Below are 144,179 nucleotides of genomic sequence, written 5' to 3'. Positions count from 1 at the left end.
TACAAAAGATCCTCTTGCTTTTCTAATAACCTATTCTTATCATTCAATGCATCAATTAATTCATTAATCTTATCAACCTTAGTTCTATCTAGGCCCTTGAATAAACATGAATAGTCTATTTCATCATCGCTAGATTCTTCATCACTTGAGGAAGCGTAAGTACTAGTATCACGAGTGCTTACCTTCTTTTCCCTTGCCATGAGGCAGGTGTGATGCTCGTTGGGGAAGAGGGCCGACTTGTTGAAGGCGGTGGCGGCGAGTCCTTCGTTGTCGGAGTCGGATGACGAACAATCCGAGTCCCACTCCTTTCCAAGGTGTGCCTCGCCCTTAGCCTTCTTGTACGTCTTCTTCTTTTCCCTCTTGTTCCCTTGTTCCTGGTCACTATCATTATCGAGACAGTTAGCGATAAAATGACCAATCTTACCACATTTGAAGCATGAGCGCTTCCCCTTCGTCTTGGTCTTGTTTGGATGCTCCTTGTGACCCCTTAGCGCCGTCTTGAAACGCTTAATGATGAGAGCCATCTCTTCCTCATTGAGTCCCGCCGCCTCAACTTGTGCCATCTTGCTAGGTAGCACTTCCTTGCTCCTCGTTGCTTTGAGAGCAACGGTTTGAGGCTTGTGGATTGGGCCGTTCAACGCATCGTCAACGTATCTTGCCTCCTTGATCATCATCCGCCCGCTTACGAACTTTCCAAGTATCTCCTCGGGCGTCATCTTGGTGTACCTAGGATTCTCACGAATATTGTTCACAAGATGTGGATCAAGGACAGTAAAAGACCTTAGCATTAGGCGGACGACGTCGTGGTCCGTCCATCGCGTGCTTCCATAGCTCCTTATTTTGTTGACGAGGGTCTTGAGCCGGTTGTACGTTTGGGTTGGCTCTTCGCCCCTGATCATTGTGAATCTCCCAAGTTCACCCTCCACCAACTCCATCTTGGTGAGCATGGTGACGTCGTTCCCCTCATGTGAGATTTTGAGGGTGTCCCAAATCTGCTTGGCGTTATCCAAGCCGCTCACCTTATGGTATTCATCCCTGCACAATGAAGCTAGAAGAACAGTAGTAGCTTGTGCATTTTTGTGAATTTGCTCATTAATGTACATGGGACTATCCGTACTGTCAAAGTGCATTCCATTTTCTACTATCTCCCATATACTTGGATGGAGAGAGAACAAGTGGCTACGCATTTTGTGACTCCAAAATCTGTAGTCCTCTCCATCAAAGTGAGGGGGTTTGCCGAGGGGAATGGAAAGCAAATGAGCATTGGAACTTTGCGGAATACGAGAATAATCAAAGGAAAAGTTTCAATTAATCGTCTTCTTTTTCTCGTAGTCGTTGTAGTCGTCCTTTTGGGAAGAGGAAGATTCGTCGCTGTCGTAGTAGACTATCTCCTTGATGCGCCTTGTTTTCTTCTTCCTCCCGTCTTTTCTTTTGTGGCCCGAGCCTAAGTCAGTAGGCTTGTCATCCTTTGGATCATTGACGAAGGACTCCTTCTCCTTATCGTTGACCACCATCCCCTTGCCCTTAGGATCCATCTCTTCGGGCGATTAGTCCCTTTCTTGAAGAGAACGGCTCTGATACCAATTGAGAGCACCTAGAGGGGGGGTGAATAGGTGATCCTGTAAAACTTAAAACTTAACACCACAAACTTGATTAAGAGTTAGAACAATGAAATCAAGTGAGTAGAGAGGAGAGCTCTTATGAAGCACAATAGACACAATAAAGACAAGCACAAGAGACACAAGGATTTATCCCGTGGTTCGACCAAGTACAAAACTTGCCTACTCCAGGTTGTGGCGTCCCAACGGACGAGAGTTGCACTCAACTCCTCTCAAGTGATCCAATGATCAACTTGAATACCATGGTGTTCTTCTTTACTTTACTCTTTCCCGTTTGCGAGGAATCTCCACAACTTGGAGTCTCTCGCCCTTACAAAAAGAATCACAATGAAGCACTAGAGTAAGGGAGGGAAGCAATACACTCAAATCCACAGCAAATATGCACACACAAGATCAAGACTTGAGCTCAAGACAATATCTCGAGGTTCTCAGTAGAATGGAGCTCAAATCACTAAGAATGTCGAACAAGTGCGCAAGAATGAAGTGTGAGTGATCAACAATGCTCAAGGAATGCTTGGTGTACTCCTCCATGCGCCTAGGGGTCCCTTTTATAGCCCTAAGGCAGCTAGGAGCCGTTGAGAGCATTTCAAGAAGGCAATTCTTGCCTTCTGTCGCCTGGCGCACCAGACAGTCCGGTGCACCACCGGACACTGTCCGGTGCGGATTTCTTTCCTTTTTTGGCGAAGCCGACCGTTGGCAGTTCAGAGCCGTTGGCGCACCGGACACTGTCCGGTGCACACCGGACAGTCCGGTGCCCCTTCTGACCGTTGGCTCTTGCCACGCGTCGCGCGTGGATTATGCGGCCGACCGTTGGCCCGGCCGACTGTTGGCTCACCGGACAGTCCGGTGCACCACCGAACAGTCCGGTGCACCACCGAACAGTCCGGTGATTTATAGCCGTACGCCTTTAATTGCTTTCCGAGAGCAGCCAGTTGACAGACACCGGCCTGGCGCACCGGACACTGTCCGGTGCACCACCGGACAGTCCGGTGCACCCAGACCGAGCTGTCTTTGGCTGAACAAAGCCATCTCTTTTCCAACTTGATTTCTCCTGTTTCCATCACTTAGACACAATACATTAGTCTCCAAAATAATGTACTAAGTCTTAGAAACATACCTTTTTACTTGATTTGCACTTTGTCCACCAATTTGCCTAGATTAACATAAGTCCACTTGTGTTGGCACTCAATCACCAAAATACTTAGAAATGGCCCAAGGGCACATTTCCCTTTCAAGTCTCTGGTGTTTGCTGCACAGATCTCATGTATCCAGTTATAAAGGAATAATTTGTTCTCATCCAATGATTTATTTTCTTATTCACACATGTTGTTTTCCTCTACCCCTTATGTGGATGACAACTTCTATTGTAATCATGAAATATAAATCACGTGCCTAGCCTTGCACCTGGTTTTGGGACCCCGCTTGATGATAAATGAGGATCGGATCACTAGGAACTTGGTCTAAGGGAAAGGTCCACATTATTAGGGCGGTCTGGAGCTAGGTAGCCGCTTAGCATGGTCCCGTATTATAAGCCTACACCTTCCACTGCCTTAGAATACTTGACTTAGTACCTCCTAGACTAGGTCATAGAGATCCAAACCTCGTATAGATTCAACGGTTTGTCCCGAAACTAGGGTCGATAAACTTAGATGCATGATTCGAAAGATTGAATACAACAAAGTGAAGATCCCGAGGGTACGCTGCTAAAACATTGACCTTGAGCCACGCTAGACAAATTACAGTCTTAGACATTCAAGACTACTAACGTTCTAGAGGGCCAGTAGAGGAAAAACTTGTCTTTACAGTAGGCAGCAAGGTCCAGACCAGTGGGGTCTGGCCCCACAAAATTTGACCTACTAGTTTTCCTCATATGTTTCAAACATGCTAATCTTTGAAAAGCATTACTCATTCCTAGCTTTGTCTTTGCAGTGGTGGCAAGATGCCACCAGACATGGAGGCAATAGTGAAAGTTGCCTAGAGGGGGGGTGAATAGGCAAGTTAAAACTTCTTCAACAAAATCTAGAAGCAAACTGGGTAAAACTGAATTGATCTCGAAATTCACCCAGTTAACTTTGGAAATGAGATGTTTTAAATGATCCACAGGGTTCAAAGTAGTAGATCTGAGAAGGGCACTTCTCAAAATCTACACACCAAAAAGATATAAACAATTCTTTCGCGGGATGGTGAGAGAACGAAGAACACCAACAAACACAATGAGCAAGAACACAAGAGACACAAGATTTATCCCGAGGTTCGGTCACACCACCAAGGTGCCCTACTTCCTCGTTGAGGCGCCCACAAAGAGCCGGGTCTCTTTCAACCCTAATCCTCCCTTTGCCGACCACAAAGGTCAAGCTCACACACTAATCTTTGCTCAAACGAGCGGGTAATACAAACTTTCTTGTGGTCTTCCACAAGATTTGGAGACTCACAAGAGACACCTAGTCGTCTAGGAGCTAGAAGCTCCAAGAGTAATGAATCCACAAAGAACTCGATGTAGTACCAAAGCTCGAATCAAGAAGAAGAGCAAGAGAGATTTAGAGATGAAGCACAAAACCGCAGTTCTCAAGCTCACTCAAAGATTTCTCTCCAAAGATTTGAAATGGGAGAGGCAAGAGATGTGAGAGAGAGAGGGAGGTGTTTCTTGGGTTAGAAATGGAGTTCAAATCATGCTCACTTCTGTGGGGAGAGAGGTAGGAGGTAGTATATATAGTGGGAGCTCAAAACTAGCCGTTGGACTAAAAAATCCGTTGAAAACCGGTTGAACCGCCCCCTAGGGCGGTTGAACCGCCCCTGGCAGACCTGGCAGCCTGTCTGCCAGTCTGACTGGCAGACTGACGCGCAGACTGACCACAGACTGGTCAAAGTTGACCAAGACCGGTTGAACCGCCCCTAAGACCGGTTCAACCGCCTGGGGCAGGCTGACAGACAGTCTACCAGTCAGACTGCAAAAACAGGTCCTGACACCGGTTGAACCGCCCCTAGGGCCGGTTCAACCGGTATTGACCAGTGAGGTCCGGGAAAAAAACCCCGGCTGAACTTTTCTTGGACCCCGGTTGAACCTCTCTGGACCCCGGTTGAACTTGCCCTGGACCCCGGTTGAACCTGCCTGGACCCCCGTTGAAGTTGAAGTTCAGCTGGAGTTGAGAAAGTTCAACCCAGCTGAAGTTCAGCTCAGCTGAAAAGCTCAGCTGCAGCTGAAGAAGCTCAACTCAGCTGAAGTCAAGTTCAGCTAGAAAGCTCAGCTGCAGCTGAAGAAGCTCAACTCAGCTGAAGTCAAGTTCAGCTGGAAAGCTCAGCTGCAGTTGAAGAAGTTCAGCTGCTTTTCAACAAGAACACTCTAGGTTTCTCAAACCTAACCATGGTCAACCATAGAACGTTAAAGAGATTTTTGCTTTTCAAAAATAGCTTTTGAATAGAGAGGTTTGAGCTTTGGCAAACACCAACCTTCTTTTTGGATCCCCCTTTATAGTACGACGATTCCTATACTCAAGTTAAATAAAATATAATGAAGTAAACTCCTTGAGTCATTGGTGTCTCATGTGTGATTTCTCCATGGCATTGCTTCATAAGGATCACAAACATCTTTGTCTCACCTTTTGAAGCAAACTCAAATCAAACCCTGTGACTTGTACCATATCACCTTATATGAGTTCAAATCATGGCTTCAAGTCACCTTACTGATGCATCAACATGTTGTAACTCTTCATAGCTGATTAGTTCATCGACTTAGTGCAAGTACTCTCTTCTTCACCTTAGCCATGGTACCTCGGTCTACAAGCCGTCGCTTGACCTTCACCTTCGCTTAGTTCCTCGAAGCCCTTTCCTTGCTATCTTCACCCTATCAAGCCATTCTTGAGTCACATCAAATTGAGCATCCATTGAGAGAACCATTTCTTCAATATTGTGAACCTTGCTTGAATGTCTTCTAGATATAATTGTCAAGATCAATCAAGCTCTAGTTTGATTCTCATAGAAGCATATATGGACTGACAGTAATATGGTCAAGCCAATTCACGATTCCTCATATCTTATTCTCTTTGGCTTGACCAATCCTCTAAATCACTTTGTCCTCTATTCTGGTCATATGTATGTAGTGATTTCTCAGGTCTTGTCCATATATTCAAACCAATATAGAGATCATATTATATCCATTTGCATTGTCTCATTGGTTATTTAACCTCGTGTTGAACCTTTGTTCACTGATCATTATACACTATTCAAGTATGTTCATCATACTGAATTTCCTGTTCAACACTTAGCAAACTCGTTAGACCTTTAAATGTGTTGTTATCCAAATCACCAAAACTCACAAAAGGGATGAATGCACTTTCAATCTCCCCCTTTTTGGTGATTGATGACAACACATTTAAAGCTTACATAAGATTTGATAAATAAGATTTTAAATCCTATGATATAGTTTCCTCCCCCTAAATATGTGCATTTCAGAAAATAACACTTTTGTACTCAAATGCCAAAAGCACATATTTGGGTCAAAGTATGGAGACAACTTATATCATACTATTCATGGGGTGCAGTGTGTCATAAAATAAACATGATGCTCATGAAATAGTATGCACTCATCAACTTTCTACATCTTATGTTTTTCTTATGATTCCCCCTTTTGTTAATTATTTCTCCCCTTTTCAAAAATAAAGATAAGCTTTAATGCAAAATTTCTCCCCCTTTGTCATAAATCTCCAAAAAGGATACAAAGAATATAAAGGGTAGAAATTATGATTTAAGCAAGATGTGAACACACTATCATGAAAAGGATCCTTAGAAGACAAAAAAATAATGTAGAAGTGACATGAAGTGATGTACCTTTGTGTTTTACCTTTTCAAGGGGGTGTTCCAAACTTGTGTTGGATTTTGAATTCATTTTGCAATATCTTGTTGGCATAATTTTGACATAGGTCCAAGATATCAAATGAATATTGTCATACTAATTGAAAGATAAATCTTGATACCTGGAGTCTAGATGTCACCTAGCATTTTCTTATCATAACAAGAGGCAGCATGAAAATTGTACAAGTATGAATTATACAACTAGTGATCATGTACGAAAAATATCAATTGAAAACCACCAATTGATACAATTTGATAGATAATCAGATCACTAATTACATATTACACTAAGTTCTCCTCAAGTTTTAGTGCACACATATATATGAATTCAATTGATACCTGTTGAGAGTACTTATTTGCAACTTAAAGTACCATTGGCATAAAAGGAGTATCAATTGAACATAATCATGCAACATAAGAAACATGTGCACTATTTAATCAATTAAGTTCTAGACAGGAGAATCTATAAGCTATGTTATTTCAGATATTTGCAATCCAAAAGGATGTGATACATATTTACCAATTTTAGATGATGTTGGAGTAGTATATAAAAGAGAAACTCATTCTCTTATGAAATGTATAACATATACATTTATTGGAGCAAAGAATCTTTGATACCCATCAAATTTGCAGTGGAAGCGATTGTCTTTGCCCGAAGATTCCTTTCTAATTCGAGACTTTGTTCCATGCCATATGGTCTTCATTATAATCATGAATTTCTATCTTAGCTTTTGATAGGCTTGACATTTCAAAGAGAAACTTATCCTCTTTAAACAATCAAGAGAAACTCATTCTCTTCAAAGAACTACACAAATTCACTAAAAGAAAATGTTAGTCTTTAAGGACACAAGATATAGAATGAGCTCCCCCTAAATGTATGCATCAAGTACTTGAATTACTTGTAACATGCATTTGATTCAATTAAGATTCTTAGAGGAGTTCATCATATATCTTGGTCAAGGCATAATATATTTGAAATAATTGAATTTATGCTAGAGAACACATGTCGTTCCCCAAAAGAACTAATCCATGGGGTGACATGTGGTAATTATTTGATCATTTCTTTGGAACCACTCATCCTCATTTGATGTTCTTCTTTCACCAAGGTGTGAGACTACACAACATGAACTTGAAAGAAATCATTAGTCTCACAAGATATAGGCTAAACTCTCCCTCAATTTGTGCATGTAAGAGTACACAAAGTACACTTATTCACATCAACAATACGAGGTTAAAGGAGATGTTTGCACTATATCTTGGTTGAACATGACATTCTTTACATAGATAATGAAAATTAAACCAATTGAAAGTTTAAGAACTAAAAGTATATCAATTGAAATCTTGAAGGGTAAAGCATGCTAATATGAACCTCAAACCTCATAATGAAGGATATCATATAAATATATCACTACATCTTCATTATTTGGTTGACAAAAAAATATAACTCCCTTCTTGAATCACTGTGATCTCTTTTCTCTTTACGATTTCATCCAACCAAGTTATCATGAACTTCTTTCATCTTTGCTTGGTTCGATCATACTTGATATGAGACCCATTGAAACTCAATGATTGAAAGAACCAAGTCTCTTATATTTGTAGATTTTGAATCCATCTTGAAAGCACTTGGAAGGACCTTGTTGAAACACTTAGAAAAGAGAGCATTAAAAACACATGGGAAGGTTTCACAAATGATGATCCTTATATGTGGATGAAAATGAACCATCATTCTTGAAACCCAAAAGGATAGACTAAATTCCTTTAAATTAGTGCACACATATAGTTGATGTCAAAGTTATATGCACTATTGAACATTTTATAATGCAATGAATTTAACCTATACTATGGTACATCCCACTAAGGATAGAATACTAAAACAACTGAAGGAGAGGAAGTTTTCATACCTTAGCCTCTTATCAACTTCTTCTTACTTTAGTTGAATAGTATCCTTTAAGCTTGTGATTTATCCAATTTAAAACAAGCACCATCTCTTAACATAGATTTTCTATGGATAAACTCAACACAAGAGATGGCATTAGTAGCACAAGCACTAGTTTCTTATTTAGCAACCCTTTATATGCGAAAGACAAGCGTGTTGCTAAAAATAGAGAAACCTCATAATATGGACTAAATTTCCCTTGAGCCCTTAAGCACAATATATTTTGAATGATATGGATAATATGCATGGTTATTCAATGAAGTCTAAAGGGCTAACTTAATCCATATTATGGTGAGTGTCTAATATAGAAGAATCAAATCCAAATTAACTAGAGAGAGAGTACATCACATAGTTTTGAATTTGTTGACCATATGATAATATTCATTTATCTTCCAATTGGACCTTTATTTCATAATCAATAACTGATGTATATCCTCAAGTGCTTCTTTTCCCTTAGTGGCTACACAAGTCACAAAAGAGATAAGATTTGAAAATAATATGCACTTGAGATTCAGTTGTTACCACCCTTGCTACTATCTCCAAATATGATTTATATATTCATTATCGAGCACCCAACTTGATCCATTGAAGGAGTGATCCTGCAAAACAAGTTTAAGCTTTGTATTTTGGTACCCAATTTTAATTGGGTCCTTTAAGATTAGTAGTAAGAGCCTTGGATACCCACACATTCCTTACTGTGGCCTTTCTCTTTGTATAGGCACCCACATATACTTGACAACCATCTTACATGGTTTCAAGTCAATATTTAATCACTTAGATAAAAACTAGAGTTAAGAATAGGAGCCTTTTCTCCTTTTATTAATACATCGTTGTGTTGCCTTCTTGATGATGAACCTACCTTGACTTTGGGTGCACCTAGCTTATCAAGGTTAGTCGCACAAGCATTCATATCATAAAGACAAGTTATGCATGGAATTTACAACTTAGTGATCTAATTCAATGTGAAGCATACGGATATCAATTGAAGTAGATTTCTAAAATATCAAAATATGGGTTTTCAAAATTTAGAGAGTATGGATCACTAATTATACCTTTTACAGTTTAAAAATCATATCCATGTTAGTGCATATGTATGTGATGAATATCAACAAAAAGATTCTTATGCACTTTTAGAATTAATGATAAGGGAATTTTAAACTGCATCAAGAGTAGCTATTTAGAAAACAAAGATTACAATCTATATGAATGAGATACAAATTTACCATTTTGGATTGTCTTAGTATAGCTTACTCAAGAGAAACTTATTCTCTTTAACACAAGATATATAATGTTCTCCCACTAGATATGTGCATTAAGTATTTGAATGACTTGACACATGCACTTTCAATTCAGTTAAGAGTCTCATGGGGAGTACATTACATATCATGGTCAAGGCATGACAAATTTGCAATGAATTAACTTATGCCTAAGAATACTTACCACCATATAGAACGTACCATTTGTTGTACCAATTTGAAAGATCTTACTATCGGTGGTGGTGTCACTTTAGTATTCTTCTTTTCATCATTTGTGGAGACTTCCTTCTTTGTTATCTCTTTTCCTTTTAAAACTAGTCGATAAAACACTTTGAAAAGATGTATTAGTAGTACAAGGAAGTATTTAATGAATGATGATATCTATATATGAATGGCAAACAAATTATCATTTATGAGGCATAAAGGCATAAACTAAATCCCTTTAAGTTAATGCACATGGAGGAGTGAATTAAAAATATGCACCAATTTACAAATTTAAGCCAAAAGAAATTTAACCTTTATATTGACAATTCTTTCCATAAAATAGATTATTACCAATTGAAAGAATGCCACTTGAAAGGAACTATTATTGGTCACATACCAAATGAAACAACTAGTTCCATACCTTTGCCTTGAGCATTCCTAATCTTTCTTTTAGGTGAAGATTAACCTTTAATGCTTGTGATTTTACCAAATGAAAGAGCACAATCTCTACTTATGAATTTCCATGAAATATCTTAAAAGAGATTGTATTAGTAACACAAGCAATAGTTTCCTATTTAGCAACCTCTAGTATATGAATGACAAGAAGGTTACTAAATTAAGGAAACCTCATGATATGAACTAAATTACCCTTACAGGCATCATGCATAACATCAATTGAAACAAGATAAAAGTAGCATGATTGTTTAATTAAGTTTATAGGGCAAGTTTAATTCATAACATGGTGAGTGATTAATGTAGAAGACTCAAAACCAATTTTAATGAGAATGAATACATCACATAGTATTGGTTCGATCTTCTTTGAGCGTTGAATGTCACACTCTATTTGGGAAACACATTCTCATGTTGTGAAACTACATAAATCACTTAGATAAAAACATTAGTCTCACAACTCTAGTCATATAGAGAATTCCCTTTTGGTAAGTGCTTTAAGAATTTGAATTTCTTACTTAGCACTCTATTCATTTAAGAACATGGGATAATCCTCTTTATGTCTAGGTCATGGCAATAATACGATAATCAATTTGAAATATGTCACAAGATACATACAACCAATTTAAAGCATGTAGATTGTCATAATATAAAAATATGAACTTGCAATCTACCATATAATTAGATCCTTTCCAAAGCAAGGTAAAATCTTTTAAGTTCATTTTCAAGTGCTTCATTTTTCCTATGTGGCTACAAAAGACACAAAGGAATATACCAATTAAAAACAATGTGCACTTAAGAATTAATTGTTACCATCCTTTGGATATCACTTGGTTGTAGGCCTTTTGCTTGATTCCCACAAAGGTTAATCCTTATTCCCTACAACACAAGTTCTTGCTAGAGATGAATATGAAGTTAGTGATATAACAATTCAATTCATCTTTGGGTCAATCTTAAAGGATAGACAATGTAAGATTGATAGCTTGAGATAAGAATTGAATTGAACCGCTCAAGCACCCAAAGCTTCATATCATCTCTGGGTACCTGCAAAACTTGTTAATTACACTTTGGTACCCATTTTTGGATGGGTCCACCAAGGTTAGCCAATAAGGACTTAGGCACCCAAATAGCCTTAGTCCTAGAATGTGGTGAAGTCATCACCTTTCTAGCACAAGAGTCAAATTTGGGTCTCCTAAGCATATCTGAATGTATTGTTAAGTTAAGCTTAGGATTTTTACCCTTTGGACAAACCTTGAATAGATGACCCTTTTCACGGCAATTGTAACAAATGTGGTGCTTGTCCTTGCAATGCATTTGCCCTTTGCTTTCATCCTTTTTGATGGTCATCTTTCTTGATCGTGCAAGGTTTTGGTTCTTCATGTGGGGGCATGAACCAATTTCATGACCCTTCTCCTTGCATCCATAGCACCTCCTATCGCTTCTCTTTGATCTTTCTTTGTTGAAGCACATAGGTACATTGTTAGAGCAAATAATATGAGCATTAATTTTCTCACCTTGAGTCTTGCTCATGTCCTTCTTGGAAAGCTTGATATTCTTTTGAAGGGGTTTTGTGCATGCTACGGTTGTCCCCTTCTCAAGCTTTTTCATCATATTATCACGGTTATCTTGAGAAGGTTGAGCATGACACTTTCCCTTCAAAATAGTTAAGCTCCTTCTTAGCCTTCCAACTTCTTCCTTGAACTCTTTATTTTCTTGTGTGATAGAAATATCACTAATTCCTGAAATTTCTAGCTCAATGGAAGATTGGCTTTCTTGAGAGCAACATTTGTTAGCACATGATAATATAGTTTCTACTTGAGTACATGTGCATATGTGAGGTTGGTATGATTTAAAATTAGTTAACACAACCTCATGAGCCATTTCTAACATGATATGTGAATCCATAAATTTATTATGAGAGCACACAAGCATATCATGTTTTTCTTGCAAAGCTAGATTTTCAATATTTAGCCTTTCTATCGTGTTCTTGAACATAGCATTTTTGTTTTCTAATTGAGCAATATATGATGAATGATTAACAACTTTAATTTGCTCAATTGAAATGTCTTCATACCTTTGGACCAAATCATCATGAGAGCACTTTAGCTTCTCATGCTCTTTGGTCAACTTCTCTAAGTCTTCGATTTTTCTGATGAGGAAGTCTTCTTGCTTATGAAGCATTTCTTTTTGTTCTTCTGCTCTTTTCATGAGTTTGAGCAAGCTCATCCGATGTTTCTTGCTTAGTTGAGCGAAGAATTGTTGAAGATCGTCCTCATCTTCACTATCACTTTCTTGCTCCTCCTCATCCTCACTTTCGCTTTCACTGTCACTCCCATTAGCAATAAAGCACATATGAGAAGTGGATTTGAAAGACGAACCTTGTGAAGAGGTGGATTCATCGTTTGGTCTCCATCGATCATTTTCTTCTTCAATTTTGTTCTTCGCCTTATCTTCCTTCATTTTGAGGAACATCCTTTCGGCGATTCTCATGGCAAGATCTATTGCCCTAGGATCAACATCTGCAACAAAAGATGAAGTCGAGGCAACCTCAAATTTTTCAAGCTTAGAAGCACTTTCGTTTCTTAGTCCCCCCGACATGATCTTTCCTCACGCGGTTAAGCGTTAGAACGAGGATTAGGCTCCGATACCAATTGAAAGTTGCCTAGAGGGGGGGTGAATAGGCAAGTTAAAACTTCTTCAACAAAATCTAGAAGCAAACTGGGTAAAACTGAATTGATCTCGAAATTCACCCAGTTAACTTTGGAAATGAGATGTTTTAAATGATCCACAGGGTTCAAAGTAGTAGATCTGAGAAGGGCACTTCTCAAAATCTACACACCAAAAAGATATAAACAATTCTTTCGCGGGATGGTGAGAGAACGAAGAACACCAACAAACACAATGAGCAAGAACACAAGAGACACAAGATTTATCCCGAGGTTCGGTCACACCACCAAGGTGCCCTACTTCCTCGTTGAGGCGCCCACAAAGAGCCGGGTCTCTTTCAACCCTAATCCTCCCTTTGCCGACCACAAAGGTCAAGCTCACACACTAATCTTTGCTCAAACGAGCGGGTAATACAAACTTTCTTGTGGTCTTCCACAAGATTTGGAGACTCACAAGAGACACCTAGTCGTCTAGGAGCTAGAAGCTCCAAGAGTAATGAATCCACAAAGAACTCGATGTAGTACCAAAGCTCGAATCAAGAAGAAGAGCAAGAGAGATTTAGAGATGAAGCACAAAACCGCAGTTCTCAAGCTCACTCAAAGATTTCTCTCCAAAGATTTGAAATGGGAGAGGCAAGAGATGTGAGAGAGAGAGGGAGGTGTTTCTTGGGTTAGAAATGGAGTTCAAATCATGCTCACTTCTGTGGGGAGAGAGGTAGGAGGTAGTATATATAGTGGGAGCTCAAAACTAGCCGTTGGACTAAAAAATCCGTTGAAAACCGGTTGAACCGCCCCCTAGGGCGGTTGAACCGCCCCTGGCAGACCTGGCAGCCTGTCTGCCAGTCTGACTGGCAGACTGACGCGCAGACTGACCACAGACTGGTCAAAGTTGACCAAGACCGGTTGAACCGCCCCTAAGACCGGTTCAACCGCCTGGGGCAGGCTGACAGACAGTCTACCAGTCAGACTGCAAAAACAGGTCCTGACACCGGTTGAACCGCCCCTAGGGCCGGTTCAACCGGTATTGACCAGTGAGGTCCGGGAAAAAAAACCCCAGCTGAACTTTTCTTGGACCCCGGTTGAACCTCTCTGGACCCCGGTTGAACTTGCCCTGGACCCCGGTTGAACCTGCCTGGACCCCAGTTGAAGTTGAAGTTCAGCTGGAGTTGAGAAAGTTCAACCCAGCTGAAGTTCAGCTCAGCTGAAAAGCTCAGCTGCAGCTGAAGAAGCTCAACTCAGCTGAAGTCAAGTTCAGCTGGAAAGCTCAGCTGCAGCTGAAGAAGCTCAACTCAGCTGAAGTCAAGTTCAGCTGGAAAGCTCAGCTGCAGTTGAAGAAGTTCAGCTGCTTTTCAACAAGAACACTCTAGGTTTCTCAAACCTAACCATGGTCAACCATAGAACGTTAAAGAGATTTTTGCTTTTCAAAAATAGCTTTTGAATAGAGAGGTTTGAGCTTTGGCAAACACCAACCTTCTTTTTGGATCCCCCTTTATAGTACGACGATTCCTATACTCAAGTTAAATAAAATATAATGAAGTAAACTCCTTGAGTCATTGGTGTCTCATGTGTGATTTCTCCATGGCATTGCTTCATAAGGATCACAAACATCTTTGTCTCACCTTTTGAAGCAAACTCAAATCAAACCCTGTGACTTGTACCATATCACCTTATATGAGTTCAAATCATGGCTTCAAGTCACCTTACTGATGCATCAACATGTTGTAACTCTTCATAGCTGATTAGTTCATCGACTTAGTGCAAGTACTCTCTTCTTCACCTTAGCCATGGTACCTCGGTCTACAAGCCGTCGCTTGACCTTCACCTTCGCTTAGTTCCTCGAAGCCCTTTCCTTGCTATCTTCACCCTATCAAGCCATTCTTGAGTCACATCAAATTGAGCATCCATTGAGAGAACCATTTCTTCAATATTGTGAACCTTGCTTGAATGTCTTCTAGATATAATTGTCAAGATCAATCAAGCTCTAGTTTGATTCTCATAGAAGCATATATGGACTGACAGTAATATGGTCAAGCCAATTCACGATTCCTCATATCTTATTCTCTTTGGCTTGACCAATCCTCTAAATCACTTTGTCCTCTATTCTGGTCATATGTATGTAGTGATTTCTCAGGTCTTGTCCATATATTCAAACCAATATAGAGATCATATTATATCCATTTGCATTGTCTCATTGGTTATTTAACCTCGTGTTGAACCTTTGTTCACTGATCATTATACACTATTCAAGTATGTTCATCATACTGAATTTCCTGTTCAACACTTAGCAAACTCGTTAGACCTTTAAATGTGTTGTTATCCAAATCACCAAAACTCACAAAAGGGATGAATGCACTTTCAAATAGGCACGAAGCCATGGAACATCGCTCATCGTAAGTATGCTGGGAACAAGGTGCAGGGATGGGCACACGTGCGGGTTTTCCACCTCACCCGAGGTGGCCCCGGGGGCCTTAGTCGGTACCTCAAGACTGGGGTACCCACTCCTGTTGGGTCAAGTCAGGACCCCTGTGGCTATCTTTAGTCACATAGTCATAGGCGGTCTGCCCTGGCTCAGAGTCTAGGCCCGTCTAACGAGGCCACTAGCCCTAGGTGGGGGCTAGTCTCCACAAGGGCTCTCTGGATACCCGATGGTGGGCCTTCGAAGCTACCGCATGTCTGAGAATGAGGACTCTTTGCAGAATTTCTCGAGGGCCGGACCCTCGTGGGATGGTCTCGGACACCCGCGAATGCCATCTAGACCTCCGACCTGAAGGGGTTCGAGGCTGCCACGTGTCCGGACTGCTACCGGAGGGACCTAGACTTCTCCAAGCACCTTTTAGACCCCCGTCTCGGGGTGGTACAGAGCTATCATGTCTACATACACTTATGGTTGTTGCTCCCTGCTCAGGTGGACATCCGATGTTGCCTCGTGTCCTGTGGCGCTTGACATAAGCCGTCGGGTGGAATCTGACGTAAGCCTCTAACATGGGGCCACCTGCACTTAATGCAGGCAAGGTGCACGCTATTCATACCAGCAATAGGTGGCGCATGCCCCGCATTAAATGTAGGCAGCGTGCGCAGCCCGCAAGGCCTGTGGTGCATAAAAAACCCACGCGTTACCGAGGCAAGATCATTGACTCAATGCGCCACATTGGCGCCCTTCATTATGACTCCTACTGTTTCCATTCGTTACTGAGGCGAGAGGGAACATGCAGATGGGATGGGACAACACTGTTCATATTCCTCCTATGCCCACCTACGCCGAAACCTACGTCATAGCTTTTGCTCACACACCGACAAGACTGGGCGGAGTATAAGACTGAATGGGGAAGATCTCGGTCCACCAGCTCTATTCTTACTCCAGGATTGTGGGGGACAGATATCCCCCAGGTCCACTAGAAGGGTAAAAGACCTCACGAGAGGCCCAAGGGCCCAATGAATCGTAAGGCCATTCCTTCGTGGGCCTGGGGAGGGACAATCAGTAAAGCAGGTTGACGTAAGGCCAGATTGGTGCAAGCCCGGACGGCCCACAGCGTTGAGCAAGCGACCACAACAAGGATCCGACTTTCCCGCGCTGGAGCCCCATGCGACGGAACCAGGCGAGGATAGGTCGGCAGAACCATAGGAAGATAGACTCAAATAGTTCACTATCTTTTAGGTGCACATTGTTATCATATCCACATGTATTGCCCCACGGTCGAATATATAAGGCCTAGGGGGCAGCCCTTCAGATCGATCGACCCCATTACTATTCTACCATCCACCTCAACTCTCTACGCTTGGAGAGCTACCTTGTAACCTCGTACACAAAGCATACTCACTAGGACGTAGGGTGTTACGCGTCTCAAAGCGGCCCGAACCTGTAAACATCGTCCATCGTCCCTCGTGCATCTGGCACGAACCATTTTGCTACAGTCGGCGACACCGTCCTACCCCTAAAACACCTCGAGGGGCAACCCCGGGTGTGCGGTCGGACCCAAAACACCGACAGCTGGCGTGCCAGGTAGGGGGTGTGTCGACGATCCAAGCTAGCTCAATGGCCATCACCTTCCACAGCAAGATCACCCTTCGTCCCGGATCCGTATTCTGCTTTGGAACAATCTCATCCATAGCAGATGAAGATGGAATTCTACATCGGATTGCAGATCCGCTGAAAAAGAAGTTTCCTCCAACAAACTCCAAAAATACCGGAGAAGCGCAACCTCCAGCTCTCCGAAAAAAGATCGCCTTCGGAAAATCAGGGGCCGAGAGCCCGCTGACCCGGAGAACTCCACTGTCTACATCCCCGACGAAAGAATGGACACAGATCGCAAGGAAGAAGGAGGCCAAGAGGAAACAAGTTGTTCTTTCCGTTCCTCCGCCCTCAAAGGAGAACGGAAAAAAGATCGTCACGACCGTCGTACCATTCTACCCCGACGTCCTCTTCATCGAGAGAGTGGAGTCGCCTCCCGTCTCCGACGACGAGCCGACCGCGCCTAGAGAAGAACCACCTCAGCGAGAATCCCGTCGATGGAGAAACCGGCGCCGAAATATTCGGCGACACCACAAGGCCGGAGAACGGGATCCGGAGCAACCTGTTTCGCGGGACGAAGTCTCGGAGATAGGAGAAACTCTGGAGGAACGCGTCTTCAGAGAACGAAGGAACTCCCGACGACGTGATCGCCGCCGGGCTCAGGAACAAGCCGAGCAAGACGCAAGGCAACGCTGGGAGAATCCACTCTTCGGGCGCAACCTGAATCCCGACTTCGCTCGAGCCATGAACACGCCGAGTGAAGTCGGAGGAGTACTAGCTCGGATAGCTGATGGACTCTCTCGGACTCCTGACGCCAAGGGCTATCGATGACTGTTCACCCAGGCGGCCAACCATCTTCTACCACTTGCTCACCCGCTGAACGATCTACGACACGCTATCAACAGTCGTCGGGACGCGCGAAGCTCCATCAATGCTTCGCGTGAACGACGGCATGAGAACGAGATCCGCCGCCGGGAGGAGTACGACGGGGATCATGGCATCCCAGCTCGGAGCTAGGCCACCAGAACTGAGTCGGCAACAGCCTCAACTGGCGGTACTACCCGGGGACGGTCGAGGAACCACAACAACTACTCCCCTCCCCAGGACAGACATCATCCCCGACGATAGGAGGACACGTGTGGAGTGTCTGCTCTTACTCCACGCCTTAAGGCCATCCAATGGCCCCCTAACTTCAAGGTATCCAATGTCGATAAATATGAACCTAAGCAGGATCCAGGGGGCTGGCTAGCTGTCTACACCACCGCTGCTCGGGCCGCCGGGGCGTCCGAGGACGTGATGACCGCGTACTTACCCATTGTCCTCGGGCAAGACGCACTGCAATGGCTGCGACATCTACCCCGACACTGCATCGACGACTGGGGTGATTTCAGTCGACGCTTCACCGCCAATTTTCAATCCCTCTCCGACAAACCGGTGCAACCGTGGGACCTCAAATCCATCAAGCGCCGGGGGGACAAAACTCTCCGGTCATACCTCAAAAGGTTCCAAACCATGAGAAATCGTATCCCTGAGGTCACGGAGGCGGCCGTGATCGAGGACTTCTACAGAGGATCCAATGACTCGGCCTTCGTCCGAGCCATATTGCAGAAGGCGCCGACTACCTCCGAGGAGCTGTTCCGGGAAGCCGACCTCTACATCACCACAGACGAGCGAGCCCAGGACCTCATCGGAGGAGCGAAGCCCGCACCGGCGGCACCACGACGCGACGCAAACCAGCAACCCGACAAACGCTGGGAGAAGAGACCTCGCGAAGAAGTACACGCCGCCAGACCACCAGCCTCTCGCGCCCGGGGAGGATCTCACGGAGGCGAGCGCACGCTGGACGACATCCTCGACGCCCAGTGCTCGTACCATAAGGACATGCGCCACACTCTTCGGAACTGCCGGGACTTCAAGCACTCTGTCGGGCACGGCCGACCCTTCCAACCTTTACCTCCTCCTCCGCCGAGGGGAGGGCCAGAAGAACCACGACAACCCCAGCAGCAGGAGGAGGGAGGAGGAGGAGGAGCTTTCCCGCGCGTTGACAGGGAGGTCAACGTCATCTTCGGCGGACATGGGTCGCAGGAGAATAGAAGACAACAAAAGCTCAACGATCGCCAAATATTGGTGGCGACCACCGGTCCTCCTGCCCCATACCGGTGGTCGGAGCACCCGATCACTTTCACTCGGACGGATCAATGGCTCAACTTTGACCACCCAGGCAAATACCCGCTCCTCGTCGATCCGGTGATCCGAGAGAGCAGGGTGAAGAAGGTGTTAGTGGACGGGGGGAGCAGCATCAACGTCACCTTCCCCCGGACACTCCAAGGCTTAGGAGTTCACCTCAAAGAGCTCCACGAGTCCGACACTCCTTTCTTCGGCATCGTGCCGACTGAAGGAGAATACCCGCTGGGCCACATCTACATGCACGTCACCTTCGGAACTCTAGATAACTACAGAACCGAGTTCCTGAGGTTCGAAGTGGTGAACTTCGACTGCGGGTACAACGCCATCATCGGGAGGCCGGGATTGGCAAAATTCATGGCCATTCCGCATTACACGTACATGATACTGAAGATGCCAGGACCACAAGGAATCATAACTGTGCACGCAGACTTCCAAGGCGCCGCAGAGTGTTTCCGAGTGGCCATCCAAGCGGCCCTCACCACCAAGCCGTCGACAACTTCTTCAACACAGGCGAACTCTAAGCCTGAGGAGGACCTTGCAGCACCGGCGAACGAAGCTCAGACCGCGACCTCTATGCGGCCGACTGAAGAAACTAAAAGGATCAACCTGGGGTTCGCTGATGAACGCAAGACTGCCATCATCAGCTCCAGCCTGGACGACAAATAGGAAGACACGCTCGTCCAGTTTCTGCAAGATAACCGAGACGTATTCGCATGGCAACCTGCGGATATGTCGGGAGTCCCAAGAGAACTGGTCGAGCACAAACTGAAGGTCTATCCCCAGGCAAGGCCGATCCGACAAAAACTATGTCGTTTCACGCCCGACAAGAGAGAGGCCATTCGCGCCGAGCTAGCTCGCTTGGTCGCGGCTAGATTTATTAGAGAGGTGTTACACCCTGAGTGGTTAGCCAACCCTGTTCTTGTACTCAAAAAGAATAAAGTGGATTGGCGCATGTGCGTCGACTATACTGATCTCAACAAACATTGTCCAAAGGATCCCTTCGGGCTCCCAAGGATAGATCAGGTGGTAGACTCCACCACTGGATGTTCAGTGCTATCTTTCCTGGATTGCTATTCCGGATACCATCAGATTAGCTTGGCGAAGGAAGATGAGGAAAAAAATAGTGTTCATCACTCCATTTGGTGCTTTATGTTACACCTCCATGTCGTTTGGCCTCAAAAACGCTGGAGCGACTTATCAGAGAGCCATTCAAACATGCTTAGCCAATCACTGGGGCAAGCGTGTGGAAGCCTACGTAGATGATGTCGTAATCAAAACGGAGAACTCGGAAAACTTCATCGAAGACTTACAGCTGGTTTTCAACAGTCTACGGCGGTACCGATGGAAGCTTAATCCCGAAAAATGTGTTTTTGGGGTACCAGCAGGAAAGTTACTCGGATTTATTGTCAGCCACCGGGGAATTGAGGCTAATCCGGATAAGATTGAAGCTATCATGAAAATGGAAGCACCACGATCACAAAAGAAGGTTCAGCGACTTACTGGATGTATGGCAGCTCTGAGCAGATTTATATCCAGGCTGGGAGAAAAAGGTTTACCATTTTACAAGCTACTCAAGAAAGTGGATAAGTTTTAGTGGACCTCAGAAGCACAGGAAGCCCTAGATGCACTGAAAAAATTCTTGACAACACCACCAGTACTGAAGCCGCCACGACGAGCCATGTCAACTCAACCAGCTGAAGATCTGCTGCTGTATATCTCTTGCACGACTCACGTGGTAAGCACTGCGTTGGTAGTCGAGCGAGCAGAAGAAGGACATGCCTACCCAGTGCAACATCATGTTTACTTCATCAGTGAAGTTCTGGGTCCCTCAAAGAAAAAGTATCCTCAAGTTCAGAAGCTATTATATGCAGTACTTCTAACTGCCCGCAAGCTACGTCACTACTTTGACGACCACAAAGTCATAGTAGTCACTGGTTTTCCAATAGGGTATATTCTTCACAACAAGGAAGCCATTGGTCGAATAGCCAAGTGGGCCTGTGAGCTGGGATCTCATGACATTGAATTTCGACCTCGCACTGCCATCAAAACTCAAGCATTGGTTGACTTCGTATCAGAGTGGACTGAACAGCAAGTACCAGATAACCCCGAGACTGCAGAAGTATGGCAAATGTATTTTGATGGCTCGCTGAAGCTGCAGGGAGCAGGAGCAGGAATTCTCTTCACCGCACCTGGAGGCGAGCACCTCAAATATGCCCTCCAGTTGCTGTTTCCAGCCTCCAACAACGCAGCCAAGTATGAAGCTCTGATCCATGGATTGAACATCGCCATATCATTGGGCATCAAGAGACTGATGGTATACGGAGACTCTCTGGTAGTCATAAGCCAGATAAACAATAGTCTTCATGAAGTGCATTCTCTCATCTACCGGGAAGCGACTTCTGGATGAGGTCCACGCTGGGCAATGTGGAATACACGCAGCATCCAAGACACTAGTCGGGAAGGTCTTCAGGTCAGGATTCTATTGGCCAACAGCGAAGAATGACACAGCCGAGTTAGTTCAGAGCTGCGAAGCTTGCTAGTACTTGTCAAAGCAACAACGTCTACCAGCACAGCAACTGTAGACCATACCAGTGACTTGGCCCTTCGCATGCTGGGGACTCGATATGATTGGACCTTTCAAGAAAGCTCAAGGAGGATACACTCATGTACTGGTAGCAATCGACAAATTCACCAAATGGATAGAATTCAAACCCATTGCTTCTTTAACCTCAGCTAAGGCCGTGGAATTCATACAAGACATAATATTCAGATTCAGGATACCAAACAGCATCATAACTGACCTAGGATCCAACTTCACAAGTTCAGAGTTCTTCGATTTCTGCGAGCAAAAAAGCATTCAGATCAAGTATGCTTCTGTAGCACACCCAGGAGCCAACGGGCAGGTTGAGCGAGCCAACGGAATGATACTAGAGGCACTCAGGAAAAGGGTCTTCGATAAGAATGAAAAGTTTGCAGGAAAGTGGATAAGGGAATTGCCCTACATCGTTTGGAGCCTAAGAACCCAACCTAGCCGAGCTTTGCATGGAAACACTCCTTTCTTCATGGTCTATGGGTCGGAGGCAGTGTTACCCGCCGATCTCAAGTTCGGGGCGCCAAGGTTGATCTTTGAAAGCATAGCAGAAGCCGAAGCTACTAGGATGGAGGACATCGATATACTCGAGGAAGAACGGTTGAATGCAGTAATCCAATCAGCACGGTACCAGCAGACTCTAAGGCGCTATCATGACAAGGTCGTGCGACAGCAATCATTCTCAGTAGGAGATCTCGTCCTCCGCCGAATTCTAACGGGGGAGGGACGGCACAAGTTATCGCCCTTATGGGAAGGACCCTTCATAGTAGCAGAAGTCACTCGGCCAGGATCGTATCGTCTCACTCAGATGGACGGCACAGAAATTGGGAACTCCTGGAATATAGAACACCTCAGGAAGTTTTATCCCTAGTTGTATTTCAAAAGCTATCGGGACGACAATGTACTCTGTAAAATGGGAAATATGTCATCAATAAAAAAGGCTTCAAAGATACTCAGTTTGTTCATGATTGACTTGCATTCTTACTTAACTCGGGGTGACCACTATACCCTGCTAACGGAGCAATCGGCTTAAGTCGGCAACGACTTAAGGTGGTGCAACATGCTCGCGCTTACTTAACTCGGGGTGACCACTATACCCTGCTAACGGAGCAATCGGCTTAAGTCGGCAACAACTTAAGGTGGTGCAACATGCTCGCTCTTACTTAACTCGGGGTGACCACTATGCCCTGCTAACGGAGCAATCGGCTTAAGTCGTCAACGACTTAAGCCGGTGCAACATGCTTGCGCTTACGTAACTCAGGGTGACCACTATGCCCTGCTAACGGAGCAATCGGCTTAAGACGGCAACGACTTAAGCCGGTGCAACATGCTCGTGCTTACTTAACTCAGGGTGACCACTATGCCCTGTTAACGGAGCAATCGGCTTAAGTCGGCAACGACTTAAGCCGGTGCAACATGCTCGCGCTTACTTAACTCAGGGTGACCACTATGCCCTGCTAACGGAGTAATTGGCTTAAGTCGGCAACGACTTTAGCCGGTGCAACATGCTCGTGCTTACGTAACTTGGGATGACCACTATGCCCTATTAACAGAAGCGATCGACTTAAGTCAGCAGCAACTTAAGGCGATTTGACGCACTTACGATTACTCATATAGGGATGACTTCTATATCCCATAAACAAGTTTCAAAACCATCACATAGCATTTTACTACTGCAAATTTACGTACTGTTGAATTCTGAAACAACAGGAGAATAACAATATCATTCAAGTGCTAAACTGGTGTCCTCTAACAAATGTCTGACCATGCTAACCACGCGCTCAAAGCACGCAAAATATTTCTCTATTTCGCGATATCTTTCTCAGGGGCAACCGACGAGGAAGGGCGACTTGAGGAATCGGGAGCAGCATTCACGTCAGCCCTTATATCTTCAGGAACAACCACGCCAGGTCTCCTCATCAAGATTCGCCCCGCCCGAATGGCCTTATCCATGGCTCTGTCGCGCTGGGCTCTCAGAGTAATGGAAGTTTCTTCAGCAACCTTGGCAGCCAACTAAGCGGTTTCTAGCTCCTGGGCGATGGATTTCTTGGAAGCACGGAGTTCTTTGATAGTAGCATCCTTCGCCGATATCAATTGCTTGAGCCGGATCACCTCATCCATGGATTCCTGCAGCTTATAGCGATGGTTGTCTAACTCCTCCATGGTGAAGCGATGACTCCTCTCCAGGATGGTCAGCGAGTTGCTAGAGTCGTGATACAGTCTATCAAGATTGTCGCAAGAAGCAGCAAGGATATGTTTCTCTTCCTGCAAACAAAAATCAAGTCCTTCAAACATCAAGCAAGCAATAGGAACACAGTAATACAAGGCACAGTTCCATAAGTCACCTTTTCAGAATCAAGCTGAGTGCGAAGGGAAGAGCTCAGTGCATTGGCGTCATCTAGGGCAGCAGAGACCTGAGCTAGTTCGGTTTGGCTTTGAGAATACTTTTCTTCAAAATCAGAACACCGCTGGACCAGTTCAGCCTGATCTCGAGAATGTTTTTCTTCAAGAGTGGAAATCTGCCGAGTCATATCTAGTAGGAGACAATCAAACAAAAGGGGTCAGAATGTAAGGCAGTTCAATAATGAAGACAAAGAGAAGCAAAAAAGCACTAACCGGCATTGGCCGCCTCCAAGTCAGAGACACGATGTTGAAGTAACACTAGATTCCAACGTGCAAGAGACAAAGCTCCTTCTGGAACAGAAGCACCCTGCAACCTCAGCTGGCTAGCCATCCCGTCCACCAAAGCCTGATAAGGAGAACAGATGAGTGTAATGATAGTAGTTCATGCGGTGTAAAAATCAAGCTAAAATATGTCACAGTACCTGGAGGTTGGAAAAGAACGAAGGGACTCCTAAATCATGAGAAATCAATTGATGACCGGGCGTAAGGTCGCCACCCGAAGCAGCTTGCAACGAACCAGCAGGAACCAACTCAGTGCCATCAACAAAACCCAAAACTTGGTCAGCGGGGACGCTGCCCTCTAAAGCGACTCCCTGGTCCAAAGCTTGGGCTACCACCATGCAGCCGGAGTGCGGAGGCGATCCCGCATGAACGTCCATGGAAGTACAAGAGGGAGACCCCGCTCGGACACCCTCGGGGGCTGGGTCACGGTTTGCGCTGCCCACTTGAGCCAGATCATCTCCAACAGTACCCTCGGGGGCTGGGCAGTGGCTTGCGCTTCCCACCCGAGCCGAGTCATCCCCAGCAACATCCTCGGGGGCTGGGCAAGTGTCAACACCGTCCTTGAGGACCAAGTTCTCTGCAGTAGCCGCCTCTAAGGCTGATGGACCCTCAGTTACTTCCATGGGACCAAGATGATCCAAATCAGTCTCCTGACCCTCAAGATCGCGTTCTAAGGTCGATGAGGCACGGGATGACCTCAACCCAGCATCGAGCACATCAGCACAAACCTCCATCACACCATCATCTGTTGGCTCTGATAACAGATCCTCTAGAACCATATCCTCAAGAGTCTGATCAAAATTCACCAGGGACAATTCTTGCAGACCAATGAGGGCAGACAGAGCAGGAGAAGGAACTCCACTACTTTCACCACTGGCGACATTCTGCTGACTGTTCTTCCGAGTCAAAGGGACCTCATCTTCTTCCTCACAGTCGTCTTCATCAGCAACACAGACAACACACCCATTGGGGTCAGCAACAGGTGGAATACACCCATTGGGGTCAGCAATAGGTGGAGCATCCCCATTGGGGTCAGCAGCAGAAGGAGCACACCCATTGGGGTCAGCAGCAGGTAGAGCACCCCCATCGAGTTCAGCGTCAGTAAATTCAGGAATAGGCACTTCTTCAGCAGCAGGAACCGAAGGACCAACATCTCGATCCAAACTAGATACTCGCCGGAGACGTCTCTTTTTCTTTTTCGGCTCGTCAGCAGAAGGATCAAGTTGATTGGCGCGGGAAGGGCGCCTTGGGCGAGTACTGACAGGCTTCTGAATATCCAAGGTTATATCAGTTTCTGGGGGAGGTGCCACCACCAACGTCCCAGTAGGAGCAGCATCAGAAGAGTCCTCAGCAAGCAAATCAAGCATAGCACTTATTTCTGTGTCACTAGGATCCAAAGGCACCTCAAAATGGACCTGCTGTTCATCATCAGGAATTTCCCCGAGCGAGGCAACCAAGACGCTAATTTCTTCAGCAGAGGGTCGCACTCTAAGGCCCAAACTGCCATCAGTGATAGGTGGATTCGACACAAAAGAGTGAATGCCTTGGGAGGAGGCAAGTTCCAGGCTGAGTATGCCACTGGGGCACCAACATTTGATACCTTGCCTCTAAGAATCATCTCAAGTCAGTTCACCAAGTCTACAGAGGGAATTCTTCTGTTGGTAATCCGAGTTGAGTCAGCTAGGTCTCGGTACAGATAAGCCGGGTATGCCCTGTCCTTCAACGACTGAATATTCTTGAAAACAAAATCAGCAACCACAGCCTCAGCAGTCAGACCCCTCTCCTTCAACAGCCCAACTTCAGCTAGCAAAGCACCTGCCTCAGCTACCTCTTGATCAGTGGGGGATTCGGTCCAACTTGGAGTACGAACATCTGGCTGTCTTCCCGACCTAGGGGGGAGAGAATTTCCATGGTTCTCAACAATAAACCACTCCAAGCGCCAAACCTTGATACTGTCTTTGAGAGGGATTTCAAGATATTCAGTCTTCCTCCCGCGACGCATCTCTAAACTAGCACCCCCAACCAGTTGATGCTGCCCCCCGGCCATCCCAGGGCGACAGTGATACAAGTACTTCCACAACCCAAAATGTGGCAACACGCCAAGAAAAGCTTCGCACAAATGAATGTAAATGGAAATTTGCAGAATGGAATTGGGATTCAGATGGGTCAGGTTAAGGCGATAGAAATCAAGGAGGCCGCGGAAAAAGGGAGAAATGGGAAGACCAAGACCGCGGAGAAGAAAAGGAACGTAAATTACGGATTCATGGGTATCCTCTGTCGGGACAGTGACCCCATGACAAATCCGCCAAGAACACAGCTCCCTCGGGGGAAGGACCCCGATGGACACGAGGTGGAGAAGGTCGGGCTCGGAGACAACAGACATGTGGTTACCTGCGAAAGGCAACTGACTGTTGGGGTCGATTGGGGGAATCACCGCGGCGGATGAACTCGAGGCTTTCCTCTTGGGCGCCATCTCAATTCTACCGGCGAATAGAGTGGAAGACGAATTGCAGAGAGGATTTGGAGGCAGGAAAGCAAGAACTAGGGCATGGAAAGCAGAGGCGGCTAAAAGCGCAGTACTTATGGGATATTCCCGAGTCAGATACCGTTTCTAAAAGCACCCAGTCAGCACCCGACAGTTACTTTCAAAACACCAGCGCGCCACGTTGTCACCCAGCGGTCACTTTCACATCATCACTCGGCTATTACCCTCAACATGGTCGGCGCAGCCCGTTCTAACTCGGTCGTTATCTCTAAAACGCCGATGTTACCTTCAGTCGCTCGGCAGTTACCTCTAACACGCTGACGTCATCTTCAGTCGCTTGGCAGTTATCTCTAAAACTCCGACGTCGTCTTCAAGTCACTCGGCGTTACCTCTAAAACTCCGACGTCGTCCTCAGTCACTCGTCGTTACCTCTAACACGCCGACGTCGTCTTTAGTCGCTCGGCAGTTATCTCTAAAACTCCGACGTCGTCTTCAAGTCACTCGGCAGCTACCTCTAAAAGCGTCGATATGATGCCCGAGTTATCTACTTACTATTCCAAGAGAATCAACTTCACAAATAAGGTGGGTGGAGGAATGATTCAAGAACTCTAAGTTATGCTACAAACATAACAGATAGAGAACATCATGGGCAATGAATATCACGGCAGAAATTAACTGATTACGAAGCAAAACAATCGGCACAGAGAAGGCAACGTCATTCTTCATTAAAGGGAAGTAACAGTACTTACAAATCAACTCATTATGAGTTGATACTTCCCTACTACTACTACTACTACTACTACTACTACTACTACTACTACTACACTATACTACTCTACACTACTAAATACTACTACATTATTCTAACTATACTATACTAACATCTAAGGACCAGTGGCATCTAGCCACTGGCCCTGTTGCTGCCTCTGCCGCTGCTGCCCCTGTTGCTGCCCCTGCTGCTGCCGCCGCTGCCGCCCTTGCCGCCGCCGTCACCGTCATTGCCGCCACCGCCATCGTCGTCGTCGTCGTCGTCGTCGCCATCGCCGCCATCGCCCTCGGACGAGTCCTCCTCGTCCGAGGAGTACTCTGACTCATCCGAGCCCTCGAGCCCGGAGCGCTCGACGGCCCAGATGTAAGTCCAGCCCTCCGCCGCAAGCCCCTGGGAGTCACGCAGAGGGAGGGGAGCCGGAGACCCCTCGGACTCAGAGGAGAAATCCTCCTCTGAGTACTCCGAATCACCGAAGTCCTCTGATGGAGGAGTCGGCTCACGCTTGCGCTTGTTGTTCTTGCCCATGGTGGAAGTAAAGAAAGAAGAAGAAAGCAAGCAGCAGAGAACAACAAGAGATGTGGAAAAACCGGAGAGGCAAAGGCATTATTTATAGAAAAAGAAGGCAACCGCTCACCTCCAACCACGGTCACTGAACAGTCGCGAAGCATTCAATACACACTTCAACCCGTCTGAAGACACGTCAGGTGGCTGACGCCGTTTCACGCAACGCAACACCCATTGGGACTCCAGTCAACAGCATAGATGATATGATTACGCCCGCCGTCGCATCACATTACTACTCAGAAGTAGCCGACTAAAACACTCAGCGTACCAAGCCGTCCCTTGTCCACACCCATTGGGAGGACGCCCAGGAATTATCAGTATATTTTTCAAAACTGTCACATCCGTGCAGGGCATGCAATGAATACCTCAAGACAAAAATGAGATATCAGTAAGGATCAGAGGAAAGCCAAATATAGCCGGGGAAGTACATAATCTGACCGACAGAAGCGACGTGAAGACTAGACAGAGAACGTCCATCAAATGTCCAATCAGTCGCAGAGCAAATAAATTGCACCACCTAGCAAGATATGGGCGGATCACGAACTCGGCTGCAAAAGACAAAACACATGCTGACCTCTGAAGCATAATATTGATGACATAATGCTGACCTCTAAAGCATTCAGAAAAAAGAAAGGATTATTCTCAGCAGAAGGACACGAAATGAAGACCTTCGAGAGCATTATTTTCAAAAATCCACCCAAAGCTCGGGGGCTACACCCATTGGGTGCACCTTCGGTGCACCCCATGAATTACCATTTCAAGCCAAGATAGTGCCGACTTCTAAGGCATAAGACAAGATTAAAGACAAGACTGGCCCTTAACCAAAATACAAGAGTAAAATAAAAATAATTTCTGATGAAGACCTTCGAGTAGATTATTTTCCAAAATCTACTCGAAGCTCGGGGGCTACACCCATTGGGTGCACCTCTGGTGCACCCAATGAAGGTCAGGGTCCTTCAATATGAAATGCCGACCTCTAAGGCACAAGCATGAAACAAAGCTCCAGTTTACGAGTGATCAAAGCAGAAGGAGACAGTAAGAAATTGTTTTTCTCCAAATTACCTACAAGCTGGACCTGGGATCTTTGGGCTGATTACCTCAAAATCAACCCAAAGATCGGGGGCTTGTGGGGGACAGATATCCCCCGGGTCCACTGGAAGGGTAAAAGACCTCACGAGAGGCCCAAGGGCCCAATGAATCGTAAGGCCATTCCTTCGTGGGCCTGGGGAGGGACAATCAGTAAAGCAGGTTGACGTAAGGCCGGATTGGTGCAAGCCCGGACGACCCACAGCGTTGAGCAAGCGACCACAACAAGGATCCGACTTTCCCGCGCTGGAGCCCCATGCGACGGAACCAGGCGAGGATAGGTCGGCAGAACCATAGGAAGATAGACTCAAACAGTTCACTATCTTTTAGGTGCACATTGTTATCATATCCACATGTATTGCCCCACGGTCGAATATATAAGGCCTAGGGGGCACCCCTTCAGATCGATCGACCCCATTACTATTCTACCATCCACCTCAACTCTCTACGCTTGGAGAGCTACCTTGTAACCTCGTACACAAAGCATACTCACCAGGACGTAGGGTGTTACGCGTCTCAAAATGGCCCGAACCTGTAAACATCGTCCATCGTCCCTCGTGAATCTGGCACGAACCATTTTGCTACAGTCGGCGACACCGTCCTACCCCTAAAACACCTCGAGGGGCAACCCCGGGTGTGCGACCGGACCCAAAACACCGACAAGGATCTCTTTGTTTTCCTGAGCCCACTTGTCGGGACTCAGGCTCCATGTAAGCCCTTCCTTGGGCTATAAAATGGAAGGGCACACTTAGTAGAGTGAGACCGGCCTGAAGCGGTTTGGGCCGAGATGACTCATATGAAGATTCAGTCAAATACTCCCTCAAATGTAAGCTTTCTCAAGCTATCAGCAGTACAACTCACAGTGGAGTAGGGTATTACGCTTTGGCGGTCTGAACCACTCTAAATCCTAGTGTGTTCTTGTGTTCGTCCTTCTTTATAGGCTAACATCAAGCTCCCTCCTCATCTTAGGATTAGGGCGGGTGATATCCACCACCTGGCTAGAGTTTACCTCTGACACTAGTGTTTTGCCTTCTTAAATTAATGAGAAAAAACCTTTGGAAATGAACTAAGATGTTTGCATTTAAATTATTAAGCTTATGACATCTTAGTTAATTCTGTTAGTAAGGATGTGTATTATGTTATCTTGCCTCAAGATGATAATAATATTTTTGATGCGCACTACATTTGAACTAAAATCAAAAGAAAATATGCCAACTTCATATGTAATGAACAATCTTCTACTTCTTCATCCTTTAGTCTGTATGAAACTAATATGTTGAAGGAAGAAAAAAATGATCGATGGAGATCAAACGACACTATATAGTCTGTATGAAGCTATATTTGTTATAAGTATTTGTGAAGTGCAGGTGTCACTTGGACAAGGCATCATTCCGCTGCAATCCACTCTACAAATGAAGTAAGAAAGTTTAATTGTGTTAAAGTTTTTTTTATTAAAGCCTGTTCACCCCCTCTAGGCGACATCCATGGTCCTAAGTACATCAAAAGGTACTTTTAGTAGTTGAAAGGGAAATAGGCTAAAAGCTTTTCCTAAAACGATTTTGGTGGTTGAATTGCCCAACACAAATAATTGGACTAACTAGTTTGCTCTAGATTATAAGTTCTACAGGTGCCAAAGGTTCAACACAAACCAATAATAAGTCCAAGATTGGGTTCAAAAGAAAGGAGCAAAAGAAAACCGAAGGCTGCCCCGGTCTGGCGCACCGGACAGTGTCCGGTGCACCAGGGTGAATCCACTCGAGCTACTCAACTTCGGGTTTCTGGAAATAGCTATTCGCTATAATTCATCGGACTGTCCGATGTAGCACCGGACGGTCCGGTGTGCCATGCGGAGCAACGACTACTGCGCTAACGGTCGAGTTCAACGGTCGGCTCACAACGCTACAGTGTGGACTGCGCGCGCAGAAGTCAGAACAGGCACCAGAAGGTGCACCGGACAGTGAACAGTGACTGTCCGGTGCACCACCGGACTGTCCGGTGGTCTCACATGTCAGAGCTCTAACGGTCGAACCCTAACGGTTGGGTGACGTGGCTGGTGCACCGGACTGTCCGGCGCGCCCTTCGACAGCATCCTTCCCCAACGACCAATTTGGTGGTTGGGGCTATAAATACCCCCCAACCACCACACTTCAAGACATCCAAGTTTTCAGCCAACACATTCAATACAAGAGCTAGTGCATTCAATACAAGACACAATTAGAGTGAATCAAAATCTCTCTAAGTCCCAATTCCACTCAAAGCAAACAGTGACTAGAAGAGAGAGTTTTGTCGTGTTCTTTTGAGCTCTTGCGCTTGGATCGCTTTTCTTCTTCCCCATTTCTTGTTCCTAAGACATTTGTAATCAAAGCAAGAGACACCAATTGTGTGGTGGTCCTTGTGGGGACTAAGTGTCCCAATTGATTGAGAAGAGAAGCTCACTCGGTCTAGGTGATCGTTTGAGAGAGGGAAAGGGTTGAAAGACACCCGGTCTTTGTGACCACCTCAATGGGGAGTAGGTTTGCAAGAACCGAACCTCGGTAAAACAAATCATCATGTCACACTCTTCATTTGCTTGTGATTTGTTTTTCGCCCTCTCTTTCGGACTCGCTTTTATTTCTAACGCTAGCCTCGGCTTGTAGTGGTGCTTAAAGTTTATAAATTTCAGATTTGCCTATTCACCCCCCTCTAGGTGACTTTCAATTGGTATCAGAGCCCGGTACTTCATTAGAGCCTAACCGCTCGAAGTGATGTCGGGAGCTCACGCCAAGAAGGAGATGGTGACCGGCGAGAAGCCCGCCACAAGCCACAGGAAAGCTCCATCGGGAGAGTCCGGCAACAAAAGGGAGGAATCACCTCCCCGCGTCAAGTCGCACCGGAGTGGCGACAAGAAGAAGAAAATGAAGAAGGTGATCTACTATGAGACCGACTCTTCGTCGTCTTCCACCTCCGGCTCCGACACGCCGTCTGTCACTTCTAAGCGCCATGAGCGCAAGAAGTTTAGTAAGATCCCCTTATGCTATCCTCGCATTTCCAAACACACTCCTTTACTTTCCGTCCCACTAGGCAAACCACCGGTTTTTAACGGTGAAGATTATTGTATGTGGAGTGATAAAATGAGGCACCATCTAACCTCACTCCACGCTAGTATTTGGGACATTGTTGAGTTTGGAGCGCAGGAACCATCCGTGGGGGATGAAGGCTATGATTCGGACGAGGTAGCCCAAATCCGGCACTTCAACTCCCAAGCCACTACTATACTCCTCGCCTCTCTAAGTCGAGAGGAGTATAATAAGGTGCAAGGGTTGAAGAGTGCCAAAGAGATTTGGGACGTACTCAAAATCGCGCACGAAGGAGACGAGGTGACCAAAATCACCAAGCGGGAAACGATCGAGGGGGAGCTCGGTCGGTTCATGCTCAACCAAGGAGAGGAGCCACAAGCCATGTACAACCGGCTCAAGACCTTGGTCAACCAAGTGCGCAACCTCGGGAGCACAAAATGGGACGACCATGAAATGGTCAAGGTTATTCTTAGATCACTCGTTTTCTTAATCCTACTCAAGTATAATTAATTCGTGGTGATCCTAGATATAAGCTAATGTCTCCCGAGGAAGTTATAGGAAAGTTTGTGAGCTTTGAGTTGATGATCAAAGGCTCCAAACAAATCATCGAGCGAGGTACCACGTCCACACCCGAGGTGCAACCCGTTGCCTTCAAAGCAACAGAGGATAAGAAAGAAGAGTCTACATCAAGTAGGCTCCCCATCGACGCCTCCAAGCTCGACAATGAGGAGATGGCACTCATCATCAAAAGTTTCCGCCAAATCCTAAAGCAAATGAGGGGGAAGGACTACAAGCCCCGCTCCAAGAAAGTTTGCTACAAATGTGGTAAGCCCAGTCATTTTATTGCTAAATGTCCATTATCTAGTGATAGTGACAGGGGCGACGACAAGAAGGGAAAGATAAGAGAAAAGAAGAGATACTACAAGAAGAAGGGCGGCGATGCCCATGTATGCCGGGAGTGGGACTCCGATGAGAGCTCCACCGACTCCTCCTCCGACGAGGACGCCGCAAACATCGCCGTCAATAAAGGTCTTCTCTTCCCCAACGTCGGCCACAAATGCCTCATGGCAAAGGACGGCAAAAAGAAGGTAAAATCTAGAGTCTCCACTAAATATGCAACATCTAGTGATGAGGAGAACTCTAGTGATGATGAGGATAATTTGCTTGCCCTTTTTGCCAATCTAAACATGCAACAAAAAAATTAAATGAATTGATAGGTGCTATTCATGAGAAGGATGAACTCTTGGATAGCCTAGAGGACTTCCTTATTAAGGAGAACAAGAAGCATGTTAAGGTTAAAAATGCTTATTCTCAGGAAGTAGAAAAGTGTGAAAAAATTGACTAGTGAGCTAAGCACTTGCCATGATATTATCTCAAACCTTAGAAATGAAAATGCCAAATTAATTGCTAAGGTTGAGAAGATAGATGTTTGTGATGATTCAATTGTTAGTCTTAGAAATGATAATGCTAGTTTGATTACTAAGATTGACAAGTTGAATGCATCACTCTCTAGCCTTAAAATTGAGAATGAAAAATTAATTGCTAATGCTAAAGACTTAAATGTTTGCAATATTTCTATTTCCAATCTTAGAGATGAGAATGCTATTTTACATGCTAAGATTGATGAATTAAATGCTTGCAAACCCTCTACATCTACTGTCAAACATGTTACTATTTGTGATAGATGTAGAGACATTAATGTTGATGCTATTCATGATCACCTAGCTTTAATTAAACAACAAAATGATCACATAGTTCAACTTAGTACTAAGATTAATGAGCATGACTTAAAAAATGAAAAATTTAAATTTGCTAGAAGCATGCTCTATAGTGGGAGACACCCTGACATTAAGGATGGCATTGGCTTCCAACAGGGAGGCAATGCCAAGCTTAATGCCCCTAAGAAATTGTCTAACTTTGTTAAGGGCAAAGCTCCCATGATCCAGGATAACGAGGGCTATATTTTATATCTTGCTGGTTATCCCGAACACAAAATTAGGAGAATTCATTCTAGGAAGTCTCACTTTGGCTCTCATCATGCTTTTATGTATAAGAGTGAGGCATCTAGTTCTAGGCAATCCACTCATGTTAAATTGCCTAAAAAGAAATATCCTATTGCATCAAATGATCATAACATTTCATTTAAGACCTTTGATGCTTCATATGTTTTAACTAACAAATTAGGCAAAGTAGTTGCCAAATATGTTGGGGCCAAATACAAGGGGCTCAAAGATTTGTGTTTGGGTACCCAAGGTGCTTGTTTCTAATGTCAAAGGACCCAAGACCGTTTGGGTACCTAAGAACAGGGCTTAAATTTGTTTTGTAGGTTTATGCATCCGGAGGCTCAAGTTGGATAATTGATAGCGGGTGCACAAACCACATGACTGGGGAGAAAAGGATGTTCTCCTCCTATGAAAAAACCATGATCCCTAAAGAGCTATCACATTCGGGGATGGAAATCAAGGTTTGGTCAAAGGACTTGGTAAAATTGCTATATCACCTGACCATTCTATTTCCAATGTTTTTCTTGTATATTCTTTAGATTACAACTTGTTTTCAGTTTCTTAATTATGCAAAATGGGCTACAATTATCTTTTTACGGATATAGGTGTTACTGTCTTTAGAAGAAGTGATGATTCAGTAGCATTTAAGAGAGTATTAGAGGGTCAGCTATACTTAGTTGATTTTAATAGAGCTGAACTCGATACTTGCTTAATTGCTAAGACTAACATGGGTTGGCTCTGGCACCGCCGACTAGCCCACGTTGGAATGAAGAATCTTCACAAGCTTCTAAAGGGAGAACACATTTTGGGACTAACAAATGTTCACTTTGAGAAAGACAAGGTTTGTAGCGCATGTCAAGCAAGGAAGCAAGTTGATGTTCACCATCCACATAAGAACATCATGACGACTGACAGGCCGCTTGAGGTACTCCACATGGACCTATTCGGCCCGATAGCTTACATAAGCATTGGCGGGAGTAAGTAATGTTTAGTTATTGTGGATGATTATTCTCGCTTCACTTGGGTGTTCTTTTTGCAGGAAAAACCTCAAACCCAAGAGACCTTAAAGGGATTCTTGAGACGGGCTCAAAATGAGTTCGGATTGAGAATCAAAAAGATTAGAAGCGACAACGGGATAGAGTTCAAGAACTCTCAAATAGAAGGCTTTCTTGAGGACGAGGGCATCAAGCATGAGTTCTCTTCTCCCTACACACCACAACAAAATGGTGTAGTAGAGAGGAAGAATAGAACTCTACTTGACATGGCGAGGACCATGCTTGATGAGTACAAAACTTCAAATCAGTTTTGGGCAGAAGCAATCAACACCGCTTGCTACGCCATCAACCGTCTCTACCTTCACCGAATCCTCAAGAAGACATCATATGAACTCCTAACCGGTAAAAAGCCCAATGTCATGAGAATCATAAACATATGAATCAAAAACATTATAACTTCTATTTGCATTTCTAGTATGTCTCCTATCATGATACATAAAAGCATGGTTCTTTTTAGCACTACCAGCCATAGGGGCCTTCCCTTTCTCCTTGACGGGAATGGGAGCCTTATGGCTTGTTAAGTTCTTGGCTTCCCTCTTGAAGCCAAGTCCATCCTTAATTGAGGGATGTCTACCAATCGTATAGGCATCCCTTGCAAATTTTAATTTATCAAAATTACTCTTGCTAGTCTTAAGTTGGGCATTAAGACTAGCTACTTCATCATTTAATTTAGAAATGCACTCTAGGTGTTCACTACAAGCATCAACATTAAAGTCTTTACACCTAGTGCAAATCACAACATGTTCTACACAAGATGTTAATTTACTAGATTTTTCTAGCTTAGCATTTAAATCATCATTAACACCTTTTAAAGTAGCAATGGTTTCATGACAAGAAGATAATTCACTAGAAAGCACTTCATTTCTTTTAACTTCTAAAGCATAAGATTTTTGTGCCTCTACAAATTTGTCATGCTCTTCATATAAAAGATCCTCTTGTTTTTCTAAGAGTCTATCCTTTTCATTCAAGGCATCAATCAATTCATTAATCTTTTCTACTTTAGTTCTATCCAATCCCTTGAACAAACTAGAGTAATCTATTTCTTCATCACTAGACTCATCATCACTAGAAGAATCATAAGTGACATTGTTTTGATTGCATACCTTCTTCTCCTTTGCCATAAGGCATGTGTGACGCTCGTTGGGGAAGAGGGATGACTTGTTGAAGGCGGTGGCGGCGAGTCCTTCATTGTCGGAGTCGGAGGAGGAGCAATCCGAATCCCACTCCTTTCCGATATGTGCCTCGCCCTTGGCCTTCTTGTAATGCTTCTTCTTCTCCCTTTTGTTCCCCTTTTCCTGGTCACTTTCATTATCGGGACAGTTAGCAATGAAATGACCAATCTTACCACATTTGAAGCACGAGCGCTTCTCCTTTGTCTTGGTCTTGCTTGGCTGTCCCTTGCGACCTTTAAGCGCCGTCTTGAAGCGCTTAATGATGAGGGCCATCTCCTCATTATTTAGCCCGGCCGCCTCAACTTGCGCCACCTTGCTTGGTAGCGCCTCCTTGCTCCTCGTTGCCTTGAGATCAATGGGTTGAGGCTCATGAATAGGACCGTTCAACGCGTCGTCCACATATCTTGCCTCCTTGATCATCATTCGCCCGCTTACGAACTTCCCCAGAACTTCTTCGGGCGACATCTTGGTGTACCTAGGATTTTCACGAATATTGTTCACCAAATGAGGATCAAGAACGGTAAAGGACCTTAGCATTAGGCGGACGACGTCGTGATCCGTCCATCGCGTGCTTCCGTAGCTCCTTATTTTGTTGATAAGGGTCTTGAGCCGGTTGTATGTTTGAGTTGGCTCCTCGCCCCTTATCATTGCGAACCGTCCTAGCTCGCCCTCCACCAACTCCATCTTGGTGAGTAAGGTGACATCGTTCCCCTCATGAGAGATCTTGAGGGTGTCCCAGATCTGCTTGGCATTGTCCAAGCCGCTCACCTTATGGTACTCGTCCCTGCACAAAGAGGCTAGCAACACAGTAGTAGCTTGTGCATTTTTATGAATCTGTTCATTAATAAACATGGGACTATCCGTACTATCAAAGTGCATTCCACTTTCTACAATCTCCCATATGCTAGGATGGAGAGAGAACAAGTGACTACGCATTTTGTGACTCCAAAATCCGTAGTCCTCTCCATCAAAATGAGGAGGTTTACCAAGTGGAATAGATAATAAATGAGCATTAGTACTTTGAGGAATACGAGAGTAATCAAAGGAAAAGTTCAAATTGACCGGTTTCTTTCTCTTGTATTCGTTGTGGTCATCGTCCTTTTGGGAGGAAGTAGACTCATCGCTGTCGTAGTAGACGATCTCCTTGATGCGTCTTGTCTTCTTCTTCTTCCCATCTTTGCGTCTGTGGCCCGAGCCCGAGTCGTTGGACTTGTCATCCCTTGGCTCGTTGACGAAGGACTCCTTCTCCTTGTCGTTGATCACGATTCCCTTCCATTTAGGATCCATCTCTTCGGGCGGTTAGTCCCTTTGTGAAGAGAACGGCTCCGATACCAATTGAGAGCACCTAGAGGGGGGGGGGTGAATAGGTGATCCTGTGAAACTTGAAAACTTAAGCCACAAAACTTGGTTTATCGTTAGCACAATAGTTGCCAAGTGGCTAGATAGGAATCCTCAACAAAATACAATAACCAACAAAGATCAATCACAGAGATGACACGGTGGTTATCCCGTGGTTCGGCCAAGACCAACGCTTGCCTACTCCACGTTGTGGCGTCCCAACGGACGAGGGTTGCAATCAACCCCTCTCAAGCGGTCCAAAGACCCACTTGAATACCACGGTGTTTTGCTTTGCTTGTCTTTATCCCACTTGCGAGGAATCTCCACAAACTGGAGTCTCTCGCCCTTACACTTAAAGTTCACAAAGAAGCACGGAGTAAGGGAGGGAAGCAACACACACAAATCCACAGCAAAATGCGCACACACACGGCCAAGAATCGAGCTCAAAAGACTATCTCAAAGTTCTCACTAGAACGGAGCTCGAATCACTGAGAATGACAAACGAATGCGCAAAGACTGAGTGTGGATGATCAAGAATGCTCTAAGGTTGCTTGGGTATACTCCTCCATGCGCCTAGGGGGTCCCTTTTATAGCCCCAAGGCAGCTAGGAGCCGTTGAGAGCAATTCTGGAAGGCTGATCTTGCCTTCTGTCATTGGGCGCACCGGACAGTCCGGTGCACACCGGACACTGTCCGGTGCCTGATCTCCTTCCTAAAATGTCGCAGCCGACCGTTGCAGATCTGGGAGCCGTTGGCGCACCAGATATGTCCGGTGCACACCGGACAGTCCGGTGCCCCCTTCCGACCGTTGGCTCGGCCACGTGTCGCGCGCGGATTCCGCGGCCGACCGTTGGCCCGGCCGACCGTTGGCTCACCGGACAGTCCGGTGCACACCGGACAGTCCGGTGAATTTTAGCCGTACGCCGTCGGCGAATTCCCGAGAGCGGCCACTTCACGCCGAGTCAGCCTGGCGCACCGGACAGTCCGGTGCACCACCGGACAGTCCGGTGCTCCAGACCGAACAGCCTTTTGGCTGTACACAGCCAACTTTTCTCTGACTCGATTTCTCCTGTTTCAAGCACTTAGACACAATACATTAGTCTTCAAAACAATGTACTAAGTCTTAGAAACATACCTTTACTCTTGATTTGCACTTTGTCCATCCATGGGTATAGATTCACATTTAAGCACTTGTGTTGGCACTCAATCACCAAAATACTTAGAAATGGCCCAAGGGCACATTTCCCTTTCAAGTCTTTAACAAGTCCACTGGACTAGTTGAAGTTTCTTGTGACATTGTGTTTGATGAGACTAACGGCTCTCAAGAAGACAAGTTGATCTTGATGAGTTAGATGATGAAGAGGCTCCATGCGTCGCGCTAAGGAACATGTCCATTGGGGATGTGTGTCCTAAGGAATCCGAAGAGCCTCCACAAGCACAAGATCAACCATCATCTTTCATACAAGCATCTCCACCAACCCAAGATGAGGATCAAGCTCAAGATGATGAAAATGAAGATCAAGAAGAGCCACCTCAAGAGGAGGACAATGATCAAGGGAGAGATGCCAATAATCAAGACAAGGAAGATGATGAGGATCCAAGACCGCCACACCGAAGAGTCCACCAAGCGATACAACGAGATCACCCCGTGAACTCCATCCTCGGCGATATTCATAAGGGGGTAACCACTCGATCTCGTGTCGCTCACTTTTGTGAACATTACTCTTTTGTGTCTTCTATTGAGCCATACAGGGTGGAAGATGCATTAAGAGATTTGGATTGGGTGTTGGCGATGCAAGAGGAACTCAACAATTTCACGAGGAATGAGGTATGGCATCTTGTTCCACGTCCTAATCAAAATGTTGTAGGAACCAAGTGGGTCTTCCGCAAGAAGCAAGATGAGCATGGTGTGGTGACAAGGAACAAAGCCCGACTTGTGGCCAAGGGATATTCACAAGTCGAAGGTTTGGATTTCGATGAAACCTATGCACCCATAGCTAGGCTTGAGTCAATTCGTATATTACTTGCCTATGCTACTTACCATGGCTTTAAGCTCTATCAAATGGACGTGAAAAGTGCCTTCCTCAATGGACCAATCAAGGAAGAGGTCTATGTTGAGCAACCTCTCGGCTTTGAAGATAGTGAGTACCCTAATCATGTCTTTAAACTCTCTAAGGCGCTTTATGGGCTCAAGCAAGCCCCAAGAGCATGGTATGAATGCCTAAGAGATTTTCTTATCTCTAATGGCTTCAAAGTCGGAAAAGCCAATCCTACTCTCTTTACTAAAACTATTGCAAATGATTTGTTTGTATGCCAAATTTATGTTGATGATATCATATTTGGGTCTACTAACAAATCTACATGTGAAGAGTTTAGTAGGATCATGATTCGATAATTCGAGATGTCTATGATGGGAGAGTTGAAGTATTTCCTAGGATTTCAAGTCAAGCAACTCCAAGAGGGCACCTTCATCATCCAAACGAAGTACATTCAAGACATACTCACCAAGTTTGGGATAAAGGATGCCAAGCCCATCAAGACACCCATGGGAACCAATGGGCATCTCGACCTCGACACGGGAGGTAAATCCGTATATCAAAAGGTATACCGATCGATGATAGGATCTCTACTTTATTTATGTGCATCTCGACCGGATATTATGCTTTCTGTATGCATGTGTGCAAGATTTCAAGCCGATCCTAAGGAAGTTCACCTTAGGGCCGTAAAACGAATCTTGAGATATTTAGTTCATACACCTAAGTTTGGTCTTTGATACCCCAAGGGATCCACTTTTGATTTAATAGGATATTCAGATGCTGATTGGGCAAGGTGTAAAATTGATAGAAAGAGCACATCAGGGACTTGTCAGTTCTTGGGAAGATCCCTGGTGTCTTGGGCTTCAAAGAAACAAAATTCAGTAGCTCTTTCTACCGCCGAAGCCGAGTACATTGCCGCAGGGCATTGTTGCGCGCAATTGCTTTGGATGAGGCAAACCCTTAGGGACTATGGTTACAAATTAACCAAAGTCCCTCTCCTATGTGATAATGAGAGTGCAATCCGCATGGCGGATAATCCCGTTGAACACAGCCGCACTAAGCACATAGCCATTCAGTATCACTTTTTGAGGGATCACCAACAAAGGGGGGATATCGAGATTGCTTATGTTAGCACCAAAGAACAATTATCCGATATCTTTACCAAACCACTAGATGAGAAAACTTTTACCAAACTTAGGCATGAGCTAAACATTCTTGATTCTAGGAACTTTGATTGATTCCTTGCACACATAGCTCATTTATACCTTTGATCATATCTCTTTCATGTGCTATGACTAATGTGTTTTTCAAGTGTATTTCATGCTAAGTCATAGATTGAAAGGGAAATGGAGTCTTCGGCGAAGACAAGGCTTCCACTCCACTCCATCGTAATATTTTTTCTTCACCGACACTCCGCCTCGCTCTCCACTTTGGTATAATCCTTCACTCACATATTGTTTGCCAAAGGGGGAGATAAAGTAAAAGGGCTCATATTTCACTCACAAGTATCCGTTTTTGGCGATTCATGCCAAAGGGGGAGAAAGTATTAGCCCAAAGCAAAAGGACCGCACCACCACCAAATTTCAAAAATGTTCAACTTGTATTTAAGAAGTTTTTCAATTGGTATCTTATTTTTGATATAATTTCAAATTGGTATGACCTCCTTCAAAATTAATATCTAAAACCCTCTTGAACACTAAGAGGAGAATTTTATTGAGGGGAAGTTTTGTTTAGTCAAAGGAAAAGCATTTGAAACAGGGGGAGAAAATTTCAAATCTTGAAAATGCTTCTTGAAATCTTATTTATATACCTTTGACTATTTGCAAAATACTTTGAAAAAGAATTTCAAAAACATTTGCAAAAACAAAACAAGTGGTGCAAGCGTGATCCAAAATGTTAAAATGAAGAAAGCAATCCATGCATATCTTATGAAAATGTAAATTGGCTTAATTCTAAGTAACCTTTGCACTTACCTTATGCAAACTAGTTCAATTCTGCACTTATATATTTGATTTGGTTTGTGTTGGCATCAATCACCAAAAAGGGGGAGATTGAAAGGGAAATAGGCTAAAACCTTTTCCTAAAATGATTTTGGTGGTTGAATTGCTCAACACAAATAATTGGACTAACTAGTTTGCTCTAGATTAAAAGTTCTACAGGTGCCAAAGGTTCAACACAAACCAATAAAAAGTCCAAGATTGGGTTCAAAAGAAAGGAGCAAAAGAAAACCGAAGGCTGCCCTGGTCTGGCGCCGGACTGTCCGGTGTGCCACCGGACAGTGTCCGGTGCACCAGGGTGAATCCACTCGAACTGCTCAGCTTCGGGTTTCTGGAAATAGCTCTCCGCTATAATTCACCGGACGGTCCGGTGTGCCATGCGGAGCAACGACTACTGCGCCAACGGTCGAGTTCAACGGTCGGCTGACAACGCTATAGTGCGGACTGCGCGAGCAGAAGTCAGAGCAGGCGCTAGAAGGCGCACCGAACAGTGAACAGTGACTGTCCGGTGCACCACCGGACTGTCCGGTGGTCCCACATGTCAGAGCTCCAACGGTCAAACCCTAACGGTTGGGTGACGTGGCTGGCACACCGGACAGTGTCCGGTGGCGCACCGGACTGTTCGGTGCGCCCTTCGACAACAGCCTTCCCCAACGACCAATTTGGTGGTTGGGGCTATAAATACCCCCCAACCACCACACTTCAAGGCATCTAAGTTTTCAGCCAACACATTCAATACAAGAGCTAGTGCATTCAATGCAAGACACAATTAGAGTGAATCAAAATCTCTCCAAGTCTCAATTCCACTCAAAGCAATAGTGACTAGAAGAGAGAGAGTTTTGTCGTGTTCTTTTGAGCTCTTGCGCTTGGATCGCTTTTCTTCTTCCCCATTTCTTGTTTCTAAGACATTTGTAATCAAAGCAAGAGACACCAATTGTGTGGTGGTCCTTGTGGGGACTAAGTGTCCCAATTGATTGAGAAGAGAAGCTCACTCGGTCTAGGTGACCGTTTGAGAGAGGGAAAGAGTTGAAAGAGACCCGGTCTTTGTGACCACCTCAATGGGGAGTAGGTTTGCAAGAACCGAACCTCGGTAAAACAAATCATCGTATCACACTCTTCATTTGCTTGTGATTTGTTTTTCACCCTCTCTTTCAGACTCACTTTTATTTCTAACGCTAACCTCGGCTTGTAGTGGTGCTTAAAGTTTATAAATTCCAGATTTGCCGATTCACCCCCTCTAGGCGAATTTCAGTAGTTCACAAAAGTCAACCACACATAACATAGTAACTCAAGTTAAAAAACAATACCCTACAACTATTACTTAAAGCTCAGTGTGGTCACACATGGCATTATGATCACTCATCACTGTCAATATATTCGTTCTCTTCATCATCCTACTACTGACCTTTCCCCTGTATGTCCATGCCATCCTACAATTTTGCATACAGAAACACAAAATATAATGTCGCATATATAAATAGGGGATACATCATGTGGGCTAGCTAACAACATAAAAACGAGTTATACCATATTTAAATACGGTATAATCCCATATTAATACGGGATAAACGAAAACAACTAGGATATGGTCCAAACCGTTTTGTTTTTCTCATCCTTTTTCCGTATCGTTTTCACGTTTGTTCGAAAATATGAATTTGAGCAGAGCAAATGTAGAAATCGGTGTGCAACGGAACGAGATTTTCTCCAGCCATTTAAGTCCCTAGTGGCTAGTTGTAGTGGAGCCGTACCTTTGGGACCAATCTTGCCCAAAGGAAGAGCCAACCATATTCCTTAGTCTGTAGGTGCTCCTATACTTATCTAAGTCAACAACTTTGTTTTCTTCATGAAGGAGGCCTAAAGAGGGTCCCAAGACTCGACCATTGGTTAGGACTTAGAGGCCAGGGACCTTTAAGGTCTCTAGTTTGTGATTGATAGTCCTATAAATATATGAGAACCCCATAGTATGGAGAGCCTGGGGGGTTTAGGCCATCTCCAGCAGGTCATGTAAACGGTCGTGCAAAATATTATTTTGCACTGTAGATTGCACTGTTTGCAGAGTGAAGTTTAAAATATGGAGTGAGATAGAGAGTGGAATAGAGAGTCTGTTGAAGATAGTCTTAAGAGCCCAAGTCTCCGTTATAAGGCTAAAGAGCCATATAAGTTCGATAGACATGAGATTGAGTCTCTCAGTATGATATCCTTTTACCATAGCTAGGATCAAGGTAGGTATCCAAGGGTAGGTCTTGGGGGCACGTGGCTAACACTGTTGAGTATGATGGATTCTTATGTTAAAATATAATTTAAGTGATATTGAGAAAAGAAAAATTTATAGAAGTGAGAATATCAAGTATTTTGAGAAAAAGTGAATCTTATAAGATAACCTCTACTCCTTTAAGGGTCGTACGTAACACGCAAAACATGTAGATTTGTTTTACCCACGCCTCGCCTAATAACTAGATAAAATAAGCTTTACTTCTTATTTACACAACTAATTATGTAACCATCACAAGCGCTTTATCCTCTTTCACCCCACTGTTGCCGTTGTATATTAACTCCTAACTTCTCATCTCTTAACCCGTCTTTGCATCTCTCACCCAAATTCTTCTGTGCCTTCGACTAGCCAGCTGCTACCGCCGCACCGCCGCTTTTACCTGTCTCGTCGACAAGCGCTTTAAACCGCCGCTATACGCCTCTATAGGCAGATGAGTAAGAACAACAGAGGGAGAGAGAAAGAGGCGTCGTCGCCGGTGTTGCGTGGCTAGGAGGAGGAGACGACTCAGATTCTAAGTTTAGTTATGCATGGTTATTGACAAAAAATCATAAATATATTAAAGTCGATAATAAAATTAGTTTTCTTAATTATTGTGCTGTAATGAATGTTTATGTGCAGCCACAACGTATACTAGTTTATTTTAGGAGTGATGAGTCTCAAATTCTAGTATCCCTCTGCTCAGGCCTCAGGGGCTTCTTTAACCGTTACAAAATTCAACAAGTACCTTTCAGTCATCATCGTCGTAAAAAAAGGGCGAACAATTAAACACAGAAGCGAAGAAAACGAACGAATTGCCGCTGAATCCTTAAGAACAGACGACGATCTGACCCGCGGGCCTCTCGTCCCCTTCTTCCTGCACTTCAGGTCTGCAACCATCATCTATCTGGCTTCCTATTCCGCTTGGTCGCTTCCCTCCCTCCCTCGTCCTGCTCGCGCGCGGAGTGAGCCTACACCACAGGGAGAAGCAGGCGCCAACCGTGACACCGAGGGTACCTAACTGGAGGCCGGTGATCTCCGGTTCCGGCGGCGGAGATGGGGTCGTCGTCGCGGATCTTCGAGTACTTCGTAGTGTGCGGGCTGGGCCCGGAGATCCGGTCCCTGGATGGCATCAAGGGTTTCCATGGCGTTGAGGAGATGTACATGTCGGCCTTCCTTGACCAGTTCCCGCCGTCCAACCACGCTCTGTACCCTCCTCCTCCTCCGCAGCTCCCCACCGTGAGTTCGCAGATCCCGCCTCTCCTCCCTTCCCCTCGCCCCGTTAATTCGATGGAGCGTCGATCTGCTTTGGGTTATTTCCGGCCGAATTCCCGGCAGAGTAGAATGGATCGAATTGGCGATCACCGAAACACGCGCATTCAGCATCGGCATTTGGTTAGGGGTGGCTTATTGCTCATTTCGATAAAAAGAACACTGATTGTGAGTGAATCATGTTGCTTTATGCAGCGGGCTTATTACTAGCATCATGTATTTATGTGGCTGCCTCACTGGCATAGTAGTGATGAAATTTTTAGTCTGCTGCAGAACATGCTTTCTCTGCACCTGCTTGCTGAACTCAGTAGTCTGCTGCTCCCCTGTGCCTGCATGTTGGCCCTCCTGCAGGGCTCATGCTGCACTGCTGCTGCATGCTTGCTTGGTCGTTGACTGGTTGTGGATGTGTTTTTACTTAAATGATATCTAATTTCTCTTTAAATTGAGAAACTGCTCCTTTTTCCTTTGGATTCGTGAATCTCATCCTATATAACATTGACTGGTCACAAATGCAGTGTGTTTTGCCAGCGGGAGTAAGAATATATTCTTCAGGGCTGGACACAGATGATGTCTCAACTTATCCACGTAGTTATCCTATAGTTTTAACAGGTACATGCCATAGACATTCAGATCTATAGGTCTGGTTGAAAAATAATATTTTGTATAAATTCGAACCTTATGGTCAAAACTGCTATTGCTTGCTGTATACGGGAAAATTCGTTCAATGCCACTCCTTAACCATCTAGAAAATGCCCCTCGCTAGTAAGTCATCTAGAAAACACTCTTAGCTAATGCGATTCTTCTCGCATTATAACACCTTGTCTATTTGGTCTTATTTAATTTTATTTCTAATCTGAAACTAACTTAAAAATGATAAATATTTGTAATCTGAAATTATGATATTAAAACTTATCAATTCCAAAAAAAATAGTTAAGTTCCCAGAAGACTGGTTTGTATGGTGCAATTGGAAAAAATAGTTTTGGTTGTGGTAAAAAATAGCAAAATGTACTCGTATGCAGAATTTAAACATTTAGATTTTGTTGTGTAGAAAACTCGTATTCCTGGTCTTTGTTCCATACCATTTTTAAGTTAATTTCAGATTAAAAATAAAAAGAAATCAGACCAACTATATAAGGTGCTATAATGTGAGAAGAATTGCATTATCGAGGGGCATTTCCTAGCCGTCTTACTATCGAGGGGCATTTCCTAGCCGTCTTAGAATGAGTGGCATCGAACGAATTTTCCCGTTGTATACAGGTCATCCTTTTAACTATGTTGTGATTTCTTGTAGAGGGAGATGGCTCAAAAATTTATGTCAGTTGTATTGCATTTCGGGATCCTATTTGTGAAGACATAATTGAGGCTTACCAAATTCCGGCGAATTCGTTTGCTGATAAATGCATCTGCCTTGTGTCCCATTCTCCTAGTTTCCAAGTCCTTCGTGATGCCCTTGAGGAAATATTTGTTCTTTGTTTTTCTCCTTCAGGGTGCAGGTAAATTTAGTATTCATGTACTTTGTGTGTGCTTGTTTCAAGTTTCAACTACCTCACCATTTAATTTTGTGTTATCGGGTTTCAGCAAGCCTTTGTGGGACATAATATCTCATATGGTGTCACATGTGACATTACCCACACCAGGAAAGAATCGTGTCTTATTTGCCATTGAGAATTGTCTTCTTTCTGCGGAAGCTCCTCCAAAAGAATGGCTTCCCCATGCTGATGTATGTTTCCTGTTTCCATTTGTTCTTACGCTATTCAGCCTTGTTTCCAATATAATTCATATGTTAAACTGAATACATTCATTTTATTCACATCAGACTGGTTAAGTTTTTCTGTGCCTGCAGATATCATTCCAGCCATTGGTGCAGTGTCTGGATGTTGATAAACTAATACTTCTCTTTACAGCTGTCCTGCTTGAAAGAAGGATATTGCTTCGATCAAATAAGTATTTGATTGTTCTGTCCCCACTTCCCACTTAGCTACTTTGATCATTTTGCTCCTCCTATCAGTTCATCCTTATTTAGCCTACTCCAATTTACTTGGGACTAAAGTCCCTTGCTTATCTGTTCACCCTTGTCTCTGCATGTCATAGTCACATAAGTGAAGGAACCGTTTCATTGCATATGTTACCTCAACCTGAAAGAGTTCTTGACACATTCGCCACCATTAATGATGAAATTATTATGCGTTTGATAGTCTTCTCGTTGATTGATAATGCAGGTATACTCTACTGACTCTAGTTTCAGAAGCCATTTGCCATTTAATATACCCAATTAGGTGGCAGGTAGGTTTCAATCAAATATGCGATTTCATAAACTTTCACTGGACTTGAAAAGCATCTTGTAAAACAATTGCTGTGATTGAGGAATTCATTCATGTCTGTATCCATAATTCGTGCTGATAATATGCTCCTAATCATGGTGTGACTTCATATAGCTTATTCTGTTTGCTGCAGCATGTCTATATTCCAATAATATTCTCTAGTGGGGTTGATTACATTGATGCCCCGACACCCTACATGATGGGGCTTCATTCTGGTGTTGACACATCTGCAGTGACAATGGATGGTGTAAGTTGTAAAATTAGGACGAGGTTTTCCATTTGCTAAACTTTTGGTCTTGCTCTTTTTCTCTTGTAGTGATATATCAGTATATCAGTTCTCATTTAGTTGGTATGAAAGGGATTTTTTCTATCTTTTTTATTAAAAGGTAGTTTTGGTTGCCTTGATATTCACAGCTGTTTGAATGCGACATCTTCATTCTATTTGATTTGCAACATAAAAGTAGGAGGTGTGTGCAACACGTTAATAAACTTCCAAAGTGATAATGCTTGCTTGACTTTGAACATATTTGATTTTTTGCAGAATTTGTAAGTATACTAATATCTAGAGCTTGATGGCACTAGGTTTCCTTCCAGATGTGTTAATAATTTCCATTGTGGTAATATGACTACTTCTAATCAAGCATAATTTTGTATCGAATCAAAGTAACTTTAATTAGTTAAGTACATATTCAAAGTACTCTTATGAGAAGTTCTTTTTGGTTATGTTTGTGCATGCTTAAACTAAAAGTTTCTTTTGTTGCCTATATTTAGCTGTTTTCTAAACATGGTGTAATTGTCTTTTTCTTTTTGGTTTGGCAACAAATACATGCATTAATCTACACACTTGACACATTCTCGATTATACCAAATTAATGCATTTCACCATTGTTATGATAAGGTATATGACTGCAGGTAGTGGTGGTAGATCTCGAATACAACCGTATAACAATAACGGAAGAAATTCCTCCAATACCAGAAACTGAACATAACTTTCTTCGTGTTGAGATTTTAAAATTACTACAACCCAATGTCATGGGAATTGATTTCATGAAAATCAATCTTGCCAATATGGGTGACCTAAGGGCTGGCACAAAATCATGGAGTCAGGAACATGATTTCCAACTTAGGTAATTCTGTTCTCTTTTCCTATGCTTTCCATGCTCTGCTTAAATACCGCCTTAGATAGGCATAAAGATATGTGGGTTGCTAGCACATTTAATTACTGCACCATCATATGCACATGCACTAGATATTTGGATTATTTTCACCATTTTCTGTGTCACATGGTACCAGAATCAGTGGGAATAAACTATTTTGTCACAAGCAACACAGGAACTACTGGAAACTGGAAAGCATAATATGTTCATCTTCATCCTTAGTCAGGGACCTTAGAATCCTTTGTGATGTTACTCCCAGTGCTTCACGATATTTATCCATTCTCCTGGGAATCATTATTTTTAAGTCTTAGAGTTTAGTTTTTTGTATTATTTCCACTCTGCCGTTTGATCCGTGAAAGAAGTTAAATTGTTTCAGCATTACATTCAGTAGGAGCATATTTTATTAGTTGATATTCTGTTTTTATGCAGGCTGATATTTTTGAGATTCTTTGCACAGATCCTGAGTGGTTATCGTAACTTCATTGTAAGCCATCATGTCTAGTAACTTCTGAAGCAGCTATTTATAATTTTCGTGACTTAGGAGTACCTTTTCCCCCCATTGTCAGGATACTACTTCAGCGACTGGTTTCAATTCTCAAGCTTTTCTTAAAAAGCGTTCTCGAGCAACTAACCAGCCTGTCGACTCCATGTCAATGGTATGCTTCCAACTTGTGCTTACTCTTTTTTATTTTCTTTTTCATGCTTTCATAATTGTTAGTGTACAGCTGAGATGTCTGAAGAAATAATTCAAAGAAACGGTGATCATGGGAAAGTTCGTTTTGTTTCCTCAACTGTTGTTGTAATTTTCTTTATGTGGTATTTTGTCTGTCTGTTTTTTATGTGATGGGGTAAAGCTTTTAATTGTTATCCTGTAGGATTTCAAGAAGAGACCTAGCTGCATGTTTCTAAAGCTAAACTATGTTAGTTATCATAAACTACATTATGCAATCTTTATAAGATTCTATGTTTATTGGTCACTATTATCAAACAGGCAAAGAAGGGTGGTTTAGTAGATACAAATATATGAGCAAGAGACAAATTTGGGGCTTGTTTGGCAGGGCTCTAAAAAACTCGTCCGGGGAGGGAAAGACCGCCCTCCCGGTATTATATTAAGAAGAGATTGAAGCATGGTTCCAACGGAGAAAATCCCTGAACCCTGCCCTCCATCACTAGCGGGCCGTCACTGTTTGGCAGAGCACTAGATGAGCTCCACAATAGAACTATGTGGATCCCTGCCAAACAGTTGAGCTCTAAGACGTTTATAGAGTGGAAGATCACTGGAGCACCCCTAACTGTAGTATAAAAATGAAGAGACCGAAACTTGTTCGTTCTCAATGCCTCTCACTCCCACATGCTCTCGCTCCACCGATAAACCCCAGGGCGCTGCCACTAACCCCCTCACCACTAGAAGAAACTGAAGATGGTGAAATTGTTTTCTAGACCGATGCCTCCTAACCATAGTCACAATGATTTCGGGTCGAGGTACAGGGTTGTGGAACGTGGTACACTATTTGGATTTTGGAAGAGGTTCTTACACTTTGGGTCAAAAATGAACCCGCAAACCCGGGTCAGGGTCAACGAACCCAGGTCGAGGGTTGAAGGCATTGGACCGTTTTATGTGACTATTATCCTAACCACCGCCTCCTCAATGTTGTGCCTTTGTGCTTGGGCGCCGTCATGCTAGACAACCATCACAAGGTAGTTACTAGAAGGGAGATGAAGTCTCCTGTCCGTTGTTGCAAAGATAGCTTGGCACCGAGCTGTTGCAGGGAGGATTCATGGCTGAGCAACTCACATCGACCATGTCACCCACAAAGTTGAGATTCATAATTCCATATCCATGGTTGCTATATGATTTGGTAATTTTTGGTACTGTATTTGTGGGTCTTGGTTAGGGTTGTATTGACTGTGGTTTGTGCCTTTGTGCATGTGATTTTAGTTCAAACTAGAAAATGATATGATGCAAGTGGATTATTTGTACTATTGTCAAAAATTTCATTGTGCTTGTTAGCCATCTTACCGTGCAATTTCACTAGTGATCATTCTTTCTTGCCCTGGATCAATGGTCCATTTTTGAAATGTTTGCCAAAAAGGAGTCCACAACAATCCTGATTAGCACTTCAACTATTAGAGCATCTCTATTAGAGATATATGTAGTCTAATAAATGTATATCGCGTAACATGTCGTCCAAGTTCTACTTTGACTGTATATATGAAAACCACCTCCCTAATGGGTGTGAGATGTTCCCATATTTTTCTACATGGTATCAAATAGCCTAGGTCCCTTCTAACTCCTTCCTCTACCCTAACTTCTCTATCGTGCCACCGAATCCACGGCCATGCAGCCACCTACCTTGCGACGCCTCTACGCGTGACTTCTTTGCTTGCGGGTCCTTCTCCCCGTGCATGATCCCCTTCAGTACGCTTGTTCGCGTGTCTCCCAATTATGGCTCCGCATTGCTCGATCTGTCCGCCCCTCCCGATCTATCGCCGACTGGTTTTCCTCCTCACCGCGATGTCGACCAAGAAACGCCATGGACAATCTCCCCGCAGAGCTGATCGCCATCATTCCCTGCGCGACGATCGTGGCCTGCTCTCATATTCTTGTCTCCCTCGATCTGAAACACCCAAACTTCCACAAGTGGGCGCCCTTCTTTTAAGTTCATGCCAGAGAAATTCGGACTTCGCGGCCACATCGACGGTGCTGTCGTGGCCAATCCCAATGATCCCCGGTGGGTAATGGATGATTCTTGTCTACGTCAACAATTGGCTTCTCGGATCTATTGCCGCCGAGGTCTAGGACCTTGCCATGACGCAAGATCAATTGACATGCTTGCTTTGGGTCATTGTTGAGGGCCTCCTGGCCAACAAGGAGTCCTGCGCCATTTTCCTACATTAGGAATCCTCCTCTATGAAATAGGAGACCTCTCCATTAACAACTACTGACAGTGCATGAAGGCTGTAGCCAATGCCCCGCACGATGTTGGCCATGCTATCTCACCGTCGCAATTGGTTCTCAACCTCCTCCGCGGCCGCAACCCACGCTTCTCCAGCATAGAAAACAAGATACCATGCCACTTCCCGACTTAAAACACTGTAGGTGAGAAGCTCAACTTCAAGAAATTTTGCCTTGCAAATGAGCACAAGTTTTCCTTTGAGATTGCTCTACCTGCAGCATGGCTTGCTGCTCTGCTGCCTCTGCGTTCTTCGGTGCGCCACAAGGTCAAGGCGGTCAGCAGAACTCTAATCGCCGCAACAACAAGAATGGCAGCAGTGGGGGTAGGAACAACCACCACCAGAAGCAACAGCCATGGTTTCAGTGTCAGCAGCTGGCCTGGCACAGGCAGGGTGTCCTTGCTCCCTCTTCTCTGTCAGTTTGTCTATCACTGTGGGCAATGTTCACTCTATAACTGTTCCATTAAATTTGATGCTTCTGTTTTTTTTCTGTCAAGGACATGCAGAAAAGGTGTTAATACATTCATTGTTCTGTGTGTTCAAATCTAAATGTCAATGAAATTGGCCTGGAACGAGTACTTAAATATCATTTTGTTTGGCAGATTATGCAGTTTTTGGAGACTCAAGGGTTCTTGGATTATCTGGAGAGATGCAACACTGCAGAAGAAAATGCCCACAACCTTCTCGATAAGTTGCAGGATGCAACCGGAAGAGGACAAAACCCTCTAACCATATTTCCTTCTCAAGTTTCTGATCCTGAGATTATAACAATAGCCAATCCTGAGATTGAAGGTTCAAGTACTGATTCATTTTTTATTATTATGCACTTATTCTCTCCATTTATATTGTAACACTTAATTGTGTGTTCTAGTAATTCAAGCTCTACATTAGAATCAAAGGTACACTGTACACCAGTTTAAAGCATAAACCACAGGGCATCATACATTTTCACTGAATGGATCATGTTATCTACTCTCGGTACCAGTAACATTTACAGCATACTGCTGCATTGTCAATTGGAGTAATGTTAGCATCATATCATCTAAAAAAGGGCACACTTAGAACAATGCGATTTATCATGCGTGAAATGTCTTTTGTGCGCGTGGCACGTGTGGAACGCACTTGTGCCACATGCACAAAATTTTTCTGGCGTTTCTCTCCTTGCACCTTTCAGGGCCAGGCTGTGGCGTTGAGTCATGGTCTGCGATCTGTACAAGCAGTGGCGGACGCAGGACAAAATTCTAGGTGGGGCGACAACCTTTTTGGCTGCCCTAGGGGAGAGTTGGAGAGGGAAAAGGGGCAAGACGGCGGCGGGGAGCGGGGCGCTGGGGCGGAGCGGCCGCTTTAGCGCATCGCTGTGGCAAGTTCGCGAGTCCGCCACGAAATGGCGACGGTGAGGCGACAATAAGCGGGGGGTAGTGAGGGCAGGTGACGTGGCAGTGGTAGGCGGCGGCGGCGATACGACAAGGCGGCAGCAACAAGCGACAACCATTGCAGCATTGTGATGGCACGGCGGGAATCCAGTGAGCTAGCGAGGTGACGCCGTGGTGCCAAAGTAGGATCCCACCGACAGCCTGCCCGTCTGTTGGTGTGGACTAGGAGGCAAAGTAGCAGAGCTGCGTGCGGGATCCCGACGAGTTGATGAGTGACGAGGAGGCAAGGTGGTGCTGACAGGGACGGGTTAGGTCACTCACTAACCGATCAGTCGATGACCGAACGAGTGAGTGAGCCACGAGTGGGTTAACGCTAGGGGAGAGAATCGAATGACTAGAGTGGGGAGTGGGCTGAACATTGGAGCACCGAGAAAAAGTTAGATCTAAACCTAGTTTTCATTAGATTTGACGGCATCTTTTGTTGTATATCTAAACCTAGGCATAAGAGGTTATAAAAAATGAAGTGGGGCCATGGCCCACCTTGCCCACCCCTTGCATCACAAGGAGGTGGAGCAGCTGTGCCTGTGCCTCACCGTGCTCAACGTTACTCGCCTCGCTCCACCACCTTTGCTTACACTGGCACGACTCTGCATGGCTACTGCTGCTGTCCGCATCTCGCTGAACCCTGTGTTGCTACCTGCTCTACCTCTTCGTCGCCGAGGACAAGAACTACATGAAAGTAGGGAAGTTGGTGCTGCTGCTGGAAGACGCATGGCTAGCACCCGGAGCCCAGATCTACTTCACCATGCAATGGGAATTCAATGGTGCTGCTGCTCACAGAAGGGAAGGAACAGGGTGTTTCACTTACAGGCTGGTCCCACTGGGACGACGTGTGCTGTTACTGTTATCCCATCATCCGCATTTCTCCAATCAAACACAAATATTGAACAGTTCCATCCCTTCAAACAAACATCAACACAAAACCATTCCATCCCTCAAACTAGGGTTGGACTGATCCCATCCATCTCGCTCTCCAACCAAATGGACCTAAAGTATCCGCCTAACTATCTTATTTTCTAATTTCCTCACATTGAGGTCCATGGTTGATCTGTAATGCTTGACAATCAAGGACTTATGATGGAACAGGGTGTTTCTAGTGTTTTCGGAAAGATAATTAATCTTATATCTGTATGCAGGACTAGACAATAGACACTGCTATAAGAGGTTTCCAGCAAATGCAAGAACAGAAGAACAAGAAGAAAAACGTAAGTCGATTCTAGCGTTAGCTAGTGGGGCTAGTAAGCAAGTACCGAGGTAAGAAGACATGCTTGAAAAGTTTTTGCTGTTATTTTTTTCCTGATGTATGCATTATTGTTGCAAATTGCAATCACATTCATTTTCAGTTCTCCTTCTATCCGAGTAAATGGGGGCCCAAAGGCAGAAAGTCTGAGCCCAAGAGAGAGGGCGGTAAGACATCCTGATATGTGAAATAATCTATAACATTGACCCCTAACATGGATAACAGCATAACAATCTTTTGTGCATATTTTGTTATTTGGGTCAACAGGCTGAGAGAGAAAGGATGGTTCTGGACATAAAAGTGAAGCTCCAGGTATTGCCTTCATCTCTATTAACCCAACCGCAACACATTGGGTTTCATCATTCATGCACTTTTTAGCATGTATTAAACTGCTGTCATAAGCATTATACAAAGCTATTGTGGATTATGGAAATTATGTCCAAATCTTTTCATGGATTTATTTTTCTTAAAAATGACCTAATTAATTTGCAAACAACTAAAGTCCCTGAAACCAAAATTAAACAAGAATTGAGACTCAAGTTGGAATCTTATCTTGTAACATTTCAATTTAAAGCCCAAGTAACCAAGCTACTATTGACACATTGAAGTTAATATAGATATTTTTATATTAGTTCTTTGGCGAACTGATAAATCTTGGAAAGGGCCTCTAGCTGAGTTGGTTAGACCGTCTGAGTAGCACTTCTTAGGTCCTGAGTTTGACGCCAAAGCGTAGGTCTAAGGCTTGGCTCCTATTGCGGTCGTTCTCACATGGGCTATGGTGCCATTGTGTATGGGTGGAGCAGCAGGGGATCGGGGGTTCTCCCGATTTGTGCGAGAAGATTTTCTTTTTAATACAATGCCCGGGGGTTTTCTTACCTCCGCAGGTTGAGTTTTTTGAACAGATAAATTTGATTCTTTATATGTTGTGAAAGCTTTGACTTTTATGTTGATAGTTTCAACTTTAAGAATCTTTCCGTTTCAACTTTTGTGAAACCAAAGCTCAACCATGAAATAACCTAGAGTAAAGGAAGATGTTTAGATGGTACTATTTTCTATAAGTGTCATGGGCTTTCGTCACTGATATTGCTTAGCGGTGTTTTCTGTACTGGTATAAATTTAGCATGTAGTTTTGTTCCTGAGGCAAAATTCTGCAATACAATAATTATGCCTGTAATTCTAGAATGTAATTTTGCTGTTCTATTTTTTGTGCAAACTTTTGTGTAGGCCGCACAAACTCTTCGGTTAAGTACGAAGTACTGTTCTGATTGTCTCTTCCTAGGGCAGAGAATTTTTTTCTCGAACACATAGGAGAGCTGCACATCATTTAATTAAGAGGAGAAAAAGTCCAAAATGGTCTAAAGTACAAAGCCTAAATGGCAAGAAAAACACACCCACTAACCACCTGCCCTGCAACAATGCTCCAGCCTCCTCCTGTTATGACCGGCAGCCCAACAGCCCTAATAAAATCAGCTAGTTTGTTTAGATGGATAAGTATCAATTAGTTTGTTTAGATGGATAATCATTAGCTAGTTTGTTTAAATGGATAAACATTAGTTTGGAACTCCTAGATAGAGTTGGTTAGTTTGTTAGGGGCTGCTATTACAGCCTATATATTGTACCCCTTTTTAAAGAAAGAATCAAGCAGTCAATTATCTTGACCGTGCTTCCCCCATCCCGTTACTGTTCACCACTGACAGCCCGACGGCGCCCAAGCGTCGGGGTCCTGGCCCTAGACCCCAAACCTACCACGACCTCCGTAACCCTAATCCCAACACCTCCATTGCTGAAATAACAGCAGGGATTCTAGAAGAGGCAACATCAAAACTGCAGGCAGATCCCACTCGCCACAAACACTACACAACATTATGGCACCATTATTGTTTATTATGTATGCACATAAGCATGTTATTACTAAGACCATGCATATTGTCCCCAGGGACTCTGGCTTCGTCTTCTGAGACTAGGGGCAACTGAGGATCCTCTCTCATCTTTTGAATATGGCACCATCCTAGGTATTGTGAAATTTCAGTTTACTATTTGTCTGTTCCTTCCATACCCTCCCTGTATTTTTCCTAAGTTTCCTTTTGCAGCTTTGATTGAGTCTGACGCAGAAGGCATCGGGGGAAGTGGCTTTGTTGAATGCATCAGAGAGCATATTCATTCGGTAATCTGGATCTTAGGATCTTGCAATTGATAAATCTTTACTCGGGCACTTTCTAATGCACTTTATATCTTGCTGTACTATCTTTGTAGGGCTGGCAATGTCGCTTGACTGATGAACAATTCATTGCTGTAAAAGAATTGGTGAGTCAAATTTCTAATTCCCCATTTCTGCACCTCACAATGTGTAAATACTAGTTTCTCTTACAAGTTATAATTAATGATATATCTGCTCGAGTCATTGGCATGTCATATCCTGGATGCTAGGATGTAGCGTGAGGTGATAAGTCCAGCTGCCAGCAGCCGCCAGCCGCCCGGCTACCCCTCCCCTCTGTCCAACCACTTCAGCATGGAGGATTATGTCATTGAACTTTTAGTTTGTTTGGTTATTATGTTCAATGTGGACTTATCACCTATAATTGTTTGCTATGAAGTATGAACTTGAACTCTTAATCTCTAAAATACTGCTAATTACTAACTACTGACCATCGCCTAATTGGCACCTAGGCGCTCAGCTGGCCTCTGGCCTCGCCGTGGTAACATGATAACCTTGCTGGAGATGCTATCGCCTAATTGGCACCTAGGTGCCCAGCTGGCGTCTGGCCTCGCCGTGGTAACGTGATAACCTTGCTGGAGATACTTCTTGCAAGTCATTACCTTCCCTTTAGCCTTTAGGTCGGCTCTGATAATAGAGGTGAGGAGGAGCAACACAGAAGGGCCCTATAATAGATGGTTAGAGGGCAGCTGGCCTGCACAGAAGGTGTTGCTGCATCAGTGAACACCCAACAACAGCTTCACCATCTTCTTTGTCATGCCTTTTATTATTAGAATCTCTAGAAACTTCCTCAGTAGCATTAGCATTAGCAGATAAATCATTAGACAACAAAGAATCAATTGTGTTACAAATGCCTCTATTTTCAAAGCTAGATGAAGGTAAAAGAGTTGAAGGCAGCAGATTGATTTTGGCCCTTAGTTTAAGGTGAAGTTTAGTAAAAGGAAAAACTTCATCAAAGACAACATCATGAGAAATATAAATGCGCCCAGTGGATACTTCTAGAAACTTGCGCCCTTTATGCATGGTACTATAACCTAAGAAAACACAATGAATACACTAAAAACTGAAAAGACAATTTGCAAGTATTGTAAGGACACATATTTGGCCAGCATGCACACCAAAGACCTCAAAAAAGGAATAATAAGGGGTTTATAAGAGCAGCAGCAAAAGCTTCATCCCAGAACTTTAGAGGCATAAATGCATGCACAAGCAAAGATAGGCCAACCTTAACTATATGACGATGTTTTCTCTCAGTAGGACCATTTTGCTGATAAGTATGGGGACATGACACTAGATGCGTGATGCCTATTTTGGTGAAAACAAGTTCAAACACTGATACTCGCCGCTCCAACCAGTTTGGCCAGCAAGGATTTTGGTGTTGAAGCGACGCTCAATCATATTCTGAAACTTAAACAAATTTTCAAAGGCTCCAGACTTGAAGTTAAGCATATAAATCTAGGTAAACTTGCTAAATTCATCAATAAAACTGACACTATTTTTTGACCAACTGAATCAGACGCAGGGCCGTATACATCACAGAACACAAGTTAAAGAGGCTTAGATAAAACACTAGTTGATATAGGATATGAGAGCTGATGACTCTTTGCCTGTTGACAAGCATTACAGACTGATTCTTCTGACTCACTAGAACAAGAAATTTTGTTTTGACGGGCTAGTTTCTGAACAATATGAAAGGATAGATTTCTAAGACGACTATGCCACTGGTGAGGGGACATCTTGATTGCGCCAAGAGCCCCTCGCCAGATGTTTGGTAAGGGATAGAGACCATCTTTGCAATTACCATGAAGCAGAACCTTCCTCGTGCCTAGATCCTTAATCAGAAAATGATAGGGAAAATATTCAAGGGAGACATAATTGTCTTTGGAAGACTGTTGTACAGAAACTAGATTCTTTGTAGCATGAGGAACAGGTAAGAAATTATTGAGATGCAAGGTTTTCACAGGGGTATTAATAAGAACATGACTTCCCGTTGGCTGTGATGATCTGATCTATACCCTTGTACTTGTTCAAGACCGTCAGCTTGTCCAGATCACATGTGATGTGAATATGTGATCAGTCGTAGCCGTGTCGAGGCACCAGTTGGTGTCGACACTATAGCCATGAGTGGCCGTAGTAGCAATCTTGGTGTTGGAGTAGCTTTCATCGAAATGGTACCGACAATCTAGGGCAACATGCCCTACTTTGCCACAGACTTGGTAGATCTTGTCAGTCACCGGGTTTATGGACATCCATTAGACGAGGAGTAAGGACACACCTTGATGGCCACGACCACCAGGAGGACCACCACACCCTCTGCCTCGGCCACGGCCACGACCACGACAACAGTTGATGCCTCCGTGCCATCGATCAGCAGCATTAGCAGAAGCTTGATGGTCTCCATGAAGTAGATCCATCCTGGCGTTGAAGCTGAGAAGCTGGGAGGTGGCTTCAGCCACGGTGACCGACTCAACACGTCCTACCAGAGCAGATACCACCAGGATGTACTCTTCATCCAGTCCCGCTAGGATGTATGAGACAAGTTCTTCATCTATGTTCTTTGCAGATGCCATCTCATCTGCAAGAGACTTCATCTTGGTAAAATATTGTAGCAGAGTCATGTTACCTTTTCTGGTTGTTGCCAAGGCAATCCTTGTGTCCACAGTCCTTACTCTAGACTGTGATGCTTAGGTCTTCCAGAGCTCAGACCACACCTCTTGGGGGTTCTTGTAGTTTGAAACTTGACTCATGGCTTCTTGAGTCATGGAGGTCATAAGGAAACCGAGTATTTTCCGCAGGTTTAAGCTATTTGCGCGGACCTATTAGGCTGAGGAGGGCTAAGTGTATATAGGGAAAAATACTGTCATTAGGATTACAACATGACAGGGAGTCCAACTCGGATACAACTACCTTAATCAACTCCTATTCTAACTCTGCGATCGCGAGGACAGATCAGACCATATTCTATCCTATCTTTAATCAGAGTCAGTTAAGATCTTCCTCTATTATAGAACAACCGTGTGGACCCTGATCTGATATGGCTGTAGGCTGATATACAAGCATATTCTATTCTAACCGTATGGTGTGTGCTGCATGGCATGGAAATGTTGGGGTTTGCCAGGCCCCTTCTCTCCGCCTCTGGTTGGACACCACCTTTTGACCTCTAGTTCCTAGTTTTGAATATTTGCTATTCAGTGCAGTACATCTCATTCTGCTGCTAGGGTTTTCCTTATCAGATTTTTTTCACCATATTTGTTCAGCACTTCTATTCTTATTTCATCACATCTATATTTTACCAGGTTATGAAACTCACATGTTCTATATGCTTGCAGAGCTAAGCAATCTGAAACAACCTCATTGCATTTTTTTCACGTGCAGCTTAAGATGGCTATAACTCTTGCGAACTCTCGCAACGACCTGGCGACCATTAGAGATGCTCTTGAAGTTTCTGCTGAAATGTACAGAAAAGACCCAAACAATGTTCAAGATTATGTTCAGCGCCATCTATTATCATTGTCAGTATGGGAGGAGCTTCGGTATGTCATACTTAGTGTGAAAACGATCATTTCCGTATTAAATTGAGCTTAATTCCCAAATTCATGTAAATCAATTTGCTCCAACAATGTTGATCTTGCCATTTACCTTGGAACTTTTCAGTAGTAAGAAAGTTTATACAAAAGATAATCTATAATCGATACCCTTATTGGAACTGCAAGAGGTGGACAATATCTGGTGGTCAGGCACCAGTTTGAAAATTCTGTAACTATTCAATTTTTTTTTTCTCTCGAATGTGCAGGAGAGCTGCACATCATTATATTAAGAAACGAAAGGTCCAAAATGGACCGAAATATAAAGCCCTGGAGGGTAGAAAAACAAACACTAGACCTGATCACCAAGATCCTAACACCCATGCCTCCTCTCCAACAACATAAAACAAAGGAGAGGGCTGGCAGGCCTGACTAGACCCTATTTAAGGTGACAATAAGCCCCCGACTGTTAAGATGCTTAGCTCCTGCCTTATCCCAACTGATCAATGTTAAGGCCCATAAGGCCCATATATTATTGTCTGCCTATATATATGCTACAGTACCCGAGGGGGCTATCATCTCGCCTAATCTAGGTTAGTCACATGGTAACAGAGCAGGTTAGGGTTAGGGTTTACGTCTAAACTCGATCCTGATCCAAATTTTTGGCCCCGTCGCGCCATCGCTGTGCTGCCATCGTGGCCAGCTCTCCGGCCTGCCGTCGCGGCCACCCCTTCCCTCCTCTGCCGCCGTCGCGCGGTCTTCTCCATCCCCCATCCCGCCGCCCTCTGCCGGATCTCGGCCTGCGCCTGCGTCTGCGCCGTCCGCCGCCAGGGCAGGATATCCGCCGCGCAGCCCGTCGCCAGGGAATCTCGCCGGATATCGGCCTGCGCCTGCGCCGTCCGTCGCCAGAGGATCTCGGCCGCCGCCTTCTTCATCGATCCGCCGTCAGCCAGGGGCGGATCTCCCTCTCTCCTTCACCGTCCGCCGCCAGAGGATCTCGACCGTCGCTCTCTCCTTCACCGTCCGCCGCTAGGTCTCCCTCTCTCCTTCACCGCCGTCCGCCGCCAAGGGTAACGCGCCCTCAGCCGGCGCTGTGGCGGAACTGCCCGAATTATTCCAACTTAAGTGCCTAAGCCCCGCCTTAGAGGCTAGACCACACTTAAATGGGAATAACCCGTCAATCCCTCGGATCTAGTCCGACACGGCCACTGACAGGATCAAGTACCACAATCTCACTCGAAGGTGAGTCACAGAGCAAATACAATAAAGCATAAAACCATACATGTCAGAATATTAAATTATTACATCACCATCATCATCATCGGAGTTTTTGCAAAAGTAACCATCATTGTTCGAAGTGCAGCGGAATAAAACTAACGGTAATTAAACAGAGAGATGGGGAAGCCTGTCCCATCACTCCTCATGCTCCTCCTCAGCCGAGGCAGGGTCCCACTCAACAGTCCAACCCGGTGGCAAGGTGGACGGCCAAGTTATCCCAGCAACCATCTCCTCCAGAGAACCTGTAAAAAAAAAATTATGCCACAAGCAAGGCTAAGTATACTAATACTCAGCTAGACTTACCCGGTGTGAGGAGTCTACTCCTCTACCTCTAGACATGCAGCTGTTTGGCTGTGGGGTTTGGTTGCCAAAAGCACTAGCTGAGTTTCTAAATCAAGATTTTAACTTAGTCAAAGTTAAGTGTGACTCTCTTAAGGCTAAAAATGTACTATCTACTCATACAAAGTAGCAAACATTTTAGCAATCAACATCTTGTACCATCTCCGCATAATTCCACTTGTTACTCAATGTAGCAGCATGGATCAAGCAGTCTCATTAGCTGCGAGAAGCAGACGATTCGAATCGAGTTTTTATCCTTGCAAGGTAAACCTAAACACACGATATGTAGGGGCACTCCGTCCCCACACACATCAACCGTCCCCATCGATTCCTTGGCAACAGATCAGGGCTCACCGCCTTGGCGTACAATGCCCCACTGACCCCGACTGGCCGTCGTGCAGTGACCGCACTTGTACCCACCATAACCGGAATGGGAGACCTCGTCTCAGGTCGCGTGAGGGGATATGTCTGCGGGCAGGTTCACTCAGGTACTAGGCTTACCGATTTACCATATTTCTCGGTATGTGTTTAGTACGTTCAAACGCTTGACTCACGGTACCACACCTTAATCCTTATTCCAATTTTATCCCGTGGACAACCAATCCCCATGGATTGTTATCCACAAACCAGCATCATTATGATAAGAAAGTGGATACAATCAATTTCCTGACCTCGCGCGAGTGCTAGAAAAATCACTCGTCTTCTACCGAGATCCTACTTAATAAAGCAGCTACTCGACCTAGCATACTAGTATTCATCTCAATAGGATTCCTGAGATCATGCAACTAGGGTTTCAAACAATTCCTACACCTAAGTGCACAATCAATCCTACAATCATTAAGTGAAGTAAAATAGCATAAATAGCAGGTTATGCATAAAACCGGGGCTTGCCTTCCAAAGCAGTGGCAGGCAGGTCCTCTGGTGCAGACTCGGGTGCTGGATCTGGGGCTACCTCCTGAGCAGCTCCTTGCTCCGGCACGAGGATGTACTCTCCGTCAGCAAGATTACAGTCTATCGAAATGCAATGAACATGTATGTCATGATTATGCAGGATTCCATAATATTATGCTAAAGAGAACTATGTTAAGAAGTAACTTAGGGTTTCTTAGTTATGTGGGGCTTCTAGTGGTATTTATATACATAGACTTATTACCTTTTGAGCTTTGGTTTTCTTCTAGAATAACATAGTGGATTGGTATTGCCTTGATACATTTTAGTGGACAGATTACAAAGGTTTTAGGATAACATTAATTCACATTATTTATTTTCCTTTCCTTAATTTCTATTTAGGGTTTCTAGGGTAGGTTTGAACTACGACAGTGTTTTAATAATTTCCAAAAATTCTGCAAAAATTACAGTGGGTTGTCACTTGCTATTCTAGCTTGTCTTAAGAATTTGAGGCTTAAAGTACAAAAGCTAGGCTTTAAACAAAAAATGACAAGAGTTATGCAAAATGGGCCATTTTACAATACACCTCTTAGTTAGGGGTAGGTTCTGTCCTAAAGGTTATTTTTGCTGGCATCCTATAGTGATAATAGGCCTCTGTGCTAAAAATCACAGAAAACTAAGGGGTGGTTATTTAGTTACGATTTTCTTAAGTTTAATGTCAAAAAGGCTCTTTCTACTACCTTATTATTTGAAAAATGTCAAACAGCAGATCTCTTATTTTTCCTAAGTTCTTAATAACAAAACATTAGTTATCCCAAGGGTGGGGGTGTTTTTACCTTGGGGTTATTTTTGTAGAGTTTTTCTAAGTTTCACTTGTTTTATCAAAACAAAAGGGATCCTACTTATTTTACACTAAAACAGTGTATGATATATTTTTCCAGTGAACTATATTGAATAAATAACCTAACAAAAATAGAGGTACTCTGTGGTTCATTAATTAAATTACATTTTCTATTTTCCTTATCCTTAAGCATATTATAGAATAAGGGGTAAAACTAACTTAAATGGAGTGGACAGAGAGGTTTAACATTTTTATTTGGTTTAGTAGGTATATATAAACTTCTCAGAATTTTTCTAACCCCAGTCAAATAGTGCAACTAATTTTGGCCCTATTATTAAGCTTTTGGTCAAAACTATAATTAAATCAGAGCTTTAAAGTTTTCTATAGTACATAGGGGTTTTATATTTTTCTTAAGTAGGTTACATTATTTAGAGTCTGACAAAATTGGTTTGACCAAATTTGGATGATTTAAACAGAAGTTATGCATTTTCAAAGTTTCTGTCCAAAGTAAAAACAGATTTAATAAAGGTTTTCTGGAAAAACAGTTTACACCGAGGACCCTGGGTTTAAACTAAATCCACCTTCGCAAATCTACCCCCACGCCACTATTCCCCTGTGTCTCTGACATTTCACAAAGCCCCCTGACCTTCTCTCCCTCTCACCCGCAGTCCTTCCCCTTATGTAAACAGTAACCGCGGGAAAGAATAGGGTGGCGCGGCTTACCGGCGGCGAGGGAGGTCCGGCGAAGGGTGGGGTTGGCTCGGGGAGACTCTGGCGGTCACGTCGAGGTACGACTTGACGTCGGGGATGGGCGAAATCGCCCGGTCCACGCGTGCAGGCGGGTGTCCTCGTCGGCGGCGAGTATACCGGCCAAACCACGGCGAGCTGGTTCAATCCGAGGACATGGTGAGCTTCACGGGGTAACAGAGCGACCCTGTGCACAAGGAATCGAAGGATGGTGGGGTGGTTTACCCGGTCCACGTACTCCGGCGGGGTTGAGAGCTCCGGCGAGCGTGGACTGGCCTCTCCGGCGAAGCAAACTCCGATTCCTTGCTCGGGGAGCTTTACGGAGGTGTGCACAGTCTTCTCCGAGGGCTGGACGGGGTGGGGAAAGGCTCCACCGGCCGGTCTACGGTGGCAGAGGGGTTGGGCGGCCGCGGACTCGCTGCGCACGGGCAAACGGCGACGAGCTCGACTCTGGTGAGGTTTGAGGGTGCGCGGAAGGGTACAATCTAAGTCTGGGAGGGTTTTATAAGCGCGGGCGCGGGCCATGGCGCTGGCTTGGCTCGGGCGCGGCGCTGGGCGTGCGAGGGCGCGCGTGAGCGTGCTCTGGCGCGGGCAGAAGGCGTCGAACACGTGGAGGTGTTTTTCTTCCAGTGTTCAAACGTCTCCAGAGATCGCAAACGTGCGAATCTCGCCATGAATCCGGTGCAGGCCTCCTCCTGGCACCTAGGGCTATCTCACATGTGTGAGTTCCAATGGAAGATACGCCCTAGATCAGGAGATAGACGGGTGCCAAATCTGGCTTGTCTCCCTGCCCACATTGCGACAAAACTGATGTCAAGAGCTGTCAAACGTCCGAGTCTCGGTCTCCACTTTTTCCAGGGGGTGCCCCAAGTGGTATACCACATTTTTGGTATAGAACCCAAGTGGTTTTGGCGCCATCTTCAAAGTGAACACGGCTGGTCTTTGGATTAGGGCTAAAATTTGACTTAGAGAGAAATAGAGAGCTCTAGCTCTCTCTCCACTTGGAGATTTGAATTGGGGTTTCTCCAGGGGTCTTTTTGCAATATTTCCCTCCCCTAATTGATGGTTATAATGTTGCTTAGGGTTTGGGCAAAAGTTACACACACTTTGCACACTTGTTCACTCTCTTTCCCCTCTTACCTAGGGTTTTGGAAGATAGGGTTTAGGAGAGGTCTAGGGTTCTTCTCCCCCCCCTGATCCAAGGTAGTAAGTGTGTAAGGATTAGAGTAATGCTTCTTATGTCATTGGCAACTTTATTAGCACTTGGTCTCCAAGTTCTCAAGTGTTGCCCTAAGCCTTTACCCCTTGTGATCACAACTTCTAGTGCCAAAATGAGCTTTAGCCAAGGTAACACCTGGGGTGTTACAGGCGCCGTCCGCCGCAGTCTTCCAGGGGCAGAGCGGATCTCGCCGTCCTCTGCCAGGGACCGGATCTCGGCCTACGCAGTCCGCTGCCAGGGACAAGTTCCGCGGATCCGCTGCTTTGCCAGAAATCTGCACCGGCCGCCGCTGTTGCGGACAGGGCCACGGATCTGCGACGTCGCTGCTCCCACCAGCCGCTGTTCAACTCGGCTTCCGCGCCCAGGACCCCCGTCAACTCGTCCAAGTCGGGTTGCTCTGGTTTGTTTGGTCTTAGGTCTCCTGTTCTCCCTGATTTTTGATTCAATTCAATATGGCGACAGATGCTATTGTGGTCAATATCACTCTTGATGGTCAAAATTATCCGAAGTGGGCTTTCTGTGTTGAGACTGCACTCCGGGGACATGGATTACTCTTCCATTTGACTGATGCGACACCTGTTCTTGCTGATGATCGTCGCAATGCTGCTGATATCAAGACATGACAACTTAATGATGGTAAAGTGATGGCTGCTATGGTGAACAGTGTCAAACCGTCTATGATTATGAGTTTGTCTAAATTCAAAACTGTTTCACCTTCATGCTCAACATCGCAAGAGGAAGAATTTTGTGTCTAGGCTGGTGGATGGGGACCATACCCTAACAAGCCATGATGAAAAGGCTGCTTGTGTGAACCGCTTCTTTTTTTTTTCTCGAAAGCGCAGGAGAACTGCGCGATATTATATTAAAGAAGAAGGACAATTACAGAAGGAAACAAAAGAGGCGCCTATGGCGGCCAGTAACAGGCATACAGAAACCCATCCATGTCTAAAGAAGAACCTAACACAATTAACCACAATGCTAGCTAACTAGCAGGGATGCCTGGAATGGGGGCGGTGAGCAAAGACAACTTTTTTGCACCAGCCATCTCCCATAGGTGAACCTCCAACTCAACTCTTCTAATAGCATCAGCAATACTGGGGTTCTTATTGTCAAAAACACATCCATTGCGTTGCTTCCATAAGGTCCAAACTCCCAGAATGACTAGAGAATTGAGGCCATCCCTTGCAATTCCAGAGACTTTGATACATAACATTCTCCACCATTCAAGAAAAGCACTATCCTCAGATTGGGGGGCAAGAAACTGCAGGTTCACTTGAAGAAGCAATTTAAACCAGAATTCACGAGCAAAAACACATCCAATCAACATATGGTCCAAGGTTTCTTGATCCTGGTCACATAGTGGACATCTCTCTGGATGGTCCATACCTCTTTTCTGCAGCCTGTCTGCCGTCCAAACCTTCCTGTGAGCGACCAACCACATAAAAAACTTGGTTTTTGGGGGAGCCCAAGATTTCCATATTCTATGAAAAGGCTCAAACTCAGAAGATCCCAAAAAGAAACCCCTATATGCTTCCTTTGAGGAGAACTTTCCGTTTGCAGCTAGACGGAAGAAATGTTTGTCTTCAACTTGAGGTCTTAAAACAATTGAGTCAATTAAATCCCACAAAATGAGAAATTCATTGATAATTCCAACCGAAAGAGCTCCTTGAATGTCAGAAATCCAGCTCTGATTAGAGATAGCATCCACCACTGTTCTCTTGCTAACCCGTCTCTTAGGGATGATCCCAAATAATCGAGGGACTAACTCTGCAATTCTGTGACCCGATAACCACCTATCGGTCCAGAAAAAGGTTGTAGCCCCATTTCCAAGCTTAGTTTGCATAGCCATGGAGAAGAAATCTTTTACCTTTTTGGGAACCTGGATAGCAAGAGAGGCCCACGGGCGAGATGGCTCAGTTTTAGCCAGCCAAAGCCATCTCATTCTAAGAGACCAAGCAAGTTCTTTCATGCTGGAAATGCCTAGACCACCCAATTCGCGAGGCCTACAAACAATTCCCCAAGCCACGTGACAGTGGCCACCTTTTACATCTCTTCGACCTCGCCACAGAAAACCTCGACGAATCTTATCAATGGCTTTAAGGGCCCAAGCTGGAAGGTCAACAGCCATGGCCAAGTAGATCACCATCCCTGTGAGAACATGCTGGACGTGCACCTTACGACCAGCTTTAGTCAATAACTCAGCCTTCCATCCGGAGAGTTGATTTGCAATCTTATCAATGATGGGTTGTACTTGGATTTTTGAAAGCTTTTTAATGGCAAGCGGTAAACCCAGATAGCGGCAAGGGAATTCAGCTAACTCACAAGGCAACATGTTCTGCAACAAAGCAAGGTCCTGATCTCCACATCTAATAGGGTACACGCTGCTTTTCTGAACATTCGTTCGTAAACCCGAAGCATCTCCAAACAGCTGAAGACAATCTAGAATAACATTGATATCCATGGCTGCCGGCCGAAGAAAGATCACCACATCATCCGCATAGAGAGAAACCCGGTGTTGCAATGCTCGAGGAGCAAGGGGCTGCAGCAGTCCATCCTGTGCGGCCTTATTAATCAAGAAGCCCAGAGTATCCATGACCAAGATGAACAGAAAAGGAGACAGAGGATCCCCCTGCCGGAGACCACGACGATGAAGAATAGGTTGTCCAGGTAACCCATTAAGTAACACCTGAGATGAGGAAGTCCATAGCAAGCCACTAATAATATCTCTCCATACTTGGCCAAAACCCAAATGTTGCAAGACTTCCAGGAGGAAGGGCCATGAGACTGAATCAAAGGCCTTTGAGATATCAAGCTTTAGAAGCATCCTAGGTTGCTTCTGTTGATGGAGGTAGCGGGTGGTTTGCTGCACCAACATATAATTATCCTGAATGAAGCGACCTTTAATAAAAGCACTTTGGTTAGGAGAAACCATATCATGAAGCCTTCCAGCCAAACGATTAGCGAGAAGTTTAGTGAGCAATTTTGCAACACTATGAACTAAACTGATAGGTCTGAAATTTTTAACTTGATCGGCCCCCTCAAACTTTGGAATAAGGGTGATATAAGCAGTATTAAGGATCTGAAAATTAGCGAACCTTCTGCTCCCAACCGCCGAGAAAACAGCCATAACATCAGCCTTAATAATCTCCCAGCAGACTCTATAGAATTTTCCTGTGAACCCATCTGGCCCTGGAGCCTTGTCCGAAGGAAGGTGCAAAATTGTGTCCCATACCTCTTTCTCAGTGAATGGTGCATCTAAGGCTGACAGATCATGACAAGGAATTCCCAAACTTTCCAGAGAGATAGTTTGCTCTCTATCGCTGCATTGTCCCAAAAGATTGCCATAGAATTCGTTGACCAGATCAGCTTTGGCATCATGGCTGGTTAGGACAGCACCATTAGAGATTAATTTAGGAACAAAATTCTTCTTCTTGCGGAATCTTGAATGCATGTGGAATAATTTAGTATTAGCATCACCCTCACGCAGCCACCCAATTCTGGAACGAAGCCTGGCAATTGTCCTTTGAAGTGAAGATAGAGCAAGGGAGTGTTTCTTAAGGCATAAGAGAAACCATAGCTCAGCTGGGGAAAGACCACGACTGTCTTGAACAATTTCCAACTGGTGCAGGAGAACACGGGCAAGGGCTAAAGAGGCTGAAATATGCCCAACCTTTTTAGCACTCCAAGCCTGCAGCCCACGAGCAGTAGCTTTCAGTTTAGAGTTCAACGTTGCAAAAGGACACTGCACAGCTGGAACAGAATGCCAGGCCAACGAAACAGCCTCCAGAAATCCCTCAAACTTAGGCCAAAAGGACTCAAAATGAAACCTGCGCCTTCCTGCCATACTATTGTCATTCAGGCCCAAAAGGAGGGGGCAGTGGTCTGAGTCATTGGAGGCAGAACTCTGAAGTAAGGAATTTGGAAACAAATCCACCCAGTCCAGTGTGCATAAAACTCTATCAAGTTTCACTAGGGTTGGGGGATTCTGCTGACTAGACCAAGTGAATTTCCGACCAATTAAAGGAAGCTCACTTAGAGCAAGATCATTGATGAAGCTACGAAATCTTCCCATCATAACTCGGTTTATGTTAGTATTATTCTTATCTTCAGCTTTATAAATCATGTTGAAATCACCAGCAATCATCCAAGGGCCATGACACAGCAATCTCAGGTCCCTAAGCTCCTGCAAAAAAAGGACTTTTTCACTGTTTCCCTGTGGGCCATACACGCAAGTGAGCCACCATGTTCTCCCATTACAATTGCAGAACTGCACCGATACACTATTATTCCTCACATACAACTCTCCAGTGGTGTCCACACAGTGTTTCCATGCTACCAGAATTCCCCCGCTGGAACCAACAGCAGGGAGCTCAATATGGTGATCGAAATTAGAACCCAAGGCTGAAAGGAGGGTTCCACGACTAATAACATCCATTTTGGTTTCTTGTAAACAGACGATATCTATTCTAGCAGAATCAACTAAGGAACGAACAGAAGCTTGCCTAGCTGAGGAGTTTAATCCTCGAACATTCCAGATAAGAACACGTTCTGGATCCATTTATCTTAAGGGTGCAGGAAGCGACCAAAGCAGCCAAAGGGAGCAACTACATGTCTTCAGGAGGCTGCCAGCCAAACAGCGCTGCCAGAGCCTTTATATGAGAACTTGACAAGGGTGTCTTGAACAGATTTGCATATTCATCAAGCGCCCTCTGATCCATACCATTATTATTGGTAATTATGCCTACTGCTCTCATGATTTTCCTAGTAGCACGACTGTCAAGGTCAGCAGAGGTGAATTCAACACCCACTCCAGCAACTCTGCGACTGCGTCTTGGAATTGGTTTGGTGGGCAGCTTGTAACCTGATTTTAAGAGCTGTACGGGAGGAGCAGGCAGAACTCTGGAAGGCCGCCGGGAAACAGACGCCAGGAAGGCCTGTCTTTGGTGTGAATGAAGCGCCTCCTGCTCAACAGCGAGAGTCCCCCCACATATGGACGCAGGAGCCACCGCAACTGGAGTCACCTGAGTGTCTACCACAGTCGCAGTGAGCTCAACCACATCCGAAGAAGGAACATGGGAGGGAGAAGCATCCACCAAGCAAGGGGATGAACCAGCCATTGGTGCACCAACAAGCTCCAGCGTAGGCAGCTGCTCTGAAATTAGAGAACCTTCCTGCTTCCCACACAACCGTCTTCTGTAGTAAACCTTAGTTACCGTGTTGGATGCTTGTAAACCAGCAGGCAACGTTGAAGTAGATTTTAGCAGATTTTCAGCCAGGGATTTCCTGCCTATAGCTCTGGTATCTAGCCGGACTGTCTGAGCACTCACAGGCGGCGGAACAGTGACCGAACCAGGGGGTGGCTCAAGGTTCACGTTCTGCACAGCGCAGAGGAGATCATCATCAACTTCGAGACTACCCTGAGTGGAGGATGTGGTGTGAGTAGATACCAGCGTCGGAACTGTGACCGAACCAGGAGGTGGCTCCAAGATCACATTCTGCACAACGCATAATCCACCACCAGTATCATTGGTAAAGCCAGGAGCGAAGGGTGTGGGGTGGCCAGACTCAAGCGTCTGCAAACCGGCATCAAGAGGTCCAAGAATGGAGGACGTCGGAGCTATAACCGAGCCATGGGGTGGCTCAAGAGTCATTTTCTGCACAACCTGAGGATCCCTGCAGCTAGCTTCACGAAAGCCATGGCAGGAGGACGAACCCTGAACGTAAAGATCTGTGCCTTGAGCATGACCAAAGGAAGTTCCACTACGCTGTCCTCTGTATGCCGGCGGAGAACGGGAGTGCAAATGTCGACGAGGTTCTGCAGGAGTGATCACTGAGGATGGAGGGGGGCGGGGAGCTGAATTTTCAGTGCCAGCAGCAGCCTTCCACCGAATGTTAACCGGATAGACCAGTGATCTGACACCAGAACCATCCCCAGTACCCAGTTGCAGAGGTTCAACAACCCAAAGATCTCTAGCAGGAGGTATGCTGATAGGGTCCAGACACCAAACAGAACAACGGAAGCTGCTGAGATCTCTTAGTTGCAATGTATCTTCATGCACACTCTCAATCCATGCAAAAGGGCTGAGCAAACTCTCCACGGTGGGTACTTCCCAGGCATGTACAGGGATGCCAACCAGATCAACTTCTAACAACTGAGCAAGGGTGCTTCCAGAGGAATTCATCAGGCGTGACCATCTTTTGCAAGAAAGTGAGAAGGAATTAGCACGCACAACTGACCATCTTCCACACAATTGTTGCACCAATCCATCTGAAGGCAGCACCAGCAGGAAAGAAGAAGTAGATAGCTGCCTAATAACCAGGGATCCTTCATCAACCTCCAGACGTGATGCCAGGGGTGCCGCAATATCATTGACAGACACAACTTCCATATTACCAAAAACAGTGATGACAACCGCCGTAGCGAGATCTTCCTCCGCCCGCGACATACTCTGGTTCGAACCAATGATACAAGGGAAAGAAGGTGGGGAAGAGTCCTCCAGCACAGGTGAAGCAGACTCGTGGGTCGGGGAAGATACCGGCGCCAACTGGGCATCCTCATGAATAATGGGTACCAATGATCGTTTCCGTTGTCGGCGACGACGCCTCTTAGCCGGACGAGCCTCTCCACCAATAGTCGGGCCACCTTCAGAAGACCCAGTCAGCACAGCAGGTTCCGCACGCTGCGAAGCATCACTGACAGGGGTGATTCTCCTCCAGACTGGGATTCTCTCAGGCGCCGCACCCGCAGAAGACGAAGACAGAAGGTCTAACCGATCACGATGCGCCATCGTCGAGCCCAGCCGATCCCAGACCGACTTCTTGGACACCGGTGCAACCGTAGGCCCAAGTCTCCGCCAAACTGGTCTTCTTGGCTCTGCACGCCTGGGAGCAGAGCACTTATAGGAGAGATGTCCCAGGCCACCACAGCAGAAGCATCTTGATCTCTCCCAACAATCCTTGGCAAAGTGATGAGGCGAGAGGCAGTTGAAGCAGCGGCCTACAAGGTCAACCGGCACACGGCGGGACCGAGGCTCCTGCTTCAAAAATAAGCGCCTCCTCCTGGACCTTCTTGATTCCACCAGTTGCCACCCGCCGGCATCAACAGAGGAAGGGCGAGTGGGGCAAACTTCACGTCGAGTGGTGAACGTCGCTTGGATTTTCTCCCGAGAGGGCGAATGCGATGAAGACGAAGCCTTCCGGGAGCCGGAGCGGGTAGGAGCAGGCGCAGCAATCACCACATCCCGGAAGGACGGCGGCGATGAGGTAGAGAACGTGGAGTCCGACAGGCTAACTTCACGCCAGCGTTGAGGCTTGGAACGACCGCCAGCCGCCGCTGCCGTGGGAAGGGTGCTGGCCGACGCCAATGGGACGGGTGATATCAAGGGGCTTAAGACGGTGGCTGCCGGTTCCGGGATGGTCGCCGGCAGGGAGCTGGAGAGACGGGAAGACGGGGGGGTGGAAGTCGGCGAGACAGTGGCTGCCGGCTCCGGGGTGGTCGCCGGCAGGAAGCTGGAGAGGCGGGAAGGTGGAAGGGTGGAGGACGGCGTCGCCTCGGGGGAGAGGGAGGCGGGAGCCATCCGAAGCGTTTGCTGCTCCCCTGATTGTGTTAGTTTCCCACTATCTTTTCATTCTATTCGTGTGAACCGCTTCTACACCAACCTTATTGGAAAATGTATTGATCGAGATAGGGTGATTGATCTCGATGCCTTGGGAATGCCTACTTTTGAGCTGTCTGAGCTTGATGCCCCCTTTTCTGAGCAAGAAGTGGAGGATATCATTAAAATGCTCCCTGCTGACAAGGCCCTTGGGCATGATGGTTTTACTGGTCGCTTTTACAAGGTATGCTGGCCTATTATTAAAGCTGATATGATGGCTGCAATCTCCGCTATTTGGGGCAGGAAGTTTGATAATTTTGGGCGCCTTAATTCTGCCTATATAACCATGATTCCAAAAAATGATGGGGCTGAAATGGTGAAAGGATTTAAGGCCTATCAGCCTTGTGCATAGCTTCACAAAGTTAATCACAAAAATCCTAGCCAATAGGTTGGCTAAAAGACTTAATGAGATGGTATCACCTAACCAGAGTGCGTTCATGAAAGGTAGATTCATTCAGGACAATTTTATGTTGGTTCAACAAACCTCTAGACTGCTTCACTGACAGAATAAGGCTACTTTGCTCTACAAGTTGGATATTACTAAGGCTTTCGACTCAGTTTCATGGCCTTTCCTAGTTGAAGTAATGGAGCAGCTTGGTTTTGGACAGATTTGGAGGGATATTATTTGTGGTTTGTTGGCCTCTTCCTCTACTCAAGTGATGCTGAATGGATTTCCAGGACAGCACATCATCCACCGGAGAGGCCTTCGTCAAGGGGATCCCCTATCTCCTTTATTGTTTATTCTTGCCATGTATGTCCTAGTCTGTATGTTTTCCAAGGCAGAGGAGGATGGTTTACTCCAGCAGTTATCCAACAGGAAAGAGCTCCATCGGATCTCCTTATATGCTTATGATGTTGCCCTTTTTGTTCATCCAACAGCAGCAGATTTATCTATCACTCTTGGCATTCTTCAGCTTTTTGGGGATGCCTCTGGGCTGCACAATAATGCCCATAAATCTAATGTCATTCCTATCAGATGTTCAAATGAGGATATGGTGGAGACCCAAGGTCTGCTGCCTTGTGGAGTATCTTCGTTCCCTTGCCGTTATTTGGGTCTTCCTCTATCCTTGCACAAGTTATCTAGGCAGCAGTTCCAACCTTTTATTGATAGATTTGCTGACCAGCTTTCAAGTTGGAAGGCAGACTTATTGACGAAGGCAGGGAGAAGAATCCTAGTTCAGCATGTCCTTACCAGCATGACGGTTTATATGGCAATGGCAGTGGATATCCCACAATGGGGTTTAGAAGCCATTGACAAAATAAGGAAAGGTTTCCTTTGGAGAGGTCGAAAAGAGGTAAGAGGGGGGCACTGCCTTGTAGCTTGGAGAAAGGTTTGCCGCCCCCTTCAGCTTGGTGGGTTGGGTATCTCCAGTTTAAAAGAACTCTGCTGGGCCCTTCGAATGAGATGGCTCTGGCTGTCTAAAACAGACCCCTCCAGGCCCTGGATTGGTCTCCCAATTAAAATTCCAAAAAGGCCACATCCTTCTTTAATGAGGTCGTGCTCACTGAAGTTGGTGACGGGGTCAATACTAAATTCTGGAAAGACAAATGGTTACATGGTAAAAGAATTGTAGACCTGGCACCTAGACTCCTAGCTACAATTCCTAAGCGGATTGTGAACAACAGAACTGTGAATGAAGCTTTGACTAACAGGAAGTGGATTGCTGACATAAAAGGGGCTCTCTCAGTGGGTGTGTTGATTGATTACCTCCAGCTATGGGAGATGCTTTCAGCCATTGAGTTGCAGCCTGGAGTTGAAGACAGACATATTTTCAGTATTGTCCCAGATGGAATGTATTCTGCAAAATCTGCTTATAATGGACTGTTCATGGGTTCAGTTTCCTTTGGACACTACACAAGGGTTTGGAAGACCTGGGCCCCGCCAAAGTGTCGTTTTTTCATTTGGCTTGCTGCCCATAATAGATGCTGGACAGCCGATCGATTAGCTAATAAAGGCCTAAACCACCCTGAGAAATGTCTGCTATGTGACCAAGCTGAAGAAACTCTTGATCATCTTCTGGTGACTTGCTCCTTCTTGAGAGTCTTTTGGTACCAGTTTTTCCGGAAATTTGGGCTTCACTCCCTTGCCCCCCAGCCGACGATCACCTCCTTCTTGAATTGGTGGGAGGAGGTTTTAGAGGTGGTCTCATGTGTCACGAGAAAGGGTCTTAACTCCCTTATCATCCTGGGTGCTTGGACTATTTGGATCCATCGGAACAAATGTGTCTTCGATGGATTGTCTCCATGCCTCACCTATATCCTTGCTTGGGCAGATGAGGAGAGAAGTCGTTGGGAGGCAGCTGGGGCGAAGGGCCTATGTTCTCTGGCTGCCTCTGCAGCTGCTCCCTAGGGTGGTGTGTTGTTCTTTTCCTTTCACAGGATGAGTTCTTTTTTGTATGCTATTTTCTGCCCCCCCGTGAGGAGGCCTGCTGATGTATGGTCTACTTCAGACCTCTTTATCCTATCTTCTTAATTTATAAAGAGGTGCAGTTCTCCTGCGCGTTTTCGAGAAAAAAGCCCAACTTTTGAATTGTAAATTAGAAACTCCAAGCCCGCCAAATTTTAGAGGCCTTGTAATTATCTCCCATAGAACAAGACAACTTCCACCGTTTACATTCTTCCTTCCTTTCCATAGAAACCCCCTCCAGATTTTATCGATCGATTTGATCACCCATTTGGGAGCATTTATGGCAATGAGGATATATACATGAATGGCTGAAAGCACATGCCTCACCAATGCTGTCCTACCAGCCAGACTGAGCAATCGAACTTTCCAATTGGGAAGCCGGTCAGCAATCCTTTCAACCCATACCATAAGATCTCTCCTTAGCTTCTTATCAGAGATCGACAGCTCCAAATAGCTGCAAGCAAAAGAACCCGAGCTGCATTGCAGAATATTGCAGCCAGCTTGAACAACTTGCCCGGTACACTTTACTGGTATGGCAAAACTCTTGCGCAAATTTGTTATCAACCCAGTGGCTGCACCAAAGCAATCCAAAATCAATCTAACACAATTCAGATCCTCAACGATGGGCTTAACAAAAAGGACCACATCATCAGCGTATATTGACAACCTATTCCAGACCCCAACTCCCTCCAAACCTTGTAACAGTCCTCTGCTTTTAGCTGCTCTAAAGAGCCTGTTAAGAACATCCATGACCAACACAAACAACATAGGATATAGAGGGTCCACCTGACGAAGACCTCTTCGATGTGCAATACGATTACCAGGAGAACCATTGAGAAGCACTTGTGTAGAAGACGTGAACAACAGAGAGGATATTAAATTACGCCAAATAGGTCCAAAACCGAGATGAGAAAGAATTTCAATAATAAAAGCCCAAGACACCGAGTCAAAATCCTTGGAAATATCCAATTTTAAGAACAAACTAGCGACCTTTCTCTTGTGAAGAGATTTAATTGACTGTTGGACCAGCATAAAGTTGTCATGAATTGATCTCCCTCTTACAAAAGCACTTTGGTTGGCAGCAACCAACTCATGAATACGAGGACCCAACCTGTTGGCAAGAAGCTTGGTGACCAACTTAGCAAAACTATGGATTAGACTAACAGGCCTAAAATCACTCGCCGACATAGCATCCACCCTCTTTGGGAGAAGGATAAGATAAGCCGAATTCAGCAACCCAAGTTTTTGAACATTTCCTTGATGCAAAGATTTCAGGGCAGCCAACAGATCATCCTTAATAATGTTCCAACATGTCTTGTAAAACTTCCCCGTAAACCCATCAGGGCCCAGGAGCTTTATCAGAAGGGAGGCCTGCAACAATATCCCTTACCTCCTCCAAGAAAGGACTATCCAGTGCACTAAGATCCACAACATCCCTATGACAGCTCGATAGATCAATAGTAAAACGCCTCTGGAAATCAGCACCCAATAGGTTGGAAAAGAAACCATCCAGGACTTCCTGTATGTCATCATGATTTGTAATCACCCTTCCTTCGTCCTCTAGCTTTCAAATAAAATTCCGCTTCTTACGGTAACAAGCCTGTCTGTGGAAGAATTGAGTATTGGCATCACCTTCTTTTAAAAATTGAATACGTGACCTCAGACGTGAAACTGTCCTTTGCAAAGAAGCCAGGACCAGGCAATGCTGTTTTAGCTTTCTCAATAACCAAACCTCCTCCCTGGACAAAATTCTGCTATCTTGCGCCATCTCCAATCTATGCAGTACCTCGCGAGCAAGGCCCAACTGGGCATTCACATTGGCCACCTCCTTATGCCCCCAGGATTGCAAGCACTTAGCTAATCTTTTTAACTTCAATGATACCTTCTCCATAGGGCAAGAATCCTATTAATGGCTGATTCCACGATGCAGCCACCACATCCAAAAACCTAGGGATCTTAGGCCAAAAACTCTCGAAATGAAACCGTCGCTTACCTAGGCACACCTCTCTTACTTTAAGAGTTAAGGGATAGTGATCTGAAACTGAGGCAGCGTTACTGTGAAGAGAACAATTAGGAAAAGAATCCTCCCAATTTGTAGCGCAGAAAACATGATCCAATTTCACAAGGGTAGGCTCCTCCCTCTGATCCAACCAAGTAAACCTTCTACCAATCAAAGGAATCTCCTTTAGATCCAAGGAATTAACAAGACCTCTGAAATTACCCAACATTGTCCTATTTATGTTGGAATTATTCTTATCCTCCTCCCTGTAAATCAGGTTAAAATCACCACACAAGATCCATGGCCCCGCACACTCCTCCCTGACCATTCTTAATTCTTGGAGAAAAGCTTGTTTAAGATTGTCCTGATGAGGCCCATAAACACCTGTGAACCACCAGCAAGAACCAGACTCCTGAAACTGGACCGAGACAAAGAAGTTCTTCACAACAGAATCCACTGAGACAAAAGACCCATCACGCCAAGCAATTAACACCCCTCCTCTAGTCCCTTGAGCTGAGCTATAAACAAAATTACTGAATCCAGCCCCAAGAATAGACAGAATATCAAAATCAGATATGGAACATAATTTGGTCTTCTGGAGACAAACAATCGAAGGCTTGATATCAAGAACCAGAGTTTTAAATGAATCCCTCTTGGCATGATCATTGAGACCCCTCACATTCCAGATAAGAAAACAGCTAGACTCCATAAAAAAACAAAAGAAAATTACCATCATTGCTCCATGGACCAACATCTAAACATGCCCATCTTGAGGCACCTCCCAACCAAACGAAGCTGCCAAAGCAGCGATATGATCACTAGAAAGCCCAGTATCAAATAATTTTGCATAATTGCTGGCATCCTTTTTTTTTCTCGAACACGCAGGAGAGCTGCGTATCATTTCATTAAAAGAAGGATGATAATTACAATGACCTAAACACCACTCACACAAACACACACACAAACAACACTAGTAATAATAACCCCCTTCTAACCGGGGTTGAACACAAAAGCTAGGTCCGAAAGACGGGTCAAGCATTTGGCCCCCGCAAAACACCACATATTGAACTCATCACTGGCTGAGGTAAGCAATCTAGCTATAGAAGGCTGAGCACCATTGAAAACACAGTCATTACGGTGTCTCCAGATAGTCCAAGCCCCAAGAATCACCAAAGAGTTAAGGCCATCTCTAAGGTCCTTAGGAGTAACCTCAGCCGATCTACTCCACCAAGCTTCAAAATTGATATCTTCCATCCCGGGGGAGAGTGCGGACAGGCCGACCCGCTGGAGAAGAAGATACCAAAATTGCCTCGCGAGGACACAAGAAACAAGCAAGTGATGAATAGACTCTCCTTCCTGGTCACATAAGGGGCAAGAACTAGGATGGGGAAGACCCCTCTTAGCGAGCCGGTCAGCCGTCCAACATTTATTATGTAGGACCAGCCAGAGGAAAAACTGACACTTCGGCGGCGCCCAGGTGCTCCACACTCTCTCAAATCCCGCCATGGAGGTAGAACCACAGAACGTTATCTCATAAGCAGATTTGGCCGAATAGATACCATTGGAAGAGAACCTCCAATAATGTTTATCTGGATTTCCCGGTTGAAGATCAACATCAACCACAACATCTGCCAGCAAAATGAAGTCAGCAATGACCTCCCAAGATACCACTCCCCTTAAATCCCCAATCCATGATGAGCTACACAGAGCATCAGCCACTGTCCTTCGCTTCACCAGCCTTTTAGGAACCAAACTAAAAACATGAGGGGCCAAGTCTGCAATCCTCTGACCCAGGATCCATCTGTCATGCCAAAAAAGAGTGGACTGCCCATCACCCACTATGGAGGCCATTGCCAAAGAGCACAAGCTATCCAAGAACCGGTTTGAATGGAATGGCAAATCAGTCCAAGGTTTGGAAGAATCAGTTTTTTGGAGCCAAATCCATCTAACACGAAGGGCCCTATTTAAGCATTGGAGATCAGAAATACCAAGCCCCCCTAACTCTTTTGGGTGTGTGACCTTGCCCCAGGCCACCATACAATGACCACCATTAGCCTCTTTACGCCCTCGCCACAAGAACCCACGACGGATTTTATCAATTGCTTTAATAGCCCACTTAGGCAAATCTAGAGCCATCATTTGATAAATAACAGTAGCAGTGAGCACAAATTGCACCTGAGTAGCTCTGCCAGCACGGGTCATCAGGTCAGCTTTCCAAGCCGGTAAGAGATCAGCTACCTTGTCAATAAGAGGCTGAAGCTGAGCTTTGGATAACTTCTTCAGGGAGAGAGGGAGACCCAAGTATTTAATTGGAAAAGTCTCAAATCTGCAGGGAAGGAGCTGCTGGACCAAATTCAAATCAGCATGTGTGCAACGGATGGGTACAATACTGCTCTTTGCCATATTAGTTCTCAATCCTGAAGCATCCCCAAACAGATCCAAAATCCTCACAGCAGTGTTTAAGTCCCTAGGCTCTGGTTTTAGGAAGAGAGCCACGTCGTCTGCATAGAGCGAGATCCGGTGCTGAAAAGAATTAGAAGAAATGGGCTGCAGCAACCCATGCTCCTCAGCCTTGATAAACAGCAAAGTAAGGACATCCATAACAATTATAAAAAGCAGCGGAGACAAGGGGTCACCTTGCCGCAAGCCCCTTCTATGCGAAATGAACCTTCCAGGCACCCCATTGAGCAGGATCTGGGTGGAAGAGGTCATAAGAAAACCACTTATCACATCCCTCCACACTGGGCCAAAGCCTAATTTTTCCAGAACCTCAAGAAGGAAAGGCCAAGAGACCGAGTCGAAGGCCTTGGAAATGTCCAACTTCAAAAGAATTCTGGGCTGATTTTTAGCATGGAGAAATCTTGCCGTCTGCTGGACAAGCATAAAATTGTCTTGTATGAAGCGACCTTTGATGAAGGCGCTTTGTGCTTTAGAGATCAGCCCCTCCATATGACACCTCAACCTATTTGCAAGAACCTTAGTCACCAACTTGGCGAAACTGTGGATCAAACTAATGGGTCTGAAATCCTTGGCAGCAATAGCATCATTATGTTTTGGTAGCAGCGTAATGAAAGCTGTGTTAAGGAATCTGAAATTCCTGAAATCTCTCCCCCAAATAGTTGAAACAGCTGCCATAATGTCATTTTTTATAATAGGCCAGCAGCTTTTATAAAACTGCCCGGTGAACCCATCGGGGCCAGGAGCCTTGTCCGCGGGGAGTTGCTTGATAGTGTTCAAGATCTCCTCCTCAGTAATTAAAAACTCAAGAGCCTGAAGGTCATGTTGCTGCAGTCCCAAGGCATCAAGGTTGATAGTTTGGTTTCTCTGCACTTCACTTCCAATTAGATTCATATAGAAATCCCAGAAAACCTCAGCCTTCCCATCATGGGAGGTGAACAGCTGATCTCCATCCCGAATTGCAGTAATAAAGTTCTTCCTCTTGCGAAATCTTGAGCAAGCATGAAATAACTTGGTGTTGGCGTCGCCGTCCTTGAGCCAAGACAGCCGAGATCTGGTCCTAGCCACCGTCCTGAGCAGGGAAGCAAGGAACAAGCAATGTTTCTTTAATTGCTGTAGCAGCCAGCGTTCGAGATCAGAGAGAGGTCTACCATCCCTTGCTGATTCTAGCTGCAGCATCACTTCTCTAGCTAACTCGAGCTGTAACTTGAAGTTGCCCACTTTTTTGTCACTCCATCGTTGTAGCCCCTTGGCTGTAGCCTTGAACTTGAGGGAGAGAGATTTAAGAGGGCAAGCATTAATCTGTACAGAGTGCCAAGCATTAGAAACTGCATCATGAAAGCCCTCAAATCTTGTCCAGAAGGACTCAAAGTGGAATCTCCTCTTGCCCCGAAGATTATCCTTCAATCCAAGAAGGAGAGGACAATGATCAGAGCCCTCGGAAGCGGAACATTGGAGTAAGAAATCTGGGAATTTCTGCTCCCACTCAACGGAACAGAAGACTCTGTCTAGTCGTACCAACACATCATGTGCCCCTGACCAGGTGAATTTCCTTCCATGTAGATCGATGTCTTTGATTCCTAAATCCTGAATACATCTCCTGAATCTCCCCATCATGAATCAGTTGAGATTAGGATTATTTTTGTCTTCATCTCTATAAATCAAGTTGAAGTCTCCACCAACAATCCAAGGTCCAGCACAATTAGCTCTAATAAGGCGCAGTTCTTGCATGAACATGAGCTTCCTATCATTACCCTGGGGCCCGTACACACAGGTCAACCACCACTCATCACCAATCGTTGGACAGAATTTGACAGAGACACTGAAGACATCAACCCGGGAGTCAATAATAGCTCCCAATTTAGATCTCCAGGCCAGCAGTACACCACCGCTAGCACCAACAGAATTAAGAGTCACGAAATTGTTGTCGAAGTCAGGACCCAATAACGAGAGAACAAGACGACGGCTACAACTCTGCATCTTGGTTTCTTGTAAACAAATTATGTCTGCACGGACCGACTCTACTAGACTCCTTACAGAATCTTGCCTCACGGCAGAGTTTAATCCGCGGACATTCCAGAACAGAATCATGGAAGGATCCATTAGTAAACACTTACAAGACAACACACATCCACCAAATTAGCAGACCATGGTGGCCGCTCCACCCAAGTCATCTGGGACTGCCCAACCGAAAAGTGCTGCAAGGGCTTGAATCTGTGAATAGGAAAGAGGATGGCAGAACAACTTGGCATAAGTCTCCAGATCCTCACTGTTGAGCTGATTCGTGTCTGAAGTATTATGGATAGTCTTCATCACCAAAATCCTGGCCCTGGGGATCTGTGGAATGTGCTCAGCGCCTAGACCAGCCACCCGTCGACTACGACGGAGTCCCTGCGAAGGGATGGCAGGTTCTCTCCTCTTCTTAGCTTTTGGAGTAGGAAGTAAACAACCAATTTTCTTGGACACCATCTCAAAGAACTGCTGTTTGGAAGGAGATACGTCCTCTGGCGCGTCAACCTGTCCAACTGAAACACGCTGTCTTCTTCTACTATAAACTTTAAGTGATGTCCCGTAGACATTTGGATGCATTCTGCAGCTCTGACACTGGGGCGAGACAGGCCTATCAGTTTCCAGCGGCCCAACAGAATGTTGGGGGGAAATTAATGTGACCTGCCCCAGCGGCCCTACGTCAGAGTGGGTCACCGGACCCAGAGTGCCCTCTTCCTGCTGCAGAGGCCCATTAGATTTCAGCGGACCAGCAGATTGTTGGGGGGAAAGTAATCCTTGAAGGATATATTCTCATTATCATCACAAAATCCCAGATGTCTGCACACATGAGCAGCCGAACTGGAACCCAACTCCAGAGGGAATTTGGCCACACTCCGACTTCGCCTTGGTCGAAAATTACTTGGCAATGTCTTTTTCCTTCTTTTGGTACTCCGGGGGGGGGGGGGGTAGCAGGCCATCAGTTGGCCTTGAAACCGCATTCCTGAACTCTTGCAAAGGTGGAGCTAGCTCAACAACCGACTGCAACAGAAGGTCCTCCTGGACATGTTGAACCTAGGTCATCCGTCTCCTGGAATAGACTTTGAAACAAGGCGATTTAGCTTTCCAGCTGTCCGGACTGACAGGAAAGGTGTTTCCTCGCCTTGACAGAGCAAACACTAGAAATAACACCAGCTTTAATCTGAGAAGAAGAATCTCTGGCCATGCAATTCCCCGAACCATGTGCCCTGCCGAGATAACATCCTCCAAAACAGCCTCCTGAACTACTGCTACACGATCTCTAGAACTTAGCTGAGCAGGAAACAAATCACCAGTCAACGAGCCGTCACATTGGAAGTTCTCACCCGAATCCACTGCCAGTCCCAAGGCCAAATAGGGTGGGTGTCCAGGCGCCTCCGGCTCCTCAACCGAAGCTACCGGGAGAGCCGGAGCATCAACTGGTTCAACCTCCACTAGTTCCGGAGACATGGGCGCCACCATCTCTACAACCTGAACAGGCGAGAGAGGAATGGCATCCACCTGTTCACCATGCGACGACTTCGACTGAATGCGTGGGCCCAGTCGCAAATGTACCGAAGCCCGAGTGGAGGATGCCGGGTGAACCAGCTGCCTCGGCCGCCGTTCATGTTGATCATGATCCCGGTCTTTGTCGGCGAAGTCCGATACTTTCTTTACTACTGGTACTTAGAGGTTAATTGGTGAGTAGCTGCTGTTTTCTTGACCAGTATGGTATTGGTCAGGTTTCCGAAATGTTAGTTACACCTGTTGTCGTGCCCAGCAGAAGTAGTGAACCGGCATCTGCTTTCTGTTTGCCATGTCATTCCTGATTTCCACATGGATTTGAAGGCATATGGGCTTGTCATGTGATCCATTTTAGTAACGCCAAGTAATGCTGCTGCTCCACAGACTTTCTAAATTGAGGGAAGTTCAGGTAAATGTATGATCAAAGTAGAAATTCGAGGCTTAGCACTTCTTTCTCGAACGCGCATGAGAGCTTACAAGAAGGGGTAAACCCCTGCCATGCAGGACACCCCAGAGGGACACACACACACTTAGAAACTATAAAATGATCATTACATTACATAATTTTCTCCGACCACACTGAGGGCTTCGAGTACGCGCAAGCTTCTGAGATGTTTGGCTCCAGCTAGCACCCAACACGCCAACTCATCTAAGAAACTTCTTTGCACCTTGCCGATGGAGGGAGAATCGCCCTAAAAAAACACCCGGTTACATTGCAGCTATAAACACCAAGCACCTAGAATAATGGCACGATTAAAGCCTTTCTTATCTTTATGCACTCGGATGCAAACTCTTCTGCACCAGTCAGCAAAAGCGATATCCTCTACACCAGGGGAGAGGTGACCAAGACCGAAAGTAGATAGGAAGTTGTACCAAAATTGCCGAGCAAAGACACACGGGTCAAGAGATGTTGAACTGTTTCTTGCTCCTAGTCACAAAGAGGGCATGCTTCCAGATGTGGGAGGCCACTTTTTACCAAAGTATCAGCTGTCCAATATTTATTCCTCATGGGCAGCCACAGAAAGGTCTTACATTTAGGAGGGGCCCAACTTTTCCATAGCCTCTTCCATAGCTCAAAAGGGATGGATCCTGAGAATAGGACCTTGTAGCAGGATTTAGATGAAAACCGACCGGAAGCCTTGTGCCTCCACACATGTTGATCATCATCCTGGGTCAACACTACCTCTCCCAAAGAATCCCAGAGAAGAAGGTACTGCTGCAACCCCAGTAATGAAAGGGGGAAAATAATGTCCCTCACCCACAATCTGTTGTCAAGACCTTGTGCCACCGTTCTAGAGGAAAGGGTCTTCTTATTTTTTTTTCTGGAAAGCGCAGGAGAGCTGCGCATCATTATATTAAGAAAGGAAAGGTCCAAAGTGGACCGAATTACAACACCAAGACCAAACCCTCAAGCCTCCTCCACTAGGGGGAAGCCTGACGGGCCCTACGAGACCCTATTTAAAGCGACAATAATTCCCAAACTGTCTAAATGCTTTGCTCCCGCCTTACTCAACTAAACAACTCATCTAGAAACAACCTCTTTGTCAAATTAATGGAAGGGCTCACTCCATCAAAAACAGCCCTATTACGAGAGAGCCACAAGCACCAAGCTCCAAGGATAATGACACTATTGAAACCCCTCCTCTTGCACCTATGGACTCTTTTAGATACCCTCTCCCACCATGCAGCAAAGGACTGTTCCGCAGCAATAGGAGTGAAGTTACCAAGCCCGATGGACGACATAATGAGATGCCAAAAATCCCTAGAAAAACTGCAGTTGCAAAGGATATGCTGGATTGTTTCCTGCTCCTGATCACATAGGGGGCAACTCGCCGGGTAGTGTAACCCTCTCCTCTGAAGTCTATCCGCAGTCCAACATTTATTCCTTATAGCCAGCCAAAGAAAAAATTTGCATTTAGGGGGGGCCCAAGTCTTCCACAATCGTTTCCAAGGCTCAAATAAAATGGACCCCAGGAAGAAGGCATTATAGCAAGACTTTGAGGAAAACTGCCCAGAAGTCGTGTGTCTCCAAACAAGCCTGTCCGCCTCTTGTGAAAGAGTCACCTGTCCAATCTCATCCCATAATTTTAAATACTGCTGCAGCCCAAGCATAGAAAGATGACTCCCAATATCCCTAACCCAACGCCAGTTGTCCAAAGCTTGAGCAACCGTCCGGGTCGAGCTGACTCTACTGTCCACCAAACAGACAACCTCTGGTGCAATATCAGAGATAGCCTTCCCATTCAACCATTTATCAAACCAAAAGAGAGTGCTAGTTCCATCTCCGACCACATAAAAGACCGTCTTCTTATCAACTTTAGCAGCCACCTCAGGAGCAATGTCCAGAATACAACAGCCATTCAGCCATCTATCAGACCAGAACAACGTGTTGTTTCCGTTTTCCACAAAGGAGATGACCGAGCTAGCTAATAGCTGTCGAGTCTGAGGCTGGATGGGAAGATCCAGACCACTCCAAGGCCTATTCGGGTCTGTTTTCTACAGCCATAACCATTTCGTTTGTAGCGCCCAACTCATATATTGCAGGTCCGGGATACCTTGGCCTCCAAGTTTTAGCGACCTAGTAACTTTGTCCCATGACACTAAACATCTGCCCCCATTCACTTCTTTCCTTCCTTTCCAAAGAAACCCCCGCCGCAGCTTGTCGATAGATTTGATCACCCACTTAGGCACATTCATGGCAATAAGAAGGTACACCGGGATAGCTGATAGGACAAACCGGACCAGAGCCGTCCTACCAGCAAGGTTGAGAAGAGGTGCCTTCTAACTAGGAAGCCGGTTGGCTATCTTTTCTACCCACAACAAGAGATCACTCTTCCTGTGCTTCTTATTGGAGATAGGCAGTCCCAGATAATTACATGGGAAAGAACCTACAAAGCACTGTAAAATACTGCAGTTGTCTTTGGCAACTGGGGTCCCGCAACAGATCGGAATAGCACAACTCTTCTGCATGTTAGCGACCAACCCTGAGGCCTCACCAAAACAATCCAAGATAAGCTTGACACACCTTAAATCCTTGTCCTGTGGCTTGACAAGAAGGACCACATCATCCACATATATAGATAGCCTAGCCTTAACAATTCCGCCATCTAAGCCTTGCAACAGCCCTCTATCCTCGGTGTGCTTGAACAAGCTGCTAAGCACATCCATGACTAGAATGAAGAGCATGGGAGACAAAGGGTCTCCTTGGTGCAAACCTCTTTGATGCCTTATGTGATCTCCCAGGTTTCCATTAAGCAAAACTTGCGTGGATGAAGTGACCAGCAGTCAAGGTCGCACCATCTAGCCCCAAAACCAAGGTGAGATAACACCTCAAGAAGAAAGGCCCATGAGACTGAATCAAAAGCTTTAGCAATATCTAGCTTCAAGAACAGGCTAGCAACCTTTTTCCTGTGGAGGGATTTACATGGTCTAATTTTGGACCATCCTTCCTTTCTTAATTTAATGATACACAGGTTCGAGAAAAAGAAGGATTTAATGGAGTGGTGCACCATCATATAATCATGAATTGATCGACCCTTGATGAAAGCACTTTGATTCGCGCAACCAACTTCTGGAGGTGAGAGGCCAGGCGGTTAGCTAGGATTTTTGTGACCAACTTGGAAAAACTGTGGATAAGACTTATAGGCCTATAGTCATCAGCTGCAATAGCTTCTGCCTTCTTAGGAATCAGTGTTAGAAAAGCCGAATTCAGCGACCACAATTTCTATGCATTACCTTGATGAAGGGTGATTATTGCCGCCATTAAATCAGCCTTAATTATATGCCAACAAGTTTTATAAAATCTTCCCGTGTATCCATCCGGCCCAGGAGCTCTATCAGAAGGCAGACTGGAGATAGTGGACCTTACCTCCTCATCTGTGATAGGAAGATCCAGATCACCCAAATCGACATCATTTCTGTGACACCCCTCTAGATTGAGGGTAAAATGTCTTTGTTGAGCCATTCCCAAAAGTTTTGAATAATACTCATGCAAAACCTCCTGCTTTTGCTCATGAGAGGTGACCAACTTGTGAATAAGATTCGTTTTCTTTCTATAGCGGGCCTGCATGTGGAAGATGGACGTATTGGCATCTCCCTCCTTCAGATATTTGATCCGGGACCTAAGGCGCGCAACCGTCCTCTCCAAGGAAGCAAGAACCAGGCAATGTTGTTTGAGATTTCTCTTCAACCAAAGCTCCTCTGATGATAATGGCCTGTTATCTTGAGCCATCTCTAGCCTGTGCAGGATCTCCCTAGCCATGGCCACCTGAGATCTGACATTGCCAACCTTCTTATGCCCCCATGACTGCAGGGCTTTTGCCAGCCTTTTCATCTTAAGGAACACCCGTTTCGAAACAACTTTTGATCAGAGCAACTATCTCTTTATGCTGAAGGAACACCTTTTTTTTTACTAACTAAATGAAAAGAAGTTGCATGTCAGTCTGGAACCATCGGAACCTTTACATTTTCTTTGGAGGCTGTCCTAGTTTAATTGCACTGTTTGCTGCTGCTTGGGAAGAACTGCAGCTTGTTGAAGTGTATATAAGTGGATTGACTACCTTCTTCCATCAGCTTAAGCTTTTGGGTTGAACTGGTTAGTGCGTCCACTCTAACATGGTGTTAAAGCCATAGGCCTCGAGTTCGAATCCTGGTAGAGGCTTTATCTGTGCCTGCACCCATTTATGTCCACGTTTACGCCTTTCTCTCTAGCTGCACGTGAGTGGGGTTGTTTTTTTTTCTCGAACGCGCGGGAGAGCTGCACGTCATTATATTAAGAGAGGAAAAAGGTCCAAAGAGGACCAAAGTACAATGCCCAGTGGGCAAGCATAAAAACTAGACCAGATTGAAAAACAGCATAGACCCTACTAATAGCAGCAGGTAGACCAAGACTTGCTAACTGTTTAGCACCAGCTCTATCCCAGCAACTCAGCTCATCCAAAAGCAAACTTTTAACAGAGCTCAAGGAAGGGTTTACTCCATCAAAAACAGCCTTGTTTCGAAGAAGCCACACCACGCTCCCAAAATTATGAGGCTATTGAAGCCTTTCCTCTTGCTCTTATGCACCTTTTTAAGCACCTTTCTCCACCATTCAGCAAAAGATATTTCATCAGCAGCAGGGGTGAGATCTTGTCTCAGGCAACGTGAGTGGGGTTGTTGAAGTGTATAAGTGGATTGACTACCTTCTCCCATCAACTTAAGCTTTTGGGTTGAACTGGTTAGTGCGACCACTCTAACACAGCTATGGAGCATGGCTGGGGCTTGAGGTGTCTCACCTATCTACCTTGCACCAGTTGGAAGCTAGTCCTTGAAGTCTGCTGTTTCCTAGGTCGAGGTCGTGTGTGTTCTTATGTAAAGCTGTGAGTGTGTTGAGTTTGTATGAGTTCTAAAACCCTTTCTTTTTTTTAATATAATGATACACAGCTCTCCTACGTTTTCGAGAAAATAAAGAAGTTGCAAAGAATCCAAACAAATATGTTATCAACACAAGCACTGCTATCCAATTTGTTTGTGGAAATCACTGTCCTAGTAGCAAGTTCAGAGTACCAACTATTTAGTCTTTTGATCTGTTGAGTGTATATGACTTGATTTTCCGAACCAGTAGACTAGTTTAGAAATTCGTAATTTTCCTGTTCTTATTTATCGATTTATTTCATGTCATCAATTTGTGTCTTCGTTTATGATTTCTTCTCTTGCAGCTTCTGGGATGGCTACTTCGAATATTTGATGGAAAATTGTTCAAATAAGTAAGTAGAGACTTTGAATTGTTCTGCAATAGTAATATCACTGTCTTCATGCGTTAAACTGAAAGAACAAAATTCTAGTATAAATACACAGCCTTGTGCACAAGTAGTATAAGGTGAGATTATTTGATGCAGCCCAAAAATATCAGTTGGTAAAAGAAAGTTTCTGCACAAGGCTGCTTTAAAGTTTTCTTCTTTTTTCTTTTAGGTACATGCAGGACTTAAAAGCCTTGTAAATCACAAACATGATTTAGAATATTGGATTAAGTTGGTTTAACATAATTATGGCAGCAACCAATAGTTTTTTTTCGTATGCAGAAAAGTTCTAGTATATTTCTAAGGAAAAAGTCCAAATTACTCTTTCCAAGTTTGGACTAGGTCTAGATAACCCCCTAAACTAACATTTGGCTCAATTTACTCCAACTATTTCGGTTGGTCTAGTTTACCCCTTAACAGGGTAGGGGCCAACGCATTTCCTTATATGCAGATGATGTGGTGCTGTTTTTAAAGCCTGAAATTGATGAGCTCAATTTGCTGAAGGAAATATTAAGGATTTTTGGGGAAGCTACAGGTCTTGTCACAAATATCAACAAATGTAGCATCACACCCATACATTGTAATGAGCAGCAAGTTGTCATGTCCAAGGAGTTTTTCCCTTGTAATGTGCAGCAGTTCCCCTGTAGATATTTGGGACTGCCTCTATCGGTAAAGAAGCTTCCAAGGTTTGCTTTTCAAGAGCTTATTGACAAGGTGGCTGACAAATTGCCAGGGTGGAAATCTGCCCTGATCACCAATGCTGGAAGACTGACTTTGGTTAAGGCTGTCCTCACTGCCATTCCTATATACCATCTTCTTGTCCTTTTATGCCCTAAATGGGTTATCAAAGCCATTGACAAGATCCGCAGGGGTTTCCTCTGGAAGGGCAGAAAAGATATCAAGGGAGGCCATTGTGCTGTTGGATGGGCAAGGGTGTGTCGTCCGCTTAAGTTCGGCGGCTTGGGTATTCACAACCTGGAAATCCTTGGTTGGGCTCTTAATGTGAGATGGCTCTGGCTCAGAAAAACACAGGTAGAGAGACCATGGACTGAGTTTGACATAAAAGTTCATCCAAATGCTGAAGCTCTCTTTCGGGCCTCGGTTCGCTCTTCTGTGGGGGATGGTGCCACAACCCTCTTTTGGATGGATAGATGGATTCAAGGACAATCTATTGCATTTTTTGCCCCTTACCTATTCAGTCGTATTCCGAGTAGGGTCAGGACAGGACGTACGGTGCAGGAGGCTCTTGCTGATAATAGTTGGATTCAGGATATCTCTGGGGGTCTGACTGCTGTTGTCATCAGGGAGTTCCTTCTGGTTTGGGATCTAATTCAGGATGTTCATTTACAGACAGGAGTTCCTGATGTCCACATTTGGGTGCCTTCCGCTTCTGGCCTTTATTCCTCTAAGACGGCTTATAACAGCTTTTGGAACGGTACAACATCCTTTGAGCCGGCTAAAAGAATTTGGAAGAGTTGGGCTCCTCCCAAATGTAAATTCTTCATTTGGCTAGCCTCTCTCAACCGGTGTTGGACGACTGACAGATTGGCCCGGCGAGGTATGGATCATCATGACAATTGCCTCTTTTGCGATCAACATGAAGAAACAATCCAGCATATTTTGCTCTCTTGTGTGTTCTCTAGAAACATTTGGTGGCAGGTGTGGTGTAAAGTGGGGATGCAACATCTGGCACCTGGGCCTGAGGACATGATTTTCCAAGATTGGTGGAGCAATGCTGAAGGCCAGGTTCCTAAAGAGAAGAGAAAAGGTTTTAACACGTTGGTAATCCTTGTGGCTTGGTGGCTGTGGAAACATCGAAACACTTGTGTCTTCGAGGGAGCTTCCCCGAGCACTAGAGATATCCTGCAGCACATTCATGAGGATGCTACGCTGTGGGGTATGGCCGGGGCTAGAGGGCTTAGGGGCTTATGGCCTTAAGTTTAGGAGGGCCTGCTGTTGTGTCCATGGTTATTAAAACGTCGCTTAAACGACGCTTAAGCGTCGTTTAAGCGGTAAAACGTGTTTAGCAGCTAAAACGTCTACACGTTTTACGAAAACGGCGTAGAACGTCCGTTCTGGACGTTTAAACGGCGTTTAAGCGTCGGAAAGCACGTTCTGCACGTTTTCTCAGGTGTTTGGACGTTCTACGCGCATGTGAGTTAGTGGGCCATAATGGGCCTTTACCCAGCCGGCTATTCCATTGCGCTCCTCAGACGCCAGTTCCCAGCCGCCATCGCGCAGAGCCGTCGGCCGCCAGACTGAGCAAACTCCATCGCGCCAGAAGAAATCGCGCCCAGACTGAGCAGACGCCGTCGGGCGCCCTCCAGGTACGCCGCCGGCCGGCCCCCTCCTCCCTCCTCCCTCTTCCCTCTTCCCTCCACGTACAGGCGCGGGCGCGCGGCGCCAACCCGGCAGCGCCATTGCTCATTTGCTCCAGATCCCGGACTGGAGCACTGCAACGGCTCAGGTGAGGTACTGCTCGGCCAGGAGCAGAGAGAGAGCTAGCTAGAGAGATGTGTAGTCTAGTTGCCTAGCTAGAGACATGGCGCCATAGCTAGAGAGGAATGAAGGCAGTAAGGCACTGCTCGGCCAGGAAGCTCCAGCCAGTACGCAGTGCCGCAGTGAAGCAGCCACAAGCTAGTGCTCCAGCCAATGTGTGTTGTAGGCTAAATGCACAATATATTAATACCATTCTACTGTGTGTTGCAGGCTAAAGTGTGCAGTAAATTTCAATTTCAATGGCTGAAAAGACTATGTATGAACTTAACTTATGTATAAACTTATTCTATATTTGAAATTCTATGTCAAGTCTGAAAAGACGTTTCAACGTTCGTTTAAACGTTTAAACGTTGAAAAGTTGATTCATAACGTTTTAACGTTTTACCGCTTTAATAACCATGGTTGTGTCATAGATAAGGAATGAGTGTGTTTCTGTATTTGTGTTTTAGACCTCCGTAAGGAGTCGTCTGTACCCTGGTCTGTTCTCAGACCTTTTCTCTTTCTTAATATAATTTACACGCAGCTCTCCTGCGTGTTTCGAGAAAAAAAAAGGATTTATTGTTTTTGTTTCTCCACGTATAAGTTGAGTTCTAATACCAATTTTCGTGACATGATACATGGCATCATAAATTATGTTTGAAAAAAATATATCTTATTTTTTGCCACTATTTTGATAGCTTAAGAAATTAATAAAAATTAACATTAGAGATATAATATCATACAAAACATTTTCTAACAAAATATGTTGTCCTGTGTCTTCTATCACCTCACAGAATTTGAAACTAAAATACAATTTGTACATAGAGAAAGAAAAATGGTTTTTAAGGTGTAAATTGGACAGACCTAGTGCCGGAAGCTCCCACACTAGTGGGGTCTAGAAAAAGGATAAACCGAGGCAAGCCTTCTCCCGCAAATACGGAGAGGCTGCTTCGCCCCATGACCCCGTTGGCCGCTTCCAGCACGTGCCATTCCACCGGAGGGAGACACAGTCTGTTGTTAAAGACCGCTACTAAACAAGCAAAGTTCAGGAATCCGCCTATCGCGTTCTTCAGACGACGGCGGCGCGCCCAGAAGACCCCTGAGGGCGCCGCACCTCCTCCTTGGTCTTCTGGTGACCGGGGTGCAGAGAGCAGCCTGGGCGCCTTGCCTCCTGCCCCAACTGCTGGGGTGGCTGCGTCGCCCCTTCCGCATGGGCCGCCCCCGCATGAGGTGTCACTTGGGTCGCCAGGACAGCAGAATTTTCTTAGTCGGGTTTCTAAAGCTGTTGGCGCCGTTCTTCCACTTCCGAAGACAGTGACTGAAGGCCGACGACGAAGGCATCCCATTCCCCCTCCGGACGCGACTCGCCGGAGTCGGCGCGTTGCGGGGCTGGGAGTGGAGCAAATTCAGCATATTCCCAAAGCCAGAAGGACAATCATGAAGTCCATCCTTGTGGAGTCAGATAGTGAACATCTCAGCCAACAAAATCTAGATGCATATGCGAAGCTCTTCCAAGCACCCCTGTCTCGTGTCCAAGTGGAGGCTCTCGCTAATCTCTTTGGATGGGTGGTGCCGGATGAAGAAGGTGAGGCTGTTCCCCCTGGGACAGTCACTCTGGTCTGCTGATTGCAGCCCGCGGTCGTCTTTTATTACAATTGTTTTCCTATGGATCCCTCCCTAGTCTTATTCTGGAATGTCCGCGGTCTCAACTCCGCCGCAAGACAAGATGCTGTAAGGAGTTTGGTGAATTCATTTAGAGCTGATGTAGTCTGTTTACAAGAAACAAAGTTGGTTAATTGTGATCGTCGCACTGTTCTGTCAATGTTGGGCGCTGATTTTGACAATAATTTTGTTTGCCTCCCCTCGGTTGGGGCTAGTGGTGGGGTGCTGATCACTTGGAGAGCAAAATTGGGGAGAATTGTTGCCTCTCGAGTGGACTCCTTCAGTGTTTCAGTAAAATTCAACCCTGCTGACGGCGAGGCTTGGTGGCTTACCTGCGTGTATGGACCTCAAGGATATGACAGAAAAATTGCCTTTATGAATGAACTGAGAGAGATCAGAGCTGCTTGCGCCGGGCCTTGGCTCCTTGGGGGTGATTTTAATCTCATTTTCAGAGATGAAGACAAAAACAACCTTAATATTAATCGGGCCATGATGGGGAGGTTCAGAAGGTGCATCAATGATTTAAGCATCAAAGACATTGACCTTTTAGGCAGGAAGTATACGTGGTCTGGTGCTAATAATGTGCAAGTCAGGCTGGACCGGGTTTTCTGCTCTTCGGATTGGGAGGAAAAATTCCCCAATTACCTGCTGCAAAGCTCAGCTTCAGAGGATTCAGACCATTGCCCTCTCCTGTTGGGATTGAAGGACAACCACACGGGGAAACGGAGATTTCATTTTGAATCCTTTTGGCCCAGATTTGATGGCTTTCTGGAAGCGGTTACTAATGCTTGGGGTTCTGTTCAGCAGTCCTCTTGTCCCCTCAAGACCCTTTCCCTAAAATTCAAAGCGACGACAAAAGGGCTGCAAAGCTGGAGTGACAGAAAGGTTGGGAATTTCAAACTGCAACTTGAGCTTGCCCGAGAAATTTTGCTGCAGCTTGAAGTGGCAAAAGAGAGCAGAATTCTTAATGTTTTGGAGACATGGCTGCTTGGGCGCTTGAAGAAATGCTCTCTGGCTCTTGCCTCCTTGATCCGCTCGATGGCTAGGACTAGATCAAGAATTGCCTGGCTCAAAGATGGTGATGCTAATACAAAGCTCTTCTACTCTTGGTCTCGTTATCGGAAAAGGAAAAATTTCATAGCCAAAATTCATGACGGAGAGCAGCTTGTGACCAGTCATAGTGATAAGGCTGAGGTGTTTCGGTCCTTTTATTCTGATTTAATTGGTACAGGGCAGCAAAGGTCCAGATCTGTCAACCTTGACACCATAGGACTGCAGCACATTGACCTTCAGGGGCTCGAACAACAATTCTCTGAGGAGGTGTGGAATACCATCAAACAGCTCCCTCCGGACAAAGCCCCGGGACCTGATGGGTTCACAGGCCGTTTCTATAAGACTTGCTGGTCAATCATCAAAAAAGATATTATGGCTGCTATCTTGACTGTTTGGAACAAGGATTTTCGAAATTTCAGATATCTCAACACAGCCTTCATCACTCTCTTACCTAAGAAAGAGGATGCCATCCTTGCCAAGGACTTTCGGCCTATTAGCTTGATCCATAGCTTCGCAAAGTTAATCACGAAGGTCATGGCAAACAGACTTAGTGGTTATATGGACAAGTTGATTTCTAAGAACCAAAGTGCGTTTATCAAGGGCAGATTCATCCAAGACAATTTCATGTTAGTTCAGCAGACTGCAAGATTGCTGCACGCTCAAAAACAGCCCAGAATTCTTCTCAAGTTGGACATTTCCAAGGCCTTCGATTCGGTATCTTGGTCCTTCCTTCTTGAAGTGTTGGAAAAAGTTGGATTCGGCCCCATATGGAGAGATGTGATTAGTGGGCTGCTTATGACCTCATCTACCCAAATTATGCTTAATGGAATGCCTGGGGAATACATTCAACACAAGAGGGGCCTGCGGCAGGGGGACTCGTTGTCCCCTCTTCTTTTCATCATCGTTATGGATGTTCTCAATGGCCTAATTGTTAAAGCTGCTGATGAGGGCATGCTCCAACCCCTCTCAACACGCTCCATTCAGCACCGAATATCGCTCTATGCTGATGATGTGGTGATATTCTTGAGACCGGCTGCTAGTGATCTATACTTGGTAACCAGGATATTGGAGCTGTTTGGGGACGCCTCGGGGCTAAAAACCAATGTTCAGAAAAGCAGTATGGCCCCCATTCACTGCTCTCCGGTTGACATGGAAATAGTAACTCAGACTTTTCCTTGCAAAGTTGAAATGTTCCCTCTTAAATATCTCGGGCTACCTCTTTCTCTCAGGAAGTTAACCAAGGAGCAGCTGCAGCCACTTATCGATAGGCTTGCGGACCTCTTACCTAATTGGAGGGCCGACTTGATGTCTCGTGCTGGCAGAGCTATCCAGGTGCAGCATGTGCTCACGGCAACAGTTATATATCACGCCATGGCTTTGGATCTACCTAAGTGGGCTATCAAAGCTATTGACAAGATTAGACGTGGCTTTATTTGGAAAGGTCGAAAGGATGTGCTCGGTGGCCACTGCTTAGTTGCTTGGGGCAAAGTGGCACGCCCAAAGGAGCTTGGTGGGCTTGGCATCTCAGATTTGCAAAGGCTGAATTGGGCCCTTCGAGTTAGATGGTTGTGGTTGGAAAAAAACAGATCCCTCGAAGTCTTGGGCTGACTTACCTCTCCAGAGTTCCAGCACTCTGAAATCTATTCTCTCTACAGCTTTGACTACTGAAGTTGGTGATGGTCGTAACACCTTGTTTTGGAGGGACAGATGGTTGATGGGGCTGAATGTTGAGGACCTTACCCCTCATATTTTCGCCCTCGTCCCAGCCAGGATTGCCAATAAGAGAACGGTGGCAGAAGGTATCGTGGAGATGGCTTGGATTCGGGACCTGAGAGGCACCATCACTTGGGCTGTCCTTTCTGATTTTTTAACTCTTAGTGAAGTCATTGCAGATTTCTCCCTTAGTGATGGTGTGCCTGACAAGCATATCTGGAAATTTTCCCCGACAGGTCAATACTCTGCAAAGTCGGCATATGATATGTTATTTCTAGGTTCCACTTCTTTTGGTGCATTTGAACGTGTTTGGGAGACTTGGGCACCTCCAAAGTGCAGATTCTTTCTTTGGCTTGTCTTGCACAATAGATGTTGGACCGCGGACCGTCTTGCTAAAAGAGGACTTCCACATCCCAGTGCGTGTCCTCTTTGTGACCAAGAAGAGGAAACAATACAACATCTTCTCATCTCTTGCGTCTTTGCAAGACAGTTCTGGTACTTCTTGTTGAGCAGGTCTGGATTGCCTAATCTTTCACCGGACAACGCTTTTTGCAGCCTAGATGACTGGTGGAGCAGGGCTGTGGAGAAGCTTCCCCGTGATCTCCAATCAGGTTTCAATTCTATAGTTATCCTTGGCGCTTGGAGCCTTTGGCGTCATCGCAACGACTGTGTGTTCAATGGGCGGTCGCCGAGCCTTGAGAATTCTCTCACCCTCGCTGGCGATGAGCTCAGGATGTGGTGTAGTGCCGGGGCGAAAGGGTTGAACCTGCTTTCAACTCTTGCGTTCATGCTTGATCCGGGGGGATAGTCTTGTATCAGGTCCAGAGTGATTAAGTGTGGTAGTGGTGTTGCGTTGGTTGGTATGTTGTGTCTTGTGAGGGGTGTGGTGCGTCTGTTGGTATGTTGTTTGCGGCGTGTGTGTGTGCGTGTGTTGTACCTTCTTCTATCTATCTATTAATGGAATGATACGCAGATCTCCTGCGTGTTCGAGAAAAAAACTCGCAACCTGGTGACTCAGTGAGATAGATCTCACCACTGCACCAGGCTTGCCCTGCTCTTCAGGTGTAAATTGGACCAACTTAAATAGTTGGAGGGAGTAAATTGAACCAAATGTTAATTTAGCGGTTATCTGAACACAGTCAAAGCTTGGAGAGAGTAATTTGAACTTTTTTCTAGTTTTAATGAGGAATTCTATAAGTCTGCGTGCGCTGTTTTATCTTATGTTTTGTTTCTTCTGCTCTACAGGTCAGCAAATTATGTAACGTTAGTTACTGCACAGCTCATTCTCATGGCAACTCACATGGTACTTTATGCTTGTCTTATATTCTTTCAAAATTAACTTCATTTGTCTATACTATCTTACCTTTTTTACTAATGAAGGCTGGATTGGGATTACCTGACATTGACTCTTGGAATATGATTGAGAAAATAGCCGAGAGAAACAACTTGGGTTATAAACAGCTTGTAAGTCAAACTGCAACTTTTGACATTGAGAATTGGTTGCTTTAAACACTTGGTTTCTTACATTTTCTCTACACTTCTTCAGATCAAACTTAGAGCATTGCTCACACATCTGCAACAACTCCGGATTGGCTATTGGGGGGTTGCTACAGGGAAAAGCCAACCATTGCAGTCATATGGCATGGCTTCACCTCATGCGATCGATGTGATTGATGAAAGCCAACAACCTGCTGAAGCATCTGGGTTGGGCCGAAGTTGGGTGCAAAGTATGTTTAGCAGAGACAGAAGTTTAAGAGCCAGCTCTTTCAACCGAGCTAGTAAGTTTTCAGCTACTACCATCTCTGCCCTTCTGAGGACCTTGATTCAATTTTGTTTGAACACAATGGCAGGGGCTCTTCCTCTCGGTTAAGAAATATAATTGACCTAGTTTATGAGGGAAGAGCAGGACTGGTGCAGTGAGTCATCAGGTCGCGGTTTCGAAGTAGCCTCTCCATATTTGCGGGGTGAGGCAAGTCGGTTTATTTGTTCCCTATACCCTACTTATGTGGGAGCCTTTGGCATTAGCCTTTATAAGGGAAACCAGTCCTAAGAACCTTGCAGTCACACAATTTATTAAAGGAAAACTGGCCCATTAAACACCCAAAAGGGACACGACAGAGCCCACCACATGTCATCGTTGCCGAGCTTATCACAGGGCGATAAGCAGCTCTGAAGTCTGACTCCAAGACAAACATCAGCCAGAGACCCTAACACGTCACCATTCATTCACAAGCCATGACCCCATATGAAAAGAACACATCGTCCCATCGTTGCCAAGCTTTGTTGCACCCCACAAACAAAGCAGTTCATCTTCGCCACTGTAGATCCACTCTATTAGAACCAGAGACCCGCCACAAGGAAGTAGCAAAACTAGAGAGAACCCAGCCTTGTCGAAACCCAACGATCGCAGAAGAACAAAAAAATGTCCCACACGGACTAGCATCCAACTAATGTGGTGCAGGATCTTCTAGGTGATGCCTTCAGGAAGGATACAACATTGATCGTTGTCGTCACATGCCTAAGAACCTAGGCGGAGTTTCCTTGTAAGAATCCCGCAAGATGAGGAGAGGCACCTTGACAACCCTTCCAAGGAAGGGAAGCACACCTAAAGTGTCGCTGTTGTCAGCTTTGGGTAACACCGGCTGAGCTTTTGCCCAACGCGCTTCACCACACACCCACACAAAAGGACCACACAACTGCTCATCAGCTGATCCTGCAAGCACCGCACTACTCATAAGAGACTAACACATGCAACCAAACCAGCATCTCCCACGAAGCCATGTGAAGTTGCTCGCCATCTGCCACCACAAACAGCTCGTGAGCATGGAACTGTTGCAGATGGAAAATCATGCCAGAGCAGGTCACTGTGGCCAGCTATGGGCCCATGGCTGCCGTGCCTCAATAGCATGTGTTGAATGCGACCTCTAAGCCACTGTCTTGTGGCTCCATGCCGCAGCCACCTTGCCGCCCACATGCTGCTGTCGCCTGTCAGCCTGACCGTGCAGTCATCCAAACGCAGCCGGCCTGCAGCCCGCACCTCCATTTCCGCAACCCACCAACGGTATCTGGCGGCCAGCTCCAAGTGTGAAGTCTGCAGATCCAGCTGAGGGGACACCATCTGTACGCATCGGGCCGGAATCCTGTTGCCAGACACCATCCCGTGTAGGCCTAGCCTGGAGCCCCTCAGTAGGGAGAGGGAGGAAGGGTTCCTTGCCCTTCATGGACTGCCAACGGGCAGTGGTGGCACGAGGGAATTGTTCGGCTGTGGAGGAGACGGCGCCGTCCGAGCCGCCCTGGAGAGAGGGACCCAGGGACCTCTGGGTCGCTGTCCAAACTATCCCTCACTCCCAAATTGGACCTTAATACAATAAAGCTTATATTAGTGGGTACATTACTGCAGACTATATATTTCCACATTTCTAATATAGCCATTGTTGTATCATGTCAGGTGATGGAAATGCTGTTGCTGCCACGGGCAAAACCGAAATCTCAGCTGCACAAAAGAAAACTCAAACTAACATGAGGACCCTTAGAGGGCATACAGGTGCTATTACTGCTCTTCATTGCGTAACAAGAAAGGAGGTCTGGGATCTTGTTGGTGATCGTGAAGATGCTGGTTTTTTCATCAGCGGAAGCACAGATTGCACGGTTAGCTTAAATCATATGCTGTTATACTTACTCTTGTTGGTTACTTTTTACAATACTTGCTCTAGCATCACAGCTCACTTTGTTATTAGGCATGCCAGCATGCTTCACGGCCAGTCTCCATAAGTTAATCATATTACCATTAGTCCATTCTTCAATTATGCCAACATTAAACAGGTAAACCTTGCGAAGAGAAGGAAGATGCGATACACTAAAATAGGAATTGGTACCTGTGTGTGTTTTGTGAGAAAGACTACCATCTCTATTCTCTGCACAGTAAAGAATACAATGTTCTTGATAAAAGATATCATTTCATCCTACTCTGTTCTTTCCTTTTGTTATGTTTTAGGAGTTGGAATTTGAAACATGAATAATGAAGCCTTCATGCCCTAAGTATGTCAGGGTAGGGCAGGCTAGAGATAAAAAGCCAACGGGAAGGCTACAAAGCGGGAATTAGTAAAAGATAAAATGTCTCAACTAGGCATGTTCACCGTGCTGGTTTATTGTCAATTACCAGAGGAAATGGTTGTTAGAAGTTAGAACTAATCCTTGCGTTTACTGCTTATCCAGCTAGCACTAATAGTGTATGGCCCTTTTAGGTGGCTGCTGCCATATAGGTCGGTTTGCTCTATATTCTTAGACAGTGGGTCTAGCTGCTGCCTCTGACAGCAAGTAGTAAGAGCAAACAGTAGTCTTTGACAGCAAGTAGTAAGAGCAAGCAGTAGTCTTTGACAGCAAGCAGTAGTCTATTTTGTTTTTACTAGCGCACAACAGCAACAGTATATGTATAGTCGGTCAGTAAGATACGATGCAGGCTGTCACCTGTCGGGGAAGTCAATTTGATATCGTTTTGTACTGACAGCTGCCATAAGCATATGGTCGGTGTACAATCTGACTTATGTACTGCTATATATGTGTATCCATATGCAATCAATAGAATTATGGAAGTTTATTTCAGACTGAACTGTGTCCAGCCACTTCAACTCACTCCGCTCATCCTATAGCTGCAGTGCTGCACTACTAACAGTAGTAACATTATGAGTTGTGGTTCTGAAAAATGGTTCTTTCAGGGTTTGAACTGAGAACTAACTTGTTAATACTTAGTTTCCATCAATTTAAATCCTATTTGATATTAAAATTACTGAACCGGTCGTAGTAGTTTTTTTTTTAAAAAAAGAGAGTATCCATGACTGCTTAAATTTAGTTGCTTACTACATGACCTGAATCATGCTTTGGTATTCCCTCCGTCCGGTTTTGATCATTAGCTAAGCTCTTCTGTGTTTACTTACTCCAGCCACAACCATCAAAATCATTTAATAAGTGTGTGACTGCCACAAGAAAGAACAAACAGATACTAGCACTTGTGGAAGAATACGTAGCGGAGATGGTTGACACATAACTCACTGTATAAATGAAATAGCAGATGTGACCAAACCCAAGGCAAAAACAGATTGTGCTATGTACGCGATGATCGTTGTTGTTGTTTTTTTTTGGAAATTATATACTGGACAGGAGGGGCAAGCCTGGTGCTATGATGAGAGCTGTCTCACTGAGTCACCAGATCTCAGGTTCGAAGCAGCCTCTCCACATCCGCGGGGAAGGCTTGCCTAAATTTATCTCTTTCTAGACCCCACTCATAATGGGAGCCTCCGGCACTAGGTTTTCCCTAATTGTATGCTGGATGGAGGGAGTAGTTTGATAGTTTCATATGTATTTGCAGTCATATTACTAAAATTATTGGTTGATCCTGCGCAACGTTTGATTTTGTAAGTTTAGCATTTTTTTCTGTTTTTCTTATGTTAAAATACTCATTTCATTTTGAATTACACACACTAGCATCACATAAGAATCAAGGAACAAATGTGAAAGAGTAAACTGCTTCCTTGAATGGCTTAATAACAGCTAATGCACCAACTCCAACATGCATGAGTTATGAGTAAATACGTGTCAACCAATTCCATAAATGCACTAATAAATTAATAGTAATACAAATTTGGTTCATAATGTACAATTTGAGATGCAAGGCCATGATGAAGGCCACCTCGAAATTGCAGAATGTCATGTGTTTAAGAACAAATTTCCATGCCAGAGCGACATTTATTTTGTAAGATATGGAGCTCAACTTGTTGGAGGCTCTTAGCATTGCTTCATTACCTTCATCTTAATGGTACCAAAGCCTGTGTTTATTGTTGATTGCACTAAGTAAAAGTTCATGTGCATTTAATTTATTTGTTGGTATTCATGCAATATGATTGACAACCATCCCCTGATTTGAATTGAGCTATGCTGAATTATTACATGGTATCTTTATCTGTCTTTGATTTGGACACTGAACATTTAGTTTGTTTCGTACATCTCACAGGTAAAAATTTGGGATCCAAGTTTGCGTGGTTCTGAACTTCGAGCAACACTTAAAGGGCATACTAGGTAGTAGCCATTATCTAAATTACATATTAAATACTGCATTGTCACTTCGATCGTATTGCAGTGTCTGTTTTTTTATGATACATCTGTCTGATACTTCTGGGAATTTACTGAATAGGCTGAAGCCATTTACCCTGTTTCTCTTTTATTGTTCTTCAGATAGTTGTAGATTATCCATTTTGTTTACCTTGTCCCCTGATTTTATCTATCAAAGTATCAATTTGTTCAAATTTGCAGGGCAATTCGAACAATCAGTTCAGATCGTGGCAAAATAGTTTCTGGAGCTGATGATCAGTCTGTCATAGTATGGGATAAGCAGACTTTTAAGCTTTTGGAAGAACTGAAGGGCCACGAGGCACCGGTGAGGCTCTTACATTTAGCTGTAGATTTGTTTCTATGTTAACATTGTCTCCTTAGTAACTCCAAAGCATGTTTTGTTCAATATCGGTATAGGTTAGTTCTGTCCGGATGCTCTCAGGAGAACGTGTCCTTATTGCATCCCATGATGGTACTGTGAAGATGTGGGATGTCCGGACTGATACTTGTGTTGTTACCGTGGGTCGTTGCCAAAGTGCTGTTCTCTGTATGGAATATGATGATTCCACTGGGATTCTGGCGGCTGCTGGAAGAGATATGTATGTACCCTTTTAACCTAACAGGGTTTTGAATACTTCAATCCTTTAAATTTATGTGATTTGGGTTGGAATTTGTTCTGAGAAGTTTATACTCACCAGCACGGCACATGTCTGGGATATTCGCTCCAGCAAGCAGATGTTCAAGCTTCAAGGGCATACAAAGTGGATAAGGTAATTTCTTCGTTGCATTTTCAACTCTGTGTACATTCATGTGTGACTCTGACATAAATCATTTGTCGACTGAAAGATCAATGAGGATGACCGGAGAGACCATAATAACAGGTAGTGATGATTGGACTGCTAGAGTGTGGTCCCTTAACCGGGGAACATGTGATGCAGTGTTAGCATGCCATGCTGGTCCCGTACTATGTGTGGAATACTCACCTTCAGATAAAGGAATTATCACTGGTATGTGACTATATCTCATTTTAAGAACAGGGTGGCCTGAATTGTGGATCTATAGTTGAATATTCTGCATGCTTCTGATTCTTAATTTATTCCAGGTTCAGCTGATGGGCTCATACGATTTTGGGAAAATGAAGGTGAGTTCTTAGTGATTGTAACTAATATCAATTACTGCATTGATGTTTTTGTTCATTTGGGGGGGGGGGCTAAAGTGTGGTTTTCTGCATGTTTTATGGTGGGTTGTTTTTTTTTCTCGAGACGCGCAGGAGAACTGCGCCCCATTATATATTAAGCAGAAGAAAATAGAAAAAAACAATGGTTTACAGATAAAAACCTCCTTACGGAGGCCAGAAACAGGCATACAAATAAAGATCCATAAGGGGATCAAAAAACATACTACTCAAACTTCCTAAGCCTCTATCACTGGTGCAGCCAAATGAACAAGGCCTTTTGCACCAGCAACTTCCCATTTTCTTCTTTCCTCATCCGCAGCTCTGAGACTTAAGGACAAACTTGGATTGCAGCCATCAAAAATGCAGTTATTTCGGTGATTCCATAAAGTCCAAGCTCCCAAAATGATGAGAGAGTTAAGGCCCTTTTTTGTGAGTCCAATAACTGCTCCCTCCACCACTTCCCACCATTCCAGGAAGGAGTTTGCAGTTGGCTGTGGTGCAAGTGAATGAAGACCAAATTTCCTAAGTAAAAGGTACCAGAATTCCCGCGAGAAGGAACATTGTACAAGGAGGTGGTCTATAGTTTCTTCCTCTTGATCACATAGAAGACACTTATCTGGATGATTTAGGCCTCGCTTTGCCAATCTATCAGCTGTCCAGCACCTCTTATGAGCAACCAACCAAAGGAAGAAGCGACATTTGGGCAATGCCCAAGACTTCCAGATTCTTTTATAGTGTCCAAATGACACAGATCCCAGGAACAGACCTTCATATGCTGATTTGGCTGAGTATACACCATTCGGGGCAATACTGAAGATATGCCTGTCTTCAACCTCCGGCTGCAGCTCGATGCCAGAAATCAATTCCCAAAGCTGAATGTAATCTGTCAAAACCCCCACTGACAAGGCTCCTCTGATGTCAGAAATCCATTTGGCACTAACAATTGCTTCCTGGACTGTCCTACAATTAATTAGCCGCTTCGGAATTGCGCCGATCAGCCTTGGAAACAGATCTGCAATTCTTTTTCCATTCAGCCATTTATCCTTCCAGAATTTGGTGTTGATTCCGTTCCCCACTTCAGTGGTCACAACTTCAGAAAAGAAGGCTCTAGCCTTTTTTGGGACTTGTATTTGAAGCCCAGACCAGGGGCGAGATTGATCAGTCTTTTGTAACCAAAGCCATCTTAGTCGAAGTGCCCAACATAATTCTGGAAAACTAGAAATACCAAGCCCGCCAAGCTTTAGGGGGCGGCAAACTTTTCCTCAGGCAACAAGACAATGACCACCTTTAGCTTCTTTGCGGCCTCTCCAAAGAAAACCTCTTCTAATTTTATCAATAGCATCCAAACCCCACTGTGGGATATCTACTGCCATTGCTAAATATACTATCATGCTAGTAAGAACATGCTGAACTTGCACTCTTCTTCCAGCCCGTGTCATTAAGTCCGCCTTCCAATTAGGAAGCTGATCAGCTATTTTATCCACAAAAGGTTGGAACTGCTGCCTTGTTAGCTTGTGTAAGGATAAGGGGAGCCCCAAATACCGACAAGGAAAGGTTGAGATTTCACATGGCAGCAAGGATTGGACTTCGAGTAGAACCTCCTCAGAGCATCTAATCGGATACACATTTGACTTTTGCACATTATTGTGTAGCCCAGAGGCGTCTCCAAACAAATGAAGAATGCTAAGAGTAAGGTCTATATCTGTCGGTGTTGGGCATAAGAAAAGGACCACATCATCAGCATACATGGAGACTCTATGGAGCTTTTTTGAACTAGAAAGCTGTTGAAGCAAACCATCATTTTCTGCCTTTGAGAACATGTAGACAAGGACATCCATAACTAAAATAAATAGCATGGGAGAGAGAGGGTCTCCCTGTCGAAGTCCCCTGCGGTGCTTAATATGACGACCTGGAAATCCATTTAAAATAATCTGAGTAGAGGAGGTGGCCAGAAGACCACATATCATATCCGTCCAAATCTGCCCGAAACCTAACTTCTTCATCACCTCGATCAGGAAAGGCCAAGAGACAGAATCAAAAGCTTTTGTAATATCTAATTTCAGCAGCAAGCTGGCCTTGTTTTGTTGATGCAACAGTCTGGAAGTTTGTTGAACCAGCATGAAATTGTCTTGAATGAACCTCCCTTTTATAAATGCGCTCTGATTCGGTGACACCATCTCATTGAGCTTGCTGGCCAATCTATTAGCAAGGATTTTGGTGACCAGCTTGGCAAAACTGTGCACCAAACTGATAGGCCTGAAATCTTTTATATTATCTGCTCCGTCTTTTTTGGGGATCAATGTGATATAGGCTGTATTAAGGCGCCCAAAATTGGCAAATTTCCTGCCCCAAACAGCCGAGATAGCTGCCATAATATCAGCCTTAATAATTGTCCAGCAAACCTTATAGAACCTTCCTGTGAATCCATCAGGGCCTGGAGCCTTATCTGAAGGAAGACATTTGATGGCATCCCAGACTTCTTGTTCTGAAATGGGGGCTTCCAGAACGGTCAGATCAAAATTAGGCATTCCAAGAGCCTCTAACTCAATCGCCCTTTCCCTATCCGTACTGTTTCCCAACAGCATGGTGTAGAATTGGTCCACACACTCAGCTTTCTCCTCATGGCTGGTTAGGATTTGTTCCCCCTCAACCAGACATGCCACAAAATTTTTCCTCTTACGATGACGGGCGTGAAGGTGGAATAGCTTTGTATTAGCATCCCCATCTTTGAGCCAAGAAATCCTCGCTCTCAGCCTTGCAATGGATCGCTTGCAAGATGACAATAATAATGCTTGTTTCTTGAGTCTGAATTTGAGCCAGCGCTCAGCAGGGCTGAGAACTCTACCATCCTGCGCTATTTCCAGCATATGTAGGATTTCTTTAGCAAGAGCAAGTTGGGATCTAACGTGCCCCACCTGCTTTTCGCTCCAGGCCTGCAAACTTTTAGCAACTCCTTGTAACTTCATTTCCAGGGACTTAAAAGGGCATGTAGCTGACTCAATAGAATTCCATGTGGCAAGAACAATATCCTGAAACCCCTCAAGCTTGGTCCAGAAGGATTCAAAGTGAAAACGCCTTTTTCCGGATTTATTATCCCTAAGCCCCAAAATTAGAGGACAATGATCTGAATCTTGTGAGGCAGTACTCTGAAGAAGAACATTGGGGAAGAGAAACTCCCAATCCACTGAACAAAACACTCTGTCTAGCTTGACCAGTACAGGCACATTTCGTTGGTTGGACCAAGTGTACTGCCTGCCATGCAAGGGAATTTCCTTCAGGGTCATATCCTCAATTAATCTACGAAACCTACCCATCATTGCTCTGTTGTAATTACTGTTGTTCCTATCTGAGTCTTTATAAATGAGATTGAAATCGCCAGCCAACATCCACGGTCCAAGACATTCGGCCCTAATTTCTCTGATTTCTTGCAGGAACAAAATCTTCTCATTGCCTCCTTGAGGACCATAAACACAGGTCAGCCACCATTCATTTCCCCTACTATTACAAAACTGAACTGAGACACTGTAATTATCCAGTCTTTTTTGACCAGTGAATCCCAAATGTCGTCTCCAAGCCACTAGAATGCCCCCGGCTGCCCCAACAGAAGGGAGATAAATAAAGTCATTAAAATCTGTCCCCAGCATTGAAAGAATGAAACGATCGTTTTAGTGATGTTTATTGCCTATCAACACCCGTACACAAAAATTAACTATTTGCCACTATTTGGAGGTGGGTGGTAGCGAAAGTACCGCTAGCCGAGTTGGTTAGGTGGTCTGAGTAACACTCCTTAGGTCCTGAGTTCGAATCCCATTGGGAGCAATTTTTAGGCTAAGGTTAAAAAAGGTCACTCGTTGGTTCCCCTGGTCGCGTGCATACGAGATGGACTGACCTACAGGGGGCGGATCCTCGTGTACGGGTTTGGAGGGCTCAAAGCACGAGTAACTGGCCTATAGGGGGGGGGACCCTCATGTTGCACGGGGGACCAGCTTTCGTGACATTTCTTGGTCGGAGCTCCGATTGAGCTTCTTAATATAATACCGTAGGGGCGGTCTTTCCCCTACCGGCCGAGTTTTTTTGGAGGTGGGTGGTAAATAAAATGCCATGTTAGTGACTCATGTGTCAGTGACACATGATTAAGGGGTTTTCGTAAGGATGGCAAATAGTTAAAAGCCCCCCTATACACGGGTGTAACCTAAATGTGTCTTTTGGTGAAATGTGCCTGTTTGTGAAAACATGAATACAATTTGCACTAGGTTGCTGATGTAAATGATGTCCCTTCAGGATGCATGCACATATGTCACAAACACTACCATTTCATTAAAAAACACCTGATTGAAGTTCTCAGTTATTTAAGATAGATATGTTAATTCTCTAATGTAGTTGATCCAATGGTTGTAGTTCTAGATGACATGGCATAACATGTATTTGGCTTAGAATTCAATTTTAGTGTAAAGAAGGACTTGTGGTTTTGTACTACATATCCAGACATGACAAATGCTGTTTTTTAACAGGAGAGATGCATATCATTTTATTAAGAGAAAAGGTCTGAAACATAAGGGAAGAAATCCCCAACAACACTTACACACTCTCCTAGAACATAAACTGAAAATAAATACCGAAAGCAGCACGACTAAAACTGTTGTAGGCTTGCAGCACTGGTTTTCATAATCTCGGAAGTCCAAATCTTGCCAATAACCACCTATCTGATAATGGATACTAGGTTATATGGATTTACCATCTACTGAATACTCAACATCATATTATTAATGTTTAGTAGGTTTCAGTTTAGAAACAATACATGAATACATCATGCCAATGATTTCAAGAAAGTATTAATCATGGTTTTTAAAGTGGTAAGGCGAGACAAGGTGTTGGACCACCGCCTGGACGTCTAGGCGGCGTTTAGGCGAGGTAGGGGAAAGACCGCGAGGTAGGCGGGCAAGGCGCCTAGGCGACGCTTTAAGAACAGTGGTATTAATAGTATTTGCTGTTAGCACCAATTTATTGCATTATATATTTATGTCTATCTATTAGCTTTGGTTACGAAAAAGGGTAAGCAAGCCAGTTTGCACCAGGTGAAAATTTCTTTTCTGTCTTCCTTGACTTTGGAAGTAGTCAGCGAGATATGTTGTTTGGGGTAGGACTTGTAGAAACTTATAGAAAAGTTTGGAGAACTATTTGATTTACCAGATAATGAAAACTGGTGGGTGTTGGAAAATTTCTCAAACTCAATGTTTTGTGAGGGTTGCTTTTTTTACAACTATCATACATTTGCTGAATGGTCTTTTTTTTCTTTCCTGTTATTTTTTTGGAAGTTTATAAAGTCTATCCTTTAGCTACTGCACATGGCCTAAAAAACTAAAGCATTTCGTTCTCTTTTACAGGAGGAATAAAATGCGTCAAGAATCTTACACTTCACACAGCATCCGTTCTGTCCATTAGTGCCAGTGATCACTGGCTAGCGATTGGTGCTGCTGATAATTCTATGTCTCTTTTTCATCGGCCACAAGAAAGATTCGGTGGCTTCTCAAATGCAGGATCAAAAGTTGCAGGATGGCAGCTTTACAGAACTCCCCAAAAAACTGCTGCAGTGGTATGCTATCATCTTAATCTACACATTGCTTTATTTTAAGTTCAGTCGTAGCAAAATATTTTTGCAGTATTATTGACCTGCCCGTGTGACTTCTAGTTAGGTACAGCCCCCCATACATCCGCACACACCTTTTATACCACTGCAAAGTAGCAGTGCTGCAGGGTCACACATATTGATGACCTTTAGGGCCGATTTGGTGATCAGAGATCACGGGGGGATTGGAGGGGATTAAGGGGGAAATTAGTTTATTTCCCCCTCAATCCTCTCGTGATCCACTTGTCACCAAATCAACCCTTAGAAAGAATGTCGTATACCTAAGATCGCCAACAATGATGCTCCTGGGATTGTTTTGAACTCACTACTATTGTACTGAATCAATTGTTTAAGGCATGATGCATATCTTATGTTTGCTTATCCAATTGATTCAAAATTGGGAAAGTTGGAATCAGCTTTCTTAAATTTTGTTGTTTGGTTGCACGTGGAATTGAGATTCGAAATCAGAGGCTCAATTCCCTGAAATTGGACTATAACTAAAAACCCCCCTCCCAATACAAAGCCTCACCCCTCGGTATTGCGTGGAATTAGATCGCACAATTTCAAACTCCAATTCAGTGACATCCAAACAATAGAATTGAAATTATATCTCACTTCAATACCATGTCTGATTTGGTATTTAGCCCAATTCAATTCCATCCTCTCCAATATCGACATCCAAACGGAGCATAAGTATGATTGTAGGTCTGTAGATTAAGCTGTGAGATTGATATCACAAACGTTCCTAGCAGATATCATAAGGCTCGTACCAACTCATTCTTGGGGCGACTGCTCTTATGCTCTGAACAGTCGTGTTTTTTTTGTTCTTTTCGTGATATTCTGAATTATCGATGCTCAAAATATTTTGAATTACATGTTGCAGGTGAGATGTATAGCATCTGACCTGGATAGGAAAAGAATATGTAGTGGTGGTCGCAACGGACTCCTGCGGCTTTGGGATGCAACTACAAGCATCTAGGACTGATAGATGTTCATGTGAAAAGGCAATTGACATGATGTTGCATGCCATTTTCCTTTTAGCTAGGAATTTATGTGCTATTTAGAGGATGCGAAAGGAGCCGGACTTTGTTCTACTGTTTCTTTATCATCTAAAAAACCCTGCCCAGTTGAGTATATGTTTGACGTCGTGTAAAATTTTGTTTATATTTTCGGGTTCAGATAGCCTTACGTGGCTACGATTTTGTAAGAACTATGAGAAACTTGGGAAGTTCTGTACTACTACCAGTGCAAATGTTTGTTTTAGTACAACATTATTTTTTATGTGCATATTCATCGTATGAACCTGCACTAGTGCAAACATGACTGCTAGCATATGCATCACAACCTATATTTGTTCGAGCTATAACTTTTAAGGTTTTAGCTTAAAAGCCTGCTTTATAGCTTTTGGTGGTAGGGATAAAAACAGTCTAAAATGATCGGAAAAACATATAAATTGATTTTGTTTTTTTTATCTTCTTAACGAGACAAAAAACAAAAAGATGACGGTCGAAATATAGGATTAGGAACACTTTTTAACCGCCCATATAAATCAAAGGTGCTGCCTTTTAAACTCATTCTTACTAGTGAAAGACAGGAAGAAATAAAGCCAAAACTAGTAAAAGCATCTCCAAGAGTCTTAGGACCCGTTTGGTTTCTTTAGTCCAAGTACTAAAATATAATTAAGATCGGAGACTAAAGTTTAGTTCCTACCATGTATGTTTGGTTTTAGGGACTAAAAGTATTCGAAATGCATTAAATGAATTATAAGATGACTAAAATACCCTTAATATTCTTCCGCTATTAGCGCAACTGAAATAAATGAAAGGTAAAAAGTGGAATTTATATGATTTAGTCTCTTTTAGTCACCTCTTGAGGGACTAGAGATAAACAGTTTAGTTCTTGTTTTAGTATATCGTTTGGCAATTTAGGGACTAAATAGGGCTATAATAGAGGGAATAATCTTTAGTCCCTCAAACCAAACGTGACCTTAAACACACTCTAAATAATGCTTTAGAGTACCATTCTATCAATGAATTTAGAGTTCTAGTAAAAGCAACCCTGCATTCTATCTTTAACTAGTGAGGAATTTAGAATATGAGATGGCAAATATTTCAAGATTTAATTGAAAAATCTGCTGGCACCAAAATTTCTATTTCTATCAATGAAGAGGATATAAATAGCTTCTCATAGTCGTTCTATTCTACGTAGAAGAAAACAAAATACTTCCTCCGGACAACTAGCGCATAGTCCGGTGTCTGTCGTTACAGGCAGTAGATGGTGAAGTATGTAAGGACGTTGTACAACATTCATTTCATGTGAACTGCTCATGGGAGCTCTGTATGATTTCTATGTACAAAATTCCTCCACACTCACTTGGTACAGACGATGGAGTGCCAACATGCATGCCCACACTAGCTAGCCACACCCACACGGTATCACAAAACCTAAAACCAGACAGCAGTTCCATGTTCTGCAACCTCTCTACGTACGTACGTGGTCACATATCACGGCGGCAACACAGGGTTTCTTACTTGCTAACCACAAATTATATTAATTGCTAGAACTCCTCTAACCCCCGGTGCAGTCCCGACCTCGCGCTCGTTGTACGTCTTTCTTCCAGAAGAACTCGTCCGTCACCGGCGCCGGTACGTTTTACCGTTTCAATGGTCGACGACGACAACGACGCATGGCTGCCGAGAGGCTGAAGCGACTGACGCACGCATGACGATCGATGGCGCGGCTGAACCGGTCGGCTCTCACAGCCCACAGCCATGCGACCCTTGGCGGAAGATCCGCGGCATGCATGCATATGCAGGAGCTTAGGCTGCGGCCACGAGGGGGGCCACGGCGGCGCAGGAGGGCGAGGAGGAAGGCGAGGTCGCGTCGTGCACGGCCTTCGTCATGGCCTCGTGGAACAGCGCCTCGTTCCAGCAGTCGCCGTCCTGCGTGCAGTACGTGGCCAGAGAGTCAGACAGGCTGGGCAGATACGTACGTACGTCTCAATGAAGAAGTAAAACGCAGTGCATGCATGCATGATCGATGAGCATATATAACCAATAAGAGATGCGAATGCACGTACAATTCAATCCAAGGAACGAACGTACCACGATGTGCAGCTTGATGTTGGCGAGCGCCTTGAGCATCGCCTGCGGCGAGTAGGTGTCGGCGTCGACGGACAGCACGCTCACCACCCCGCCCATCCACCGGAGGCACTCCAGGACGCGCAGCACCAGGTCGACGATGTCGCACTCCACCATCACCATCACCGTCACGCTCACCTGCGGCTCGCCCGGCGCCGCCCTGGCGACATGCACTCTGGCTCTCCGGTGCGCCACCGCCGCCGCCGTGGCGGCCGTGCCGCCGCCGCCGTCGTCGCGGGGGACGTGCCTCTCCAGCTTGGCGTTCTTCTCCTCCAGCTCCGACACCTGCGCCTCCAGCGCCTTGAGGTAGCTCGCCGCGTTCGTCAGCACCGTCGTCTTGTCCTTCTGCGAATTGCGATCGGTGCATGTATACTATACGTAAGCAAAGGTTCCATTTTTTTTTTTCAAAAAAAAAAAAGAAGAAGAAGAAGAAAGAAAGCAAAACGTAAAATGAAGTTTCCTGTATCGTCCTTTATTTCTGTGCTTTTGTTTGTTCCATGCATTCATGAAAGGGTAGTTTAATTTCATTCACCGACGAGAGTGGCTAATTTAATCTGCTTTATTTGCTCGGCTGATTAGGACAGCCCATGTATGCTGGCACGCGATCAATATAATGGCTGTTTCGTGGCAACCACTGAGAAACGTAAAGCAACGTAGATCGATGATGGGGTGGCTTTATTTGTTCATCTTTCCAAGAGAATCAAATATTTCATCCTAGTCGTTGTTGCTTGTTCCTGCGCTGCACCTACCCAGCTGCCCCTCAACTTGCTTGTGGACAGGGACAGCAACAAGGTCCTCCCAATCGCCTTCCAAACGGCTGATGTCTTTCATTGGAAACAAAAAGCAAAGAGTATTGACCACCCCGACACACTTGACTTTCTAACAAGTCCGTCCTACTTTAGTTAATTGCAACTGGGAAAAGTAATTCATATTGTTTTATGTGCTAAAAAAAGAGTATTACAGACTTCTACAAAGACCTAAAATATATATGCTATACTGGCGCGCTTTCTTTCTTCTGTGGTAGTATTTTTATATTTTATATAAAATATGCTCGCGAGCTTTCTTTCTGCTATATATATGTGGAACTATTCTTAATTATATTATATTGTGTGTATGTACATATAGCTTGTTGTTTATCATTTGTATTGTCATTGGTTAATACACCAAGCAAACCAATTTTTATGAAAAAGAAATGTTTCCACCGGCTGCTGCAGTTTACTATTGCATAATCCTAGCATGGCTCTGATCCTAATTAAATTAATCACCACCAGCACTTTTGTACTTTCTCTTGGAATTAATTGAAGCTTCCATGACCATGCCATTGTACTGGACCTTTTCAGCTTGTGCGCGCAGCAGGGACGTCTTTGTCACGTACGTACGTAATCCTATGGCGCTTCTAAACACCTTCCTCTGTCAATGTCCTTTTTTTTGTTTTCCAAATAGTTTAACTACGCTATCCTTCACAAGCTAGCTAGGCTGGACTACATCACATGCACCGTTCTTCCAAGCCACCTTAGAAAAAAAAATTGGAGGAAAAAAACAAACAGAGCATCTATTCTCTGCCTCACAAAAGTAACGTACGGGATTTATCACGACTTCGTTGTTGGGATGGGTCCTTTTTCTACCATCAAATCATAGACGAACAACCATGGAATTAAACTTTTTTATGCCATGTAATGTGTACCCCCTCCCACTAGTACAAAAAGGCTCAAAGCCTACGGGGACGATATATTTTTACAGGCGGTTTCGGTTATCCACCGACTGTGTTATTTCTAGTGGCGGTTCCTTAAGAAAACCGCCACTAGAAATCGTATTTCTACTGGCGGTTCCTTAAGAAAACCGCCAGTAGAAATCCATGATTTGTAGTGCCGGTTTTCTTAAGGAACCGCCACTAGAAATCATTTTTATCCTTAATTTTTCGAGTTTTTCAAACGGCCTCGTATGACAAAACCACCAAAATAAAAGTTGTAGATCTCTAAAAGTTATGAAACTTTGTAGTTGACAACTTTTTTGTTTGAACTCATTTCGGTTCTCAAAAATTGAATCTAAGTATGTCAAATTTAAAATTCAAATTTTGCAAACTACCTCGGATGAAAAAAGTGTCAAAATAAAAGTTGTAGAACTTCAAAAGTTATTTATCTTTGTAGTTGACAACTTTTTTATTTGAATTCGTTTAGGGTCTCAAATAAGCAATTTATACTCAAATGGTTGTAATATGTGGAGAAAACAACTACAAACTAGACACAAGACATGTCATAGACGGAGTGGTAGGGGAGGGTACGCGCGAGGGTGAGGTCGACGGTTCGAATACTAACAACCGCGTAGCGCGCGAAAAATGCCGCGACTTGCGACTTGGGCGGGTGGGGTGGGTGGGCCTAATAAAAATAATTTTTTTAACTATTTTTAAAATATATTTTATGTTTCCTGGAAACGATTTGCACTGGCGGTTTTATTACGCCGACCGCCAGTGAAAATCGATTTTCACTGGCGGTCCTCAGTTACCCGCCTGTAAAAATGATGATTTCTACTGGCCCCTAGCACTGGCGGTTACGAAAAACGCCACTATAAATAGGTTTACAACCGCCACTATAGAACTTCTCTGTACGTGTCCGCTCTAAATTGTAAGATATTTTTTTATTATAAAGTTTAATAAAACATCTTATAATCTAGAATAGAAGCAGTGTATTTATTTGTTCTAAGGTCAGACCATATCTATAATAGCTCAGGTCACAATGTTGCTATGGATCTGATCTATCCATGAAAAAAACAATAGATAAAATCAAATGCAGATCGATGAGTTCTCTCTTGAGTGCTAGCTGTGAGTAACAATGTCCCGAGAAATATAATTAGAGGGAAAAAGTTCAAGTCTCCTAGCTAGACATCCATGATCATAGGACAATTCTGTAGCAAGAGAACATACACATATATCTATACCACTAGCTAATCCACTAGTTTAAACTTTGAGAAATCCACCAACCAAATCACATCATAGTCATAATCTCCACTAAATCCATCAAATAAATTACAACCAGACTTAACGCACCATCAAAACCAACGATTCATATCGTTGAATAACTCATCTCCCTTAATCAATTTCAATGGACAATATTACTTGAATCATCCCTCGTCCCGCTCCCTCATCTACGACCCTACCGTCTTCAGTCTCCCTTCCCCCCTCTCCCTCACTTGTATTGCCCCCGCCGTCAACCTCTCCCTCATGTAGTCGCCACCGCCGTCGACCCCTCTCCTCTCCTCCGCGGGATTGTAATGTCAGCATAGGTGTTATATGCTAGTATTTTAATGGTGTGTATATATGGATCCTATTTTATATGTTACAAACATTGCAATTTTATCATGAAGTGGTGTGTATATATGGATCCTATTTTATATAGTACTTTTAAAATTCTTATAACCAAATCAACAAGTGAAAGGTGCAAACTTAACTTACGCCTTAGGCTTTAATCCCCTTCCTCAATTCATGCCTAACCAAACAAGCCCTTAATAATTTAAGAAAGTTAACTGCTAGGAGGTGTAGAGACTACGTACCTTGGAACAGGGTGGAAGGAGCGACCGGAGCGTGTGGAAGCTGTCATTGAGCTTCTCCCGCCTCTTCCTCTCGGAAATCATGTGGTACACCTGGCTGCTGTTGTTGCTCCCCGCCGCCATGCAGGCGTCGTCCTGCTGCCGTGCAGCGGCGCTGGTGGGCGCCACGGCGAGGCTGCTGGTCCTGACCGTCACGTGGCCGGCGCTGTCGTCCCCGCCGTGCAGGTGTACGCGCGGCTGCACGGCGCCGGCGCCGGCGGCTCGGTGCGGCGGCGACGAGGACTCGGAGGACGAAGGCGACGCGGAGGAGATGACGGCCATCATGGCCAGCATGATGGCCTCGTCGTCCCCGGCGAACGGGTCCTGCGGCTGCGGGGGCGCCGGCGAGAAGGCGGCAGCGGCGGCGCCGTCGAGCGGCGGGATGAGGGTGGAGGACGAGGAGCCCCCGCTGTCGATGGAGAGCGAGCGTTTGGAGGACAGCGAGGACGACGAGTGCACAGGCTGCTGCTGCTGCTGCTCGTCTCGGCGCTGGGTCAGGCCGTGGTGGTCGTTGTCGGCGAAGAAGCTGCTCGTGTCCATGCCGTCCGCCTTGGCGTGAACGACGTCGCCAGCGGAGGCCACCAGGCCGCCGGTGTCGTCGGCGTCGCTGGCGAGGAAGCTGGCAGCGCACCTGGGAGCGATCGCAACCACAGGAAGAGAAATATTAAGCCACTAGGCTCCGGTCATGGCCATGGAGGAAATGAATAATGGAGTAGCGCTAGCTAGTAGTATAGTACGTACTCTGCCAGAGCTGACCAGAAGGGGTCATGGTCATGGCCATGGAGGTCAGGGCCAGCGTGGATGCCGTCCGCCTGCAGCTGCAGGTCCAGGCCGCACCACACTTCATCCATGGACGCTAGCTGATGGATCGGATTTGGATATGTCTGGCAGCAAATAAGAGAGACGCGCGGTGGTGGCCGGAGCGGAGGGAGAGCGGGTGGCGGCCGGCAGTGAGATGGCGAGCCGCTTAGGCAGCTGCTTTGCCTTTATATATATGGAGGCGCAGGCGAGGCGGAGGGGAGTTGGTGTATATCTAGAATCTAGCTAGTTGCAACAAAATATTTCGTCATTTATGAAAGGGGAGGACAAGAGGTAGCGGATGCAACTATGCAATCAAACAAGTGGACGATTGGATATTTGGATGGACGTACTCGATTAGTTTGTTTTAGAGAGAGAGAGAGAGAGAGAGAGAGAGAGAGAGAGAGAGAGAGAGAGAGAGAGAGAGAGAGAGAGATGAATGCAACGCAAAGCGAAGCGAGAGTGGAATAGTAGTCGGTCAAAGTCCATGCGTGCGCGGGGGAAGCTGCAGCGAAGGCCGGTCAAATTCGGAGGCATATGCATACACGGATACACGGACCGGATCGATCGGTTCAGATCAACGTCGAGCCAGAGAACGCAGCCTGCAGACTGGTCGTCCGTTGTCAGTCCTGTGACGTACGTGCTCCTCGGCCTCGGCCTCATCGGTCGGCGGAGACCCAACGCCCAACGGTAGCTAGCTAGCCCTAGCCATCCATCATCATAAACAAGTGTGACCACCATATTGATATTTACTACATATGTAGCTAAATCCATAGTCACAAAGTTTCCGGATTAATAGGATCAAGAAAGAGAGTTGTCTAGTACCATAATTAGGGATACAGATCACAACCCTAACATGACTAAACACGCTTGAGTAAAAAGGAGTCATAAGCAAACACGCTCTCAACCTTACCAAAACACGTGGAACCTAAGTTACGACTCGTCCGAGGCCAATCTCGGGCGGGAAACACAGTCATGACTCGCGTGAGGCCAACCTTGAACAGGAAACGCAGTCACGGCATGCTCGAGGCCAACCTCGGGCGGGAAAACGCATTCCCGACTCGTCTGAGAGCGGCTCGAGCGACGCTCCGGAGCGTGCCCACCTCTACCAACCACTCCGATCCCAGGACATACATCCATACGACATCCTGCACCCGCTGAAGGTGCCAAAGTAACAAAGGACGACACGACCATGGTCTAATCTATTTTTACCACTCACGACGATGGTTAGGGCGCGAATACAAGGTACTAGCCCCCCCCCCCCCCCACTCCGACCACTATTTCAACTACCCAGAGCGTGAATACATGCAACGTCTAATCTTGGCCTCGGCCTCAGAAGAAATCTTCTCCTCGCCCGAGCTTGGTCTCGGCCAACTGCCCCATCAGGGGAGCACACGCATTAAATGGCCCCTGCTCTCCCGCGAACCTCGCTGAAGACCATGTCGAGCACTGCTTCAACCACTCTGACTCCCTGTACAGGCTAGGCTCGGACCCATGCCCATGCTCCCGAACCTAGCCTCGGCTCTCTATCGAGTCAAAAGAACACGCTACAGGGATCGAGCGTCCTTCTCCTAACCAAATACGACAACAAGGACGAGAGCCATCCCACCGGCCATACCGCTACAGGGCTCGGACATGCCCCCTACGACAACAACAATAGCATGGTGACACCAGCAGGCCAATGACTACTTCAGACTCGTAACAACTACTTCAATGATCGAGTGAGGTCCGATGTGCACCGGACCGGTCTGGTGCTACCCAAAATAGGAAAGTGTCAATCGATATCCCAAGGACTGGCGACCGTTGGAGGTCCGGTGGTGCATCGGACCGGTCCAGTGTTCCACCCGGGAGTCAGTCTTTAAGGAAGTTTTCAACGGCTATATGAGGCTTGGGGATATTATATAAAGGGTCCCTCCACGACCCTAAGGGACACACCAAGGCAACATACAAGTGTAGTATCATTGTGCAACCGTTCTCTACCTCTCTCTTTGTGTATTCTCTCTAGATCAGGTGTTGGCGCAGTTATAAGCCAAAAGAGAGAGGGAAGGTGCTGCTGCGAGATAGAGCGAGCGATTGTGATATTGAGCAAGACTTCGGCATTACGTTCATTCACCGTCAAGATATCAAGTAGTGATAGTCACAGTTCTACTGTAGTGCGACACCGTCGGATAAAAGGAGAAGTCTCTGTGCGTCACCTATTGACGGATCTAAGCAAATGGAGGAAGGAGTTGAAATAAACTTCAAACTAGGTTGGCTAACTCCAACGTGGATGTAGGCAAACATTTCAGGCTTGGTCGAACCACGGGATAAATCACTTATCTTCTTGTCTCTTATTTTGTTTGATTTCTATTTGCACTTCTCTACTTATCTTTGGTATAAGCGGTTTGTGAAGTGCAGGTACAATTTTGAGACAAGGGATATAATTCTACTACGATCTACTCGACTTGACTATTCCGCTGCAAATCATTCTTCGAAGAGATTTAGAAGTTCTAAGTTTTTAGTGTTAATTTTTGTTCGTCAATTCACCCCCTCTAGGCGATATCCAGATCTGTGTTCCCGGTCAAAGGGAACTTTTAGTGATCTATTGAGATAAAACATGTTGAGGAATTGGTGATCCCTTGCTGGTAGTGTAGCAAGTAGCTAGTGAGTTTCAATGTTTAGAGGGATTACATAATACTTATCTAGATGCATGTTTTAATATTATTGCTTATTTTATCTAATTTCAAATTTGATATATTCCAAGGTATGAGAATTATAAGGCAAGCATATTGAGTCAATAGGCATCTTGATTCCACATCGGTGTGCGTAACTTTTCTATCAAAGAAGTGCCCATACAGTTATATTTATTCGATTGTAAACAGACAAAGTCAGCTAAGCTAGTTTTAAAAGGCGACCAACCTAGCTTTGTTGGTATTTCTATATATGGGGTAAACTCAACCAGACTGATACCTAATGGGGTCCAAGATGACTACCCAGCTAGGCTCGCTTATGAAATCGGACAGACCAACTTTCTCGGTGAAGACCCAAATCGTCCAATTTTAAATCCTATTAATATTAAGATCAATTTGGATGATTAGAAGGCTTCCAGTGGAATATATTTGAATTTGTGTTGTGAAATGATGACTTACCAAAAACTTGTTGCTTAAGTGTTTGGATTCTGACCAAGCAGAAGTGTCTATGGGAGAAGTTCATGTAGGTATTTGTGGTACGCATCAATCAGCTCCAAAGATGAAATAATTGTTTCATAGATATGGTTCTTATTGCTCTATTATGATGGTCGATTGTTTTCACTACTATAAAGATTGTGAAGAGTGCCCATGTTTTAATAATATCTAGCCTATGCTTGTTGCTGCTTCGTCCTACCATTAAACTATGATGTTTTTGTGGTTGGGGGCTACACTTTATTGGCCAAATCCATTCACTATCATAAAAATGACATCACTTTTTATTGGTTGCTATAAATTACTTTACTAAATAGTCTAAGGTTATTTCTTTGAAGAATATGACACATAAGGAGGTAATTCAGTTTATTCCGGAACACACCATACATAGATTTGGCATCTCTCAAACATTAACTATGGATCAAGAAACATCATTTGATCAAAGAGCTATGAGATTTTACTGAACTATATAAGATAAAATTACTCAATTTATCTATGCATGCTCAAGCTAATGGCCAAGCTAAGTTTAGTAATAAGACTTCGATTAAACTTATCAAAAAAATAAGATTGAGGATAATCTGAGGAGGTGCTATAGTTTTGCATGTGGATGCCAAGTTAAGAAGGTTCTTATTGAAGGAAATGGTGACGCCTAAGAGGGGGTGAATTAGGACTTCTAAAAACTATTCTCTAAACTAGGCCACAATTAAATCCCTAGAACAAAAACCTATGCAAATAAACAATCTAGAATGTGCAAACTAGGTTTTGGCTAAGTGTTGCTATCTCTGCCACAAAGCCTTAGTTCCAATCCTAAATATTCTAACTAGAAAGGGAAGATTGAAACATAAGTACTTAATTGTAAATGCGGAAGGTAAAGAGCTAGTAGAGAAAGCAAACTCTCATGGATGACACCGATATTTTTACTGAGGTATCCAGAACCATGCAAGGTCTCGATTAATCCTCCTCGGTGGTGCCCCTACGCAAAGGGTAGCCCACGCGAGGGCCAAGCACTATGGTCGAGTACTCCGTAATGAGCTGTGGGCCTTCTCCACGCGCAAGTGGTGCTCCGCTTCGGCTCCTCTCGGACGCTCCCCGATGGCTCCACTATCGAGTTACGACCGAAACGTCGCGGGCCTAATTCCCCTGATACACGATGGTGACTGTGACACAAACTCGGTTGTCACGGTCTCGCAAGACTCTCACCTCACTCGGTAAAATTACAACGGCTCGCGCAAGAGCCGATGGGTTGTGTGGTTTTTCTAAACTCACTTAACTAACTAGGATTCACCTAGAGCAAGCGCATAAGTGGTCTAACTAACCTAAGCATTTCGCAAAGCACCTACGCTAATCATTGAGTGATTCTAATAAGCACTTGGGTGTTTGAGCACTTGGAAATGTCTATAACATGTTTTGGTATGTACCTTGGACTCCCACACCTTCAAATGGCCGGTTGGAGGGGTATATATAGCCTGTCTCTCAATTATAGTTGACTTCTTCTGTCATCGGGCGCACCGGACAGTATGGTGCACACCGGACTGTCCGGTGCCCTAGCCACGTTAGCCGATTGTTGAGGTCTGTAGCAGTCGACTGTTGGATCCGACCGTTGCAGACTGTCTAGTGCGCACCGGACAGTCCGGTGCTACAGCGCTCGAGAGTGCCAACACAAACCAAAGCAAATATAGAGTGTAAAAATGTAACCAGTTTGCAATTGTGATAGATGTGCATAGGTTACTTAGATTTAAACCAATTGAAAGACTTTCAGCATAAGTCTAAGAATAAACGTGATTGCTTTCTTCTATTTAACATTTTGGACCACATTTGAACCACTTGCTTGTTTTTGCAAAACTTTTGGAAAAAAATCTTTTCAAATTCTTTTATAAATAGACAAAGGTATAGGAATATGATTTCAAGAAGCATTTTCAAGATTTGAAATTCTCCCTTGTTTCAAATGTTTTTCCTTTGACTAAATAAAAGCTCCCCCTGAAGAAATTCTCCCCTTAGCTGTCAAGGGGGTTTTTGTAATTGAAATGATTTCCATTTAGAAGCAGATACCAAATGAAATTATACCTATTGAAATTTTGAAACCAAATGAAATATCAGTTGAAATAATTTCTTCCTTTAGTTTTTGAAAATTTTAAAATAGTGGTGCGGTCCTTTTGCTTTGGGCCTAAAACTTTCTCCCCCTTTTGCATTAATCGCCAAAAACAAAGAATCTGAAGGGCCCTTAGTATTCTCCCCTTTTGGTATTTAAAGGATATGAGTGAAAGGTCATACCAATTGAGATTTTTATGAGTAAGGCAAAGGATAAATAATACTGTCAGAGTTGTAGTGGAAGCCTTGCCTTTGCCGAATACTTCATTTCCCTTTCAATCTAAGACTAAACATAGAAGTACACTTGAAAGCACATTAGTCTTAGCCTTGGCACAAGAAGAATAAGAAACATGCATTTGTACCAAATGAAAGAGACATGATCAAGGTATATAAATTAGCTATGTGTGCAATGTTTCAATCAAAGTTCCGAGAATCTAAGATGTTTAGCTCATTCCTAAGTTTGCTAAAAGTCTTTTCATCTACTGGCTTGGTAAAGATATCAACTAATTGGTTTTGAGTACTAACATAAGCAATTTCGATATCCCCTTTTGTTGGTGATCTCTCAAAAAATGATATCGAATGTCTATGAGCTTAGTGCGGCTATATTCAATGAGATTATCCGCCATGCGGATTGTACTCTCATTATCACATAGAAGAGGGACTTTGCTCAACTTGTAGCTATAGTCCCTAACGGGTTTGCCTCATCCAGAGTAATTGTGCACAACAATGACCTGTAGCAATATTCTCGGTTTCGGCGGTGGAAAGAGCTACTCAGTTTTGTTTCTTTGAAGCCCAAGACACCAGGGATCTTCCCAAAAACTGACAAGTCCCTGATGTGCTCTTCTTGTTAATTTTACATCCAACATAATCGGCATCGGAATACTCAATTAAATCAAAGGTAGATCCCTTGGGGTACCAAAGCCCAAACTTAAGGGTGTAAACTAAATATCTCATGATTCTTTTCATGACCCTAAGGTGAACTTCCTTAGGATTTGCCTGGAACCTTGCAAACATGCATACAGAAAGCATAATATCCGATCGTGAAGCACATAAGTAGAGTAAAGATCCTATCATCGATCGGTATACCTTTGATCTACAGATTTACCTCCCGTGTCGAGGTCGAGATGCCCATTGGTTCCCATGAGTGTCTTGATGGGTTTGGCATTCTTCATTCCAAACTTCTTGAGAATATCTTGAATGTACTTAGTTTGGCTGATGAAGGTGCCCTCTTGGAGTTGCTTGATTTGAAACCCAAGGAAATAGTTCAACTCCCCCATTAGAGACATATCAAATTTTTGTATCATTATCCTACTAAACTCTTCACAAGTTGACTTGTTAGTAGACCCAAATATAATAGGAACAATTGGATCTATACCATTAAAAGATCCAAACTTTAGATATATACCATGGACCCCACATGTCATTGACTCATGTGGACCCACATGTAAGTGAGATAGTAATGGTATGGATCCAAAGTGGTGATCTTTTAATGGTATGGATCCAAATTTCCCAATATAATATCATCAACATAAATTTGGCATATGAACAAGTCTTTAGCAATTGTTTTAGTAAAGAGAGTAGGGTCGACTTTACCAACTTTGAATCCATTAGTGATAAGAAAGTATCTTAGGCATTCATACCATGCTCTTGGGGCTTGCTTGAGCCCATAAAGTGCCTTTGAGAGCTTATAAACATGGTTAGGATACTCATTATCTTTAAAGCCGGGAGGTTGCTCAACATATACCTCTTCCTTGATAGGGCCATTGAGGAAGGCACTCTTCACGTCCATTTGATATAGCTTAAAGCCATGATAAGTAGCATAGGCAAGTAATATGCGAATTGATTCAAGCCTAGCTACGGGTGCATAAGTCTCATCAAAATCCAAACCTTTGACTTGTGAATAACCTTTGGTAACAAGTCAAGCTTTGTTACTAGTAACCACACCATGCTCATCCTATTTGTTGCGGAATACCCACTTGGTACCTACAACATTTTGGTTAGGACGTGGAACTAAATGCCATACCTCATTCCTTTTGAAATTGTTGAGCTCCTCTTGCATTGCCACCACCCAGTCCAGATCTCTTAGTGCATCCTCCATCCTGTATGGCTCAATAGAAGACATAAAGAGTAATGTTCACAGAAATGAGCAACTCGAGATTGAGTGGTTACCCCCTTGTGAATGTCACCAAGTATAGAGCTGACGGGGGTGATATCTTTGAATTGCTTGGTGGACCCTTAGGTGTGGCGGTCTTTGATCATGAATCTCTTGATCATCTTCCTTGTCTTGATTATCTTCATCTCCCCCTTGATCAATGTCCTCTTCTTGAGGTGGCTCATCGTCTTGATCTTGATCCTCTTCTTCTTGAGCCATTTCCTCATCTTGGGTTGGTGGAGATGCTTGTGTGGAAGATGATGGCTGATCTTGTGCTTGTGGAGGCTCTTCGGATTCCTTTGGACACACATCCCCAATGGACATGTACCTTAGCGCGACGCACGGAGCCTCTTCATCATCTAGTTCATCAAAATCAACTTGCTCTACTTGACAACCATTAGTCTCATCAAACACAATGTCACAAGAAACTTCAACTAATCCAGTGGACTTATTGAATACTCTATATGCCCTTGTGTTTGAGTCATAACCAAGTAAAAAAGCCTTCTACTGCTTTAGGAGCAAATTTAGAATTTCTACCTCTTTTAATAAGAATAAAGCATTTGCTTCCAAAAACTCTAAAATAAGAAACAATAGGCTTTTTACCAGAGAGGAGTTTGTATGATGTTTTCTTGAGGATTCGGTGAAGATATAACCGGTTGATGGAGTAGCAGGCGGTGTTAATCGCCTCCGCCCAAAACCGATCTGGTGTCTTGTATTCATCAAGCATGGTCCTTGCCATGTCCAAGAGAGTTCTATTCTTCCTCTCCACTACACCATTTTGTTGAGGTGTGTAGGGAGAAGAGAACTCATGCTTGATGCCCTCCTCCTCAAGAAATCCTTCAATTTGAGAGTACTTAAACACCGTCCCATTGTCGCTTTTAATCTTCTTTATTCTTAATCCGAACTCATTTTGAGCTCGTCTCAAGAATCTCTTTAAGGTCTCTTGGGTTTGAGATTTTTTCTGCAAAAAGAATACCCAAGTGAAGCGAGAACAGTCATCCACAAAAACAAGACAATACTTATTCCCGTCGATGCTTATATAAGCGATCGGGCCGAATAGATCCATGTGGAGTAGCTCAAGCAGCCTGTCGGTCGTCATGATGTTCTTGTGTGGATGATGAATTCCAACTTGCTTCCCAACTTGGCATGTGCTACAAATCCTGTCTTTCTCAAAATGAACATTTGTTAGTCCTAAAATGTGCTCTCCCTTTAGAAGCTTGTGAAGATTCTTTATTCCAACATTGGCAAGTCGGCGATGCCAGAGTCAGCCCATATTAGTCTTAGCAATTAAGCAAGTGTCTAGGTCAACATTGTTATTATTAAAATCAACTAAATATAGTTGACCATCCAACACTCCCTTAAATGCTATTGAATCATCACTTCTTCTAAAGACAGTAACACCAACGTCAGTGAAAAGACAATTGTAGCCCATTTTACATAATTGAGAAACTGAAAGCAAGTTGTAATCTAAAGAATCTACAAGAAAAACATTCGAAATGGAATGGTTAGTGGATATTGCAATTTTACCCAAACCTTTGACCAAACCTTGATTTCCATCCCCGAATGTAATAGCTCTTTGGGGATCTTCATTTTTCTCATATGAGGATAACATTCTTTTCTCCCCTATCATATGGTTTGTGCACCCGCTATCGATTATCCAACTTGATCCACCGGATGCATAAACCTACAAAAGAAATTTAGGCCTTGTTCTTAGGTACCCAAACGGTTTTGGGTCCTTTGACATTAGAAACAAGCACCTTGGGTACCCAAACACAAGTCTTGGGACTCTTGTGTTTGCCCCCAACATATTTGGCAACTACTTTGCCTGATTTGTTAGTGAGCACATAAGAAGCATCAAAAGTTTTAAATGAAATGTTATGCTCATTTGATGCATTAGCATTTTTATTTTTAGGCATTTTGATGTTAGTTGAATGCCTAGAACTAGAAGCCTCATTTCTATACATAAAAGCATGATGAGAAACATTGTGATGTTTTCTAGCATGAATTCTTCTAATCTTATGCTCAGGATAGTTTTCAGGATATAAAATGTAACCTTCTCTATCCTGAACCATGTGAGCCTTACCCTTAATAAAATTAGAGAGTTTGTTCTTGGGGACATTAAGCTTGATGTTCCTTTGGCTCCCTTGTTGGAAGCCAATGACATCCTTAATGTCAGGGCGTCTTCCATTATAAAGCATGCTACGAGCAAATTTAAAATTTTCATTTTCTAATTCATGCTCGGCAATTTTAGCATTTAACTTAGCTATGTTATCATTTTATTCTTTAATCATAGTAATGTGATCATTAATAGCATCAATATTAACATCTCTACATCTAGTGCAAATGGTGATATGCACAACAGTAGATGTAGAAATATTGCAAGCATTCAATTCTTCTACCTTAGCATTTAAACTAGAATTTTCATCTCTAAGACAAGAAATTGAATCATTGCAAATGTTAAGCTCTTTGGATAAATTTTCACATTTTTCTACCTCTAGAGCATAAGCATTTTCAATTTAACAAATTTCTTATTTTCCTTAATGAGCAAGTCCACTTGGCATTCCAAGAGATCATCCTTCTCGTTAATGGATTCTATTAATGCATTTATCTTTTTCTTTTGATCCTTGGTTAGGTTAACAAAAAGAGAAGTTAAATCATCATTATCATCACTAGAGCTACCCTCATCATTGGATGTAGTATATTTGGGGGTATCTGTAGAGTGTACCTTCTTCTTTTTGCCGTCCTTAGCCATTAGGCACTTATGGCCGACATTTGGGAAGAGAAGGCCTTTGTTGATGGCGATGTTGGCGGCGTCCTCGTCGGAGGAGGAGTCCGTGGAGCTCTTGTCGGAGTCCCATTCCCGCCCTCTGTGCGCCTTACCACCCTTCTTCTTATAATACATCTTTTTTTCATCTTCTTTTTCTCTTTATTATCGTCGTCCCCGTCACTGTCACTTGTATATGAACATTTATTTATAAAGTGACCGAAATTACCACACCTGTAGCACACCCTCTTGGAACGGGGCTTGTAATCCTTCCCCTTCCTTTCTTTGAGGATTTGTCGAAAGCTCTTAATGATAAGAGCCATCTCCTCGTTGTCGAGCTTAGAGACGTCGATTGGAAGTCTACTTGGTGTATACTCGTCTTTCTTCTCTTCCATTGCTTTGAATGCAATGGGTTGCACCTCGGGTGTGGAGGTGGCGCCTTGCTCCAAGTTGACAATGTATTTGGAATCTTTGATCATTAGTTCAAAGCTCACAAACTTGCCAATCACTTCCTCAGGAGACATCTGTTTATATCTAGGGTCTCCACGGATTAGTTGCACTTGAGTGGGATTACGAAAAACAAGAGATCTAGGAATAACCTTGACCATCTCATGGTCATCCCACTTGGTGTTCCCGAGGTTGCACACTTGATTCACCATTGTTTTGAGCCGGTTGTACATCGCTTGTGGCTCTTCTCCTTTGTTGAGGATGAATCGACCGAGTTCTCCCTCGATCGTTTCACGTTTGGTGATCTTGGTCACCTCGTCCCCTTCGTGCGCTGTTTTGAGGACGTCCCAAATCTCTTTGGCATATTTCAACCCTTGCACCTTATTATACTCGTCTCAACGTAAGCAAGCAACGAGTATAGAAGTTGCTTGGGATTTAAAATGCCTAATTTGGGCGGCCTCATCCGAGTTGTAGTCCTTGTTGCCCACATGTGGTGCCTGTGCTCCAAACCCAACAATATCCCATATGCTTTCATGGAGTGAGGTTAGATGGTGCCTCATTTTATCACTCCACATACAATAGTCTTCACCATCAAAATATGGTGGTTTGCCTAGGAGTACCGAAAGTAGAGGAGCGCGTTTAGGAATGCGAGGATAGCGAAGAGGCATCTTACTATACTTCTTACGCTCGTGGTGCTTCGAAGTTGTAGACTCGGCGCTGGATGTGAAAGGTGATGAAGAGTCGGTCTCGTAGTAGACAACCTTCTTCATTTTATTTTTCTTCTTTTCACCCTTCCTATGTGACTTGATGGAGGAAGAGGATTCCTCCTTGTATTTGTTGTTGGACTCCTTTGACAGAGTCCTTCCTGAGCCTATGGCCTTGTCGCCGGTGACAATCTCCCTCTTGGCGTGATCTCCAGACATCACTTTGAGTTTGTTAAACTCTTAATGAAGCACTAGCTCCGATACCAATTGAAAATCACCTAGAGGGGGGTGAATAGGCGAAACCTGAAATTTATAAACTTTAAACAAGCACTAAGGCCGGGGTTAGCATTAGAATTAAATCGGAGTACAGAAGATAGTTCTCCTTGCTTAGAGTTGCTCAATTAATGCGGATAACGTTTGGGAGAAAACTCAAATCAATATTAGCAAGGGAAATTTTAGAGAGAGGAAAGAGGGGAAACAAATCAAGTGAAGATCAACAAGTGAACACGATGATTTGTTTACCGAGGTTCGGTTCCAAAGAACCTAGTCCCCATTGAGGAGGCCACAAAGGCCGGGTCTATTCCAACCCTTTCCCTCTCTTAATCGGTCACTTAGACCGGTCGATGCTTCTCCTTAATCACTTGGGTCACTAAGACCCTGCAAGGATCACCACACACTTAGGTGTCTCTTGCTAGCTTTACAAAGCACTTAGAGAAATAACAATGAGAAGGAGAAAGCAATCCAAGCAACAAGAGCAACAAAAGAACACAAACACCCTCTCTCAAGTCACTAAGCAATTGAGTTGATTTTGAGGCTTGGAGATGATTTGATCTTTGGAATGTGTCTTGGAGTGAATGTTATTTGCTCTTGTATTAAATGTGAAGTTCAGAAAACTTGGATGACTTGAATAGAGGTGGTTGGGGGTATTTATAGCCTCCAACCACTTCTAGCTGTTGGCTGAGTATGCTGTCGATGGGCACACCGGACAATCCGGTGGTGCACCGGACAGGGCACTGTTCACTTTCCGGTGCGTGCCACGTCAGCACTGTGAATCATCTAGGCCCCTTTGGTGATGTTTTGGTAATTAATGACAACTGCTTGTGGACTAACGATTCTTCGAGAAATAAGAATGCAGGGTTGGACCACATAGAACAGGAAATGTTGGAGAATCATAAGCATTGGTTGTGGATCAAATAAAGGCAAAGGTATAATATAGGTTTTGTTTTTGCCAGTCTTGAGGAGTTTAGAGAAGATACCTGACCGGATTAGTAGGCTAGATAGCCGTACTATTAAGAGGGGTCAATGACCTTGATCTGTGTAAAGCTTAGTGCCTCGTAGAGCATCAAGTAGTTGCATTTGCATGAGGACTAACATCGCTTCAAATTTCTTGAGTTAAAAGTTCTTTCAAAAGAGAGTTTGAAAATTGCAAAGTCTTGGATGCGCGGACCGTCCGGGCCTTGAGGGCGGACCGTCCGCGATCCACCAGAGGGGTCCGAAGTCTGACCACTTCGGAAGCAACATTGTTCCATTGCACTGCGGACCGTCCGGGCCTTAGGGCCAGACCGTCTGCAGTCATGACCAGAGAAGGCTGGTTTCGGGTCAGTCCCTGAATTATAGCGCGGACCGTCCGACTGTGTTGGGCAGATAGTCCGCAAGTGTCAAACATATTTTGGATAGGGACTGTGTGATTTTGTAGATTTGTACTACGGACTGTCTGGGGGACTAGTCCGGACAGTACTGTCTCAGGTCGCGGACCGTCCGGCCTTATAGGCGGACGGTCCGCCCGTGTTAACTGTTCTTGGTTAGAGGTTCGAGTGCCTCAAGCTGCCAGGTCGCGGACGATCCGGCCTTGGAGGGCGGACTGTCCGGATCCACCTTTTCTGACAGCTCTGACAGTTTTCAAACGGGAATTATAGCCGTTACATGTACGGCGGACCGTCCGGCCCTAAGGCGCGGACCGTCCGCGTGTGCGCAGAACTGGTGCTTTTTGCACATAACGGTTGGATTTTGATGGGGGACTATAAATAGAAGGGTAGCTCGTGTGAGAGAGCTCTCTTGGCCATTCCTTGCACACATTGAGCTCATTTGTGATCCTTCAACTCACTCTCTCACACTCTTTGCTTGAGATTGCATTCTAGTGAGAGATTGAGGGTTCCTAGTGCATTTGCATCATTCAGTGATTCTTGAGGCACTAGGTGGTACACCGAGCAAGCGTCATTGGCTTATTACTCTTGGAGGTTGCCGCCTCCTAGACGGCTCGGGTGATTGTCTCCGTCGAGCTCTCCAAGAAGATTGTGGAGAAGTCGCGGTGTTGATTGTGAGGGGTTCGCGCCTACCTCGCCGGAGCGGCAAAGGTGACATTAGTGGAATCGAGGTATTAAGTGATTTCTTGTCCACTTGGCTCAAAGATCAAGTCGTGTCTTGATAGAGGAGCAAGTGAGAGCTTGAAGTCCACCTCAACGTGGATTAGGGGTGATCGGCAAATCACCGATACCACGGGATAAATTTCGGTGTCTCTACCTTCTTGCATTACTTATTGCCTTGCAAGTGATTAGTGTTTTGCATATTGTTCCTCAAGTATTCAATCAATGTAGTTGTTTCTCATACATTGTTTACTTGTTGTCACTAGAGAATTTATTCCTCTTGTTATATTGATTAAATTTACCTAGTGTTTTTTATTTTAGTCAAAACCGCCTATTCACCCCCTCTCTAGCCGGTGTCCTAGATCCTACAAGTGGTATCAGAACCGAGGACTCCATTGTTTGTGGATCTAATCATCCCGGAGTGGGACAAAATGGCTAGTAACAACAATGTGCACATTGGGAAGCCACCGCATTTTGATGGGAATAATTATGACTATTGGAAAATAAGAATGTCAATGCATCTTAGAGCAATGGGTGGAAAAATTTGGCCAATTGTCAGGGATGGATTTGTTGTGTTGAAAGAAGATGAAACATCCGTTAGTGATAATGAGAATATCCTCACAAATGATCAAGCCATGAATGTCTTTTATGATGCTCTTGATATAAATGAGTTCAATCGTATCAAGAATCTCACAACCGCTCATGAGATTTGGATTAAGCTAATGGAAATTCATGAAGGAACTACAATTGTGAAGAGTGCCAAACTATATGTGTGCAAAGGGAAGTTTGAGCAATTTATTATGAAAGAAGATGAGAGTGTATCCGATATGTTCAATCGGTTAAATGAGATAGTGAATGAACTCAAGGGACTTGGTTTTAATGTACCGGATGTGGATTTCACTCACAAGTTCCTTAGATCACTTCCGGAGAAATATGAGACCATTGTGGCAATGTTAGTAAGGAGTGATCTATCTACAACTTCTCCAACCGAAGTATTGGGAGAAATTCTCACTCAAGATATATTTAAGAAGTCACAAGCCGATGCTTTAAGTTTGGCAAAGAAGGTGAAAAATGAATCAATTGCTCTCAAAGCTAAGGCCTCAAAGGAAATTGAAAAAGAGGATAGTAATGATGAAGAAAATGAAAGTGAGAGTGATGGTGACATGGCTCTATTTGTAAAGAAATTCAATAAATTCATGAAGATGAAGAGAGGTCAACCTAGAAGAGGTCAAACATCAAGAAGAAATGCTTTCAATAATAGAAAGTGTTTTGAGTGTGGGGAACCCGGTCACATTGCCATGAATTGCCCAAGCAAGAAGAAGAAGGGCAAAGATGAAAGTGACAAGAAGAAAAAGAAATACTACAACAAGAAGAAAGATGACAAAGCCTACTTAGTTGAATGGGACTCGGATGATAGCTCGGATGATGATGATGATGACACCTCATCCAAGCTTAATGTCGGAATTGCCATCAAGGAAGCTCCCTCACTCTTCTCATCCCCCCATTGTCTCATGGCAAAGGGAGATGCTAAGGTAAAAATCATCACCGATTTAAATGATATAAATGATGATGATGATATCGATGATGTTGATGATGATGGCTATTCATATGATGATCTTGTTAGAATGTTAGGTGAGGCCGATGACTACATGCACAAAGAAAAAGAAAAATTTAAGACCTTGAAGGAATTGTATAAAAACCTCCAAGTGTCTTTTGAGGAGCTCAAGACCTCTCACAATGACCTAAAAGAAAATTGTGAGAAGCTTGCAGATGCTCAAAAATCGTCTATTGTGCATGAAGTTGAGGTGGTCACTAAGGATGTTGGAGTCACTTGTGACTTACTTGATAGTCTTACAAGTGAACCACTACCTACTAACTCTATTTGTGATAAATGCAAAATTTCTCTCAATGATAACATTGCTCTTGATGAATCAAAAATCATTGTTGAGAATGAAGTGTTAGTAGATAGAGTAAACACTCTAACTCATGACCTAGAAAAGGCATATGGTGGTAAGGCTAAATTGGATTTCATATTGGGAAGTCAACGGTGCTCTCTTAACCGTGAAGGTCTTGGATATGTTCCCAAGAAAGGAAAGAATGCTTTTGTAAAGCAAAAGACATTGTTTGTGAAAGAATGTGACAAAGTGTGTCACAAGTGTCACAAGAAGGGACATGTTAAGAAAAATTGTCCTAAGTTCAAAAATGTATCCTCCACTTGTTTTGAGCATTGCTATGTTCTTTCTCATAATGCAAAAGGTGTTCATGTTAAATTTGTTGGTACTTCAATTGTTGGAAACAAAAAGAAAGCTATTTGGGTGCCAAAGACCTTGGTCACTAACATCCAAGGACCCAAGCAAGTTTGGGTACCTAAAAGAGATTGATTTCCTTTTGTAGGTAAACTACAAGGCGGGAGGGAATCATTGGGTGTTAGATAGTGGATGCACTCAACACATGACCGGAGATATGAAAATGTTTACCCAAATGAGTGAGGAAGATTGCTCAAATTATGATAGTATCACATTTGGAGATAATCGCAAAGGAAAGGTTAAAGGTTAGGGTAAAATTGCTATTTCAAATGATCATTCCATATCAAATGTGCTCTTGGTTGAGTCTTTGAATTTTAATTTACTTTCCGTAGCTCAATTATGTGATTTAGGATTTTGTTGCAATTTCACGGTTGAAGATGTTATTATCTCTAGTGTTGATGGTAGCAATCTTAAGTTTAAAGGTTTTAGACATGAAAATCTTTATCTTGTTGATTTCTCATCTAATGAGGCAAAGCTCACAACTTGCCTATTCTCAAAAGCTTCACTAGGTTGGTTATGGCATAGAAGACTTGGTCATGTTGGAATGAAGCAACTCAATCGGCTAGCCAAGCATGACTTAGTTCGTGGCTTAAAAGATGTGAAGTTTGAGAAGAACAAATTGTGTAGCTCTTGTCAAGTCGGGAAGCAAGTGGCAAACACTTATCCAAATAAAAGTCAAATGTCCACTCATAGACCTTTGGAATTACTTCACATGGATTTATTTGGGCCCATATCTTTTGTAAGTATTGGTGGTAATTCTTATTGTCTTGTGATTGTGGATGATTATTCAATATTTACTTGGGTTTATTTTCTTCGAGACAAATCTAATGTGTTTGAAACATTCAAGTCATTTGATATATTGGCTCAAAATCAATTTGATTTTGACATCAAAAAGGTTAGAAGTGATAATGGGTCGAAATTCAAAAATGCAAGAATTGATGAATATTGTGATGACAAGGGTATTAAACATGAATTCTCTTCCAAATATACCCCGGAACAAAATGGTATTGTTGAAAGAAAGAATAGAACTCTCATTGATATGGCTAGGTCTATGTTAGCGGAATATAATATATCGGATTCTTATTGGGCCGAGGCAATAAATACCGCTTGTCATTCATCAAATAGACTATATTGTCACAAGCTTTTGAAGAAAACTCCATATGAATTGCTCATTGGTAGAAAGCCAAATATCTCATATTTTAGGGTATTCGGTTGCAAATGCTATATTTTAAGAAAGGGAAGCCGGCTTTCTAAATTTGAGAAGAAATGTGATGAGGGTTTTCTTCTTGGATATTCATCAAATAGTAAAGCTTATAGAGTCTTCAACAAAACTCATGGTATTATTGAAGAAGTGTATGATGTTGAATTCGATGAAACAAATGGGTCTCAAGATGAGAGTGATAATCTCGATGATGTTGGTGGAACTCAATTGATAAATGCAATAAAAACAATGGCCATTGGTGAAATAAAGCCAAAGGAGGAGGATGATGAAAATAGTGTGGTTGTCATTCCTTCATCCTCAACTCTAAATGAGGAAGATCACCAAAGCCAACAACATGATGAAACTATGGATACTCATGATCAAGGTACTTCAAGACATTCGGTTCCTCCTAATGCTTCAACTAGAAATTATCAAACGGTATCAAGAATTCATCATTCCATTGTGAAGGATCACCCGGTTGATCAAATTGTGGGTGATATTAGTAAGGGTGTTCAAACTCGCTCTCGCATAGCTTCATTTTGTGAACATTTCTCTTTCGTATCTTGTATGGAACCTAACCGTGTAGATGAAGCTCTACTTGATGTTGATTGGGTGAATGCAATGCATGAAGAATTAAATAACTTTGCTCGAAATGAAGTTTGGGAGCTTGTTGAGAGACCAAAGAACCACAATGTTATTGGTACAAAATGGGTGTTTCGCAACAAGCACAATGAAGATGGTGTGGTAGTAAGAAACAAGGCAAGATTAGTTGCACAAGGATATACTCAAATTGATGGATTGGATTTTGGGGAGACATTTGCTCCCGTGGCAAGATTAGGAGCAATCCGGATTCTTCTTGCTTATGCTTGTGCACATAATATCAAGCTCTACCAAATGGATGTAAAGAGTGCTTTTCTAAATGGTAAGATTAGTGAACTAGTGTATGTTGAACAACCTCCCGGTTTTGAGGACCCCAAAAGACCTAACCATGTGTTCAAGCTTTCTAAAGCTCTCTACGGGCTTAAGCAAGCTCCACGCGCTTGGTATGAAAGGCTTAGGGATTTCTTGCTTTCCAAAGACTTCAAAATTGGGAAGGTTGACACTACTCTATTCACTAAAAGAATTGGCAAAGACTTATTTGTTTGTCAAATCTATGTTGATGATATCATTTTTGGATCTACTAATGAATTATTTTGTGAGGAATTCGGAAAAATGATGTCAAAAGAATTTGAAATGTCTATGATAGGAGAATTGAGCTTCTTTCTTGGGCTTCAAATCAAACAATTGAAAGATGGAATTTTTATAAGTCAATCAAAATATTTGAAGGACATGCTCAAGAAGTTTGGGTTAGAAAATGCAAAGCCTATCAAGACTCCAATGGCAACAAATGGTCATCTAGACTTAGATGAAGGAGGTACTATGGTTGATCAAAAACTTTATCGTTCAATAATTGGTAGTTTGCTTTATATTACCGCATCTAGGCCCGATGTTATGTTTAGTGTATGCATGTGTGCTCGATTTCAAGCTTTACCTAGAGAGATTCACTTGAAGGCCGCTAAAAGAATTCTAAGATATTTGAAGTATACTCCCAATATTGGTCTATGGTATTCCAAAGGTGCTCAATTTGAATTAATTGGATATTCGGATTCGGACTATGCGGGGTGCAAAGTTGATAGAAAAAGCACCTCCGGTTGTTGTCAATTTCTTGGTGTTGGGGACCTTCGGCATCTGAAGGTCCTCAAAAACAGGATTTAACAGTATTTCTGGAGTACAATGTGTGAACAGGTATCCTCGGACTAAAGTTGGCATTGCAGTAGACCAGAATAATACGAAGGTTGATACGGAGCCGAAGGTGCGAGCAGGAAAGCTTCGGCGTGACAGCAAAGAGTGGAACCGACTTAAAGATGAAAAGGCTATTCAGACCTCGATAGACTACTGTAGAATTATTATCAAATGTAAAGGGCATGAATGTAATTTTGTAAGGGCTGTGTCCCGTGCCTATAAATAGGTGAACAGTATCCCCGTACTGTTCACGCTGACTGGGCATTCACTTTTTGCGTCACGCTTGTATTGTCATCCCTTCTCGACTAAAGGTACACTTGTAATTCAATAATATTTCCGTTTATGCTTGATAATAATAAATAATCGTTCATATTGTCTTTTATATCCTTTACATTTTCTCCTTCGTCATTGTTTAATGAATTCATGAAGGTACGTCCTTCATAACCTTCGTCCGTAAACCATTATATCCTAAGGGAAATAATGCTTCGGAGGACGAAGGACTTTAACGATTAACATTTTCTATGTTGCCTTGTTCTTAACTCTTAGCACTTGAGAACAAGTCTCCAACATTGGCGCCCACCTCCGGTGAACTCACTTCCATTTCTTGAGCTTGTCAACACCTTCGGCAAGCATTACCTTCGTCATGCCGCCGAAGAAGGCTTCAGCAGCAGGGGCTGGCACGCTGCAGCCGCTGGACCCCAATCAAGACGTCCTTTCTCTTAGAGAGGCACGAAGCCAGAAGAGGAAGGCTGCCAGTCCAACACCTCCGGAGGATGATCTGGATCAGGAAATTCAAAATCTGGAAATCCTTCAGCAGCAGGTTCAACGCAAGAAGGAGAAGATGGCCCGTCTAGCTGATCTTCAGAGACAAATAGATGAAGCTTCCGAAGAGGTTCGTCATCTTGTTCAAGATGATCAAAACCGAAGGCCTCCACGCAGAGAGCTTCACCAGGAAGACTTCCGTAATGAGGATGACTGGTATGACGATTTCCATCATGGAAACTTTGCTTTTGATGATGCTTCTCCTCTCTCAACAGAATTGCAGGCTACACCTTGGCCACAGACCTACAAGCCACCCCAGCTTCCCATATATGACGGTCACTCAGACCCTAAGCAATTCCTAATGAGCTATGAAGCAACTATATCTTCGTACGGTGGCAATACGGCAGTTATGGCAAAATCCTTTGTCATGGCCGTCAGAAGCGTTGCTCAGACTTGGTACTCTTCTCTTCGGCCAGGGACAATCACTTCTTGGCAGAAATTGAAGGATATGCTGATAACTAGCTTTCAAGGGTTTCAGACGAAGTCGGTCACTGCTCAGGCTCTCTTCCAGTGTGCCCAGGACCATGAAGAGTACCTTCAGGCATATGTTCGAAGGTTTCTACGATTGAGGGCACAGGCGCCAACAGTGCCCAATGAGATTGTCATTGAGGCTATGATCAAGGGGCTTCGGCCAGGGCCGTCAGCACAGTATTTTGCCAGGAAGCCACCACAAACGCTGGAAAAGCTGCTCCAGAAGATGGACGAATACATTCGAGCTGACAATGATTTTCGTCAAAGAAGGGAGGAGGCTTTCAGGTTTTCTGAAATGACCAGGGGCTTCGGAGGAAGGTTTTACCCGAGGCATGTCAGGTCAATTCACAATTCTACTCAGAATGATGATAAAGGGAGTCAGCAGCAAAGGCCACAATACTCCTCACAGGCTTCAGGGCAACAACAAAGCTCCTTCCGACCACCAGCTCCAAGAGGCAGAGGCGCCAGGGGCTTCGGAGGAAGATTTGGCGATCAACCGAGAAGAATCTTTTGCTTATTCTGCGGTGAGAACAAAGGCCATACTACCAGGATGTGCCATGTTACTATTCAGAAGCAAAAGGAAATAGCTGAAGCAGCAGCACAACAAGCTCAGCCGAAGCAGGTCATGCATACAGCTTCGTATCATTCGCCCTACATCCCAGAATATGTGGGCAATCATCCTGCAGTTTCTGTTGCTTCGGCGAGTCAGCCTCAAGCTTCCTGGCAACAGCCTCCGCCTCCACCTCCGTTGCAACAAGGCCAGCAGCCAGAAGGGAGCCAGTATACTCCACACCAGAGGGACTTCAGAGAGCAGTCCGAAGCTCGTACAGTCAATAGCACTGTGCCAGAGTCAAAGCACATCTATTGACGAATATCCTACCTTAATAGCAATCTTTTTCATTCAGTTTTATTTTCTGTAATAAAGGACATTGTTTAGGTTTCGTGTAATTAGTTTCGTTGATTCCTACAAAAAACAAATATATGTTTTCTCCACAGGCTTAAATTGATCGAAGTTCAAAGACTTGTGATAATAAGAAGGACCTTCGAACTATCAAAAATTCTTCGAAGCAACAAAAGTCGTTCTAACGAACGCAGAGTAAGTTTGACGAAGTCACAAAAAGCCGCTCCGAAGGGAGCGCAGTGTAAGTTTTTTGCTCCAAAGTCGTTCCAAAAGGAATGCAGAGCATACAGCGAAAAGTCAACGCTGATACCGCCTAAGTAAAAGGCGAAGAAGCTCCAAAGTCGTTCCTAAGGGAATGCAGAGCTTACAGCGAAAAGTCAACGCTGATTCCGCTGAAGTAAAAGGCAAAGAAGCTCCTAAGGGAGGCTTACAGCGAAAAGTCAACGCTGATTCACAAAAAGATTATGTGTTTTATCGCGCAGATGTGCGTGTACCTTCGAATATCACCTTACATGGCATAACATCATCACATCATTTTTTGCATAACATAAGCATCATACATCATGCTGCATGTGACATAAAAAGGGGGTATGATATCGATCTTCGGGAAAACGCTTTGAAAAAGGGGCAAATCATGCCAAGTCACAAGGAGAAACAATATTGATCTCTGAAGTACAGCTTTGAAGAATGTTTCTACGAAGCTTGAGCACTTTTCGGAATACTTTGGACATTATTGTGATAAATGGCAATTCTTCTTCACGAAGCATGAAAAGAAGGAAAGGTGTTTTTTCGCCAAAGACTCAAAAACGGTACGTATGTAAAGTTTCATGCATCGTAAAGAATTGAACCACAAAGAAAAATAAAACAAGTATATTACATGCAGGATTACAAGATATTACACATATTACATTTAAAATGTTTTTACAACAGCATTTAGTTTTCCCTAAGTACTACCTCTGCAGCTTCATTCAACAGTCGATCGACAACTTCATCCATAATAGCTTCAGCCATCTTTTTAATCTCATCGTCACCCCTAGGCCGTGCACCCGGAGATACTTCAGTAGGATCTGAGGAAGGACAGGACACGGCTACATTGCTATTACAAATCGCAAACAAATCTTAAAGCCTAAGATTACAACACGATAAAAACTATTATTTAATACCTAATTGACCTTCGGCCTCTGCGCTCTTTTCAGCAGCCTCAGCTACTTCTCTAGCATCGTGAATGCCCTTTTCACTTCTTCGAACAATTTCTCCGGCCATTTCTCGGCCACCATTATCCCAGATATCGGTAAAAAATTTTCCACCAATTATACTAGCTTCGGCCGAAGGATCTTTTGCATCTTCAAAGGACAAAGCAGCTTCGGATTGTGCTAAAATTTTTACATGTTCGCAGCCTTTCTTCTCCAAGATGGTGGCAATCCCTCTGGCACCAGAGAAGGCGCATATATCTCCTCGGCTACTTAAAATTTCTTCGAAGGCATCAGCTTCGTGGTCGATCCATTCGATGACACCTTCGGGATTGCCTCTCGAAAAGTTTTCCTCACTTGAGAATGCGCCGACCTTGGCGAAGCTAGCCTTTAGTTTCTTAACACAATCTATAGATTTGTCATAGCATCTCTTTTTGGACGAACGAAGCTTTTCAACAGTCACTTCTAGGTGATCTGCCCATTGATCGCTGAGTTCACGCTTTGTTTCTTCAAGAATGCGTTCTTCCTTAGCTCTGGCCAGTTGTTTCCGAAGATCTTCAATTTCGCGCTTTTGAGCTTCAGCTTGAACTTTAAAAGCAGCCTCGTCTTCCTTTATTTTATTTAACAATGAGTATAATATTTTATCTTTTTCGAGACCTTCGTTCCTCAGTTCAATTACTTCGGAACGAAGGTTGCTCAGGGCTATAGTACACCCTTCGTCTTCAGCATCTTTCTGTGCTCTGAGAGCATTGCTAAGTATCAAGCCCTGCAAAGAGAAATATGTGTGTGTCAATAGGTTTAAACGAACGGAAAAATACAAGGATTTCATGTATCGTACCTTTAAGCTATTGTAAGCCAGGCTGTCGGCCAGATCGTTCTTCGACAGCACTGAGAGCCCGTCTTCTAAAGTCGGGAATCCGAAGCTCTTGCTCATCTCCCGGCAGACAGAAATCTCCTTGCTGTCGGGAAGACAATACAAGAAGTCTTCTTCTCCACTGCCATTAAATATTAACGCCCCCTTTGGATATTTCGGTTTTTGGGCATAGTGCTGGGCCTCTTGTTCTTCTTTTTCTGATAATTTTTTCCCCGAAGCATGACGGAAAATATAATCACGAATTTTGGGGGATGCTTCGGGGGCAACAACACCGGTTTCTTCAACAAAAGTTGGCTTTGTTATTTTTTCTGCCTCACTTTCCAAGGGTTTTACCTTTGCGGGCTCTGAGGGCCCAGCTTCGGCTTCAATCTCTTGCTCTGGAGCTGTAGAACCAGGAATTTCAGTTGCTGTTTCAGGAGTGACAGCAGCCTTCTTCGGAGGTGTGCTTGAAGATTTGATTGTTTCCAGTACATCTAGCACATTAGCCATTCTCTTTCTTTTCGGAGTTACGGCTGGCACTTTTTCATTTTTTGCTGTCCCAATGTTTGCTGCAGGACTCAAAACTTCTGATGTTTTGGAGCCCTCAGTTGCTTCCTTTACCTCTTCCATTTTTTCTGTGGATGGCGCTTCGGCCTTCTCTTTCGTTCCTGATAACAAAATTTTTGATTGTTCCAATTTTGACTTTATTGGCACTTCGGCCGTTTCTGCGACTTCTGGCAGTAAAGTTGGCTCGGTTGGTTTTTCACCTTCGGATGCCGAAGAAGTTTCTCCGGTAAACTCAGGCACCGAAGCTGGTTCAATATAGCGCGGCCGATGCGTAAGAACCTTTATCTTCTTCCTTTTCGGTTCTGGCTCGCTAGGAGCAGCTGCAGCTTCTTCTTTTGCAGAGGTTGTGTTTTTTCTCTTCTGCCTTCGAATGGGATAGCAATAGTCAGGGTAGACAAACCCGATGGCATCAAATACCCGATTCAGCCTCTTCTTTTTTCGGCCTCCGAAGGCTGCTGACATTGCAGTATCTTCGGCCTTCGAGTAGGTCCCAAGCAGCTCATCACTTAAATTGTCAATGCTTTTCAACCACTCATCATCTGGCTCAATAAATTTATCTCCAAACTTAAAAGTGTACTTAAACCTGATAAGTCCCCCTTCGTCGGCCTCTTTTATGGTTTCTTGTGGCATTTCCCATTTCTCCGCAAGCGGCCACACCCTGAAAGCGATATGCTCTTGTACTAAGTCCCTTGTCCCTATAAAAGAGCAGACAACGCCGAAGGCTCTCTGGCATTCTTCGGTAGCTTCATTCATTTCAACCTTCGGCCTGCGAAGGCCGAAGCTTTGCCAAATAGGACGCATAATTATACCTTTGATATCTTCTCGAGCTTTCAGATCATTTTTTACATAGAACCATTCTGTCATCCAGCCGCTGGGCCATCTCTTCCGAAAAGTCGGCACGGGGCAGCTTGACCCAGACCGAGAAACAAAATTGTAGCAGCCAAAGTTATTGTGATACTGTTCCTTACCCCAAGGTATTGTCTCGTATGATAATTCGTGCATATTGCAGAAACTTTTTGCATCAGGCTTCAGACCTTGGCTTCGCACGGCCCACACGAAGATATTCAGCCTTATGATTGCCTCGGGGGTAAGTTGATGTAGATAGACTTCGAAAATTTTCAGCACCTCCACGACGAAGCTGCTCAAGGGAAATCGTAGCCCAGCCTTCAAAAAGCTTCGGAACACTACGACTTCATTCTCTTCAGGGTGTGGACAAGTCTTCTCCCCTTTGTCGGCCCTCACAACGGACAGATCCCGGAAATACCTTCCTCTCATGTTAACAAGATGATTCTCTTTGATAGTTGATTTACCATAAACTGAATGGCTTGGTCGCCAGGGACGATCTTCGGAGTCTTCGCCACCGCTGTCCACATCATAACTTTCACTGTCACCAGTATCTTCAGACAAACCTTCCAGAATCTCCTTGGTGATTTTTTCTGTGTTGGTCTTCGACATCGCTATAAGAAACCCTAAGTTCTTCTCTTCATCAAGACTCAGCTTCATCTCAGCAGCAGCCTTCTTAGCAGCTTCAGACATCTTCGGAAACACTAAAAAACTGTTTTCAAAGCCGAAGCTTCAAAACTAAAAGCTCAGCAAATCTTAGTGCACAAAAGCTAAAAATTGAGTGAGCGGGAGTGGTTGGCCAGAAAGCGTGCCAAATGAGTTTGCGGTATGACTGTATTTATACGCTCGGTGCGTTGAAAATTGAAAGACCCCACTTGTCAGTGAATGTTGCTATTCTAGCAAAGGGAAGGTGTTTTTTCGGACCTTCGGCGTAAAGCCTTCGTCCATATCGCAATCTAAATTTATTATTTCGAACAAATTAATATTGCGAGGGGCTACTGTTGGGGACCTTCGGCATCCGAAGGTCCTCAAAAACAGGATTTAACAGTATTTCTGGAGTACAATGTGTGAACAGGTATCCTCGGACTAAAGTTGGCATTGCAGTAGACCAGAATAATACGAAGGTTGATACGGAGCCGAAGGTGCGAGCAGGAAAGCTTCGGCGTGACAGCAAAGAGTGGAACCGACTTAAAGATGAAAAGGCTATTCAGACCTCGATAGACTACTGTAGAATTATTATCAAATGTAAAGGGCATGAATGTAATTTTGTAAGGGCTGTGTCCCGTGCCTATAAATAGGTGAACAGTATCCCCGTACTGTTCACGCTGACTGGGCATTCACTTTTTGCGTCACGCTTGTATTGTCATCCCTTCTCGACTAAAGGTACACTTGTAATTCAATAATATTTCCGTTTATGCTTGATAATAATAAATAATCGTTCATATTGTCTTTTATATCCTTTACATTTTCTCCTTCGTCATTGTTTAATGAATTCATGAAGGTACGTCCTTCATAACCTTCGTCCGTAAACCATTATATCCTAAGGGAAATAATGCTTCGGAGGACGAAGGACTTTAACGATTAACATTTTCTATGTTGCCTTGTTCTTAACTCTTAGCACTTGAGAACAAGTCTCCAACACTTGGTAGATCTCTTGTTTCATGGTCTTCAAAAAAAACAAAATTTGGTTGCTCTCTCTACCGCCGAAGCGGAATATATATCGGCCGGAAATTGTTGTGCTCAACTATTATGGATGAAACAAACTTTATTGGATTATGGGATTATTTTCAAGAATGTGCCTCTCATGTGTGATAATGAGAGTGCGGTAAAATTGGCTACCAATCCGGTCCAACACTCAAGAACTAAGCATATTGATATACGGCATCACTTCTTAAGGGATCATGTTGGAAAGGGAGATATCTCTATTTATTCCATTGGCACGGATGATCAATTAGCAGACATTTTTACAAAACCTTTGGATGAAACAAGATTTTGTTCTCTAAGAAGTGAAATGAATGTGATCGATCTCTCAAATGTGGCTTGAAGTTGATCACGCATGTGTAGTGTTTCAATTCGGTTCTAAATATGCTCTCTATGCTATTTATTTGGTATTTTTGATGCATTTTTCATTCTAAATTGATCTAGATAGTTTAATACAAAAAAAATTGCATTACTCAATTACATAATATGTATATGCATGCATACTAACCCTTGGATTGGTCAAAATGTCCATATATGAGCACCAATTCGGATTTGAAATTCAAAATCAGAAAGTAGACAGACATTGGAAAACTGAGTATCAGGCCGCGGACCGTCCGCCCATGGACTGCGGACCGTCCGCAGCATCAGGAACTGGACAGTCCGATCATCAATGCAGACCGTCTGAACTTATCAGGCCGCGGACCGTCCGCCGACCCTGCGCGGACCGTCCGCGACAGGCAGTAAAGTCAGGCAGAGGCCGCAGACTTGTCATTTGTGTTGTTTGCCCCTTCACTCTTGCTCTCCACTCGCCAAATAGTCTCCTTTGTTGATTGTGCGCGGACGGAGAGGTGACGTTGCGCACGGACAGTCCGACAGCTTGTGGAAACGTTCAATCAACATGTCTTCATCACGGTATTTCATAACCTTATGGATTTCATCAAATCTCTTCAATTTTGAGATTATTTGGATTTCCTCTCTGATCTAAAATTGAGCAGCAGCTTTACAAATCTGATTGGTG

The 144,179-nt window shown here is 44.4% G+C and overlaps 2 protein-coding genes and 1 non-coding gene across 6 annotated transcripts; 1 reads left to right on the top strand and 2 right to left on the bottom strand.

Moving 5' to 3' along the window:
* The first annotated feature begins 45,011 nt into the window (after positions 1–45,011).
* LOC100273771 (uncharacterized) lies at positions 45,012–110,612 on the top strand. Of its 4 annotated transcripts, XR_563443.3 has the most exons (32): positions 45,022–45,497; positions 46,046–46,139; positions 46,823–47,024; positions 47,110–47,251; positions 47,375–47,475; positions 47,751–47,814; positions 47,986–48,099; positions 48,765–48,979; positions 49,439–49,493; positions 49,576–49,665; positions 52,567–52,756; positions 54,534–54,651; positions 54,741–54,804; positions 54,905–54,949; positions 56,574–56,649; positions 56,728–56,801; positions 56,891–56,941; positions 60,228–60,385; positions 89,431–89,478; positions 97,663–97,720; positions 97,798–97,881; positions 97,964–98,195; positions 99,866–100,065; positions 102,425–102,489; positions 102,724–102,847; positions 102,940–103,121; positions 103,221–103,292; positions 103,369–103,529; positions 103,625–103,663; positions 107,131–107,173; positions 109,084–109,292; positions 110,209–110,612. XR_563443.3 is itself a non-coding variant. In XM_020549581.1 (31 exons), the coding sequence occupies exons 4-31, from the start codon at positions 47,138–47,140 to the stop codon at positions 110,302–110,304; spliced, it is 3,099 nt and encodes a 1,032-aa protein (XP_020405170.1). In that variant the 5' UTR covers positions 45,012–45,146; positions 46,046–46,139; positions 46,823–47,024; positions 47,110–47,137; the 3' UTR covers positions 110,305–110,612. The 4 variants fall into 4 exon arrangements, 3 of the variants coding, with proteins under 3 accessions (XP_020405170.1, XP_008672456.1, NP_001141647.2); XM_020549581.1 differs by lacking the exon at positions 107,131–107,173 and having other exon boundaries at positions 45,012–45,146; NM_001148175.2 differs by lacking the exon at positions 107,131–107,173 and having other exon boundaries at positions 45,045–45,497; positions 110,209–110,563.
* On the bottom strand, positions 59,272–59,407 carry LOC111591211 (small nucleolar RNA Z247). The gene has a single exon (XR_004857452.1). It is a non-coding gene; the product is annotated as a small nucleolar RNA Z247 (small nucleolar RNA).
* Positions 110,613–111,637: 1,025 nt separating the features above from the next.
* Positions 111,638–116,955, bottom strand: LOC100279537 (uncharacterized). The gene is made up of 4 exons (NM_001152535.1): positions 116,789–116,955; positions 116,012–116,678; positions 112,430–112,810; positions 111,638–112,267 (listed from the first exon to the last, which is right to left on the bottom strand). The coding sequence occupies exons 1-4, from the start codon at positions 116,896–116,898 to the stop codon at positions 112,145–112,147; spliced, it is 1,281 nt and encodes a 426-aa protein (NP_001146007.1). The 5' UTR covers positions 116,899–116,955; the 3' UTR covers positions 111,638–112,144.
* Positions 116,956–144,179: the final 27,224 nt, after the last annotated feature.

The sequence above is a fragment of the Zea mays genome, chromosome 3, assembly GCF_902167145.1.
Source record: "Zea mays cultivar B73 chromosome 3, Zm-B73-REFERENCE-NAM-5.0, whole genome shotgun sequence".
In the NCBI taxonomy this organism is placed as follows: domain Eukaryota; kingdom Viridiplantae; phylum Streptophyta; class Magnoliopsida; order Poales; family Poaceae; genus Zea; species Zea mays.
The sequence above is the reverse complement of the archived record's forward strand: the minus strand, read 5'-3'. Positions and strand labels throughout refer to the sequence as shown.

Bases quoted from the DNA above. Each gene is read 5' to 3' on its own strand.
- LOC100273771 (NM_001148175.2), top strand. From the start codon at position 45,315: ATGGGGTCGTCGTCGCGGATCTTCGAGTACTTCGTAGTGTGCGGGCTG. The intron at 47,252-47,374 runs GTATGTTTCCTG...CTGTGCCTGCAG, and splicing joins AATGGCTTCCCCATGCTGAT to ATATCATTCCAGCCATTGGT. The intron at 52,757-54,533 runs GTTCAAGTACTG...ATCTGTATGCAG, and splicing joins AGCCAATCCTGAGATTGAAG to GACTAGACAATAGACACTGC.
- LOC100279537 (NM_001152535.1), bottom strand. From the start codon at position 116,898: ATGGATGAAGTGTGGTGCGGCCTGGACCTGCAGCTGCAGGCGGACGGC. The intron at 116,679-116,788 runs GTACGTACTATA...GATCGCTCCCAG, and splicing joins TTCTGGTCAGCTCTGGCAGA to GTGCGCTGCCAGCTTCCTCG. The intron at 112,811-116,011 runs GTACGTAGTCTC...CGCAATTCGCAG, and splicing joins TCCTTCCACCCTGTTCCAAG to AAGGACAAGACGACGGTGCT.